The 144179-nt window shown below is 39.1% G+C and overlaps 2 protein-coding genes across 3 annotated transcripts; one reads left to right on the top strand and one right to left on the bottom strand.

Moving 5' to 3' along the window:
- The first annotated feature begins 29878 nt into the window (after window positions 1–29878).
- On the top strand, window positions 29879–103321 carry METAP1 (methionyl aminopeptidase 1). 2 transcript variants are annotated; one of them, XM_044224432.1, is made up of 11 exons: window positions 29879–30116; window positions 64158–64209; window positions 72004–72113; window positions 73238–73298; window positions 77826–77917; window positions 79111–79194; window positions 81774–81912; window positions 83385–83516; window positions 86818–86961; window positions 90823–90888; window positions 101632–103321. In XM_044224432.1, exons 1-11 carry the CDS (start codon window positions 30003–30005, stop codon window positions 101793–101795), a joined length of 1158 nt encoding a protein of 385 aa, XP_044080367.1. In that variant the 5' UTR covers window positions 29879–30002; the 3' UTR covers window positions 101796–103321. The 2 variants fall into 2 exon arrangements, with proteins under 2 accessions (XP_044080367.1, XP_044080366.1); XM_044224431.1 differs by having other exon boundaries at window positions 29880–30116; window positions 72001–72113.
- An 8509-nt stretch (window positions 103322–111830) lies between these two features.
- Window positions 111831–127175, bottom strand: LOC122889357 (alcohol dehydrogenase class-3). The gene is made up of 9 exons (XM_044224430.1): window positions 127099–127175; window positions 123580–123681; window positions 121629–121770; window positions 121016–121103; window positions 116813–117032; window positions 116401–116661; window positions 115369–115504; window positions 112305–112443; window positions 111831–112169 (listed from the first exon to the last, which is right to left on the bottom strand). The coding sequence occupies exons 1-9, from the start codon at window positions 127108–127110 to the stop codon at window positions 112145–112147; spliced, it is 1125 nt and encodes a 374-aa protein (XP_044080365.1). The 5' UTR covers window positions 127111–127175; the 3' UTR covers window positions 111831–112144.
- Window positions 127176–144179: the final 17004 nt, after the last annotated feature.

The raw sequence follows: 144179 nt of genomic DNA, 5'->3' as shown, positions 1-144179 counted from the left end.
CAGCAGAACTCAGCAGAAGTTGCCATGCACAGATCCTGCTAGGGAAACAATGCTGGGGGAAAAGTTCCAGGTTCCTGTGAGCAAATGTGGTACCTGGTGGGTGGTTGCTGAATCAGGGTGTGTTGGTGAGCATATGTGAGACACCCACTGAAGATGCCTAAAACACCTCAAGAAAGTGAGATTTCAAAAAAGGACTGAAATCCTGCATTATGCAGGTGATGACATAAGCCAGTGACTAGTGGGCTATTCCTCTTACCATGGCCTTATTTGCATCTACAAGCTGGTGGAAGCTGGACAAATTGAAATGTAAAATAATCTAGAGGTCAGACGTCATCATCAGAACTATTGAGGATTTTGAAGGGAACCTGTGTCATAAAAATTTAGAGACAAATAGAACGTATCTTCTGATTTTGTAGCCATAGGCTACCTTGTTGTATAAGGTCTTACTTAAGATCAAATAGCCCAGACTCTGGAGCATGTACCCATTTGGACTCCGGTCATTGCCTCACAGAGGTCATGAAACCAAACCATGTCTGCATGGGGCAGGAGAGGCTTTATCCCCAAAGGTAAACATATGTTTATATTCTGGAAGCAGTATTTCCATTCTTTATTCTACCTTTGATAGTAACACTGATAGTATCTAGTAAGCCTAGATATCTGTCTGCCCACAGCCCCTTGTAAGAGGTCTTTGCCTGTAATATTTTTCTAGAATTTTACTTCTATATAGAATTTTCTTCTTGTATAAAATCACCCTGTCATCTTAGCCGCAACTAGGGTGAACAAAGGCAGTTAGTTATCTGATCTGAGAAAAGCCAATAATCCATTTAGTCAATAACATACGAGTTGATCCTTCGTGGAAACTCAGTTGGAAATAATTGTAGTTAGTTAGGCTGATGAATATCATCTTTCCTTGAGAGGTGTTCAAACAGTAGCACGGGCAAAAACTGAAAGACAAAGATTGAAAAAAGCTAGTTAGTTGAAGCCTGTAAGAAGGAGAAGTCAAGAATGAGGAGATGCTGAAATTAGCTGATGCCATTATTTTGAGAGAAAGAAGTGGTCAGTTTTTTGGTGACTTCTGGAGCAGGACAATCAGACACAGATTAATTGATTCTTTGTTATGGTCCGGCATACAGTGAAAGTCACTGGAAGGTTACTGAGTCACAAGACCTGCTGAACATCATGACAGACCTTGCAGTTCCCAAGCCATATCCTGTCTCCTTGAGTCCTGGTAACTTGAGTATGTCTCTATTCCTGTAACCTTCTAGACCCTAACTACCTCCTACGCTACTGCAATGAATTCTGTCAGCTAAAAAAGAAAAATGACTTGAATAGTGTACTTGTTTACATGATATACCTCATAAAGTTAATAATATGAGAATGACAATCTGAAATCAGAATTTGAGACTAATAAATTAGTAAATATCCTATCTTCAAGGGTCTATAATTGTTATGTATTTTTTAAAAAGATTTTATTTATTTATTTGAGAGAGATAGAGATTACAAATAGGCAGAGCAGCAGGTAGAGGGAGAGGGAGAAGCAGGCTCTCCGCTGAGCAGGGAGCTGGATGTACGGCTTGATTCCAGGACTCTGGGACCATGACCTGAGCTGAAGGCGGACACTTAACGGACTGAGCCACCTCAGGCGCTCCTAATTGTTATGTATGTTGAGCATAAAATTCGAACCCAATCTTCCAGGTATCTAAGGCAAATATTTAAACAAAATAAAAACAAAAACATTTTGAAACATTTAATATTTAATTAAGGCCAGATCTGTGCTTTCTTCGCCAAGAAGAAATATGTACTAAGGATGAATATTGAAGTTGTCAGGAAAACTTTCTGACTTTTATTTCAAAAGGCTAAGCCTCATTAAAGGGTAGAAGTTGCAGGCAGAGACAAAATTGCTGGGAAAAAGCTGAAGTAAAAGAACTTCCCTCACTTTGGAACAGAAAGATTCTATATGTTCATTGGAGTCCAGAGGACTTGATTTTTAGATACAGGAAACTGGATCATGCTCTCAGGAAGTATTGTTAGGGAGGGAGCAAGATGGACCTCAGAAAGGGTTGGCTGGAGACCCCAAGCTTGGAATTCTTGAAGAAAATATACATGCTGCAAACTGGGTGCAGAAGCAGCCGAGAGCTGATGGACCTGGAGCAGGACCAGGCAGAGAGAGCATGGTCCAGGCCGTGAACAGATGACCAACAGCCATTAACCTTTCTTGCACCTGAGTGATACCTTGGCACCACAGAAGACTCCAGAACCATGAACAGCCCGGGGTAGGTTGGGGTCAGCCCCAAGAATGAACAAGGTTAAATTTCCACACACCTGGTGGAATGATGACGGTGGTAGGGCTCCGCATCAGGAGGCACCTTGATAGAAAACATTTTTTGCACCTCTGTCTCTGTGACCTGAGATTCACAAGGCACTATACTTGCATTATGGGAAAAAGAGAGAAATACCAAGATCACTTGTTAATTTCGAATGAATTGTAGTGACTGTGATGACAGGCTCTTTCAAATCATAAGCCGGAATGACATGCTAGGGAAGCTTAAGTGATAGGGCTTTAAAGTAAGGCAGACAAATGACTGTCCTGCAGTCAGGCCCCCTGCCCCCGACTAGAATGAATCTGAAAGGTCATTTGGGGTATTAGTAGTTCACACCATTGTGTTGTCGTGCCACCATGGATGGCCACTGCGGTCCTATACCATTCTGGTGACTCAGCGCCTCTTTGTAGCTGCTATTCCTGCTATTCCATTCTCTCCATTGTCTTTCTTAGCTTTTGCCATTCATGGTTTCTGACTACTGCTGGGTTTTATTGTCTCACAGCATCTGATTATTGCCTTTTCTCTGGGCATTTGCTTGGTTTTGTTCTTTTCATTTTCGGAATTCTACCCCATAATAAACTGCTGACCTACTCCGTGTGCTAGACACTCAGCCTTTGCAAAAGAGGATCCTGGGCCATCCATTCAGCCATACAGCTGCCTCCGTTCAGTGGAGCTCTCACACCTGGATCATTTCCGCTGCAGGCAGTGAGATGTATTCTTGGGCCTTTCTGAGCCTACCTCAACAAGGAGTGTTTTAGGGACAGACTCTTTGAAAATAATAATAGTAATATCTAACACTTAGGGAGTGCTAACTGCGGGCTGGACATTGTTCTAAGGGCTTTACAGTTAGTCTGTTCCAACCTTTGAATAAAATTCCCATTTGACAGATAAGGAAGCTAATACTGTTAGAGGTGAGCAATATTTCCAAGGTCACACGCTGGTAGGCAGTAGAGCCGGTATTCTAACCCGGCAATCTGGCTTTTACCCACTACATTTCCAGTTTGCCTGAATTTTTTTTTTTTTTAAGATTTTATTTATTTATTTGACAGATAGAGATCACCAGTAGATGGAGAGGCAGGCAGAGAGAGAGAGGAGGAAGGAGGCTCCCTGATGAGCATAAAGGCCGATGTGGGGCTCGATCCCAGGACGCTGGGAACATGACCTGAGCCGAAGGCAGAGGCTTTAACCCACTGAGCCACCCAGGCACCCCCAGTTTGCCTGAATTTAAAGAAACCTACAGGGAAGCTGCTGTGCACAGCAGAGGGGCTGGTTGATGACTAATGGCTCAGATTCTGTGTTCACAGTGGAGAGTTATTAGGAAGCAGCTGCCCAACCAAAGACTATGTTTTCTGGTCCCCCCCTTTTTTAAAAAATAAAATTAGTTTATTTGCTTTAAGTCGGTCCCACACCCACCTTGGGGCTTCAACTCATGACCCTGAGATGAAGAGCCACATGCTCCACTGACTGAACCAGCCAGGCGCTCCTGTTTTCTAGGACCTTTGAATCTAAGCAAGAACATCTGACTGGCTCTTGTCAATGTGAACACAGGTGATGTGTTTCACATTCAGGTCAGAGAAGCTAGTGTCTGGCGTGCTTTCTTCATGCCCTACTCTTCTTCCATGAGAACTTGGAATCCACCTGTTTAAGGTGGTAGTGCCTTAAGATGACAAGTGCCTGGTTCTCTGAGATGACCACTTGGAGAAGGGTACCTCAGAATGTGACTGTGTTTGGAGATAGGGTGTTTAAAGAGGTAATTTAGGTAAAATGAGATTGTGTGGATGGGTCCTAATGTAACAAGACTGGTGTCCTTATAAGAGGTTAGGACACAGACAGTACAGGCCAAGGGATGGCCAAGGGAGGGCACAACAGGAAGGTGGTCATCTGCAAGCCAAGGAGAGTGGTCTCAGAAGAAACCAAACATAACAACACCATAACCTTGGATTTCTAATCTCCAAAACTGTGAGAAAATAAACTCCGTGAGCAATATTTTGTTACGGAAGCCCTAGCAAACTAATAAATTCCAAAAGGCCCTTTGTCCCTCGGAATTAACATTCTGCTTCTTTAAATCTCCTAAATCCTCACAGGTATAATCTTGCATAGCGTGGGTAGAATTTCTATGTATGAGTCAATATCTAAATATTGTGAACACAGACCCTTTTTTTTTTTTAAATTTTACCAATTCCATGGCCAAGAGCAATTTTCAAAGTGCTCTTTGAATGAACACGACATTCCTGTGTGTTAGAAGTTGTGCCTTTATTTTCTGAATTGAGACAATTAATCCAACTCTTCAATTAAGTCAGGAATATTCACACCAAGCTGCCGATTGCAGTTCAATCTTTGAATATCACTAACAGAAAGATTCTTTTAATAATCTCACAAATTCAGTAAGCATTTTTTCCCAAATAAAAAAGAAGATAGAGATCTGATTATGGTAAATATTTTTCTTCAATATTCAAAACTATGAGGAGCATAACATGGTTTTGTTGGGACCTCTATTTTTGTTTATTTTAAGGAAGCTTTAGAAGAGCAGTTTCACTAATATCAGACTTCTTCAGAGAATCCTCTAAAAGCGTTTTATGGTTGGGACGCCTGGTTGGCTCAGTCAGTTAAGCATCCAGCTCTTGATTTTTGGCTCAAGTCATGGTCTCAGATGTGAGATGGAGCCTTGCATCTTGCTCTGCTCGTCGTGGGGAATCTGCTTCTTTCGTTCTCTCTCTCCCTCTGCCCTTTCCCCTGCTCATGCTCTCTCTCAAATAAATAAATAATTATTTTTTAAAAAAGCATTTTTTGGGGGCACCTGGGAGGCTCTGTGGGTTAAGCCTCTGCCTTTGGCTCAGGTCATGGTCTCAGGGTCCTGGGATCAAGCTCTGCATCGGGCTCTCTGCTCAGCAGGGAGCCTGCTTCCCCCTCTCTGTTTGCCTGCCTCTCTGCCTACTTGTGATCTCTCTCTCTCTGTAAAATAAATAAATAAAATATTTTTTTTTAGAGAGGCTTTACTTCAGTCTTAAAATTTAAAAAAACCACAACATTTTATGGTTATGTCCTATTCAGTTTTTATAAATTAAATATGATAAAACGATATAAAGATTTGGAATCCTATGCTGTTTATCATTGTAAAAAATACCAGAACACATGGAGAAAACAATGATAAAAATATAAAATTACTTAGGAATCTTAGAGATGCATTGCTAATATTCTCGTTGTAAAAACTATTTTTTAAGTTAATTTTTAAAGTAATCTCTACCCCCAATGTAGGGTTTGAACTCATGACCCCAAGATCAAGAGTTGCATGCTCTTCCATCTGAGACAGCCAGGCGCCCCTGTAAAAACTATTATTGAAAAAACCTTGCCTAAATGCACCAAGTATTTGGGAAGAAATATGATTTAACTGTAAGACAAGGAAAGAGAACTGAATTGCATTGTTCAGTTACATTATTCATTTTGATGCTGATGAGATTGGACTAAAGCAAAGTAAATTGCTTATGCAATCCCAGGTTTCACATTGACACTTGGAATTATCAGGAGACACTTGATTAAGCATCATCACACTGTCACACAGGCCATCCTCACACAGCTGCTGTACCCGCAGCTGGATGAAGTCGCATTTTCACAAAGGCATTCTGACCTCGGTAGCAGGTCTGACCTCTCCTTTGAGCCTTCTCCGCTAGCTTCTGCAGATCTCCCCTCTCACACGGCTCTCAGACATGCCCAGAATGGAGCTGAAATGGAGTCCTGCCATAAATCAAGGTCCGTGAATGGTTACTATACATTTCCTGATTTATATGCTACGTGCTGTGTGTTCCTTTGAGGGACATAAAGCTATGCAAATAGAGTAACTAGAAGGCATGATGGAGAAGGACCATTTCGCTTCCTAAGAAAGAAAGAAGAAATCAGTAAGCTTGTTTCTTGTGAGTGTACCACCCAGCAGTGCTGAAGGGCAGCCGTAGAGGGACTTAGAAGAAGCTTGACTCAGCTATTGGAGAAGAAGCAGAAGAATTTATCAAACAAACAGATGCTTCTTTCATTTCCAAACTGGTTTGGTGTAATGTAGTTGTCTTTCCTGCCATTTACTTGGAAGGTATGACAAACCATTCGGTGTAATTTGAACCCAGCATGAAAGATGTAAAAGAATTATACTTCCCCTTGTTTCTTTCCTGGGCCTCTGTCTTTACTAAAAGGGTTGCCATGAACATAAGTTATTTCCTTGTATATAAATTTTAGACAGGTAATCAAATCTCTATCTTTTCGATCCTGCTAGCCTATCGATGACAGGTTACTTCCACAGTTCAGATGATAAATAAAGTTTAGAATGACTCAAGTGACTTTGGTTTTAATACATATGTCACATATTCCACAATTTATGGATATTTGTCTGTCTCTAATCACTCAAAGATTTCACTTTTTAAAAATTTATCACAGACATTCAAGACAGAACACGAGAATGATACTGATAGTATACTACATTTCCAAATTCACTTCTTTAAAAAAAATCACTTTTAGTTCAACTTGTACGCATAATCAATCTTAGAACAGTCTTACAATACTTTGAAGAATATGTCAGCGGAAATAAATCCAAGTAACTCTTCAGTATCTCTTGCTGCCTCAAAGGGTTAGCAGATGATGCCTCTTGACATTTTAATTTGTTAAACAGTATTGAGGGAAACCAGACTGTAATGTGGAACACATATTTCAAATTAAACTTTGTAGTGCTTGGTTGATATTTATCTGAGGCATTGCATTTTCAAGTTGTATTAGCACAGAATTTGAGTCAATTAATTCTGAGGCTGACTTATACCTGAAACATGGGTTTTCCATGAAAAGTAGTAAAGATGATCCCAGAAGTCTGCTAGTCTTTTGAGTTTAGTACTCTTTCTTAGACACTATTTTTTAGAAATTCAGGTTAAAGAATCCCCATTTTTATTACTGGACTGAAATTCAAAACTTGTAATTAATGAAAAAGAAATAGAAAAGTTTGAACTAATAGTATGGCTATCATATTTATTATAAATAGCATATTGTGTTATTTAAAGAAATAATGTTTGGGGGCACCTTGGTGGCTTAGTGGGTTAAAGCTTCTGCCTTCGGCTTAGGTCATGATCCCAGGGTCCTGGGATCAAGCCCCACATTGGGCTTTCTGCTCAGCAGGGAGCCTGCTTCCTCCTCTTTCTCTCCTCTCTCTCTGCCTGCCTTTCTGCCTACTTGTGATCTCTGTCTGTCAAATAAATAAATAAAATCTTTTTTAAAAAAGAGAAATATTGAAGAGACTGTCTTTTTTCCACTGTATATTTTTTCCTGTTTTGTCGAAGATTATTTGACCATAGAGTTGAGGGTCCATATCTGGGCTCTCTACTCTGTTCCACTGGTCTATGTGTCTGTTTTTAATGCCAGTACCACACTGTCTTGGTGATCACAGCTTTGTAGTAAAGCTTGAAATCAGGTAACGTGATGCCTCCAGTTTTATTTTTGTTTTTCAGCATTTCCTTAGCAATTCGGGGTCTCTTCTGGTTCCATACAAATTTTTGGATTATTTGCTCCAGCTCTTTGAAAAACACCGGTGGAATTTTGATCGGAATGGCAATAAAAGTATAGATTGCTCTGGGCAGTATAGACATTTTAACAATGTTTATTCTTCCGATCCAAGAGCATGGAATGGTCTTCCATCTTTTTGTGTCTTCTTCAGTTTCTTTCATGAGTGTTCTATAGTTCCTCAAGTACAGATCCTTTACCTCTTTGGTTAGGTTTATTCCCAGGTATCTTACGGTACTTGGTGCTATAGTAAATGGAATCAATTCTCTAATTTCCCTTTCTGTATTTTCTTTGTTAGTGTATAAGAAAGCCACTGATTTCTGTACATTGACTTTGTATCCTGCCACATTACTGAATTGCTGTATGAGTTCTAGTAGTTTGGGGGTGGAGTCTTTTGGGTTTTCCATATCAAGTATCATGTCATCTGTGAAGAAAGAGAGTTTGACTTCTTCATTCCCAATTTGGATACATTTTATTTCTCTTTGTTGTCTGATTGCTGTTGCTAGGACTTCTAATACTATGTTGAACAAGAGTGGTGAGAGTGGGCATTTTTGTCGTGTTCCTGATCTCAATGGGAAGGCTGTGAGCCTTTTCCCATTGAGGATGATATTTGCTGTGGGTCTTTCATAGATAGATTTTATGAAGTTCAGGAATGTTCCCCCTATCCCTATACTTTGAAGTGTTTTAATCAGGAACGGATGCTGGATTTTGTCAAATGCTTTTTCTGCATCAATTGAGAAGACCATGTGGTTCTTCTCTCTTCTCATATTGATTTGTTCTATCACATTGATTGATTTGCGAATGTTGAACCATCCTTGTAGCCCAGGAATGAATCCCACCTGGTCATGGTGAATAATTTTTTTAATGTGCTGTTGGATCCTATTTGCTAGGATCTTGTTGAGAATCTTAGCATCCATATTCATCAGTGATATTGGTCTGAAATTCTTCTTTTTGGTAGGGTCTTTGCCTGGTTTGGGGATCAGGGTAATGCTGGCTTCATAGAAAGAGTCTTGAAGTTTTCCTTCTGCTTCAATTTTTTGAAACAGCTTCAGAAGAATTATTTCTTCTTTGAAAGTTTGGTAGAATTCCCGAGGGAATCCGTCAGGTTCTGGGCTCTTGTTTTTTGGGAGGTTTTTGATCACTGCTTCAATCTCGTTATTAGATATAGGTCTATTCAGGTTGTCAATTTCTTCCTGGTTCAATTTTGGGAGTTTATAGTTTTCCAGGAATGCATCTATTTCATCGAGGTTGCTTAGCTTATTGGCATATAACTATTGATAATAACTTAGTCTCTTCAATAAATGGTGCTCGGAAAACTGGACAGCTATATATAGAAGAATGAAACTCGACCATTCTCTTACACCATACAGAAAGATAAACTCAAAATGGATAAAAGACCTCAACATGAGACAGAAATCCATCAGAATCCTAGAGGAGAACATAGGCAGTAATCTCTTTGATATCAGCCACAGCAACTTCTTTCAAGATATGTCTCCAAAGGCAAAGGAAACAAAAGTGAAAATAAACTTTTGGGACTTCATCAAAATCAAAAGCTTCTGCACAGCAAAGGAAACGGTCAAGAAGACAAAGAGGCAACCCATGGAATGGGAGAAGATATTTGCAAATGACAGTACAGACAATAGGTTGATATCCAGGATCTATAAAGAACTCCTCTAACTCAACACACACAAAAGAGATAATCATATCAAAAAATGGGCAGAATATATGAACAGACACTTCTCCAATGAAGACATACAAATGGCTATCAGACACATGAAAAAACATTCATCATCACTAGCCATCAGGGAGATTCAAATTAAAACCACATTGAGATATCACATTACACCAGTTAGAATGGCCAAAATTAGCAAGACAGGAAACAACATGTTTTGGAGGGGATGTGGAGAAAGGGGAATGCTCTTATACTGTTGGTGGGAATGCAAGTTGGTACAGCCACTTTGGAGAACAGTGTGGAGATTCCTCTAGAAATTAAAAATAGATCTTCCCTATGACCCTGCATTGCACTTCTGGGTATTTACCCCAAAGATACAGATGTAGTGAAAAGAAGAGCCATCTGTACCCCAATGTTTATAGCAGCAATGGCCATAGTCGCCAAACTGTGGAAAGAACCAAGATGCCCTTCAACAGACGAATGGATAAGGAAGATATTGTCCATATACACAATGGAGTATTATGCCTCCATCAGAAAGGACGAATACTCAACTTTTGTAGCAACATGGACGGTACTGGAAGAGATTATGCTGAGTGAAATAAGTCAAACAGAGAGAGTCAATTGTCATATGGTTTCACTTATTTGTGGAACATAACAAATAGCATGGAGGACAAGGGGAGTTAGAGAGGAGAAGGGAGTTGGGGGAAATTGTAAGGGGTGGTGAACCATGAGAGACTATGGACTCTGAAAAACAATCTGAGGGGTTTGAAGCAGCGGGAGGTGGGAGGTTGGGGGAACCAGGTGCTGGGTACTAGAGAAGGCATGAATTGCATGGAGCACTGGGTGTGGTGCAAAAACAATGAATACTGTTATGCTGAAAATTAAAAAAAAAAGAGAAATAATGTTTCTTCTTTTTAGAATAGCTTTCCCCCTTTGTTTTAAGAACATATTCACTGACAAACCATGAGAGACTCCGGATTCTGGGAACCAGACTGAGGGTTACAGAGGGGAGGGATTGGGGGAGGAGTAATCGGGTGGTGGATATTAAGGAGGGAATGTGTAATGATGAGCACTGGGTGTTATATGCAAATGATGAATTGTTGAATACTACATCAAAACTAATGATTGAACATAACAACAACAAAAATAAATAAAAAGTAAAGTCAAATTTCAGAGACACTTAAAAAAAAAGAACATATTCATTAAGAATACTGGAAAATACGGAAATGCAAGGAAAAAAAACCCCTATTTATCATTGTTCCACCATGCAATGATAGGTATTATCCATATTTGAGTACGTTTCTTCTCTGCTTTTTTATGCTTTTGTTTTGAGCTTCTGTTTGTATACAATTATTTTTTTATTCTGCTCTTTTTAGTTAATAATAGTAATACCATTTATCAATGTTAACACATATCTTAACAAATAATTTTAAAGGATCATACAATTTTCCGTTAAATGTGGATCTTTAAATTATTTATCTAGTCCCAGGTCATTGGGTATTTAGGTTGATGTAAGTTTTAGATTTTGTAAAATATATTACTGTGAACATCTTTGTGCCTAGAACAAACTCTTAATTTTGAATTTTATTTATAAAGGCTTTCTTCTCAGAAGGGAAATCACATTTAAAGACCTTAAAAAGAAAAGGACACTGCAATCAGATACCTTCAGAAACTTATGAGAATGCTGTTCAATGGCATTATTTTGCCAGTTATCTTTCTTTTTTTAAAAATATTTTATTTATTTATTTGAGAGAGAGAGAGAGCATGAGTGGTGTGGGGAGGGACAGAGGAAGCAACAGTGACCAACATTATATATATGACTTCCTGTAAAACACAGAGCACCATGACCATATACATTTATTTTCTCTTTTCTTCTCTTCTACTCAAAGCTTCATTAAAGAAGCTCAGTCTCTTAAGCATCTTATTCTTTCAGCTCAGCTCATGATCTCAGGGTTGTGAGATTGAACTTCAAGTGGGGCTCTGCCCTCAGTGAGGAGTCTGCTTGGGATTCTCTCTCTTTTCCTCTTCCTCTGCCCCTCCCGCCTCTAAAGAAATATGAAATAAGGACCACAGGAAGCAGTGACTCCAGGAGCTGGCCAGAATAAAGGGAAAATATGCAGACTCTTTGCTGGGGGTTGAGGTTGTCAGATATATGCAACTTCTTGGCAGGAGATAAGAGAATTATTTTCTTGAATAACTTAAGAGGAGGAGAATAGACCACCAAATAATAACATTTTGGGCTCCTAACACCAGGGCTGACATGTTGTCTGAAAAATTCAGACAGAAACTTAGAGAAACGGTAGAAAATGTAAAAAGGAACTTAAGAGTCACATAAGACACAGAAAAGAAATTGAATATATGTGTAATTGGAATTTACTTTTAACATGTGTGTAATGAGAGATACTAGGAATTTTCAAAATCCAACAAGAGACATCAAGCCACAGAGCCAGGAAGCAATAGACCATAAGCAGGATAAATCCAAAGAAAATCATGTCTTGGCACATCATAGCAAAACTACTGAAAATCAAAGGCAAAGAGGGAAATCTTTAAAATATTCTGGGGATTGGGGGAATCACTGTCAAAGGAACAACAACAAGGCTAACAGCTGGCTTTTAAACAGAAGTCCTAAAGACCAATAGCTATTAGAATGATAACTTTAGGGGCATCTGGGTGACTCAGTCACTTAGGCTCTGCCTTCAGCTCAGGTCACAGTCCTGGGGTCCTGGGATTGATTCCCACATCGGGCTTCCTGCTCAGTGGGGAGTCTGCTTCTCTCTCTCCCTCTGCCTCCCCACCCCCCCACTCATGCTCGCTCTCCCTCTCAAATAAATAAATTAAAAAAAAAAAGAAGTATAACTTTAAAGTCCTTTTTAGGAGTACCTTCATGATCAGTCTTTACATCTTTTTCTTTTTTGTTTCAAAGTAACTTTTAAAAATTGAGATATAATTCTTATATCATAAAATTCACCTTTTCAAAGTATACAGTTGAGTGGTTTTTAGTGTATTTGCAAAGTTGAACAACCATCTCCAGTATCTGATTTTTGTCAGATAAAAGAAAAAGAAACCCTCAGTCACTCTGTATTCTCTTTTCACCCTCATCCCTGGAAACCATTAATTCAATTTCTGTTTCTATGGATTTGCCTATTTTGGACATTTCATATAAATGGAGTCATACAATATGTAGCCTCTTCTGTTTGGTTTCTTTCACTTAACATAATGTTTTTGAGATTTCCCCATGTTGTAGCATGTATTAGTCTGTCATTCCTTTTTATGACTGAATACTGTTGTTACATGGATATAACACATTTTAAAAAATCCATTCATCAGTTGATTGACATTTGTGTGCTTTCCATTTTTTGGAAAATAAATGTATGGATTTACTTCTGGACTCTCAATTCTATTCCATTGATTTATATGCCTGCCTATAAACCAGTACCACAGAGTTGTGTATTTTTTGTGAAAGCAGTTATTTATTTATTTGATTCTTGTCAGAACCTTCAAGAATACAAAGTTTATGTTTTCTGTTGTATCCTGAGAATCTAGAATAGTGTGTTGTGGGGTATGGTAGGTAGCAATAAAGCAGGCTAATTCTATCGCATTTCTGCAGTAAAAATTATTATTGGAGATACAATTTACCATATCCATTATCTAACAAATACCTGGATATTGTAGATAAGCCCAGGGATATGCTTTATATGGTTCATAGCTGAAATGTGCATTTGTGTAATCTTATTGTGCTTTGTTACTCTGTGCATATATACACATAAAAACATATGCACATATGTACATTGCTAATATTAATTGTTAAAAATTCTAGTAGAATTAAAATATGTGCCTGCAAAAATTAAAGCATTTGAATCAGGGTCAAAGTACCACCTCAAAGTAGTTCAGGCAATTTTCATAATACCTACAGCAAGGTAACTTATAAATTGTAGGCAGAGTTTATTATACAATGCATTAGAAAAAAATGACAAGCATACATAAAATATTATTTTTTAAAGATTTATTTATTTTACAGAGAGAGAGTGAGAGAGAGTGAGTGGGCAAGCAGCAGGAGGGAAAGGGGAAGAGGAAGAGAAGCAGATGCCTCTCTGAGCCCAGAGCCAGTCATGACTCTGAGATCACGACCCGATCTGAAACCAAGAGCAGAGGCTCAACGAACTGAGCCACCCAGGTGTCCCCATAAAATATTATTTAATAAATACTTTACATAGGATGAGGCTACTTTTCTTGAAACAATCTTTTTTTTTTAAGATTTTATTTATTTATTTGACAGAGAGATATCACAAGCAGACGGAGAGGCAGGCAGAGAGGGAGATAGAGGGTAGCAGGCTCCCTGCTGAGCAGAGCCTGATGTGGGACTCGATCCCAGGACCCTGAGATCATGACCTGAGCCGAAGGCAGCGGCTTAACCCACTGAGCCACACAGGCGCCCTCTTGAAACAATCTTAAACTTTGAGAAATTATAAGTACAGTACAAAAATTATTTTTTCTTCGACTGTTTGAGAGAAAATTGCCTATCTGATGTGCATCACCCCCTAATTCTTTAGAGTGTATTTCCTACAATGAAGACATTCTCCTCTGTAATTACACTACCATAAAAATCAGAAAATTAAAGAAAAAAGAAAATCACCCTTGACACATTATTACCATCTGATCAGCAGACCCCATTTAGGTTTTACCAGGTGTTCAAACAACGTCCTTTAGAGCAAACGAATCCATTTCAGAATCATGAGTTGCTGTTTTTTAAAAAATATTTTATTTATTTATTTGACAGAGAGAGATCACAAGTAGGCAGAGAAGCAGGCAGAGAGAGAGGGGGAAGTACGCTCCCTGCTGAACAGAGAGCCTGATGCGGGGCGCGATCCCAGGACACCGGGACCACGACCCGAGCTGAAGGCAGATGGTTAACCCACTGAGCCACTCAGGTGCCCCTCATGAGTTGTTTTTAATTGTCATGTCTCTTTAGTTTCCTTTGTCCAAAAGCAGTTTCTTAGTTCCTTTATTTTCCAGACTTTAACTTTTGATCATATTAAAGCATTTGTCTATATAATGTTCCTCAATTTTGGTTTGTCTGATGTCTCTTCACGATCAGATGCAAGTTATGCATCTTTAGAAGAGACATACATTGTCATTGAATCCTATCATGTGGAACACTATTTTGATTTGTTCCCTTGATGATAATGTTTGCTTTGATTACTTGATTAAGGAGGCAGCTGCTGGGCTTGTCAACTCTGAAGATACTTTTCCTCCTTTATAATTAACAAGAATTTGTGGGAAAATATTTAAAATTGTGTAAAGATTCTATTCCTCACCAAACTGACAATTTATTCATTTATCATTTTATAGCAATAAATGATTTATGAATCATTATCTCTTACTATATTTAATGGGCTATAATTTATTACTCTTATTATCATTATTTTGGCTCCTGTTAGTAGAGACTGATACTTAGAAGCCAGAATCTGGCACTAGGTATGGTATTTGCTTTTGGGATGATGGTCTCAACCTCATTCAGTGGATAGAGCTAGGGAATGGGATGTGTCTTTATTTATATACAAATATATACTTACAATTAAGTGTATATTTATATCTATATCCATATTTCTAAATGTTGAACATATCTCCATATGTTGAAAACCATAGCACACACCAATTCCTCCAATTTCATTCACTCCCACAGGGATTTTTTTTAGTGTTCCTCCTTTCCATGTGTGCAACTACCTTCTCTGACAGAGAGTGGACTAGCTTTGATTATTCTTTTTTTTTTTAAAGATTTTATTTATTTATTTGACAGACAGAGATCACAAGTAGGCAGAGAGGCAGGCAGAGAGGGAGAAGGAAGCAGGCTCCCTGCTGAGCAGAGAGCCCGATGCGGGACTCGATCCCAGGACCCTGAGATCATGACCTGAGCTGAAGGCAGCAGCTTAATCCACTGAGCCACCCAGGCGCCCCAGCTTTGATTATTCTTAACATATTTATTTGTTGGATCCGGTATACACAAGTAATCCTTATTGTTCTTCTTGACCTCCTGTGAATGCATTTTCTTTTTTTCATACTGAGTTCCAACACCCCACATCAGTCTTCTCCTTCACTGGTATGATTTCCTCACCCAACTTAGGCTGGGACACTCCACATCTGCCCCCTTTCCCTGTGGGCCTCCTCACAGCAGCTAAGCTTTGACTACCCATATTGGCCCACCCCTCTGGAGGGAAATCCACCTGATCTTCCATTAGGCTAAGGTGCCCTCCTGTGCAGTTACCCTCCCCAGTGTACTCAAGGGTTGACTTCCCTTGCCAGCCTATCCCTCTTCTGGGCATGTCCTTCTCACCTTGCTCTGGTCATGACACTCCAGGTGGGACCATCACAGAGAGGTCATTATCATCATGTGGGGCTCTGACACCCTATCCCTGGCCATCTTCCTTGGAGTGACAGCACTTGAGCAAGAAGAGAAGGGAGTCCCCAAAGAAAAGGTGCTTAGCCTGAGTGGGATGTATACAGTGTCAGACTCTGGTACTTGACATCAAGCTGTCCCTCACGTGGACTCCTTCCACATCCTGTTTAGGCTCAGACACTCTGTTCTGAGCTGCACTGGCCGCCACACCTGAAGAAGGAGAAGACTCCTTCTTCACCTCTTTAAACTCTGACACCCTGTGTCAATTGGTTCCTCTCACCTTCCCATGGAAACTTTTCTCATACCTCCTGGTACTAAATACTGAGAGTATCTTGAAAAAAGAACTAATTAGAAGGGCTTGCTCCTTCAGATATCAATACTTACTATAAAGTTATATTAATTAGGGCAGTACAATATAGAACCAAGGGATAGTCAAGAAGACCAATATCACTTAATAGCTTCAAGACACAAATACACTCACATATGGACCTTTGATTTAAAATGAAGATAGCAAACGGAGCAGAGGGAAAAGGGTGGACTTAAAAAAATGAAGCTTTTGGGGCGCCTGGGTGGCTCAGTGGGTTAAAGCCTCTGCCTTTGGCTTAGGTCATGATCCCAGGGTCCTGGGATTGAGTCCCGCATTGGGCTTTCTGCTCAGCGGGGAGCCTGCTTCCTCTTCTCTCTCTGCCTGCCTCTATGCCTACTTGTGATCTTTGTCTGTCAAATAAATAAATAATGAAGCTTTTGTGTCCTGTTTAAGAAATTGCTGCTTTCCACAGTGTCATGGAGATATATTCCAACGTTATCATCTAGAATCTGTATTATTTTTCCTTTCACATCTATATCTATAATCCCCAGAAACTGAATTTTTCTGGACTATCCGGGAAATAAATAAATAAATGAATGAATGAACGAACGAATGAATGAATGAATAAATAAATAAATAAATGTGGGCTCCACACAGAAGTCCCAAGGAAGTTAGACTTCTTGCATGGTGGTTTGGTACCAATGGAGAGTATTCCAAGAGGAATTAAAGTTGAAGCTGCAGTTCTTTTAAGGTCTGAACTCAGAAACTCTAGTATTCACTTGATCCAAGAGTGTTCATCTGTGAGGAAGAATGAGGTTGCAATGATGCAAATCTTGAAGTGGAACTCTTGTTGCTTCAGAATGGAATAGAAAGGATTAGTCTCTTGGCCAGCAGATTGAAATTATAAGCCATTCATGTGAGATTTTGGAAGTAAGATTTCAGGAAAAGGTGCTTCTGGCTCTGTTTCCTAAGGAAGGTAGACCCTGCCATGATGTTATTAGAAACAAGTCTAGTAATAGGGCAGGAGAGCATTTGCTAACCAATTTCCCCAGACCCATCTCTGGGAAATGAGACTCTTGAGAAACTACTAGATTCTCAGTGGACCTTAACAGCAGACAGTGATAAAGTTTTAGTCACTTTAGCTGACACAAATTAAAATTAAGGTATTTTGAAAAGCTAAAAGAAAAAAAAGATAAGTGGATGTATGTACGTTCATACGTGGATATTTCATTCATTTATTTATTCTACAGATATCTATTGAATGCCATAGCAAAGACTGGCTAGATGCTGATCAAACTCATTTTCTCCTATTTTAAGGCTACAATGACTACATTTTCTAGTATCACTTGGAATATGATGTGGCCAGAGACTGAATTCTGGCCTGTGGAAGGGCTGGAGTGAAGTATGCCACTTTCAGGGTTGGCCTGTTGAATCTCATGCACAGGAATGTTCGTGTGTCAGCCTATCCTCAAGAGATGATTCCAAGAATCTATGAGGTGGGTGGAGATAAAAGACGGGTCTGGAATATGTGATAACTAAGAGGGCAGGACTTCCCTTCTTCCCTAGATGATCTATAGCTGACTCTGACATAAAAGAGATACAAACTTTTTCCTTAAGCCTCTGAGTTTTGGGATTGTTATAACAGTTAACCTTCCTAATTAATAGTAATGCAATGCCTGTTCTGTACCAGCCCTCATTCTGGACACAGTAGCAAACGAGCAAAAGAGATAAGGTTTCTGCTTTTACAGGACACGTTATAGAAGAGAAGGCAGACAATAAATAATAATCCTTTACATTCATATGGTACAATTTACAAAGTATTTCATAGCACCAATTCATTTGATCTTCATAATATTTTACAGATGAAGAAACAAAGCTCAAAGATTTTCCATGCCTCACACAAGACAAAGTTAGCAACTAGATAGATGGAGTTCAGTTTTTTGACTCCAAGCCTATTGTTTATGCCATGTTTCTTCAATATAAGGGTACAACAGAACAAAGAAAAGAGCTTTTGTCAGAAAAATCCATTATTACATTTTATTTTAAAAATGACATATTTTGTGGAAGTGTGAGAATCTTTATGGCTGTACTGATTGTAAGAGCACAATGTGGAAAACAAAGAAAACAAAGTAAAACATTCTGTCAGCAGGAGAATGCATATATTGTGGTATATTCAGAGAATAGAATACTCTATCATAGGGAACATAAACAACTGGGAGCAGTAAATTGTCCACAAAGATGAATCTCACAATCATAATGGAGAATGAAGGTAAGATGAAGACTAAAAATGGTATAATGCCACTATAAAATTTGAAGATATTCATGGGAACAATAAATACCAACTTTAAGATAATGCCTCCCCTGCAGGAGAGAGGGAGGCCATAGGGGAGGGATACGCTGAACACTTGAACTGTATTGGCCGTTTCCATCTGAAGATGGGTGGTAGGTACAATGTTGTTCTGGATTATCTTCTATTTGCCCCTGTGTATCCATGTTCCACCCTTCCCAATCCAGCCCTGAAAGGCTGATTTACAGGGTCCACTGTAGATCAATGGGCTCTTTATCTTTTTTAGCCTTAAGGATTGGAAGGAGGGATGAGAATGAGGTCTAAGACTGACTTCAGTGTAGCTATGGGTTAGCTAGGTCTCTTAGGCAAACTCTCAGCTCCTGGTAGAGGCCCTCTCCTCCGAACTTACTCTATGTTTTGGTATTTTCCCAGTTCCCCCACTCCTTCAAGCCTATGAATAGAAATGTTGCCCCATCGTTCTCTCTGTTTATTGCACTATTTTTGTTGTTTTTCCAAGACACTAACTTGCCTTGGTACATAGTATTTTTAGGAAATCCTTCACTCTTCTCAAAATTATCCAGCTTGAGAGTATCATAGGCTTCTTGCTAGGTTCTAAATGATAACCTAGGTATTCTCTCTTTCTGTTTTTAAGCACACACACAGACACACACACACACACACAAAATCTTTTTTCTTTTTTGTATATATGAAATAGTTTGTGTTTACAAAAAACTTAAGGAAAAACATTTGTTGAGCACTTATATGATAAGCATTGTGATAGGGTTAAGGATTGGGAATAGAGAGAAAAACAAGATATAAACCTTCATATCACAAGAAAGTCGCAGTAGGAGAGACAGGTGAAAAATTATAGGCAATGAAGTATAATGGTTAAAAGCATGGGATTTATAGTCAGACTTTCAGACTTGAGCTCAAGTCCAGGCTAAGCCACCTACTGGCTATGTGATCTTGGGCTAGAACCTTCCTCACAGGGTCATTGTGAACATTAAAAGTGAACCCATTAGCATCTATACTTACTATATGCTAAGCATAGATACATGCTGTGATCTATTTGTGCTTAGCATAAACTAAGTCTCCAATAAATACTACTTAAAATTATTGTTAATTGGAACGATAGTACTTTGTGTCTGGTTTAGAGGTAACACAGAGAAGGTATTGATTACCTGGAGCTGAGGTCACTGAAGTTTAATGGGTGAAGTAATGTCTGAGCTGGATCTTGAAGAAATAGTAATTTTACCAAGAGATCAAGTAGGGAAAGGCAGTTGAGGCAGAGGAAACAGCATGTATATGAACATGGAAAAATGAAATAGCATTGTGTGTTTAGGGAAACATGAGTGGTTTGTTATTGCTGGAGGATTGAGGCCAAGGCATGAAGAACAATGAGAGATGAGGCCAATGAGTTAAGCAAGGGATTAATACACAGAAAGAACCTGGTTTGGGCTTGATCCTGCAGGTCATGTGCATCTAGAAAGAACTTTCAAAACTTTCTTTTATATTAAAATATTTTCAAACCTAGAGAAAAGTTACAAAAATTGTAAAAAGAACACTGGTATACCCAAGGCCCCTAATTGTTAACATTCTGCTACAAATGTCTTACCATTTGCTATTTCTCAGATATGAACATATAAATGTATGAATTATATATTCAATATATAATATATATGAATTACATATTTGTGTTATTCTGAAGCAATACTGTAACCATGATATAACTGTCAGAATCAGGGAATTCTTAAGGATACAATACCATCTTTATATTTTCTTTATGGCAGAAACTTTTTTTTTTTTTTCATCCAAAATACAACCCAGTTGTCATATCTCTTTAGTCTCTTTTGATATGGAAGAGTTCCTCAAATCTTTCTGTCTTTGGGATATTGACATTTTGAAGAGTACAGATCATTTATATTGTATATTGTTTCCCGTTTGGGTTTGAGTGATGTTTCCTCATGATTAGAATCAATTATGCATTACTGTCAAGCATACCACAGAAAATAGATTATGTTCTCAGTGTTTCATATCAGAAGGTGCACAATTTGTCTCATTACTGATGATTCTAACTTTGATAACACAGTTAAGAAAATATCTGCAAGGTTTCTCACTATGAAGTTATTATTTTGCCTTTTTATTATTTTAAAGATTTATTTATTTGAGAGAGAGAGAGAGAGAGAGAGAGCACATGCGTGCACACATGCATGAGTGGGAGGAGAGCCAAAGGGAGAGGAGAGGGAGAGAGAGAATGTCAAGCAGACTCCCCATTGCAGGGCTCCATCTCATGATCCTAAGATCATGACCGGAGCTGAAATCAAGAGTAAGGAACTCAACTGATTGAGCCACCCAGGTGCCCTTATTTTCCCCTGTTAAATGATAAATATTTTGTAGGGATTTACACTGAGACTATGAAAATATTCTGTTCCTTAAGAACATTTCACCCAGTGAAAGTGTCGTTGTTGTTTTTTTTTTTTTTTAGCGTCTGTTGATGATTCTGGCCTGAATAAATTACTGCTATAATGATTGCCAAATAATGATTTTCTAACTCTGTTATTCTTTCCATTATTTATTTTTTCTAGTTTTATTTTAGTTAATTTATTTCTTAAAAGATTTTATTTATTTATTGAGAAAGTGAGCAAGAGAGAGAGAGAGAACATGAGCAGCGTAACGGGCAGAGGAAAGGGGAGAAGCACTCTTCTGATGAGCAGAGAGCCTGATGCGGAACACAACCCAGTGTGGGACCATGACCCTAGCCAAAGGCAGATGCTTAACTGACTGAGCCACCTAGGTGCTCCTTTATTTTATTTATCTGAAGTGTAGTTGACACAAAATATTACATTAGTTTCAGGTGCAAAACATAGTGATTTGACAACCCTATACAGTATGTGATGCTTAGCACAAGTGTAGCTACCATCTGTCACCATACAGTGCTATTTCAAAACCTTTGAGTATATACACTATGCTGTACCTTTCATCGTTCTGACTTATTCATTCTATAACTGGAAGCCTGTACATCCCATTCCCATTTATCCATTTTGCCCACCCCCCTGCAAATCTCCCCTCTGGCAACTATCAGTTCGTTCTCTCTATTCTTGCTTTTTGTTTCTTCATTTGTTTTGTTTTGTTTTGTTTTTAGATTCCACATGTAAGTGATCATACAGTATTAGTCTTTCTCTTATTTAACTTACCATAATATTTCTAAGACCATTTATGTTGTTACAAATGGCACGATCTCATTCTTTTTCATGGCTGAGTAATATTCCTTTTTAGATACCTGTACCATCTCTTCTTTATCCATTCATCTACCAAAGGACACTTGGGTTGTTTCTGTATTTTGTCTATTGTTAAGTAATGCTGCAATAAATATAGGGGTGGATATATCTTTTCCAATTACTGTTTTTGTTTTCTTTGTGTAAATACCCAGTAGTGGAATTCCTGGTGTTTGTGGTATTTTTATTTTTAACTTTTGGAGGAAGCGCAACACAGTTTTCCACAGTGGCTGTGCCAATCTGCACTCCCATCACCAGTGTATGTGGGTTCTTCTTCTCCATATCTACGCCAAGACCTGTTATTTCTTGTCTTTTTTATTTCAGCCATTCTGACAGGTGTTAGGTGATATCTCATTGTGTGTGTATTTTTTTTTTTTTTTTTTAAGATTTGGAGTGAGAGCGAGCACAGGCAGACAGAGTGGCAGGCAGAGGCAGAGGGAGAAGCAGGATCCCTGCCAAGCAAGGAGCCCGATGTGGGACTCGGACCCAGGACAATTGGATCATGACCTGAGCTGAAGGCAGCTGCTTAACCAACTGGGCCACCCAGGTGTCCCTCATTGTGGTTTTGATTTGCATTCCCTTCATCAGTGATGTTGAGCTTCTTTTCATATGTCTGTTGGCCATCTGTTTGTCTTTTTGGAAAAATGTCTATTCAGATTCTCTGCCTATTTTTAAGTTTTTAAAGAAAATTTCATTTTATTTTATTTTTTAAAGATTTTATTTATTTATTTGATAGAGATCACAAGTAGGCAGAGAGAGGGGGGTGGGAAGTAGGCTCCCAGCTAAGCAGAGAGCCTGATGCAGGGCTCAATCCCAGGACCCTGGGTTCATGACCTGAGCCGAAGGCAGAGGCTTAACCTACTGAGCCACCCAGGCGCCCCTAAAGAAAAATTTAAAAAAGATTTTACTTATTTATTTGAGAGAGAACATGAGAGAGAGAAAGAGAGAGAGAGAGAAAGCGAGCACATGAGGATGAGCAGGCAGAGAGGGAGAAGCAGGCTTTTCGCTGAGCAGGGACCCCAATGCAGGGATTAATCTCAGGACCCTGACATCACGACCTGCGCCAAAGGCAGCCGCTCATCCAACTGAGCCATTCAGTGCCCCCTGCCCATTTTTTTAGTTGGATTTCTTTTTTTTGGTGTTGAGTTGTATAAGTTCTTTATATTTTAGATATTTACCCCTTATCAGGTGTATCGCTTACCAATATCTTCTCTCATTCAGTAAACTGCCTTTCTGTTTTGTTGATAATTCCTTTGGTGTGCAGAAGCTTTTTATATTGGCTTAGTCCTAATAGTTAATTTTTGCTTTTGTTTCCCTTGCCTGAGAGATATATCCATAAATATTTTGTAAAGGCTGATGTCCAAGAGATTGCTGCCTATGTTTTCTTTTATATTCAGGTCTCAGATTTTCATCTTCAGTCCATATTGTGTTTATTTTTGTGTATGGTGTCAGAAAGTGGTCCAGGTTCATTCTTTTCCATGTAACTCTCCAGTTTCTCCAACACCACTTGTTGAGGAGATTGTTTTATCCCCATTGTATATTCTTACCTATTTTGTCATAGATTAATTAGCCATAATGGTATGGATTTATTTCTGGACTTTCTATCCTGTTCCCAATGATCTATTTTTGTGCCAGTACCATATATCAGTTTGATTACTATAGCTTAGTAATGTACCTTGAAATCCTGGATTGTGATATCTCCGGTTCTTTCTCAAGATTGCATTGACTATTCAAGGTCTTTTGTGGTTCTATACAAATTTTAAGATTATTTTAGTTATGTGGAAAATGCTACTGGTATTTTGATAGGAATTGTCTTGAATCCATAGATTTCTTTGGGTAGTATGAACATTTCAATGATGTTAATTTTTCCAATTCATGAACACAGAATATCTTTCCATTTGTTTTGTGTTGGTCTTCAATTTCTTTCACCAATGTCTTACATTTTTCAGAGTATAGGTCTTTCACCTTCTTGGTTAAGTTTATTCCTAGGTATCTTTTTCTCTTTGGTGCAATTGTTAATGAGATTGTTTTCTTAATTTCTCTTTCTGCTGGTTTGTTATTAGTGTATAGAAATGCTGCAGATTTCTGTAATTAATTTTGTATCTTGCAATTTTGTTGAATTAATCAGTACTAATAGTTTTTTGGTGGTCTTTGGGGTCTCCTGTATACGTAACATGTCATCTGCAAATAGTGAAAGTTTTACTTCTTCCTTACCAATTTAGATGTCTTTTATGTCTTTTTCTTGTCTGGTTGCTACAGCTAGGACTTCTAGTACTATGTCAAATAAAAGTGGTAAGCATGGACATCCTTGCTTTGTTCCTGATCTTAGAATAAAGCTCTCAATTTTCTTCCAATTTCTTAATTGACAATCTATTGTAAAGAAGGGCTGGGCGCCTGGGTGGCTCAGTGGGTTAAGCCGCTGCCTTCAGCTCAGGTCATGATCTCAGGGTCCTGGGATCGTGTTCCATATCGGGCTCTCTGCTCAGCGGGGAGCCTGCTTCCCTCTCTCTCTCTGCCTGCCTCTCTACTTACTTGTGATCTCTCTCTCTCTCTCTGTGTCAAATAAATAAATAAATAAATAATCTTAAAAAAAAAAAAAAAGAAGGGCTTACTTTTGTCCCCCATTTGCTAGTTTATTTATGTATGTTTATCAGTATGGGCTCATGGAATACTATTTTTCTTCAGTGTGTTATCATCTGATACTATGATTATTTATTCTAGTGCTCAAATTGTATTCAGTTTGGCCAGTGGGAGATGCTTCAAACTGTCTACTGTGTCCTTTCTACAGTCTCCATAATTTCTGTGCTCTGTCTCATGTGGTGGTACAATGAGACTTTCCAGACTTGGACTTTCCATGCTCTGGTTCTGGAATGAGCTCTCCAAAGAGATCTGATTCCTTTTAGTGGAGATTAGTATTTAGAAACAAAGATCTGAAAATTAAGTGTGCTCATTGCCTATGGGTCCCCTTAGTGGTCAGAATCTCATATACTTAAATACACACACATCCATATTACCTATCCATTAATCAAAACCTTGAGTTCACATCAATATTTCTAATTCCAATACAACACCACATGATTCATCCTAGCCTTCACTGTTTTCCTATTTGTAACTCCCTCCTCAGACAGTGATAAACTTGGCTCTCATTATCCTTAATTTAGTTACTTATTTGCTATTTTCCCTTTTATGTTCCAAGCCTCTTATCTCCTTGACTGTGTCCTTACCTTTGGCCTTCATGGTCCATAGATCTCCTTAGTACTGTTTCCTTGCCACAAACTCTGCAGGTTCTGGCCACCTTTTGACCCTGGCTCCAACTCTCCAAGCCCCAGATTAGTGAAGGACTTTAAGCAGGGAAAGGCATGATCAGATTTACCTCTGAGAACAATCAGCCTGATGGCAGGGTAGATTCGATGCATTAAAGGCAGTTAAGAAGTCACTGTAATAGTCTGAGCAAAGGCTTAAAATGGCCTAAATTAAAGCTGCAGCCATAAGAATAGAGAGCACACATTAAAAAAAAAATTTAGAGGATAAAATCTACAGGACTGATCAATTCATTTAATGGGGGGATAAGCAAGAGCAGGGGCCCAATTTTTAACTTGTGAGGCAAGTGGGTAGAGGATGTCACTAAGCAAGACAGGGGAGTAAGGAGAAAAAGCGGATGTAAAGGGCAAAAGTGGGTAAATAGAAGATAATTGTTTCTTTTGGGCCATGCTGGATTTGAGATGTCTATGGACATTAGAAATATAGTAGCTAGTTAGACGGATGGCTTTGGGCATGTGCTTAGACACGATCTCAAAAAGTGCTCTCTGCCCGGAAGTCCCAGGAAACAAGTGCCTTCCAAGGCCAAAGGACTCTTTCTCATTTATCAGTGCCAAATTCTGAGATTCTTAAGTCCACTCTTTGTCCTCAAAGTGGGTTGGCTGAACTTTGCACACAGGAATTAAAACAAAAACAGGACGTCCAATGAGGACTTTGAGTTAAAATCTCAGAAGAAAGAGGAATAAAACTGGGACTCTGACATAATTTTGTAAAAATCTTCCATTTTGTCATTTTTTTATGCTTAAACAAGAGGGGTCTGCATGATTATCATAAGAATAGTCAGAAGGATGGTCTTAGGAAGTTTATCTCACTGAACAGCTGGTTTTATGGAAGGTGAGGAGGACCATGGAAGGAGAAGTTAATGGCAAGGCTAACTAATTATCACTTATGGGGTTCCTAAGCACTTCACAAAATCTATTCAATGCAATTATCATAAAACTCGATGGGTAGTTACACTGGCCGGTATTTTTCAGATATGGAAAATAGGGTTAAACAAGTTTCTCATGGAAACAGGACTAAGGAGGGAGAGTTGGAGGTAGAGGTTTCAACCCAGGTCTGCCTATCTTAATGCAACATTCTGTGTTCTTAATTGCCCCACAGCATCGCTTTCCTGAAGGTATGAGGATACAGCATCCTCCAGAACAGATAGCCGGCAAAAGCAGAGACTTTTCAGGCTCTTCCTGGTTGAGAAGAACCCTGAGGGCCTTTTGGACTAGAATGATCAATAATTCCTGTTCCTCTATTTGATTAGCTTAATCTGAACACAACCCATTAGGGGACAACAAACTGGTATTGCTCCAGATTTGATGGAGAAAGATTGCAAGAGATCTAAACATACTACAGGATAGAAGGGGATGCTGTAAGACTCACAACCCATAATACATGATGGTCTCAAACACAGAAAGAGCTCTCATGTAGAAAAGGAATAGAATTTAGTGTTTTTCCTAAATCTAAGATTAATCCATGGCATAATATTATGTGAAAATGTAGAATAAAAATTTTTATCAATAACAGCAAATATGTAATCACTGAATATGCATGTAGATAAGGACCGAAGGTGATGTAGGAAAGACGTGTCAGGGTTCAAAGCTGACGGCCAAGAAAGAATTCTCTTAGTGCAAAAAGGTAATTTTATTAAAATACGGGGACAGGACCAGTGGCCAGAAAGAGATACACAGCGGTCATGAGGAGTGGTGCATTATATACTTTCCAGTGGGGAATGGGTTAGAGATAGAAAAAGTCTCTAAGGAATTTTGGAAGCAAGGTTTCCAGGACCTTGAGAAGGCTAGTTATTTTTGGAACAAGGTCATTTATTACTATCTAATGAAACTTTAGTCATGAGAACTTTCAGATGTATATCAGTGGGCCATGGGCTTATGGATGATTGCCAACACATATCTTGGGGGGTTTAGAGATAAAGGAAGTTTCCAAAGGAATTTTTATATGTTAAAGTAGACTTACAAGATCCTGGTTGGGGGGATTGTTCAGGCTAGGATTGCCTTTTGCCCTTAGCAAAGTATTAACATTGAGGCAGTTGAGTCCCTAGAGGAATGTCACTGCCTGTTTCAGAGACTTGTCAGTGGGCTCTGGGTAGTAAGGAAATTAGTAATTTTTCTTCTGCCTTTGTTTCCCACATCAAAGGTAACAAGGACAAATGAAGCATTGATGTGTTAGGCAATGGCAGTGAGGCCAATTTGTCTTGGCTTTTTTTTTTTTTAAAGTATTGTTCTGTAAAAAAGAAAATTTGACAAAAGCAAACACATACAGGAAAACATACAGATGCTGATAATCAGAGAAAAATGTTCAGCCTCATTATAATATAAAATAAAAAAACACAATACAATTTCCCATTTATCAAAATGACAAACATTAAAATAAATAATAATCAGCATTAGTAAAATCTCAGGAAATAATATGTCAGAATAGTTATGACCAGATTATAAATTTATGTACTTTTTTTGAAAAAAGATTTTATCTACTTATTTGAGAGAGAGTGAGAGAAAGTGTGCACAAGCAGGGTGAGTGGCAGGCAGGGGGAGAGGGAGAAGCAGCCTCCCGCTGAGCAGTAAGCCATGTGCGGCTCATCCCAGGACCCTGGGATCATGACCTAAGCCAAAGGTAGACACTTAACCGACTGTGCCACACTGGTACCTCTTATATACACTTTTTAAAGGAAAACTTGACAAATCATATTATAAAAAATAAATAGTGACAACCCTTTGATGTAGTAGTTCCACTTTTAAGAATATATCTTTCAGGCACCTGGGTGGCTCACTCAGTTAAGCATTCCACTCTTGGTCTTAGCTTGGGCCATGGTCTGGGGTTGTGAGTTTGAGCCCCATGTTGGGCTCCATGCTAGGTGTAGAGCCTACTCAAAAAAAAAAAAAAAAATAAAAAAGACAAACAAACAAACAAACAAACAAAACATATATCCTAAGTAAATAAGGATGTACACAAAGTTCTAGCTAAAAGGGTATTCACTGAGGGGCGCGTGGGTGGTTCAGTGGGTTAAGGCCTCTGCCTTCAGCTCAGGTCATGATCCCAGGGTCCTGGGATCAAGCCCCGCGTCGGGCTCTCTGCTTGGCAGGGAGCCTGCTTCCTCCTCTCTCTGTGCCTGCCTCTCTGCCTACTTGTGATCTCTGCCAAATAAATAAATAAAATCTTAAACAAAAAAATAAGAGGGTATTTTACTGAAGCCTTGCTTATAATATGTAACAATTAAAAATAACGTACATGCTTATTACTAGTGAACGTGTTTCAGTAAACTATACATACAATAGAATATCATGCAGATGTTAAAATTATGTGGTAAATTTTATTTATTAAGTCAATATTTTAATGGTTTAATGATAATTAAATCAATAATAAAACATACTATATTTAATGACAATAAAGGAGTTCAAAATGTAATAACTGAAGAAAGCAATTAACTAAAGATTCTGCATGGTTTTAAATTTTAAATTTTTTAACAAAAAATATTTTTGTTAAAAAAGATCTTATATATACCTATACACATATGTAGCATATATAATATATATATATATATGCATCTATACATACACACATATATTTAATGGTTGATATCTTTTTGCTCAGGTCTTACTTTTTAAAGTGTATTTGGGGGCACCTGGGTGGCTCAGTCCATTAAGTGTCTGCCTTCCACTCAGGTCGTGATCCCAGGGTCCTGGGTTGAGTCCTGCATCCAGCTCCCTGCTCAGCAGAGATCCTGCTTCTCTCCCTCTCCCTCTGCATGCACCTCCTTACTCTCTCAAATAAATAAAATCTTTTTAAAAAGGTGTTTGATTTGATTATTATTTGTACTGCTTACACATCAAAACTTATTAAAAATAAAAGTAACATGAGTTTTTCTCCTCTATTAAATATGTTGAATTAAAAAATATAGATTAGATAACACGAAGTTCACAATACTTAGTTGATGATCAACAAGTATTAGTCCCTCTCCGTTCCCTAGTGACAGATACTCAAGCACAAGTTCGAAAATGGCAGATCTGGGATGTAGTTGAAGAGATCTGGGCAACAAGACCACTAAACCTCCTTTCAACCCCGATGATTCAAGATTAATACAATTCTTCCCTACTCACCTTTTAAATAACCGACTGGGATAACACCAAATTGTTTTATTGAATATCTAGTAGTTGCGGTGTTACTATTACTAGCATTGTACATTGTGAATGCGGGTATGTGTATGAAGAAAATCAGGCACGAGGGAGGGTTGATGCAAATCTCGGCCCATCTCCTCCTGACAGCTCTCTGGCTCCCCTTTTTGTGAATGACTGAATGGTGGTCTTTAGGCCTCAGAGCAGGCACTACCCGTGAGAAACAGAACTTTAAAAAATGAGTTACTTTCCTTTTCCAAGAAGCTGCCGGGTGACCAACGCAGAGGAGCGGGGCGCCCTTTCCAACCTCTTGCGAGTGTGGGGGACATTCAAGACCCCGCGATCCAGTAAGGCAGGACCAGAGCGCTGTCTCTCTAGATACACGCGGCGCAAGACATGAGGGCCCCTCCCCGCCGGCAGCACCTGGCCTTCCCTGACCAGGGCCAGGGGGTCGCTCTCGCCCGGGACAGGCGTGAGACCATGCGGAGCCGGCGGAGGTCTCCGCCACGATCCCTCGCAGCCCCCACGTGCGCGCCTGGGGCCGGGAGGCGGGGGCCGCTGGCAGGGGCGGGGCGAACGCCGCGGGGCGGGGCGCCAGTTGCGCGCGCGGGGCAGGGGCGGGGCGCGCAGCGTGGTCTGGGCCGGCCCGGCGCTCCTCCTGCTTCCGCGCCCAGGCCCCGCGGGCCGAGCTCCTCCCCTGGCTCGGCCTCTGTCCCCTCCTCTGCCCTCTCTCCTCCTCCTCCTCCTCTTCCTCGGTGAGGCGCTCCTCGAGCAGCCAGGCAGCATGGCGGCCGTGGAGACGCGCGTGTGCGAGACGGACGGCTGCAGCAGCGAGGCCAAGCTCCAGTGTCCCACCTGCATCAAGCTGGGCATCCAGGGCTCGTACTTCTGCTCCCAGGTAGACGCCTGCTCCCCCGCGACGCCGCTGCGGCCGGCGGACTTCCTCCGCTCTCCGTCTGCCCTCGCGGCCGGTTGGGACGCGCTCCTCCTCTTCCACCCCCCGGGCGCGCCGGCCGCGCTCCCTCCTCCCCCAGCCACTGTCGCCGCCGCCGCCCCCTCCCGTCTCGGGGGATCTTGGGCCCCTCGGACGCGGGCGCGGTCTGCCAGCGGCCATGTGGGCTGGGGGCGGAAGCGGACTTGTCCCGGGCAGCCCGGCGGTTCTAGGGCGCCGCGTTGAGGGGCGGCTTTCCGCAGCGCATCCTCTGCCCTTGCTGGGACTGTCAGGTGTGCGGGCTACCCGAGACAGGTGGGGACGCCCCGGGGAGGGGGCAGCCTCAGCCGTGCGTATCCCCACAGCCGCAGCTCCCGGCAGCACTCTGGTCGTGGTCGCGGGGCGTCGCGGGGCCGGGTAGTCAGTCACTCTGGTCCCGGCGGGATTGGGGGTCGGAAGAGACCCGTTGGGGTTTTGAGGAGTGGGTTGCCTGGGGTCGCAGAAGAGGAGGAACGCTAGCTCCAGCCCCACCTCTCTCCTTGTGTTTTACTACCGCGCTTTGACACTTCGGCAACTTTGAGCTTGGGGATAGATAGGGGTCTGTAATTCCTTCGTTTGTTTTGGCATCCAAAATTATTAATTTAGAAAACCGTAAGTTAGCGCTATGAGTGACGGTTCTCATTTACAGAATTTGCCACTGAGTGAAAAAGTCAGTTCCATTAAGGGTTATGCTTTAAGGCATGGTGTATTTTAATAAGTTTTGTGCAGTGGAGCAAACCCAGCACTGAATGGGGTCCTGACTGAAACGTGTGCTAGTGTTTATGTTTACTGAAAAGCACTCGTGTTCCGGTTGCATTTGGACACTCAGAGTATCGTCAGGGCCACAGTGGTATGGCTCTTAGTTCCAGTCCAGGTCTGTTGAAGAGGGAGACGCGTGAAAGTTCATTTATTAAATTAGCAGCGTTCTGTGGGGAGAAGAGCATGAACAAAGAGTCTGAAGGCCTGGTCAGGGCTCTGCCTTTGCCAAGTACTGTGCAATCTTGAACTAGCCAAGTTACCTAACCTTTCTGAGCTCCACTCCTACCACTGTGCAGAGGGGAAGATGATACTCTTACTTACATATTTCTCAAGGTTGTTCTGGAGCTCAAATTATCCAGTGAATGTGAAATGCTGGTAAGACGTGAAGCATTATTTTCTTCTTTTAACAGCTGTTTGAACACTGCCATATGAAAAATATCAATGATTGGAATGAAAACAAGTAAGAATAGTATATATACAAGTAATATGAATATTTTAAATATAAAGTATGTAAATATAAAGACATGTAAAATACAAGTAAATCCTTCAGGCCACACGACTTGTACATAAGCTATTCTAAGAGATCCTGGCTATGTTGTATAGGTCTTGTTTTTAGATAGGATATGATCCTTGACCTTGTTAGTATCATTTGGAAAAAGTTGCACATGAGAAGTGTTGCTCTTTCTAAAAATAGCATTGGACTACTCAGCATGCTAAACGTGGTATGAGTCTTTTTGTTTCTTTGAAATAATTTTCAAATTTTAATTTGTTGAAGGCTATGTGGGACCTGGATTTAAAATAAAAAACCCAATAATTTGCTTTTGGAAATTGTGTACCATGAGTGGAATAATGTGGTTTACCTTGAGTTTAAAGTTAGGTTGCATTTTGTAATGCTGAATGAGTTAATACGTACAGACACCTACGTGTTTAGATTTTGACTGTGAAACCATATTCATCAGACATAGGTGATACTCTCTTAGGCATGGTATTATTCAGTAGAAAGAACATTGTCTCCTTAGGATTTGTGGAAAAATGCCAACATATTCGTGAAAACATGACATAAGCCTTCTCCTGGCCACTTCTCTGATCATCTTCAGTAGTCTGTCTTCTGTCTGCCTGCTTCTCTGGTCCCCAGCCTGGCTGTCTGGCCAGCTTATGTGGGAACAATCTGAGAACAAAACTATAAGAGGCAATAACAGAGGTAAGCCTTTCCCAGTTACTTATTCACAACACCTTGATTTCCTATAGGTATTTTATACAATCAGTAGTTATCTCATTTATTTTCTTATTTATCTGTTTTTTAATTACAAGGTGAGGTTTGTGAACAAGCTATCTTGTTCACTGCCCTCTCATTTCTCAGTACAATGCTATGCATGCAGTAGGTGGGCATAGAATGTTTGCGTCAATGATAAATGCATCACAAGGCTGAATAAAGAGGTATATGCTACATTTGGATCATGACTCCATCATTTACTAGCTGCATGATTTTAGGCAAATAACTTGACTTTTCTGTTTGATGTTACCTCCAGTGGGCCCATGGATAGTACAGGATTTTGGTGTAAATTCTAAGTGTATGTAAAACACTTCACACATTAATAAATTTAATCAATGTTAGGTCTTCTTGTTTAAACATTTTTAAAAAACATTTATTTATTAGAGAGAGTACACACTTGCAGAGGGAGGGGTGTTGGGGGACAGGGAGAGAATCTCAAGCAGACTCCTCCCTCCTCAGCTGAGGGGGGAACCCATCACCCAGCCCAGTCTCAGAACCCTGAAATCATCACCAGAGCCAAAATCAAGAGTTGGATGCCCAAACGACTGAGCCACCCAGGCACCTGTCAATGTTAAGGTCTTTGTAGTATTATGCTGTGTTTTATGCTTAAGGTACAAAAATATTTTTATCTAAGATGCTTAGTTTATTTTTTGAGGTTTGGTTTTTTTTTTTTTGTAATCTTTGCATCTAATGTGGGGCTCGAACTCACAACCCTGAGATGAGGAGTCGCATGCTTTTCTGACTTAGCCTGCTAGGGGCCCCTAAGATGTTTAATTTTAAGAAAAGCTTTGGCTCTTTATATGAATAAAATCCCTTTTACTTGAAAATTGAGCTTTTCTGATGTTTGATGGCATTTCCTTATAGAAGTGTTCATTCTTATTTAATAGTAGTTTACTAATTTTAATAGTAGTGTAATCGTTTATGCCTAGTTCCTAGGAGTCTGTAAAAATATTTTGAGGGTGGAGGCTGTGCTTTACATATTTTCATTTTCTCTACCTTGTACACTGAAGGCATTCAGGTTTTTTTTTTTTTAGGCGTTCAGTTTCTTAACGAAAAGAGGTCATTGGGCCTGACAAGGAAAGCAAAGAGCATTCAAGCCCTTAGTAAATAGCTCAGGGCAGATGCTACCTTGTCTGTAGTTAAAGGATCAGCTGAGGACCTGAGTGATTTGTAACCATTTATAAGATGTAAGAACTTTAAAGAGTATAGTATGAGTGGAAGGAGACTGGGTTTATAGTCTGACCTGGAGTTAAATCTTTACTATCATGTCCTTGGCCAAGTTCTCTCTTAAATTTGTAGTAGAGGGCTAATGGTGTATCCTCTTCATGGAATTGATGGGAAGGTGAATAAGAGAGCATGCAAAATACTTAGCACAGTGTTCAGTGAGTGGTTTTATTATGCATGTAGTTTCATGTGTAATACTATTACAACTAGTTATAAGGAAGGTTTTTTTGTTTTGTTGTGTTTTTTAAGATTTTTAAAAATTTATTTGCCAGAGAGGGGGAGAGAGCATGCGTGGGAGCGCACAAGCAGGGGGAGCAGCAGGCAGAGTGAGAAGCAGCCTCCCCTCAGAGCAAGGAGCCAGATGTAAGACTCAATCTCAGGACCCTGGTATTGTGACCTTAGCTGAAGGCAGATGCTTAATCAACTGAGCCACCCAGGTGTCCCAATTATAAGGAAGGCTTAAAAATGTGTAAGGAGAAGTATCATTTGTTTATGAAAATTTTATTTTTGTTTTTTTAACTACAAAAACAATTTTTGTTTCTCCATAATAGCTTTTGAAAAATAAAATTATAAAAGATGTTATATTAGTAACACCCAAGGAAATCAAACAACTAGAAAAAATGTAATAAAAGCAATGAAATAAAATATAATGAAATGTAATAAAATGAAATGTAATAAATGAAATGTAATAAAAGCAATGAAAGATCTCTACACTAAAAACATACATATCATTGCTGAGAGAAATTAAAAGCTAGGAATGGAGGTACATATAGGTATACATATAGAGGTATATGCACACACACACACACATATGTACACCTATTTCATTTTTTTTAAAAGATTTTTTATTTATTCATTTGACAGAGATCACAAGTAGGCAGAGAGGCAGGCAGAGAGAGAGAGGAGGAAGCAGGCTCCCTCCCGAAGGCAGAGGCTTTAACCCACTGAGCCACCCAGGCGCCCTTATACACCTGTTTTGTGCTTGCTTTATTGGGCTTTACGCATACTGTGGTTTTTACAGATTGGAGGTTTGTGACAATCCTGTGTCAAGCAAGTCTCTTAGCCCCATTTTTCTTTCTTTCTTTTCCATTTTTCTAATTGTCTCTGTCACATTTTAGTAATTCTCCCAGTATTTAGAACTTTTTCTTTTTTTCTTTTTTTTAAAGTTTTTTAGTTTGAGAATAGTTGACACACAATGTTACATTAGTTTCAGGTGTACAACATAGTGATTCAATATGTTTCTACCTCAGGCTGTGCTCACCACAAGTGTACTACCATCTGTCACTATACAACACTATTATAATATCATTGACTATATGTCCTATGCTGTGCCTTCTATTCCTGTGACTTACTTGTTCTGAAACTGGAAGCCTCTGTCTCCCACTCCCCTTCACTCATTTTGCCTCTCCCCCCCGCCCCCTCCCGACTCCTGCTTTCATCTGTTTATGAACATTTTGAACACATTCTTGGAGTAGATTCTTTCAAACGAATAGTAGCAAGGTAAGGTGATTTGGGTCTCTAGGAGGAAAGTGCGTAGCTGGGCATCTTGGGAGTTGGATTTGGAAACTGAGGAAGGAATTGCCCTTCCAGCATGTAGCAACTTTGAAATGTCACTGTACCCTCTGAAACTCTTGTTTTTCCATAACAAAGTTCCTTCCTAATAATGCAGCATGTTTCTGGAACTCATCTTCACCACTGATGGAGATACTACCATATTATACTTTGTATTTATAAGGATTACCTTTAAATTCCTCACATTATCTCATACCATCCCTAGTACTGCTGTAAGTTAGGTGGTTGGGTACAACTGTCATAGCTTCTTATAAAGCTCATTGATTTTACAAAAGACCAATGTTGGTTTGAGGACATTGTGGTGGTCAGTGGAGATATCCTTTTATTGACATGCTTATATCATAAACAGTTATGCTGGGGTTTTGGCATGAGTTATGTTTATATTCCAGTAGAACTTTTAAAGAGCAAGCATCATTTGGTTGGTAGGTAATCAAAAGTTGAAGAACTCTTTATTTAACTCAGTGTTTTTTGTTTTTTGTTTTTTTTTTTTTTTAAAAGAGATTGAAGGGCTGGTAGAAGTAGGTGTGATCTTATATTGTTCATACAGTTTGTAGATGTTTTAGTCATTTTTTGGGGGGGTGAATCTTTTTCATACAAAATTTTTATTTTCTTATTTTTGTTTTTTTTTAAAGTTTTATTTATTTGTCAGAGAGGGGGAGAGAGAGAGAGAGAGAGCGAGCGCAAGCACAAGCAGGGGGAGTGGCAGGGAGAGGGAGAAGCAGGCTTCTCGCTTAGCAAGAAGGACTCTGGGATCATGACCTGAGCAGAAAGCAGATGCTTAACCGTGCCACCCTGGCATCCCAACATACAAAATTTTTAGTTATTAGTAAATTTGGTAGGGGTTGATGTAATAGACACATATGCACATAGCTAAGCACATATTTAGCTCTAGATGTTAGAAGAGAGAAGCAATAGCATGGTAACTCCTGTACTAATAAGGAATTGTCCCTGGTATTGATAGCAAACCCATTTAGTAAATGTACTGTAGTTAGGCATACTCCATAGAGCAACCATTATAAATCTCTGCATAGTAAAGTTTTAATGTAATGGAGTATAAATACAATTATTACCCTTCCTGGTTGATTGTGAACCTCTCCGGATCTCCTGCTTTAACATGAGGCATTTGCTTATTCATGCTTGGGCAGGTAGTACTCCTAGCTCAACAGTTATGTGCTTTTATTTCGATTTCTTTGATTGGTATCAGTCTTGTGTCTGACTTTGAATAAAGAGCAATTCAGCATACTCTGTAAGCTAGGTCTTTTTTGCTATGTGTTTGGCAGCTGTAGTTGAACCTGGTAGAAGGACCGTGTGATACTTCCCTTAAATTATACATTGCACACAAGTTCTCTTCTTGTAGCACTGTTCACAGTGGCTAAGTCGTGGAAACAACCAGAATGTCCATGGATGGGTGAATGGATAAATAATTTGTGGTATATACACACAGTAGAATACAACATAGCCTTAAAAAGAAGGAAATTCTGCAGTATGCCACATTGTGCTACCTAAAATAAGTCAGTTTCAGAAAGACACTGGATGATTGAACTTACATGAGGTATCTAAAACACTTGAGTTCATGGAATCGAAGAATGTAATGGTGGCTGCCAGGGACTGGGAGGAGGAAGAAATGGGGAGCGCTCATCAGTGGGCTCAGAGTTTGAGTCACACAAGATGAATAGGCTCTAGACATCTGCTATTCAGCATTGTACCTACAACAAGGAAAACTATATTGACACTTAAATTTGTTAAGAGGGTAGATTTCATGTTAAAGTGTTCTTACATTAAAAAAAGGTTCTGTTTTATTGCAAGGTTCCATAGGGACTTCTTCTGATGACACAACCGCTGTGCCATGTCTGGTGGAAAGCATTCCTAAAATCCTGTCAGCTGGGGTTTGCTTGTGTGGCATTATTTGGGTCATAGGCTCAGGCCTCTAGTGGTTAGGGTATAAAAGATAAATGAAATTGTGATGTTAGGACTTTCCTTATGGTCATAAAGTAAGAGGAAACAGACTTCTTCATATTATGAACCTGTATTTAATGATTCTACCTTGATAAAAGGTCAAAAGAGCAAACTTTGTGTCACATTCTGAAGGCTGCTTTATCTTTTTTGTCAAGCTGTGAGCTTAAATCATTGAGTAAAATAGGTAACTGTAGGTGCCATTAGATAGGGCATGGCTTTTGTTTTTTTCCTCAAATGGGGCATGGCTTCTTGGGTTGGGGATTTATTTTATTCCTTATTATTTTCCTAATTGGCACTACTGATAGGTTTGACTATTTGAATACTGATAGCTTTGCATTGTTCACTACTAAATAAATGCAGAGAAATTTTATTTATTTATTTATTTATTTATTTATTTATTTGTCAGAGAGAGAGAGGGAGAGGAACCGAGCACAGGCAGACAGAATAGCAGGCAGAGGCAGAGGGAGAAGCAGGCTCCCTGCCGAGCAAGGAGCCCGATGTGGGACTCGATCCCAGGATGCTGGGATCATGACCTGAGCCGAAGGCAGCCGCTTAACCAACTGAGCCACCCAGGCATCCCAATGCAGAGAAATTTAAGTGCTGTTATTATGTGAATAATTTAGTATTGTTTTTGAATTGAGGTTTTATGTACCTTAAAGTCAGTTATTAATTTTTTTTACTCAGTTATTATTAGATTTTGAGTAGAATAAAAAACTAATAGTGAATCATTAATAGAATCTAAAACAAAAATGATACAATAAATGCCTATATACTTAGCACCTAAATTCTTAAAAAGAACATTAGTAGTAAAACCAGAAGGCTTCACTGTGTTCCTCACACAAGAGGAACTACTTATCCCGAATTTTGTGTTTATCATTCATTTGCTTTTCCACGTTTGATTCCTTAGATAATGCATTGTTTACTTTCGATGTTTTTGAAACGTTTACAAATGAAATCTCTGCTGGTATTGTTATGCAACTTGTTATCTTTAACATGTTTTTGAGATTCATTCATGTGTGTAGCTCTAGTTCATTCATTTTTCATTGCTCTGTGGTATTCCAGTGAATCCATGTATCATAGTTCATTCATTTCTTTGTTAATGGAAATTTGGGTTGTTCCATGTTTTTGTTCTTGTATAGTGCTGCTTTAAATATTCTTTTTTATTTTTTTTTTTTAAAGATTTTACTTATTTATTTGAGAGAGAGACAGTGAGAGAGAGCATGAAAGGGGAGAAGGTCAGAGGGAGTTCCCCATGGAGCAGGGAGCCTGATGCGGGACTCCATCCCAGGACCCTGGGATCATGACCTGAGCTGAAGGCAGTCGCTTAACCAACTGAGCCACCCAGGTGCCCTGCTTTAAATATTCTTAAGCCTAACTCCTGGTGCCTATGTGCAAGAGTTTCTCCTGGGTATACACCCATCAGAAACATTCTTTAGTAATAGGATATATATGTGTTCAGCTTTGTTTTGCTGGTGCCAAATTGTTTTCCAACATGATTATACTTATACTTCTGTCATCAGAAGCTTTATATTGTTCCATTTCCTAGCTAAGACTTTAAATTAACAGACATTTTGATTTTTATCAAAGTGGTCTTTTATGTTATTTATGAATAACAACATCTGTTGGGCTATTTATATATTTGTAAACCTGTGAAAATCTAAGTGTCCTTGAGGGACTTAAGGTTATTTGTACAGACAGGAAGTACTTTAAAAAAAGATAAGTGATTGAATCAGGATGTTTTGCACCTGAAACTAATATTATATGTGAAGTTTGCTTTATTTAAGAAAAAAAAAATAAATCACGAGGTGGTGCTAAGTGAAAGAGACCAGGAGTTATTTTTCCCCTTACTTATTTTACAACTTTATTAAGTTTCCCTAGCTTTTTATTGTGAAGAATTTCAAACATATAGAAAAGTTTAAAGAAGAATATTAATAACTAATTGCAGTATATTCATCACCTAAATTAACATTTTGTCCTGTTTGCTTTATTTGTGTCTGCTTGTGTGTGTGTATTGCATTTGTGTATTTGTTGAAACGTTTGAAAGTCACAGACAACATGACACCACACCTGTTAATTATTCAGCATGCCTCTTTTAATGACAAGGACATTCTTCTTTCTTGTTTACAATGCCATGATTACATTTAAGAAAATGGACAGGAATTCCCTAACATCATCTAATAGTCAATCCTATTCAGATTTCCCAGTTATCCCGTAGGCATCTTTAATAGTTGTATTTTTTACTTTTTATTATTTTTTGAAATTAAGATCTTATCGGAGCTCACAAGTAGCATTTGCTTGTCATGTCTGTCAGCCTCTTTTGATTTAGAAGAGTCCTCTCATCTTTATTTCATGATGCTGACTTTTTAAAAGAGATTAGTCAGTTGTCTTGTAGCACGTCACATATTCTTGATTATCTCATTATTTCCTCAACATCACATATTCTTGATTAACTCCATATTTCTTCGTAGTGCCTTTAAGTTGTTCTTTTACCCACTGTATTTTCCTTCAGCCAAATATTAGGTCCAAAGGCCTAACTAGAATTTGTCGAGATTCCCTTGAGAAGACTCCTAGGTGATCCTGGATGCCTTGTATTTTATCACATTAGGAGACACAGAATGCCTGGTTGTTCCACTCCAAAATTTGACATTTGGTTAGAGAGGTTGCTGCCAGATTACCACTGTAAACATGTATTTTTCACTTTCAGTGACTGTGTAATCTGTAGGGTGATACTCTGGCATGATGAGAATATGCTTTTCTTCATGATCTTTTTCCAAGTGGTTTTAGTATCCATGGATCCAGTAACCATCATGGATACTGATAATTATTTCAGTAAGGGTTTGCACATAGTGAGTCCCCTTCCAACCCCATTCTGTCATTTACTGTCTGATTTTTTTTTTTTAAGATTTTTAATTTATTTATTTGACAGAGAGAGATCACAAGTAGGCAGAAAGGCAGGCAGAGAGAGAGAGAGGAGGAAGCAGGCTCCCTGCTGAGCAGAGAGCCCAATGCGAGTCCCGGACCCTGAGATCATGACCTGAGCCAAAGGCAGCGGCTTAACCCACTGAGCCACCCAGGCGCCCACTGTCTGATTTTTTTTCCCCCTCTAAGGAGGTTCTTCCTCATCAACTGGTTAATAAAAACTGTGTTCTCCCTAAAAATGGTAAGATTCCTACTTAGAAGACATGTAATGGTAATATATTGGTCACTTCCAGGGATCACAAATGTTTGTTGTAGTTTCCCCATTTTTCAGTATAGGGTCCTTTGGACCTCTCCCCGAGAGAGAGAGAGAAAGAGAGGCTTGCGAGTGCAGGGGATAGAGGCAGAGGGAGAGGGAGAGAGAATCCCAACCAGACTCCATGCTCAGCGGGAAGCTGGAAGTGGAGCTCAATCTCATGACCCTGAGATCACATCCCCAGGCAAAATCAAGAGTCAGGTACTTAACTGACTGAGCCACCCAGGTGCCCCTGCCTTCATTAAACATTAAAATAAGTTGCAATCCTTATTCTTTTGGATGTTCAAATTGTCTCATTTTGTCAGTGATAACCATTTTCAGAGTGGTTTCTATATCCTTTTGACCCTCCTGCATTAGTCTCTGATTGCTTCCTGGCCTTCTGGCGCAAGACAAATCAGATTTACCTTGTAATTTCCCTATCCCAGATCTGGAATCAGTTCTATCTCTAAGGAGCTGTTGTTTCTGATAGGAAAGTCTGTAGAACTCTAGATGTTGGTGCTAAGTATATTTTATGCCCCTGGAGTGCCCTTGCCTGTAGGAGAAGGAGTAGTAACATCTTCAAGGAACTTTGCTGATGGCTCTATAAGGGACTCAGATAAAACCTGTAGGGCAGTTTTTTCAAAGCAGCATACTAAACTGGTGAAAAATGGTATAGGTAAGGACAGGAAGGCCTCCTGAAGGAGGTGAGTTAAGAACTGGATTTTGATAAATTGCAAAAATAACTAAAAGTGGAAGGGTAAATCAGAAAGTGCTCATTAGAGCATAGGAGAGGATATTCCAGGGGAAGGATAGCTTACGGAAGTAGAGAAGCCAGCTGAAAAAGCGTGTTTTAGTAAATAGAGTAGCTCTACTGTAGTGGAGGGTCTGAGTCCAGAGATATATAAGTAATAAAGTCATTGATAGTAGGTATAGAGACCTTGCTGTTACATTAAGTATACTTTTTGAAATTGTCAGTATCTTCTTTTGCTTTTCATTATAAAAAGCAGTACATAATCTTTTCATAAATTTAATAGAAGTGTATGAAATGAAAGTCCATCATGATCAGAAAGAATCTAAGAGAATGTTAATAATTTGGTTCATTATCTTTCCAAACTTTTTTGTAGGTATTGCATAGAGGTTAAGAGCATGAATAGTGTCTCAAGAGGGTCTGTATTTAGAACTTGGCTTTGTGGGGTGCTTGGGTGGCCCACTTGGTTAAGCGGCCAACTCTGAATTTTGGCTCAGGTCGTGATCCTAGGATCCTGGGATGGAGTCCCACATTGGGCTTTGTGCTCAATGGGGTGTCTACTTGAGGATTCTCTTTCTCTCCCTTTTTTGCTGTCCACACCTCCCCCCTACCCCTGGCCCATGTGCTTGTGCAGGTGCACAAGCTCTCTCTCAAATAAATAAATCTTAAGGGGCACCTAGGGGGCTCAGACAGTTACGTGTTTGCCTTTTGTTCCGGTCGTGAGCTGGGAATCCTGGGATTGAGCCCCACATTGGGCTCCCTGGAGTCTGCTCACTTTCCCTCTGCTCTCCACCCCCTCTCCAATTTGTGCTCTCTCTCTCTCAAATAAATAAATAAAAAACTTAAAAAGAAAAAAAACCCCTGCAAACCAAAACAAAAAAACCCTGGCTTTGTGTTTTTTGGACGTGCTAAGTAACTTGACTGTGTCTCAGTTTTCTCATCTGTAAAATGGGATGGTAATAGCATTGACCTCTTATAGTTGTTGTAGGATTAACAGCATTAATACATAGTAACTGCCTAAGTCAGAGTTTGGCATATAGTATGCACTCAAATGTTAGCTGTTTTTATTTTTTCAAAACAAAAATTGGATCATTGCTCTTACATATATCTATACAGTTTTATAGCTTAACTTTTTAAAAAAAGTGTGTCTTTTTTATTGTAAAAAAAGACTTTAGGACCTTAACCGTTTTTAAGTGTACAGTTTCAGTATTAAGTATATTTACATTGTTGTGGAAGAGATCTCCTGAAATTTTTCATTTTGCACAATTGAAACCCATTAAACAAGAATTCTCTTTTGGTCCCTTCTCCCAGCCTGATAACCACCATTCTGCTTTCTTTATCTATGAATTTGACTACTTTAGATATCTTATACTAGTGGAATCATATAGTATTTGTCTTTTTGTGACTGGCTTCTTTCCTTTTCTTTCCTAAGGTTTTATTTATTTATTTGACAGAGAGAGAGAGTGAGAGAGCGCACACACTCACAAGCAGGGGTGGGGAGTGGAACAGGGAGCAGGCTCCCAGCTGAGCAGAGAGGCCCAACTCTGGCTTGATTCCAGGACCCAGGGATCATGACCGGAGCTGAAGACTCAACTGATTAACTGCAGGTACCCCTGCAACTGGTTTATTTCACTTACCATAATGTCCTCAAGGTTCATCCATGGTGTAGCACGTGACAGGATTTCCTTCCATTTTAAGGCTGCAGAGTATTCCATTGTATGTAGGTACCACATTTTGTTTATCTGTTCATCCTTTGATGGGCATTTGCATTGCTCTCACCTCTTGGCTTTTGTGAACAATGCTGCTTAGGAACATGGTGTAGTTGTCTCTTTGGCCCTGCTTTCTGTTCTTTTGGCTATATATCCTGAAGATGGATTACTGGATCATTAACTAGTTCTATTTTAATTTTTTGAGGAACCATCATACTGTTTTCCACAGTATCTGCGTTATTCCACTATGGTTTTACACAGTAGTTTATGGTCCCACCAACAGTGTGCAAGGATTCCAGCTTCTCTACATCCCTGCCAATGCTTGTTTTTTAATTTTTATAATTTTTATTTTTTTAAAAATAGCTATCCTTGTGGATATGAGGTGATCTCATATTGGGTTTTGATTTATATTTCTCTGATGACTATTGATATTTAGTATCTTTCAGATGCTTGTGGCCTTTTTTTTTAATCATTCTTGGTGAAATGTCTATTGACATTTCTTAATCCAGTTATTTGATTTTTTTCTAGTTGTATTGTAGGTTTCTTTATATATTCTGAATATTAACCGACTAATACATTCTGGATATTAACCATAATATTATCAGGTACATGACTTGTAGATCTCTTCTTCCATTCCATAGGTTACCTCTTCACTGTCAGTTGTGTCCTTTGATGAGCGAAAGTCTTAGTGTTTAGGGTGCCTGGGTGGTTAAGTGTCTGCCTTTAGCTTGCGTCATGATCCCAGGGTGTTGGGCTCCAGCCCCACGTTGGGCTCCCTGCTCAATGAGGAGGCTGCTTCTCCCTCTCCCTCTGCCCCTCCTCCTGCTCATGCTCTCTCTCTCTCTTATATAAATAAAAATCTTAAAAGTCTTTTTTTTTTTTAAAGATTTTATTTATTTATTTGACAGACAGAGATCACCAGCAGGCAGAGAAGCAGGCAGAGAGAGAGGAGGAAGTAGGCTCCCTGCTGAGCAGAGAGCCCGATGTGGGGCTCCATCCCAGGACCCTGGGATCACGACCTGAGCTGAGGCAGAGGCTTAACCCACTGAGCCACCCAGGCGTCCCAAAAATCTTAAAAGTCTTAATGGTTTGATGTAGTCCCACTTTATTTTTGCTTTTGTTACCTGTTCTTTTTAGTGTCACACCCAAGAAATCATTGTATCTAATGTCATGAAATTTTCCCCCTGTGTCTTACGGTTTTGGCCTTACATGTAGGTCTTTTAACTCATTTTGAATTTATTTTTGTATATAGTCTAAGATAAATGTCTAACTTCAGTCTTTTGCTTGTGGATATCTAGTTTTCCTAACACCATTTATTGAAGGCACTGTCCTTATTGAGTGGTCTTGGCACTCTACTAAGGTCGTTTGTCTATGTATATAAATAAGGGTTTATTTCTGGACTTACCTCTATTCCAGTAGTATGTGTATTTATCTTTATGGCAGTACCATACTGTTTTGTTTAGTGTGGCTTTGTAGTATGAGATCATGTAGTTTGAGATCAGGAAGTCTCAGTCTTCTGAGTTTGTTCATTTTAAAAGTAATTGTTTTGGCTATTTGGGGGCCTGTTAGATTATATGTGGATTTTAGGATGATTTGTTGAATTTCTGCAAAATAAGTCTTTGGGATTTTGAGAGAAATTGTGTTGAATCTGTATGTTGCTTTGGGTAGTACTAACATTTTAACATTATTAAGTCTTTCAGTCCATACACATGGCACTGCTTTCCACTTGGAGGTGATTTTATTTTCCTTTGGCAGTGTTTTGTAGTTTTGGGGGAATAAGTTTCTCACCTTCCTCACTTAGAAACATTGGTTTCTAAATGTTCTTATTGATGCTATTATAAATGAAATTGTTTTCTTAATTTCCTTTTCAGATTGCTCATTTTTAGTGTTTAGAAACACAGTTGTTGCATGTTGATTTTTGTATCCTTCAGCTTTACTGCTTTTGTTTATTCTAACGGTTTTTCACTTTAGAATCTTTAAGACATTTTCTACATATAAGATCATGGCATTTGTGAACTAAGATAATTTTGCTTTTCCTTCCTAGTTGGATGCCTTTTATTATTCTTGCTTAATTGCTCTGGCTAAGAATTCCAATACTATGTTGAATAGAAATTGTCAGAGTGGGCATCCTTGTATTGTTCCTGGTCTTAGAGGAAAAGTTTTCACTCTTTCACCATTGAGTGATGTTCGCTTTTCAGCTTTTATTATGTTGAGATAGTTTCTTCTGTTCCTAACAAGTGTTTTAATCTTGAAAGAGTGTAGAGTCTTGTCAGATGTTTCTCCTGCATCAATTGAGATGACCGTGATTTTTATCCTTCATTCTGTTCACGTAGTGGTGATTTTTAAATGCTGTTTAAATTTTTTTTGTATGTTGAACTATCCTTGACTTCCAGGAACCCATGTCATCATGGTGTATAATTTTTTAAATGTGTTGTTGAATGTGGTTTGCTGCTATTTTGTTGAGGATTTTGCATTAGCATTTATCAGGGATGTTGGTCTGTAGTTTTGTTGTGGTGTCTTTTATCTGGCTTTGGTATCAGGGTAGCACTGGCTTCATAGAATGAATGCAGTGGGAATTTTTTTTTTTTTTTTTTTTTTGGTTAATTGAGTCCTCTCTTTTTTTCTTAGTTAATTTAGCTAAGGGTTCATCAATTTTGTTGATGTTTAAAAAAAATTAAACTCTTAGTTGGGTTGATTTCCCCTCACTGCTCGCCATTGGCCCCTCCACTGTCATTGTTTTTCTGTATTATTAATTTCTTGTACTCTTTATCATTTCCTTTCCTTCTGCTAGCTTTAGATTTAGTTTATTCTTTTAGTTCCCTGAGGTGTAAAGTTAATGTTATTAATTTGAGATTTTTCTTCCTTTTTAATTTTTTATTATTTTTTAATTTATTTAATGTTCTTTAAATATTTTATCATTTTTGAAGGGGGGGCAGAGGGAGAGCGAGAATCTCAAGCAGACTCTGCACCGAGCACAGAGTGCAATGCAGGGCTCCATCTCCTGACCTGAGATCATGACCGTAGCTGAAACTAAAAGTCTATAGCTTTAATGACTGAGCCACCCAGATGCCTCCTTTCTTCCTTTTTAATACATGAATTTATAGCTATAAACTTCCCTTTAACTGCATCCCATAAGCTTTTTTTAAAAAAGAGTTACCTCTTTCTTTCTTCCTTTCTTTCTTAACGTCTTATTTATTTACTTTACTTGACAGAGAGCACAAGCAGGGGGAGCAGCAGGAAGAGGGAGAGGGAGAAGCAGGCTCCCTGTGGAGCAAGGGGCCTAATGTGGGACTTGATCCCAGGACCCTGGGATCATGACCTGAGCTGAAGGCAGATGCTCAATTGACTGAGCCACACAAGCACCCTACTTCTTTATTTTAAAGAGAGAGCACAGGGGCCCTGGGTGGCTCAGTGGGTTAAGCCGCTGACTTTGGCTCAGGTCATGATCTCAGGGTCCTGGGATCGAGTCCCGCATCGGGCTCTCTGCTCAGCAGGGAGCCTGCTTCCCTCTCTCTCTCTGCTGCCTCTCCATCTACTTGTGATTTCTCTCTGTCAAAAAAATACATAAAATCTTAAAAAATAAAGAGAGAGCACAAGTGGGAAGGGCAGGGGGCGAGAGGAGAGAATCTGAAGTAGACTCTGAGCTGACCATGGAGCCCAACATGAGGCTGGATCTCACTATCCTAAGATCATGATCTGAGCTGAATCCAAGAGGTGGTCCAGGTAGGGAAGCCAGTAGGAAGCTGTTTTGATAGTTTGTCAAATTAGTAGAGCCTAAAATAGGATGGGAGATATTGGAATTAACTAGATAAGAAGAATAAAGTAGGAAATGACTTGTTCTAGCAGTGAAATGAAAACACAAATATCTTACCCCTATTGATACTTTTTTGCTGTCCAGTGATTCACAATCCTGGAAATAAGTAAGAATCACCAACATAGGGGCATCTGGGTGGCTCAGTCATTAGGTGTCTGCCTTCTCCTCGGGTCATGGTCCCGGGGTCCTTGGTTTGAGCCCCGCATCGGGCTCCCTGCTCGGCGGGGAGCCTGCTTCTTCCTCTCCCCCTCCCACTGTGACCCTCTCTGTCAAATAAATAAAATCTTAAAAAAAAATCACCAACATAACCTGTCCTCAGAGATTCTGATTAAATTTGAGGTAGGAAACAGCATGAATATTTGTAAAGAAAATCTTTACAGATGATTCTAATATATAGCTAGGATGAGAACCACACTATCTCCTATCAGCTCCTAAACCTGGTAGACCTTTTCCTTGTGGCTAAAGAAAAATACCTTCTCTTGGGGTGAAAACTCAAGGTTTACAACTAGTTATAATAGGTAATCTATAGTCAGTGCTTTGGTGCTGTTCAGCAGGTAGAGAGTAAAGCAGTGGGACAAAGTGCTCTCACGTAAGGACCAAATAAGCACATCTGACCTCTTAGGTTTGGGGGTGGGTTGGGGTGTGGTGTGGGCACTATATGGAGAGGGTAGCATTTGAAATAGACCTGAAGGGGTAGATAAAGCTTCTGAGAACAGAGATGTAAAGGGGAGTATCAGCAGCAGATAGACCAGGTTGTGGCAAGGAAAAGAAAGTGTGTTTGGGGAACTCTAAGTCTAATTTAGTTGGGTCATTGGTACATTTTGCAGAGAAGAGGAGAGAAAGATTGCCCAGTTAAGCATTCACAAGTCTGAATGGGTAGTTAGTCACTTGTGGTTTCGGGCGGTCCTAGTCTGGTAATGAAAGGGAGAAGAAAATTAGTGGGATTGTGGGTTAGGGAAAGAATGCTGTTCAGCCATCAAAAGTCGTTAGGAGATGTAGGGATATTCTTGATACCCTCTGTGATTTTGAAGGCTATGACCAGGTTGTTTCATGGCCTCAGCAAGTAAGAGGAAGGTAGGTGTCCTTATACAGGTGAGAGGTGTTTTTTACGGATACTTTAGTTCCTTCATTTACTTGAACCCTTGTATATGTTGAAATAGGAGTCTTTAGCTACTTAAGCAGTTCTGTGAGATAGCTCCCCCGTTTATTTAATGAGAATAATCCTATTAGTCCTCTCACTAAAAAGTTGGAATTTGATGTAAATTTCATGAACCAAATGTAAAGCACTCTGAGGAATGTAGAAACCTAGTTGGATAGCTACTTTTCAAGAAATGTGTGAAATTTCAAAATGTTAGTCAATGATGGCTATATTGAAAATACAGTTGGGAGAAAAATTAAGTGGGGGTAGAGTTGATCCCCAGTGCGTTGTAAGCTTCTTTTTAATACCAAGTAGTCTGGGGCACCTGGGTGTCTTAGTCGGTTAAGCATCTGCCTTTGGCTCGGGTCAGGATCTCAGGGTCCTGGGATTGAGCTCAGCATTGGGCTCTCTGCTTAGCGGTGAGTCTGCTTCTCCCTCTCCCTCTGTGATTTCTCTCACTCTTGTTCCCTCTCAAATGAATAAATAAAATTGTAAAAAAAAAAAAAAAAAAGAATAGCAAGTTGTCTGAAATATGTAAAGTGCATTGTGTTTTTCCAGGGGTATGTTCATAATCTTGTTGAAAGTGTTCTTTGCTAAAGTAGAATCAAGCATGATTATTTTTAAATCTTGGTAATTATGACATAGCTTATTACTTCTCAGAATAGATATGAAAAAATAATTTTCTATGAAAACTTAAGAGGTATTTAAATGCTGGTCTTTATATATTATCTTGGGTTTATTCTGCCCGTCACGAAGTGAGGATGAATTAGAAGGGTTTTGAAATGTGGTTCCTTTAAAAATTTTTTACTGCTTTTAGTTTGTCCAAAGTTGACCTGAGAAGTGAAACAACAGTAGCTATCACAATGTAATAAATTAAGTGAATTGTAGAGGTAGTTATTGCTAAAGGGTTTGGAAGTGTCAGTTTCCACTGAGGGACAGATGGTATTTAAAATCAGTTATTATTATATTCTGTACTCTTGAAGAAAGGTGAGGTTTGAATGGAGGATAGGAGGGCATCTGATTATTTAAGCTTAATTGCTTTGAAAGCTACCTATAGAGTTGGGCACAAGTGGGAATGGCACCAGCTCCCTGCTCCTTAGTCAGAGCCACTCTTTTTTCTGTTTTAAATACTGAAGACTGCTCTAGATTTCTTTCTAACAAGAGTTCCTTGATCAAGAGGGATAAAAAGAAAAACCTTTGGAACTTAACTCTGAACACTCCAGATGGCAAGTATTTGCAATTGGAAGCAAGAAGTCTTTGTGTATTTAAAATTCAGGAAGATTTGATGATTGGGTTCTGGATGTGGTCCTGTTGTAAATAACATGGCCTTCTGAGTATAATCTTGGAACAATCAAATAATGATAAGTGTGTAGACATACCCCTGTAAGGGGGTAAGTCACTAAATACCACAGGTGTTAGGATGGAAGTAAGATCAATGTGAAAGAAAGGGGCAGTCAGTCTAATTGTTTTAATTCTTTTTTTTTTTTTTTTTAAAGATTTTATTTATTTATTTGACAGAGAGAGATCACAAGTAGGCAGAGAGGCAGGCAGAGAGAGAGGAGGAAGCAGGCTTCCCGCTGAGCGGAGAGCCCGATGCGGGACTTGATCCCAGGACCCTGAGATCATGACCTGAGCCGAAGGCAGCGGCTTAATCCACTGAGCCACCCAGGCGCCCCAATTGTTTTAGTTCTTGATGCCAGTCTGTCAGGCCTACTTCATCAGAGGAGTGATGTCCCCCAGGGAAGAGACTAAACAAGGTGGGCTGTGTGTTTTGCCCCATGGGATATTCACTCGTGGGGTGGAGAGTAACTTGTTCAGTCACACTATTAGCAGAAAGTATAAATACATTGTCCTAATTGTGTATTAATTGGTATAATGTTTTAATTCAGGAAAAGAAAGCAACTAGTCTTTTAGGTGGATTCTTCATGGAGCTAGAAAATGGCATTCAATTTAAAATACTGACTGTAGGAGATGAGCCTTAGTATATATGCACTTTGCATTATAGGGAATATGATTTTGATTCTTGGAAAGACGTGCTTTGAGTCAAATATTCTGTAATCCTTATACCATGTAATTTCTTTCAAAATTTTTTTCCAGTTTTACTGAGAAGTAATTGACTTAACTTTGTATAAGTTTAAGGCATATCAAGTTAAATGATTTGATATATGTAGATATTGCAACATGATTACCACAGTAAATCTAGTTAATATCTTTTACCTCACTAGTTACAAATATTTATATCCTTGTGATGAGAACTTTTGAATTTATGCTCCTAGCAACATTCAGATACACAATACAGTATCATCATGTTGTACATTACATCCTCAGAACTTACTTATCTTTATTTCAACGTTTTAAACAGATTATTTTTGTCATTTAATTCCATATCTCTAAGTAACATGATTATATTGCTATGTCCTGATGATTTGGCTTAGGCTTTCTCTCTAGGTTTCCTGGAGATGCAAGAAGAGTATTTAGTTGTTTTACCCCTTGCTTGCCATATGCTTCTCTTCTGATTTATAAGTGATTTTGACAACAGTCATGTAGCCTGTTTGCCCTGTAAGTAGACGGGTAATCTTGGGCAAGTCCTTTATCATCTGTATGTTTCAGTTTTCTCACCTGTAAAATGAGTATATAAATAGTACCTACCTCATAGGGTTGTTAAGAGTTAGCATGTGTAAAGTAATTAGAATAGTGACACATAGTAGGCATTACATGTGTTACCCATTATTACTATATTGTGATTACTTTTTCTTTCCTATGCAGATCCTTTACTTAGCTCTTTGTGTACTTATTTTTAATTTACCCCAACCCTTTCTTTGGGTTTGTAAATCTCTTTGTAGTATATTTAAACATATTTGGTATTCTGTCAGTTTTCATGTTTCTGTAAGAAGTCTCTTGTGTCTTCTGATCTTTTCAACTTGGATTAGTAGATCTCTATCTCTGTTGTATAGTTTTTTGCGGGGGAGGGGGTTGGTGGGTATTTATTTCATTTCATTCTGGGATTTGCTTTTACTTTCTCTTATGTAGTATTCCCTGTTTCCTGCATTTTGTTAAAATATTTGCAGGAGAAAAAAAAATTTGCAGGAGATTTCTTGAAAAACAGTATTTTGAGAAAATAGTTTCTTTTCTAAGGTTATAAAACATTTGTTTCTAATTTAAAATCACATCTGGGTGACAACTTTTTAATGCTCCCTTTAGTTAGAAGTAATTTTGATATTACTTTATAGTTACAGAAATCAGTAATGGTGAAAGCTGTTGAATAGCAATTTTACATGGAATACCATAGTTTGGACCCCAAATAGTTATTTTCAAATGCAGTAAACTGTCACTCAGGAATGCTTTTTATATGTTGAACACTCACTTAATAGTAATTGATTGATTTTTGACAACTCTTAATCCTTCCATTTGACCAAAGTTTTATAGTAGAAACAGCCAGGTCTTACAGCTACAAAACCACAATATGACAATATAGTTGCTAGTTATAGTATTTCTGGAACTTAACAGAACAGGTCTGTATCTTCTTGAAAGGACATTTTCCTGAACTTTCTAATGTTACTATGTTACAAAACAGGTCTGTATCTTCTTGAAAGGACATTTTCCTGAACTTTCTAATGTTACTGTGTTCCTTTGTTTTCCTTGAGTCTAGTAGGTCTTCTAGAATAAGCCGACAGTTTTTTCGTTTTTTGTCGTCTTCATTTGAAAATGAAGAAAAAAGCACTTATAGCCTAACAGGAGGGTTTAAGAAACCATATTGTATAACATGCTGGCTGTGTTTGCTCATTTTTATTATTTAGAAGTAGCGTTTTACCAACATGAAGGATTAATAATCTAGTGGAGTGACTTACTGGAATTTAGTAACTTTTCACTGGTACAACTTAGAAGTTCTTGAGTTCATTCTGTTCATGTGAAGTTCTTTCTGGGAGCTTCTGGTCCATCAGGATGATTAACTTCTATTCAGTGTTGTTTGAATGCTGAGTATTTTTCTGTGTGTATGTTTTAATTCCATGAAAATCTCTGAGATATTTTATTACCATATCCTTTGTTGTTGTTATTGTTAAAATAAAGGTAATACATGTAGAGAATTTGAAGTGAGGTCTGCCTTCCCCCAAGTTTGTCTCTTAATCCTTTGGAGTAATCACTGTTAACAACAGGTTGCTCTGTATTCCAAGAAGTTCTCAAGGTACGTAATCCATTTCTTAATGAACGTCTTTTCAACAGAATTCAATAAGAAACACTGTTTTCCTGTCTGTACTTGATAACATGATAACTTGATAACATTAGAAACTATAGTTAAACTAAAATTAAGAAATAATTTTGCTAAGAGAATTAGCATACTTATAATAATATAAGCTCTGTGGATAAAAACATTTAACATTGTAAAATGTTTGTAAAATAGTAATGTGATTCTGCTTGGGACCAGTCTCATATTTTTTCCTTTGATTTTGCCCTTTTGCCAATTCTTAGTATATACTGAGAAATACTTCATATTCATATTTATATTTTTAAAAAATCTTAAGCTAAAATATTTTATTTAGCCTTTTCTCTGAAATCTGTCCCCTTTACCTTGATCTCATCTGCTTCTTCCTCTTTCTCTTCTATGCTGCTAGATTGTCTTTGTTTCTCTTCACATTTACTGATTTACTATACAGAATACAACTCAGGGACAGCCAAATGGAAAATATGCACGGGGCACGGTGTTGCAGTGGGGGCAGTGGTGCAGACCGATATCTTACCCCTTTTATCTCTTTTACCAATCTGTTGCTTCCTCCTTGACCTGCCCTGTGAGCCCTATAGCTATGCAGAGAGTGGACTTTGGAACCAGAAAACCCTATATTTATAGTCCAGCTTTACCACTCAATAGCTGTTTGAACTGGCTCAAATTATTTTGACTTTAGTTTGTAGGAAAGGTTTAAACAACTTCCCCATCTGTAAAATGGGAGTATTAATATCCAGTTCCTAGGATTCATGTGACCTGTGAATGAGATGATGAGATGATGCATCCAAGATGCCGGACACAAGAAAGGCTGTCAACACATGGTGGTTTCCATTAATCAATGTCGGACGGAGGCTCCACAGGCTTTTATTCTTAATGGAAGGTGATGTTCTGCTAACCCACCTTGATGGGAGCCTTCCTCTAAGATATTTGCCACCTGGTCCTTTTTATTCATTAAGAAGATGACAGGAGTATTTACATTTTTGAGACAATATCTGTAGGCCAGTGCTGATAAGGGTTGGCAGTAATAGTGAAGTGGCAGGTAGACAGGAACAGGAAGAAAGGGCAGTAAGGAAAACCTGAATTAAAATACCCAGCAATACACAGTGAGAGATATAAAATGCCTACAACTTTGCAAAACAAATATTACCAAGTTGTATTGCACAGTATAAGAAAGAATAACCCACCATAGTCAACTAGTTTGTTTCAGGGAGGTAGAAATCATGAAATAATAGGAAAAGCTATTAATATAATAATACATTAAGCCATTATATCAGATACAAAAAAAATTTCCTTTTGTAGATGCTAAAGATGCATTTGGTGATATTCACCATCAGTCCCTAATTAATTTTAGAGTAGAAATAGGAAAAATTATTTCCTTAACATAAGAAAAAGTGTAAGATACCTCCAATTCTACTCTTCTTTTTCAAAATTGAGCAGTTCTAGTTTGTTTGCCTTTTTATATAAATTTATTTAAAATTTATATAAAATTTATATAAATCATACTTTCTTATATCTAAGAAAAAAAAATCCCAGTTGAGATTGCTTAAATCTTACAAATGAATTTGGGGAGAATTGACATCTTTCTGACGTTTAGTTTTCCACTCCAGGCACACAAGATGTCTCTGTATTTATTTAGATCTTCTTTGATTTATCATTGTTTCTTAGTTTTCAGCATATAGTTGCTACACATGTTTTGTTACCTTTATGCTCTTTATTTAGTTTGGGGAGGAGTAATTGTAAATGGTATTGCTTTTGTGTCATGTTCCAATTATATATTGCCAGTATATAGAAAAACAGTTGACTTTTGTGTGTTGACCTTGTATTTGTGACTCTGCTAACCTGATATTTTAGTTCTGGGAGTTTTTTCCTTTGTATTTTTATATAGATATTTATGTCATCTTTGAATGGGGACAGTTTTCTTTCTTTTCTTTTTCTGTCTCTATGGCTTTTTTTTTTTTTTCTTGCCTTTTTGAATTGCAAGACTTCCAGTGTAATGTTGAATTAGAAATGTTGAGAGTGGACATCCTTGTCTGGTTCCTGATCTTAGGGAGAAAGCGTTTTGTCTTTCACAATTAAATATGGCATCTGTAGACTTCTGGTAGATGATTTTTTTTTTTTTTAAAGATTTTTCATTTATTTGGAAGAGAGAGCAGAAAGAGTGAGAACATGAGTGGGAGGGGTGGAGAGGCAGAGGGAGAGGGAGAAGCAGGCTCCCCGCAGGGAGCCTGATGTGGGGCTGGATCTCAAGCCCCTGGGATCATGACCTGAGCCCAAGGCAGACGCTTTACTGGCTGAGCCACCCAGTGCTCCTGATAGATGATCTTTATCAAGTTGAAATGCTCTCCTAATTTACTGGGAGTTTTATTATGAATGGATGTTAATTTTTCTTCCAACTGTATTGTGGATTTTTCTCTTTCACTTTCATCACTTTTGCTTCATGTACTTTAAAGCTGTTGTTAGACATGTACGATTTAGACTGTGGTATATCATCTTAGTTGACCTGTTTTTTTTTTTTTAATCATTATGTAATTTCCCTCTTTGCTGTCAGTAATTCGTTATGATCACATTTGTCCCTGAGGCTCTGTTCGTTAAAAATAAATCTTTTCCATGTCCAAATGGGATAATTTCTTTTGATCCTTTAGTTCACTGACTCTTTCCTCTGTTATCTCCATCATGCTCTTGGATCCACCCAGTTAGTTTTTTATTTTGGCTGCTGTATTTTTCTACTTCTGAAATTTCTGTGTGGTTTTTCTTTATGTCTATTTTTCATTGCAAAGATTTTCTCTTTTTCCACTGGTATTAAGAATCCCTCATTGGGGGGCTCCTGGGTGGCTCAGGTCATGATCTCAGGGTCCTGGGACCGAGTCCCGCATCGGGCTCTCTGCTCAGCAGGAAGCCTGCTTCCTCCTCTCTCTCTCTCTGCCTGCCTCTCTGCCTACTTGTGATCTCTCTCTGTCAAATAAATATACTTAAAAAAAAAAAAAAAGAATCCCTCATTGGTTTTTGGAGCATTTTAATTTAATAATACCTGCTTCTAGGTCTTTGTCAGTTAATGGCAATGTTCATGTCATTTTGGTATTGGTGTCTGTTGACTCACTTCCCTTGTGAGTTGAAATTTTTATGGTTCTTTATATGTCAAATAATTTTAGATCGTATCCTGGAGATTTTGAATATTACGAGATCTTGAGACTTGTTTAAATCCTGTGGAGAATGTTGATATTTTTGTTTTAGCAGGCTCCTGATCTGGGTTACATTCTGGCTGCGAGTTCTAACCTTTCTGACCCAGTGCTTGGTGTGAGACTTGGATGATCGACTTGTGATTAGTTCTGTTCTCACAAGCATCAGTGTATTGTATTATGAACAACTCTATGGGGTCCCTTTCTGGAACTTCTGCACAGTATTTTCTGGTTTCTTGGGAATTCTCTTTGCTTGTTCTCTGGCCAGAAATCTTTGGTTTAGTTACCTGCTCTGCTGCACAGTTTATGACCGTGTTTGTGTCTCGGGCCAAATGGCAGGAAGGCAGAGAGCAGAAAGTGGGGTTTGGTCCACCCTCTGTGGACTACAGCTTCACTGATTAGAGAAGGAAAATGCCTCTTCCTCAGAATTTTGGCTCCTACAGGCTCATGGGTGGCTACCTCGGGATCACTTGGGGACTGGGGTGTGAGAGGATAAAGAGAGAGAAGAAGGTGGTATCTGTGCTCTTTGAGCACTGTTAATTCCCTGTTGAGCCAGAATTAGAGCATTTTCTCTGGGAGCACTGTGTGTTTGTGCCAGGTGGTCACTTATCTGGTGCTGCTGAAGATACGCAGGGTCAGCTGGGATGCTGAACTCATCACCAGCTCAGTGGACCTTCAGATTTTGGTCTTCCCTAATTTGCCTGCTACTGTTTGCTTTTCAGAGTTCTTAAATAACTGTCCCATGCATTCTGTTCAGGTTTTATGGTTGGACTAAATCTTCTGACTTTTGCCTTCTTTGCACTGTGGCTACTGGTGTCACTGATGAATGTTTTATTTTTTATATGTATTTTTAAAAAAGACTTGACTTGGGACGCCTGGGTGGCGCAGTTGGTTGGACGACTGCCTTCGGCTCAGGGCGTGATCCTGGAGTCCCGGGATCGAGTCCCACATCAGGCTCCCAGCTCCATGGGGAGTCTGCTTCGCTCTCTGACCTTCTCCTCGCTCATGCTCTCTCTCACTGTCTCTCTCAAATAAATAAATAAAATCTTAAAAAAAAAAAAAAAAAGACTTGACTTTTTAAGGGTTGCCATTATGTCTGGGTAGCTTAGAATTCTGCCAGAGATTGGTCCCTGGTTGTACTCAGATGCCATGAGCCAGGAGGCTTGGTTCTCTCTGATGGTATGTGTGGTGGGAGCAGGTTCGAACTTCGGGTTACATGTCCTCCTTAACAGTGCAGCTTCTGTGGGCAGTCATGATGCTAGAAAGATACAGAGCTTACAGTAATGACTAGTTGCTTCATTGGCCATCGGTTTTCATAAGCCGAGACTTTGGGCCAGTATTGACACACGTTAAAGATAGATATTTAGGTGCTTCATTTTTCAAGTTTAAAATTTAAATTGCTTCAAAAATTAACAAAATTGATGATAATTAGAATTGAGTACTGCACAGTTGTTTTCCCTACATAATAGTTGAGGAAACCAGAACTTGAGAGATACTAAGTGTTGTACAGCTAATAAGTGACCAAGCTAGGATACAAGTCTGTTTTGACTTCAGAGTCCATGATTTTTAGCCACTAGCCACTTTTGAAAAGGAGTGTTTTAGGAAATCTTGTGGGTTTTGAGTTGTCCCTACTTATAAACCCTTTAGGAATTAATGAAGTATCCTTAGTACTAAGAAGTTAATGTTAAAGTATTTTTTTGTTTTGTTTTTTAGTATTCAAAAATTAGGTGAATATGCTAAATTTTTGGTAACATTTTTAAATGCTTCTTTAAAGAAATGATGTCTTTCCCCTCCCTTTCTTGTTTAAATTAGTATGTATCCCCTGCCCCCCATTTAAATTGGTATGTAAACTTCTGTGTTCTCTAAATGAATCAGTTGGGATAGAAATTTTTTTTTTTAACTTAAGGAAATGTGTGTCAGCTTCTGTGAGCGTAAAAAAAGATCCTGAGTGATACAGAAGTGTTTTGTTCACATAACCTATTTAGAAAAGTTTTATAAATAGGTTATATCAGAGTGCCAACTATGTAAAGGCAGATTTTTTTTTTTTTTTAACGTAAGCTCTACACCCACCTTGGGGCTTGAACTCATGACCCGAGATCAAGAGTTGCATGCTCTGCTGACTGAGCTAGATAGGTACCCACTAAAGGCAGATCTCATTTTGCAGTTTTGATACGCATGAATTTAGTTAGCATAGTTTAGTTAAGTGAAACCAGTCTCCCAGCAACATGAAGTAATTAAATGAAGTACATACTTTACAGAGAACTCTTTAGTCCCAGGATCATTGTGTAAGTCACAGGTGGGCACCTTGATCAGTGACCAATCCCTCCTTTCTTTTAGAACCTATCGGTGACTGGCCATTGTGCAACTCTCACTTGTTTCTCTTCCAGACAGCCAAGTCCGTGGTTGTGTTGCTTTGTTTGCCAGTGATGACTTCTGTGATATTTTACAAAAATGGATAATTGAAAGAGGGAATTTGCCAACAAAGATAGAAAGTACAGCAAAGAAATGGTAAATGATCACGCCGGAAGTGAAATCTAAATCCAGAAAGGGGTTTGTAGAAGAAATAGCTGACCACGGGAATGTTGGCATTGCTCACTGTTTTAGAAACTCTAGACGTGCAGCCAGAGCAACGCTGTGGGGCTAACTTGTTGGAATAAATGAGGAAAATGGTTGTGATGAAAAGAATAGCTGTGTTGCAGGGGAAATAATACCAACAAAAACTTCAGTGGAACTCTCAGAGCTACTGACAATACAAATGATAAAATTTGGAAGCTGTTCCATACCTAGAAAGGAGTAGGACAGTTTGCCAATCATAAAAAAGATGTTCACTCCGTTTCATGAGTTATACAAGGGGAAGGAAGCAAACATTCAAACTGGTCTTGGTAAGTTTTTAAATAAAGAAAGAAAATGCTCTAATTCTCAGTGGTACGGGTACTAATAAACAAACATGAGTTTTATTTTCTCCCCCAATACTCTGTGTATTTATAACTGACAGAGTTTTGGATGTCGTAACAAAAAATTTTAGGGGCGCCTGAGTGGCTCGTGGGTTAGGGCCTCTGCCTTCGGCTCAGGTCATGATCCCAGGTCCTGGGATCGAGCCCCACATTGGGCTCTCTGCTCAGCCGGATGCCTGCTTCCTCCTCTCTCTCTGCCTGCCTCTCTGCCTATTTGTGATCTTTGTCTGTCAAATAAACAAATAGAATCTTTAAAAAAAATTTTTTTTAAAGGTCCTGGAACAATTATAATTTACCATTGATTATTAAGATTACTTTGTACAGTTATGGCTTGCATGGTCATTTTTATGGTTCTGCACTATTGTGCAAAGTAAGGACTGACTGCCTGTGTTAAAAATTGGTTGTTGGGGCACCTGGGTGGCTTGGTCGGTTAAGTGTCCAGCTCTTGGTTTCGGTTCAGGTCATGATCTTGGGGACCTGGGATTGAGCCCTCCCCCCTTTCTCTGGAAGCCTGTTGGATTTTCTCTTATCACACTATTACAAAATTTCATATTGCATTCCTTGGGCAAATTGAGTTTTATCTTTTGGGGGTCTTTTCAGTCTGGAAACTCCTTTCTTTCAGTTATGGGAAACTTTGAATTTATTTCTTTGATCTCCCCTCTCCCTTTTTTTTCTGAAACTTTTGTTATTCAGGTATTAAACTTGTTGGTTTAAAAAAATATATATATATATAATATATACATAATATATATATAAATAAATATATATAAATAAAAATATATTTTATATATATATATTATATATATTTTAAAGATTTATTTATTTATTTGACAGAGAAAGCAAGAGAGCACAAGCAGGCAGAGCAGCAGAGGGACAGGGAGCCCGAAGCGGGGCTCGATCCCAGGATCCTGGGATCATGACTGGCATCTGAAGGCAGATGCCTAATGACTAAGCCACCCAGGAGCCCCCCCCTTTTTAATAAGTAATCTTTTCACCCATTGTGGGGCTCGAACTTAAAACCCTGAGATCAAGATTCCTATGCTCCACTGACTGAGCCAGCCAGGTGCCCCAGACTTCATTGGTTTCAAATCCTTTTTTCAAAAACACCATCTGTTTTCAACTTCTTGTTGTTTTGCTTTACTTTGGGGGGAGATTAACTTTGAGATAATCATTTCTACTGTCACAAGTTTTTAAGAACTTGTGGTCTCTTCCATAATTACTGAAAAGATGGAATCCTAGGCTAATGGAGCTGAAGAGTATCTGAAAGTCATCTTTTGATAACCCTGCTCCGTTCAGAAGTCTCTTCTCTATTCTTGACATATTTTCTTTTCATGTTTTGATGGTCTCCTGCCTTTTTTATATCCTGATTTTAATGATAGCAGGAAAAGGGTTAGCCAGGTTGAGGATGCAAACTGTATTGGTGCTTACCTAACAAGTGAAGTACCTTCGAATTTTGGAAAGGAGAGTGTATGTGGCAGAGCAAAAAATCTGACCTTGATTTTTCTCAGGGAAGACTGTTTTTGCAGTGCTGCAGTCTTGGCTGTATCAGTACCTAGGAGATGTGTAAGCCACTTCAGCCGTACATCGTTCTCATTGACAGACATTCAGTTGATTTATTCTAAGCTGTTCTACTGAAAATGAATTCAGAATTGTACCCGGCGCACTTAGTATGCAGATGGTTTGCCTGGTATTAAGGGGACACTGGAGTCAAGGCCTGGAACTGAACAGCACTGGTACACTAGGCATGCAGCCTTGGTGGCATTTTGCCTCTGGACCTGGCTGACTCTTAGACTGGAGTTCCAGGACGCACCCTGAATGCCTCTCTCCACTCCTTTCTTCCCCATCCCTGAACTTTTCCTTGTTGACAACCTTACTGCCATGAATATCTCTGCTATCAGGTAGTCTGGACGAAGGAAAAACAAGTGAAACTCCAATCTGTCTCATCACCTTTGCCAATCTTACCCATGATGATGAGTAGTTTGGAAAGGGGAGGAAGAGTAGGGTTCGAAATGGCTGACTGAAGTTTCTTAAAATAAGTCATGTGCCTTTGTTGATCCCATTTAAAAATCACTGTGCGTAATTGGGAGTTGACCTTATGAATAAGTACATGTAAGCAGAAAAAGCTTCAAGAAAACTGTAATTAGTCCCTCATCCCCAGTGCCCTAATTGGAGTCATTCTTTAGGTGTATGCCCTGGTGTCTTATTATTTACTGCCTTAGTTTCCTGTGGCTGCTGTAACAAACTGCCACTGGTAAGAGTGCCTGAAACAACAGCAATGTATTCTTTCACAGTTGGAGAGGTAGGAAGTCCAAAGTCAGTTTCACTGAACCAAAATCAAGGCGATGGCAGGGCGGTGCTCCCTCCAGAGGCTCTACCACATGACTCCAATCTCTACCCTTCTGGCCATATTACTTCCTTTTCTGTGTGTGGGAGCCTCTCGCTGCCTCCCTGTTCTAAGGACACTCATGATGATGGCATTTAGGGCCTACAGGATAATCTCCCTATCACAAGACCCTTAATTGAATCACATATGCAAAAATACCCTTTTTCAAAATAAGGTGACACTTAACAGTTTCCAGGAATTACAACCTGGTGTCTTTGGGTGGCCATTATTCAACCTGCTGTAGTTGTTACAGCCACCTTCATCCAGGGCCCCTTTCTCCCACCCCCACCCCATCCCCTGCCTTTTAGTCTTATGAAATAAGTGAGTGATTGATTTGTTTATGTCACTGTTCTTCAAGCTTTTGTTTCTCATAATCTAATGCAATATCTAACCAATACATCTTCCAAAACTAAAGGTGTGGAGTTTTTTTTTAATGATGAGGAGTCTGGAGGTGTAGATATTTTGAGACTGGAACAGCAATTCCACAAAACCATCAGGGACCCTGGCTTCTTGGGGTACACTCATTACTTTGTGGATAGAAGACTGCTGCTTTACCTCAGCCAGTGTCTCTAGGTTTGAAGCAGGGAATGGGCAAAGAGAAAATAGGTGCCTGTTTTCTAAAAAGCTTTCCAGAGGCCTCACCTGACAACTGGGCTCACATGTTGGCCAGACTAGGTCACGAGGCCACTTGTATCATCCAGGAGGCTGGGAACGTTTTTCCCAGGGTCCATTACAATTCTGCTGTTGCAGCGTTCTTTGGTGTCCAGCAGAGGGGAGAAAGGCTGTGGAGTAGGCAGCTTGCGGTCAGTTCTGGAAGGTGATGGAAGGTTTATATTTCCATCTACAACCAGAAGAAGGCTTTGTGTATATGATCACATTAATTTTTGTTCATTCTTTAACAAAAACCAAGAAAACCTGTTCAATGCCAGGCATAGTGATAAGCACTGGGATGTCAGGGGCTCCCATATTTTGATACTTGCTATGTGCTAGAAACTTTGTTAACTACTTTCCCATGAGTTATTTACAGGATCTCTTTTAATCTGCTATATTATCTTCCCTAGACGTATCAGCCCCACTTTATAGGTGGGCAGTTGAGGATCCATGAAAATGGTTAGTAGTTATCATTTCCTAGATTTAAAGATAAAAACTTACTTATTTTTTCAGACTTACTTATTTATTTTGAGAGGGAGCAAGAGAGTGAGCACAAGTCGGGGGAGAGGCAGAGAGAGAGGGAGAGAGAGAATCTTAAGCAGACTCCAGTGTGGAGTCTCTGACGCAGGGCTCAAAATCCCATGACCCTGAGATCATGACCAGAGCTGAAATGGGGAGTTAGAGGCTCAACTGACTGAGCCACCCAGGTGCTCCCTTAAAGATAAAATTCTAGAGCTTATAATGGTAGAGCTTAATTGCATCCATGTTTTCTAGTTCTGAGTTTGGTACTAAATAGATGCTTTGAATTGAATATAAACTCTCCCCACGCACCCACACCTACTCATCCATACACAGAAGCAGTGAGAAAGCATGATCTTAGGTAATCCTGGGTTTGTGTTCTTATTCTGCCTGGTGTGATTCTGTTATGTGACAGACAAGTTATTTAGCTGTTTGTGCTTCAGTTTTGTGTAAAATGGGGATAATGCTTTCTGCCTTGCAGGATTTTTCTGAGGATGAAATGAGATACAGGTTTATAGTGCACATAGTAAATGGTAACTTATTTATTATGGCTGTCTTCATATTACAGTTTAATACTGACTTTACCTTTCTTTTCTTAGGCTGAATAGATGTAGTACTGAAGAAGTCACTTAATCCTGTTTCAGTTCTTGGGACTTTTCAGTTAATTACAGTACCTCTTATGGCAGAATCATAGATGTGTGTGTGTGTGTGTTTCAGCCAGTTTCCTGTAACTCCAGGGTGGAGAAAAACTGACCTTTTTGCCGATTGTGAGGGTTTTTGCAGTTTTGCCGGTTGTAAGGGTTTTTGCGGTTTTGTAGTTTGCAGTTTGATAGGGATAACTATTTTCCCTCCTGTATTAGTTTCCTATAGCTGCCATCCCAAATTACCACAAACTTGGTAGCTTAAGACAACACAAACTTATTTTCTCACAGTTCAGTAGGTCAGAAGTCTCTGCATAGATCTCAGGGCTAAAGTCAGGTGTTGGCAGGTTGGCAGCCTTTCTGGAGGCTTTCGGAACTGTTACTTACGCATTGTAGTTTCTAGAGGCTAGTGTCTTGGCTCATGGCCCTTTCCTCCATCTTCAATCCCAGCAGTAACTTCTCTCCAACCTTGCCTCCATCATTCCTTCTTTGATGACTCATGCCTCCCTCTTCCTTAAGGTCAGTTTATTAGCAACTTTAATTCTCCTTTACCTTAGTTGTAACCCAACACATTCACAGGTTCTGTGAATTAGGACATGGCCATTCCTGGCAGTGCCGTTATTCTGCCAACCACATCCCCCATCCTTCCCAAAAGACTGAGCTTAGTTTTAGCTTCAAAATTGAAAAAAAAATCCTTGAATGTTGTGGATACCTTTTTATACATCTGAAGTCTTGGGGTTTAATGTTGCAATAGGAGGTAATAGGTATGACCTGGATTTTCTTAACCTAACAGCTGGCCTGCTGTGGAGGATACAGGGAGAGAAAAGGGGAAGTCGTGAAGATTCTGACACTGGAGGAGCAAACTAACCCCTCAGCCTTTGGATGAACCTTGGGGGAGAGTACCTTTAGCATCACTGGTGTAATGCTAAAGGGGTGCTATCTGTTTTTTCTTAGCTTTTTTTAAAATCCATTACTTACTCTTTTATATTGCAAAGTCAAAACACTTGTAGGATTTTGTGAATTTTCTTTGTATTGATAAGTATTTGTTTGAATAATTTTAAGTCCTTTGAAGGAAATACCATAAAAATGAAAGCATGCTTAAGATCTGTGTCTGGTTCAATTCATTTTTTTTCTAATTTATTAGTTGAGTTGATTATTTGAATTCAATTTATTACTTGAGTTCATTTTCCCAAGACAGTACTTCCTACTGGCATCTGAAATATGTCACAAGAACTTTTTTTCTTAAGTGAAAAGTTGAGTCTTCCTGGTCATTGATCCATTCTGCTCAAAGGTACTCACTGAAACTCCACTGTGTGCTAGCTACTGTGATTGGCTCTCGGGATGTGGGAGTAATCTTGACATAGTCCCTTCCCTTCCTTAGCTTACAGCGTAGGGTTGTCAGCATGGAGAAAACAAAGAGGAGGGTATAGCTAGCCAGGAATCAAACTACTATAAATAATGGAAAAATCTGCAAAATTTTCCTTTTCCCCCCTCTAGTATAGAGTTGATTAATTGGGTTATGGTTCTTTTCAAATACTTCAAAATAATTTGATGACATAAAATTGAAATATAACTGTGACTGCTTTTTTTTTTTTTAAAGCTTTTTTATTTATTTGATAGAGAGAGATCACAGTAGGCAGAGAGGCAGGCAGAGAGAGAGAGTGGAGGAAGCAGGCTCCCTGCTGAACAGAGAGCCCGATGTGGGACTCGATCCCACGATCCTGAGATCATGACCTGAGCCGAAGGCAGCGGCTTAACCCACTGAGCCACCCAGGCGCCCTGTGACTGCTATTTATAATATAGGCTAATGTTTCTACTTATTTCAAGTACTGTAAGTTTAGGCTCCTTTTTGAAGTGAATTTTTAAATAGGTATCATCATTTCTTAAGCCTTCCCAAATACTGGATGTAGTAAAGTCACAGATTTTGACTTGTGCAAAGTGTCCAGTGTCTATTTTTTACATACAGTATTCCTTAAAATGTCTCTGAAGGCCTGACACTAATTTTCATGTTTGCTCTTTCAGGAATGTTTTAAAGGAAGTTGGGCAACTCACAAATTACTGCATAAGAAAGCAAGTAAGTAAAATCTTATATCTCTGTACTATTTGTCTTAGAAATGACTTTTATGCAGAAGACTAGAAATATTCCAGTTCTGAAAGTGTATATTTGTATTTTTAAAATTTTTAAAATTTTTTTAAATTTAATTTTATTTTTTCAGTGTTCCAAGATTCATTGTTTATGCACCACACCCAGTGCTCCATGCAATTCGTGCTCTCCTTAATACCCACCACCAGGTTCAACCATCCCCTCACGCACCTCTCCTTCAAAGCCCTCAGTTTGTTTGTAAGAGTCCACAGTCTCTCTTGGTTTGTCTCCCCCTGATTTCCCCCAACTCACTTCTCCTCTCCATCTCCAGTGTCTTCCGTATTATTCCTTATGCTCCACAAATAAGGAAAACCATATAATAATTGACTTTCTCTTCTTGACTTATTCACTCACCATAATCTCTTCCGGTTCTATCCATGTTGATAAAAAAGTTGGGTATTCATCCTTTCTGATGGAGGCGTAATATTCCATTGTATATGTGGACCATATCTTCTTTATTTATTTGTCTGTTGAAGAACGTCTTGGCTCTTCCCACAGTTAGGCGATTGTGGCCATTGCTGCTATGAACGTTGGGGTACATTTGGTCCTTCTTTCTACTACATCTGTATCTTTGGGGTAAATACCCAGTAGTGCAATTGCAGGGTTATAGGGTAACTCCTTTTTAATTTTTTGAGGCATCTCCACACTGTTTTCCAAAGTGGTTACACCAACTTGCATTCCCAACAGTAGTGTAAAAGAGTTCCCCTTTTTCCACATCTTCAACATTTGTTGTTTCCCGTCCTGTTAATCTTTGCCATGTCATTCTGTTTTGATTTGCATCTCCCTGATGACTAATGATGATGAACATTTTTTCATGTGTCTGTTAGCCATTTGTATGTCTTCTTTTTTTTTTTTTTTTTAAGATTTTATTTACTTATTAGGCAGAGAGGCAGGCAGAGAGAGAGGGGGAAGCAGGCTCCCTGCTGAGCAGAGAGCCCGATGTGGGGCTCGATCCCAGGACCCTGGGATCATGACCTGAGCTGAAAGCAGAGGCCTCATTTGTATGTCTTCTTTGGAGAAGTGTCTGTTCATGTCTTCTGCCCATTTTTATATCAGTTTTTTGAGTGTTGAGTTTGAGTAATTCTTTATATATCTTGGATATCAGCCCGTTATAGTGTCATTTGCAAATAACTTCTCCCATTATGTGGGTTGCCTCCTTGTTTTCTTGACTATTTCCTTTGCTGTGCAAAGCTTTTTTTCTTGAGGAAGTCCCAAAAGTTCATTTTTGCTTTTGTTTCCTTTGTCTCCACGTGTCTTGAAAAAAAATCTTCCAGTTCTGAAAATGTATATTTGAATTTCTGAAAGTGTAATCCCAAGAGCGAGAATTAGGACAAGTTTTAAAATTTTTTATTCTTTGTGGTTTGTAATCATGGAAATAAAATGTGGCTGAGCAGTCTTTTTGTTAATCTTGTATGTAACACAAACACATGAGATGTTTGTTAGGATAGATGGATCTTTCTTGAGCAGTACTTGAGAATGTCCCAATTTTCTGGCACCTGCTTTCCTTTGCTAGAAGTGTTTGAGTGTTGTAGGCAGTGGTACTTGAGCTGTCTGGCTTTTAAATTTAGCCAGATCTCTTGTTTTTGTTTCATTTTCAAAATTTATTACTTTTTTTTTTGGTGTATTAATACTCTTATTTGCAGCTGAATATTTGCAGCTGAATATTCGATTTTTCTTTTTTAAAGTTACTTTCTGAGACACCACAAAGTGAAACTCTTAGCTGTTGCTGTCAGCCACATGGATCTATTACCAATTCACATGACTTTTCCTGCTTTGGCTACTCACTCATCCTGTAAATTCATTTCGTCAGTGGACTGCCTTAAGGGCTTAAGACAATTCGTTGCAGTTACCTGAAAATTGACCAGGGCTTTCTGGTCTTAAAACATTGCCATCTTGATGGATGAAGATTTGGCAGACAACTCATGGTTCTTGGTATAAAGTTTCTGTTTCTCAACCTATTGATCTTGTTCTTTTTAATTCATCAAATTATGTATTTTTTTAAGGAATTTTTGCTGGTTTAATAAACATAGAGAGATTATTTTATATGTATCTATCTTAAAATCTCATTGAGGTCAGTTTAACCACCACTTGAAGGAAAGGGAAATAAAAATGTAAAGACAATCTGTGGTTCCGTAAAGTGAAGTCTACATTGAATGGAAATGCTAGGTTATTGTGGGAGGAAATGTGGTTAGAGATGAGAAAGAAGGATTGTGAATAAATGAGAGTTTAACAAAGCATAAATAACAGGATTCGTTACTTCAGATCAAAGTATAGAGCTTGGTTTAAATGCCATCTAACTTTATTCAGTAATACACTAAGTACTGTATTTCTAATGTGTTAGATATTTTTAGAGCTCTTTGACCAGTTATTAATATTTTATATCCAGGAAGTTAAAAAGTTTAGGGAAGTGAAGGGTTGAGGTGAAATAGTATGGTAGCAAAACAGCTTAGAATGGGTCTCGGCCTGGGTGGCTCAGTGGGTTAAAGCCTCTGCCTTCAGCTCAGGTCATGATCTCAGGGTCTTGGGATTGAGCCCCACATTGGGCTCTCTGCTCAGCAGGGAACCTGCTTCCTCCTCTCTCTCTGCCTGCCTCTCTGCCTACTTGTCATCTCTGTCTGTCAAATAAATAAATAAAATCTTAAAAAAAAAAAAAGAAAATAAAGAATGGGTCTCTTCCCCAGGCGTTTCCTAACATATTGAAGTGTGCGTTTTTCTGTCTTTCTTTCTTTTTAAGATTTTATTTATTTGAGAGAGAGAGAGAGAGAGAGAGAACGAGAATGAGTGGGGGAAGGGGCAGAGGGTGAGGGAGAAGCAGGCTCCTTGCTGGCAGGGAATCCTACATGGGGCAGGATCCCAGGATGCTGGGATCATGACCTGAACCGAAGACGGACGCTTAACTGACTGAGCCACCCAGGTGCCCCACGTGTGTGTGTTTCTTTAATACTGGAGTCCTACAGGAAATGAAGCGCCATTACAACCTATACTCCAAGAGAATTCAACAGCTAAGGTACCCTAAGTAAAAAGATCGTAATTATTATGCTTCAGACTGAAACTTTTTGCATTTTACTCATTGCTCTAGTGTTTACTATGGTGCCATCTTTTAAATGGTGCCCTCTTGGATCTTTGGGGATGGTTTTCTTAGTGGGTGAGCACTGTCTTGATCCCTTTGGGCTGTGCTGGATAGAGACAGCCCTCAGCTGGCCAGCCCTGTATCTTTCATATCCTATTAAATTGAACCCGACTACACCCACTGGGGAGGACAGTCCTAGAGGAGGAAATGGTGTGGGGAGGGTTGGTATCTAGGGCTAAGAGGAGTATCTGGAAAGGGATCAGTAGAAAAGAATATTGGGCTGGCAAGGAACCAGGCATATTAGAACTAGGCATATCTTATTCCAAGAAACAATAGTGAGAGAATATATAGCATGCAGTTCATTTTGTGAAGATGTTATACTCAGCCTTTTTCTTTTTAAGATTTTCTTTCTTTATTTGAGAGAGACAGATGTAGCGAGAGAGAGCAGGAGCAGGGGAGAGAAGGAGAAGCAGGCCTCTCGCCTAGCAGGGAGCCCGATGTGGTACTAGATCCTAGACCCTGGGAGCATGACTTGAGCTGAAGGCAGATGCTTAACTGACTGAGCCACCCAGGCATCCCTCTTTTTCTTAAAACTATAATGTGTACTGATCTGTAATTAAATTCCTGATTTATATTTATATTGGTGCAGGATATTAGTCTGTCATTTGCTTTTAATATTTTTGCCTAGTTTTGGCATGAGAGTAATCCTGGACTCATGAAATGGAAGATGTTCCCTCCTCTTTTTTCTTTTCTAGAAGAGATTGTGTAGAATTGGTATTACTTCTTCTGTAAATATTTGGTAGAATTTACCAGTGAAGCCATCTGGACCTGGAGTTGTTTTGATTGCAGAAGCTAATCAGGCCTTAGGAAAATTTCAAGTGTGAGTTAAAGAAATGACTCAAGGGCAGAATTTACTTTTCATGTGTCCTAGTGAAGAAGACCGGTTAGATTGCAGAGCCCTTAAAGGCACACAGTGTTGACTGTTGCTGGGCACATACTGCCAACATGTATCTCCTGTCAGAATGCACACAGTAGCATTGGCTTTCAGTCTTACCTGTAAAAGTTGTAAATGATAATACAGTAGGTTTTAGTTATTACTGTTTTTAGTTTATCACTGATAAAATCAGTATGTTTCTTTGTCACCTTTGCCTCCAATAAAAGGTAGGAGGAGCACTTTAGAAGTACCTTTTGAATTGCCAAAAGTATGATATGAAAACTCTATTTTTAAAAAAAAACCCAGGGGCACCCGGATGGCTTAGTAGGTTAAGCCTCTCTGTCTTCGGCTCAGGTCATGATCCCAGAGTCCTAAGATTGAGCCCCACATGAGGCTGTCTGCTCAGCAGGGAGCCCGTTTCCCCCTCTCTCTCTGCCTGCCTCTCTGCCTAGTTGTGATGTTGTGATCTCTGTCAAATAAATAAATAAAATCTTAAAAACAAAAACAAACCCGAAACTTTTTTTTTTTTTTTAAAGATTTTATTTATTTATTTGTCAGAGAGAGAGGAGCGAGAGTGAGCACAGGTAGACAGAGTGGCAGGCAGAGGCAGAGGGAGAAGCAGGCTCCCTGCCAGCAAGGAGCCTGATGTGAGACTCGATCCCAGGACTCTGGGATCATGACCTGAGCTGAAGGCAGCTGTTTAACCAACTGAGCCACCCAGGCGTCCCCAAACCCCAAACCTTTAAGTAATTCTTTTTATTCTACTTCTCTATTGCTCCGAACCTAGTATGCTTGATTTTTGGATTGCAGACAGAAGGTGTTACGTAATCATTCAGAACTGGTTCCACCAAGCTTTGTGAGCATGGATTACGTTAAGCCTTACCTCCAAAGTGCTAAAATTATAGGTTTGTTACAAGGATTAAATAAATCCACATCAAGTGCTTAGCATGTGTACAATGCCTAGTAAGTGCTCAACAATTGTTTAATAATTGTCTCTGCAAGAACTGATTCAGGATTGTGAGCAGAAGATCCTGTCCCAGGCAAAGCTGAGATGGGTGCAGTTCTGTATCCGCTGACTAGGAGGGGGCCGCCTGTGCAGGACCTTTTCAAGAGTGAGGCCTGCATGTGCAGTGCTTTGGGTCACACCTTGTGCATACCGGTTACTCTTTGCCGCTACCTGTGCTGTACCTGGCTGGTCTTTTTGCATTGAAATGTTTGAAAGACAGCTACAGAGGTTTATTTACACTGTCCTGTGTTTTCAGTCTTTTGACAAAGACCAATTAGTAAATAGTTTTGTTCCTAACCCCCCAGTACAATTCATGCTTACTAGGTAGACACTGTTAATGTGTCTAGCATTGAGGGTTAGAGCAAACTGATCCTAAAATGTAAACTAACTTACTTTTGAAGTGTCAATTTCCCTAAGTAAATTATACCTGGAGATTAGAAAAGAAATAGCCATCATTCAGTCTTAATTTATTTGGGTAGCTTTGAGTTATGTTATCTGTTGGAGGTCTGCTTTTTTTTTTTTTTAAAGATTTTATTTATTTATTTGAGAGAGACAGAGAGAGAGAGAATGCCTACAAGTAGAGGGGAGGGCAGAGGGAGAGGCAGGCTCCCTACTGAGCAGGGAGCCCTATGTGGGACTGGATCCCAGGACGCTGAGATCATGACCTGAGCTGAAGGCAGATGCTTAATGACTGAGCCACCCAGGCGTCCCTTGGAGGTCTGCTTTTAATTCTCTTTTGAAATTAGACTTTGGAAAGGCCTGAACACAGATCATCAGGAAGCTTTGAAAGATTGCACATCTCTTCTGCTCCTTCCACACTCCCTACAGTATGTCAGACCAAAAAGCCTATATCTTGTTTGCTGTTCTGTCCTAGGTTTCAGGTGAAAATTAATCTTGAAGTTTGTATTTCAGACAAAGCACTTGATGTAACTGATAGCTGAAGCAGGCATCCATTTGCCTGCATTTTGAACTGTTTTCTGAAATGTTTGACTCTGGGGGTAATGAATGGAGTCTGTTTTTGTCCTGGGATGTGTAACAGTTTTCCTATTGACATTCATGTCCTCCGTGGCTTTCTTGAACTCCAGAGGGGAGAAAGATCTCAAAATCAGGAGCATGACAGAGCTTTTCTTTTCCTTTGCTCTTCTTATTCTTATTTTCTAGTCTTACTCTTTTCCATTCCTTTCCTTTATATATAATATTATAATTGCATTCCAAAGTAATGTAACTACTTCGCATTTCTGACCTGTAAAAGTTGTAAATCATACAGTAGATTTTAGGTTGTCACGATTTTTAGTGACAATTACAAATACTTTGCATTTCCAAAGTAATGTGACTGGACTGGCTGTATTTTTGCAGTCTTGTCCATTGTGCTTCAACCACCTTTCAATTCCAGGTTGACCATGGGCTCCGTGGAGAGGGCATTGCCCTGGGAGCCAGCATTGCTACATGTCTCTGCTCTTGTGGGCCATACTGCCTCAGTTTCTTCCTCTATAAAATGAGGAGTCAGTTAGTGTCGATGGTCTTTTTGTTGTTGTTAACTTTAGTCATCATGCTGTATTTGTCATGCCTAGAACTTACTTATCTTATAACTGGAAGTTTATACTTTTGGACCCCCTTCACTCATTTCACCATTCTTCTTTAGCCCAACAAACACTGTGTGAGTCTTTCTGTTCTCCCCAATTTTGGATATTTAGATTGTTTAAAGGGGGGAGTTCTATTTTCCTTGCAGACCTCAGAAATTTTTGTTTGAAATCTGACTTTGATTTGTTTTTTAAATTTTTTAAAAATCTGACTTTCAAAAGCTATGATAGCTTAACGGTAAACAGGAGAAGACCGATGTGCATTGGGAGGTGTTCAGGTTGATTTGGTATAGGATGGATTTGAATTGCTGCTATGTTAAAGTCTTAGGTTACTTTTATTTTACTTGGTGGAGGAGAGGTGCAGTCAAGGTGCTGGCATCAAACAACATTGAGGGTCTCTTCATATGCAAAGAAGTCAGGTGCATTAACATTATGTATTAATAGCTAACCTGGCAAGAGTGAGTGTGTGTGATTCTTAATTTTTCTATCGAGTTTTCAGTAGTTTTCTATTGATTGGTCTCTCCTCTTATCTTTGACTTCCCTACTTTCTTCTATTTCTCCTTTTCTGAAAAAAGGCATATGATGACTATAAAATTTTCAAAACATTCTGAAGTACTAGTCTGAAAGCTACTTGTCAAATAAGTGGGAAATTCTTATTTTTTACTTTAAATTTGGTGTGGAACTATTTAGAGTCTGTTCTTTCAGTAGGAGCACAGAATCCATTTGTAACATCTGCTCTCAGTTGGGAAGTTTTGCCTAGGCTTAAGATTTTATATTTTAAAAAAAATGGGCTTCCTATAAATTGACACTGTGGAGAGAATACATTTAGCATTTTCTTGGAAAAGGAGTTCTCTGAGCTATTCCAGTTTGAAATTGTGTAAAATCTTGGAATATGTTTAGCTTGGGTCTTTTCTCCCAAGACAGTGAGATCTTTGAGCAGTCATAGGGTTGTGAACATAGCAAGAAAGCAGAAGCTTTGATGATTTAGGTTAGGGTGGAAGTTTGTTAGATTTTTATGCCTGGGCTCTGTGGCTTGGTTTCCAAACAAGTGATAGTTCAAGTATTCTTGTCCTCAATAGCTTGACAGCTGAAGTATTTCTTTCTCTTTTTTTCTTGTCTGCCTACCTCCTAGAAGATGAAAAGGCCAAGCGAGAAGTGTCTTCCTGGACTGTAGAAGGTGATATTAACACTGATCCATGGGCAGGCTATCGATATACTGGGAAACTCAGACCACATTACCCACTGGTGAGTAAATAAGGTAATAAAAATTTTACATTCTTTTTTTTTTTTTTAAGGTTTAATTTATTTATTTGAGAGAGAGAGAGAGGGGGAGGATAAGCAGGAGGAGAGGGAGAAGCATACTTCCCACTGAGCAGGGAGCCTGCTGTTGCTAACAGTCTCGATCCCAAGATCCTGAGATCATGAGCTGAGCCAAAGTCAGACACTCAACTGACTGAGGTGCCCAAAATTTTACTTTCCTTTAAAACAATTTTCAGTTTTCTAAAAATGACACATGTGTTTTGTATTAAAGTTATTAATCACACAATCAGGATCAAATTTGCATTCTAGCTCTTTAGCTTTTATGATATCGTACTTGGAATTTAGGATAATAGACAGTCATGGACAAAGCAGAAACAATTCTAAGTGAAAGGCTTAAAAACGTTTTAATCTTTAAAAAATGAGGTAGAATAGATATTTTTTGCCCCGCACAGTAATAGTGTATATTACTATTTTCTTAGTTTTTTTAAAGCAGGATATATATCCACCTTAATTTAGATACAGCTTTTCTGCCACTCCCACCCCTTCCTATGGTTCTTGGCAGGTGGACCTCAAGAATCTTAACCTAGGAATTGACTTACATTGACATCTGTTTGCCATCCTTAAGTATTTAAAAACTCTTTACTGATGGTTTTCTTTTTATCAAAGGAGTGTATCTTTTATTTTTAAATTTGGAAAAATACAAAAAATATGAGAAAATATTTTTAATTCTACCTGCAGAGGTAATGGGAGCGTATTGATGTAGATATACTTTGAGATATTATTTTATTACTGTTTTTGGTTTGCTAGTTTGTTTGGAGCAACATGGGCATGTTGCTGTCCATGTCATCTTAACTTGTCTGTTCTCCTCCTTTTTAAAATATCCTCAGAAAGGGAGTGGCGTTAGCCACTAGGAAAGGAAGGCTTAGTCTTCATGAAATAGATAACGATATTTAAGATGTCATTTAAAACTTGTTTTCCATTTATATTTATGAATGAACTTTTATCTTTAGTGTCTTTTCCCCTACTTTTTATCTTTGTTAGTAAATTTTAATAATGAAAGTTACTTCCAGATTTGAATTGGTTTTAACTAACCTCTTTGATGTTTTTAGATGCCAACAAGGCCGGTGCCAAGCTATATTCAAAGACCAGATTATGCTGATCACCCTTTAGGTAAATTCTGTGCTGATTCTTCATTTTTTAATTTGTGGGCTTGGTGACTACTGCAAAGGAAAGCAGGTGTTTGTTTTGTTTTGTTTTGGGTTTTTTTGGATAGAAATTTTTCAGTGCTGGATTTCCAGTAAATGTAAACATGTTTTTCTGAGACACACTAGAACATTTGCAACAATTAAAGTTTCTTTCCTTCCTTTAGAAATCTACCCAATTCTGAAAACATTGTTTATGTAGCTGCTAGTGGGTACATTTAACATAATGTATTTTGTGTTGTTCTGTCAACTTCTAAATTAAAAAATTGTTTTGATTTTAACATGTCCTCCTACCTTAATTATGTACTATCTATTGAGATAAAAAACAGCTTGTGGAGTCCTTGATTGAATGTCTAACTAAAGACTCTGGGCTGTAGCAGTAATAGAAATAGTAGTCAGGATGATTGATTCTATAACTAGTACTTACTCTTTCATGACTATGTGTCAGGCACCATGCTAAGTTCTTTATGTGTATTCCTTTCTCCATTTAATACTTTGACCACCCCTGAGTTGGGTTTCGTGATCTTCTCCGTTTTATAGACATTGATAGTGAGGCACCCAGAGAAGATAATGTAATTTGTAATGTAATGTAATAATGTAATTTGCAACACAGGTTAGTGAAGCGGTCTGATTGTAGGGCCTACACACATAGCTTCAGCTGGACTGTGTGACATTACTGATTTTTCATGTCTAAAATGTTGAGTATCATCCTTTTTCTGTGGTTTAATCTACTAAGCTAGCTACCTTTGCTTTGGTTTGTTCTCTAAGAAGTGGGAGGTGTATTAACTTCTTATGAATATAATTTTATTTTTTTTTAAAGATTTATTTATTGATTTATCTTAGAGATAGAAAGAGAGAGAGTGCATACAGGCAGTGGGAGGGGTAGAGGGAGAGGGAGAAGAGAATCCACAAGCAGATTCCCTGGCTGAGCACGGAGCCCATTGTAGTGCTCAGGGTCAATGTCCTGAGATCTTGACCTGAGCCAAAAGCTATAGTTGGCTGTTTAATAGACTGAGCCATCCAGGCCAGGCGTCCCATGAATATAATTTTAAAATTTCGTTAAATTCCACAATTTCAGATGAATTGAAGGACAGGACAGTCTGAATGAAAGAACATTGTTAAGGATGTATAATTTCATTACTCTGTACTTAATATACTTGAGTATAGTTTTAATTTGTGTTTTTTAAAAAAAAGACGAGGTAAATTCTAATAGGATAAAATGTTATACAGTGAAAAGTAAGTCCTATTCCTCATAGGTAACCAGTGTTAACAGTTTCTTGGGACACTTTCTAGGGATATTTTATGTGTATACGCATATAAATACCCACCCCCACTTACACACAAAAGGGACAAACCATATACACCTTTTCACTTTTTGTGATATTCCCAATACTTCTTGGAAACATTCTGTATAAACCCATATAAACCCACCTCTTTCTTTTTAATGACTGAGGTATATTCCATTATGTGGATGCGTCACAGTTGGGTAAGCCAGGCCTCTTCTAATACATGGCTAGTTTATTTTCAGGTTTTTACTTCTTAAAATTTGATTGCAGTAACTGTTCTTATAATTGCATCTTTGTGAACATGTGAGAGTATTTCTGTAGGTTAATTGGCTAAAGTGAGTGAGTAGAGCAAAGAATGCATGCATTTTTTAATTTTGAGAGTTATTACAAATTTCAGAGCTTTTTGCCATTTGTTACTCTCATTAAAAACATATGGGGGTTTCTTTTCCTATATTCTCCCTTATATTGACTCTTGCCAAGTTTTATGATTTGTGCTAATTGATACTGTAATTTATATTCTTAAATTGTAAGGTTGAGCATCTTTTTATATGTTAAAGGTCATTTTTATTTTTTTTCCTCTTGATCTGTCTGTTCATATTTCTAGGCTTCCCCACCTTAGATTTGTAGTTTTTTCTATTCTGAGTTGTAAGTACTCTTTGTATATTAAGAAAAATAATCCCTTGATGTATGTGCTATAAATGTTTTTTCCCAACTGAATATTTACTTTTTTGTCTTTGTAACATTACATTTATGACAGACTTGAAACATTTTTCCATAATAAAATTTATCAGTGTTTTCTTTCAAGGTGTCTATGGCTTGATGAACCAGAAAGACCTTTCTGGTTCAGATATTATAAAAAATATTTTTCTTGTCTTTTTTTCCACTCTTTCGTGGTTTCACTCTTTTTGTGTATGATAAGATTTTTGATGCTTTTATCATTTATTATTAGGCGTTAAACAGGGATACAACTTAATTTTTCTGTCAGAGTATCTGGTTGTCATATCACTAGTGTTTAAGCAAATCCGTTGTCTTTTAATTGATTGTAAAATGCAATCTATATCTTTATAGTTAATTCTTACATGTTTGGGTTTGTTTTTGGTTTCTGATCTGTTTCATTGACTGTCTAACCTAATCATTGTGCCATTGCCAAACTCTTTTTTTTTTTTTAAAAGATTTTATTTATTTATTAGAGAGAGGGAGAGCAGAGGGAGCATTAGAGGGAGAAGCAGGCTCCTGCTGAACAGAGAGCCTGATGTGGGGCTTGATCCTAGGACCCTGAGATCATGACCTGAGCCGAAGGCATTAACTCAACCCACAGGCCACCCAGGCGCCCCACCAAACTCTTTTAATTATTATTGCTATATAATGTTTTAATACTTGGTAAGCCTTGTTATGCCACCTTTCCTCTTTTTTCAGAATTTTCCCGAGATTCTTGCATGTTTGCTTTTCCATGTGAAATTTAGAATCTGTTTGTCTGGTTCCCAAAAATATCCTGTTGCCATTTTTCTTGGGATAGCATTAAATTTATAGATTAATATTGGAAGAATTCACACCTTTACAATATTGAGTATTCCTACCCAAGAGTAGGGTGTTTTTCTCCTTTGTCTCCTTCTATGTCTTTTAGTGGTGTTTTCAATAGTTTTGTTTTTTTTTTTTTTTGGTTGTTGTTATTATTTATTCCTAGATACTTTATCTTGTTTAGTTATTCTTATGAAGAGTATCTTCTGTATTTTGTAGCAATGGTTTGTATGTGGGAAAGTTAATTGACTTTGATACATTTATCTGATATTCTGCCAACTGCTGCATTCTTATTTGTAGTCATCAGATATTCCCTCGTTCTAGGGTCTCATAATCATATCTAAAAGTGGTGAGGATTTTGTTCTTTTCTTTCTAGTTTTATACTTCTTATTCTTTCTTCTGTTTAATTACATTTGTTAGTGCCGTCAGAACGTTAAATAATATTCCTGATAAGTGGGCATTCCATGACGATGGTTCTTAGCTTGAGATTTGTATTTGTCATGTTAAGGTGTTAGTTGGTCATGTTATCAGAATTATCTTTGAAGATGATCATTTATCCTTCCTCTCTTAATCTGTGGCCCTGATGAATTTTATTAATAGATTTGTTACTATTGAACTATTCTTGCCTTTCCACTGTGAATCTCATTTAAATCATGCTTTATTTTATGTTTTTTGGATTCTGTTTGATAAGACTTTATTTGGGATTTTTAAAAATCATTTATAAAAAAGCTTAGTTTATGGTTTATTATATTCCCTTTTGTCAAGTTTTGAAATAACCATTATATTGACTGTGACACTTTTCAAATGTATGAATAATTTGAACTAAGCTAGTTTTATTAGTTAAGATTCTTTTTTTTTTTTTTTAAGGATTTTATTTATTTACTTGAGAGAGAGAGAGTGAGAGAGAGCATGAGCAAGGAGAAGGTCAGAGGGAGAAGCAGACTCCCCATGGAGCTGGGAGCCCGATGCGGGACTCGATCCCGGGACTCCAGGATCATGACCTGAGCTGAAAGCAGTCGTCCAACCAACTGAGCCACCCAGGCGCCCTTAGTTAAGATTCTTAGGGCAAAATTTTTCAAACTTTTTTGACTGTGACCTAGGATGAGAAATGGATTTTATAACATGATTGTGTGTGTGTGTGTGTGTGTGTGTAAATTAACAAACATTCCACAACAGCTCTTACTCCTATTCTATTTGATTTAGTCTAATATTTTCTGTTCCATGTATTTACTTTAAAAAAATGTTAGTTGCTACAGTTTGAAAAACACCAACTTAGGTTCTTGTTTAAAAAAAATCAATGGGTATAATAATTCATCAGTTGTTGGTGTATAATTGCTTCATAAGTTGATGATCATGATAGCAATTTGTAAATTGTATAGTACTGTTTAGTGTGAATCATTTACTGACCTTACCAGCATATTGCCTGTCACGTGATAAGTATCCCACATTGACTGATTTCTGATCTGGGAGTTTATTCTTTAGAATTCTTTCTTCTGTTTGTTTAGCAAATTTTCTTTTCACGTTGGAAATATTTTTAAAAAATACCTGACCTGGACCCTCTAAAATGGTGAGATACCATTGTGCGAAGTAGTGAGACTTGACGATTATTGTTTTGTCAGGAAGACAACTCTGCTAATAAATACTACATCTGTCCATTCGTTTTGTTTTTTCTTACTGATTCTCTTTTTCAGGAATGTCTGAATCTGAACAGGCTCTTAAAGGTACTTCTCAAATTAAATTACTCTCGTCTGAAGATATAGAAGGGATGCGACTTGTATGTAGGGTAAGAGTTACTTTTTTCTCCATGTGGTAAACTATGTTTAAGTGGACATGGAGTAATTAGACATGAAGTCAATGATTTGTTGATGTATAAAGGTAGCAGTTGTTATATTGTTAGACTTTGGCTAGCCATACTTACTTTTCCTTAAACTAGTGTTAGCCTATAATTTTATGCAACTATTGTTTTCTACATCGATAGCTTGGATAGCCTATTTGAAAAATAATATGGCAGGTAATCTAGCTTAGTTGGCAGTCAGTTTTTTGACACTTTTTTTTTTTAAAGAACCAGGTATTCATGGTATTTTGGCAGTCAATTTTTTGAAAAATTTTTTTTTTAAAAGAACCAGGTATTCGTGGTATTTTGTCATTTTATTTTCGTGAGTCATCATAACAATAAGGTAAAGTTTAAGCCTTTATATAACTTTAAGTTAAAGCCTCCGTTAAAGCCATGAAATACAGTAGCCCACCCTTATCTGTGGTTTCGCTTTCCATGGTTTAAGTTATCCGTGGTCAACCACGGTCTGGAGGCAGTTGATCTTTTTTCTGATGTATTGTCAGAATACATCAGTACCCTAGTGCTACATCACAGTGCCTGTGTCATTCACTTCATCTCATCGTGACAGCATTTTATCATCTCACATCATCCCCAGAGGGGTGAGTACAGTATAGCAAGCTATTTTGAGAGAGGGAAATCACATTCATGTAACTTTTATTAGAGTATATTGTTATAATTATTCTATTATTGTTATTAATCTCTCACTGTCATTTATAAATTAAATTTTATCATAGGTTTATATGTGTAGGAAGACATAGCATATGTTGGTTTTGGTACAGTCTGGTACTGGTTTCAGGTGTCACTAGAGATAATGGGAAGCTGCTGTAACTATGAAGTATAAAAATGTGAGAAGACTTAACTTCCACTAGTTGATTATTGTTTAGATTCCTAGGATGTGCATTTTCACATAGAAATCAGGCATGCTTACTTATTAAGCTAGTTAGCCCAATTTTATCTATATATTATACACACACATCTGTTGATTGATGGCCATTAGAAATGGAAATGGTTTTAAAAAATGAAAATTCAAGATTATAATATTTAGGGTACGATTCTCTCACAAAACCCAAGATAGTACAACATACAGATTCCTCTTTCTGTTTCATTTCTTCTTGAATGTATTAAATATTTCTTTTTTACAGCTTGCTAGAGAAGTGTTGGACATTGCTGCTGGCATGATTAAACCCGGTGTGACTACTGAAGAAATAGATCATGCTGTACACTTAGTAAGAACTCTACTTTTGAAAATGTTTTTCACATTATTAGATGTTTTAGGCTTCTAAAAATTAAGGAAACTTAAGTTCTAAATGTCAAAAGTAATGTCTAAATTAACATAGCTAATTTGAAAGCAGATTCTTGCTTTATTTCAATATAGAAAATATTTAAGTCTTTATTCCCATTTTTAAGTATCTATGATATTGATGTCTGAGGTGAGCTTGAAATACCTTGTTTCTGAAATCTCACATTTTATGTTTAGTTTAGTTTTTATAAAATGGTAATTTTACAAATTTATAGTGCTTTATTTTTTTAACGCTAGTGCTTTAAATAAACCATGCCACTACATACATTATGTATTCTGAAATAAAGAAGAATACAACTTCTGAAACTAGATTAGTAGAAAAATGTTCCCTTTCATATCTATAATAACAAAGTAGTAAATAGATCAGTGTTTGTAGTAAATACAATACAGGGTATCTTTTTTATAAAGATTGCCTATCCATCATGGAGAGACCTTAGTACATGAGTAGTAATGAATGCACACATTATATGAGTAGATTGTTCACAAGAGAAGAACAATAATTAGTTAATAAATCACAGGGAAAACTAATTAAACCTCCTTTGGTAATCAAACAAAAGCAAATCATGAAGACCTACTGAATTAGTTCAGTATTTTAAAGATGTTTATTTCCACTGCCTTTATGGAGATGAAGCTGGTACTTCTTTACATGGTGGTGCTACTGTAAATTGGGACAACCTTCTTGAAAGGAAATTTGACAGTGTGTCTTGAGCCATAAAAATGTTCATAAAATTATTTATTAATTAAGAGAGAGAAAGTGCATGCCCATGTGTGCAAATGAGGGAGGGACAGAGGGAAAGAGAATTCCAAGCAGCCTCCTTGCCCAGCACGGAGCCCAGCAGCGAGGCTCCATCTCGCTCAGATGGTGAGATCAGTACATGAGTCGAAATCAAGAGTCAGATGTTTACCGTCTGAGCCACCAGACACCCCAGCTGGTAAAATTTTTTATTAAAAAAAAAAACTACAAATTCCGATTTGGGGAAATTGTTCCATATATTATAAAATATGTAATATGCAGTAATAGCATTTTGTGCACTTGTGATCGCTCAGGTGCTCTTTATAAATGTGTGTGTGTGTGTGTGTGTGTGTGTGTGTGTATTTATTAGAGATTGAGCGTGTGTACAGGCTGGGGCGAGGGGCAGAGGAAGAGGGAGAAAGAGGCTCCCTGCTGAGCAAGGAGCCCGATTTGGGGCTTGATCCCAGGGCCCTGGGATCATGACCTGAGCAGAATGCAGGTGCCCAGCTGACTGAGCCACCCAGGTGCTCCCAGGTGCTCTTTTACATGCTGCTTTTACTAACTTATTTAATCTCTGCAACAGCTCCATGAAGTAGATATCACTGTTGTCTCCCTTGTATAGGAAAAGAAACTGAGGAAGGGGTTAATTAACTTGTCCAATGTTAGACACAACTCGTAAGTGATGGAGTTGGCATTTTTCGTCAAGACAGTTTGCTGTGTAAACTATTATTTATACTGGCTGTGAGAAGTATAAGAGTATATCATTAAGTAAGGGAAAAGTGACAGGAATGTAGTTATTGGTTGTAACATTTTATGTAATTGAGGAAACTTAATTTAAATTTTCCAATAATAATGGAATTGGCAGTAAAATTTTGGTGTATTTCACAAATCATATTATATGCAATTACTTAAAAATTACATCTGAAGACTGTGTGGCAGTATGGAAAGAGAAAGCATGTATGCTATAACTCCCACTGTGGAAAAATATCCAAGTAACATAAGATTCATTAAGAAAAACCTAACCGTTTTCTTAGACATTCCTTTGTTGTTCCATATGAATGTAGTGATTAAAAATGTATCTGAAAGTACTTTATCATCTCTTAATTATGTTGGTATTCCTTTTTTGGTCACAGGGATATAGGGTTGTTGTATAAGATATTATAATTACATTAAAAGTCCATGTTAATATTTTCTTTAGGAATTACCTTTTCATTTTAAATAATATATTTTTAATAAAAAGTAGTTAATTCTAAACTAGAATCTTCAGATACATAACATTTGTATTTGTAAGTTTTCCACATTAATATGTGAATTTGCTTTTCTTTTGTAATTATTAGTAAACTGGATTGCATAAAGCCTGGTATATATTGTTTAAGATGACATTTACTACTATTTCTAAAATAAAATACTAAGTTCATTAGCAAAATTAGCATTAGCATCTGTGCAACATATTTTTTCACATTTTTCAAATTTTAAAACCTGGCTAATTGCAGTGCCTGGATGGCTCAGTCTGTTGAACATCTGACTCTTGATTTTGGCTCAGGTCCTGATTTCAGGGTCATGAACTTGAGCCCTACATTGGGCTCTGTGCCTGTGGAGTCTGCTTGAGATTCTCTTCTTCTCCCTCTACCTCTTCCCCCACTTGGCACACTCTTACTCTCTCTCTCAATAAATAAACACAATCTTTAAAAAAATCTGGTTAATTGCATACTGATTAATTTTTTTCTTTTGCTCATTCCAAATTATTTTCTCTGTATTTTACTTTATTGTAGGCATGTATTGCAAGAAACTGTTATCCTTCTCCCCTGAATTATTATAATTTCCCAAAGTCTTGTTGTACTTCAGTGAATGAAGTGATCTGCCATGGGATTCCAGACAGACGGCCCTTGCAAGAAGGTGATATTGTTAATGGTAAGAAATATGTAAGTGTGACTTTTATCCCCATCAGTGAAACAACAGCAAGGTTTTGGACATCTGATAGTGACTTCATTTTGTTCACTTTGTTCCTGTCTTGACTTACCCTTTTTTTGTATTTAAATGTAAAAGAAATCTTAAATATATGGAAACTTTTTTATGATTTAAGATACTGCTTTTAAGATACTTCTAGTATATGTTTGGTACAGCATGAATTTCTTTAATGCCAGTTATCGTATGTGAATGATAAATAGGTGAAAGATGAGTGAAATGTGGAAGTAATGTTCATTCAACTGGGATATTTTCCCCCTTTTCCTTTTAGTCCACTGATGATTTTGAAGAGATCAGGGCAGGTTTTCTTACAGATAAGAAGTTTTTAGTAACATCTGAAAACCCTAAGAAAATAGCTAAAATCCTACAGAAGTACAGAAGCCTTCCTTGATGTAAAAAGTTCAGAATGTGGCTCTGAGGACCACTGTGTTAAGCTATCTTGCAAGTGCAGAGGAAGGAGCTGCCAAGACATTTCCCTCTGGGGTTAAAAGACATAGCGACAAAGAAGGCATCCCTAGATGGTGTTTTTAATATTGATGAACTTGGCTTCTTTAGTAATCAGATATCTTCAAAGTTTTGTGTATCAGATCGGGAAGCATGAGCCCAAGTGGTGAAGGCTGCCGGGGATGCAGTGCTAGGGAAAACGGACACCTCTTATTCTGGTTATAACAGTCAGGGGTCTGTTTATGAAATGTTATAGGTGTTGAGGGGTCTGCTTGAACTCTTTTTTTTGTACAAACCCTGTTACTTTTATTACATGCATAATGTGTGTGGTTTTTCAGGAATATATGTGTCATGTTAGCCAACACACTATATTGTGATCTTGTAGGTTGGTTGAAAATTCATGGTTTAAAAATACCAATTTAATGTATACATTTAGTGTTTTATATACTAGTAGTCTGTCCTCTTAAATATGGGGACAATGGGAGGGATGAATATTCACAAATAAGGAGAAGGCAGATGAGTTTTTGAAAAAATAAATACAGAATAGCGTAAGCTTTTCTATTTATGGATGTGCTTGGAGGAGGAAAAACTCGTTGAAGATGGTAATTGAAAGTATTTTGTTTAATGTCAAAATGTAGCATAACTCTCCATTTAATGCTATTAATGTGGCTTATTAATCTTGCACGAACGTGTTCTCAGTAGGTTTCTTCTGCCCCCCATGATCTGATTACTGTTGTATGTATAGAAGCCCACCATCTGGCTTGTGCTGCATGACCACTCCGTTTTCTCCACAGTGAGTTTAGTTACAGGCAAGGGGTGTCTTTCAGGAAGTCACTGTATATATCCCTTAGTGTCTGCTTGGAGAATGCAGTAATTGTCTTGCTCCTGAAAATGCTTGATGCTGCCATGTTGGAGAAGTGACTTCTATTTTGAAATAACAAATGTGGCCCTTTTATTTGTCCGTTGTTTTGCAGTGGACATCACTCTTTATCGCAATGGTTATCATGGGGACTTGAATGAGACGTTTTTTGTTGGAGATGTGGATGAGGGAGCGCGGAAGCTGGTGCAGACCACGTATGAGTGCCTGATGCAAGCCATCGATGCAGGTCAGTGTCTGTGCTGGGCACCCGCAGAAGCTGCTCTGTGTTGATGGGCCTCCCCTGGCTCTTTATTGCATTCCGTGTCCCTACCAGTTCTGCCTCTACCCTAACTTGAGTTTCTTAGGATTTTAGCAGTGATGGATTTATAGGTGATTTGGGAATCCTTGATGAGGTGGACCAGGACCAGATGATTGCTTGTCATCCTTTATCTCTTCTGTGATTTATTAGCCTTTTCTTTGGCTGATAAATGCAGAGGAATGTATAGTTCTTGAGTGCAGTTTTTTTTCCTTGTTAATTCTTTTACAAGTATTATGTTCTCATAAAAAACAAGATGCTAGGTTATGAGAGAAAAATGAATGATCTTCCTTTATACTTACCTTTTTCCTTTTTATGTCTTTTTAAATCTACTTTTAACATTTAGGTTTTTTCCTACTTCTAACGTTTAATCTTTTTCTTCCCTGTGTATTAACAGACAGACCACATATACCTGTATGTATGTTTTGTTAGGTTAAATGGAGTTATAGTATTGGTAGTAGTATGTAATTTAATATTTTCTCAATAGGATCTTTATGAATTTTCCAAATTAGCGTATGTATCTGCATGCATAAATCTAATCCCTTCTTTTAATGGCTATATATTATATTCCATAGTATAAACATTTCTACAGCTATTCCCCTACTAATTTGGTTTTTCCCAGGTATCTTGCTACTATAGTGAATGATAACTTTTTTTTTTTAATGAATATATTTCTCTAGGCTTTTGCTCAGGCTTTTTCCATGCAAACAGCTCATACAGATATTTTTGTTGTTGTTTATACTTTCTTGGGAGGAGAGAGAAGGAATGACTTTTTCGGAATACTAGCAGACTGTTACTAAAAGGACAGTTTGCATGCAAACAACATTTTCAGTTGAAACCCACAACATTTTAGCTGTATTGTTTAGTATATTATCTGTACCACCCCTCACCCCCCTCCACCCCCTGCACACTAAACCTGATACATCATCAACAAAGTATTGGACATGACCAGGTTTTTTGACAAACACATAGTTATCTCTAATGACATAGATTTGTTATTGTTTTGAGTCTATTTTAACATACATGGGAGATGATGAGATTTTTACAAATAAATTTGGAGGAATGAGAAATGAAAACGTGATATTCTCAGGTGTCTGTGTATGAGAGGGTATGAGATTTCTTTTTACTTATTATTCATTGTGGATTATTTAAAATCCACGATGTTTAGTTTCTCATTTGTGGAAGTTGGAGTTTAAAATAACTTTTAAGGTTTCTGCCAGATTATGTGTTCAGTGTTTATGTCCTTTTTGCTTTTCTGTGAGTTGATTTAAGTAACCAGACAGTAAAAATGTTGTTTTATGAAGACTCGGGAATGAAACTTGCCAAGAAACTATCAGAAACCAAGGTCTTCGTAACAGTAGCCAGGAAGGAACAAAAGTTGCCTGATCTCTGGAAAGTGCTATTAATAATACCATGTGTATCATTCTTGCCCCCTATTTTCTGTTAACTTGGCAGCTGAGTGTGTTGCAGAACAGTAGAGAGCTTCACTCCTGTTGACCTTCTCCTTCTAGGATAGGGCTTCTCAGCCTCTCCGTTACTGGTATTTGGGGTCTGAGAGTTCTTTGTTGTGGGGCCTGTCCTGTGCATCATAGGATGTTTAGCCACGTTTCTGGTCTTTACCCGACGGACGCCAGTTGCACGGCCGCTCCTACTTGTGACAGCCAGAAACGTCTCCGGATTTTAATGAGGTGCATCCTTGGTGTGAGAACTGCCTCGGGTTTGAGAACTGGGGAGGAATCTCTTCTCTTCTACTTGCTCATTATTTTTGAACAGGGATTTTCTTTGTTGTATATTGTGCAAAATGAGTTAAAATTTTGCTTTCCCTCCCCCACGACTGGGACTGATAGGAAGTCTCAGATGGGAATGCAAGCAAATCATTATGAAAGTCAGCAGGGTTCGTCAAAATTATTAACATATCACCCTCCCCACCCCCCAAAAAAGTCCAGCTGGAACATAGAGTTAAAAGCAAGTGTATATTAACTGAAATGATTACTAGAGCTATTTTCCCAGAGATTTGCTTGGCTGGAGGAGATACATTGTATCTGAATCTCAGCTTGCAAATCAGGTAGGCAGAGTAGGAGACTGTATGGAGTCTGAGGACCCCCAGAACCATGGTTAGGTTCCCCAGGAGTCTTGACAGGGCCCAGCTCCTGGGGGTCTCAGTGCTAGGGGAGCCAGAACAGCAATGAGAACCACTTCATTTGTTTTAATTTTGATTGAAACAGTGGTAAAAGTCATAAAAATTAAGCAGAGCAGGAAAATATAATAGGAAGTATCTTTTTTCTTATAATAGGAAGTATCTTTTTTCTTATATTTGAGAGTGGGGAGGGGCAAAGCAGAGGGAGAAGCAGTCTCCCTGCTGAGCAAGGAGCCTGATATGGGGCTCTATTCCAGCACCCTGGGGTCATTGCCTGAACCAGAGGCAAGGCTTCACTTATTGAGCCACACAGGCGCCCAAGAAGTATCTTTCTATACTATACCTGTGTTCAGAGTTCAGAGGCAGCTCTGAATAATTTTAGGGTCACTTTTATGGGGATAAAGAAGCCCAGGGGAAGTAATTCTTTGAGAAATTGATCAGACTGAAACTGAGGACAAGTCAGGTTACTTTCTGGACATTCCTTTTTCTCCCAGTGTTCTCTCCTTTCTTACCTCTTCTGTTTACTTTAAAAGACTAGCACACTTGGGGCACCTGGGTGGCTCAGTCAGTTAAACATCCAACTCTCGAATTCATCCTGGGTCATGATCTCAGGGTCATGGGATTAAGCCCTGTGTTGGGCTCTCTGCACTGGGTGTGGAGCTTGCTTTAAGATTCTCTCTCTCCTGTGCCACCTCCTCTGCTGCACCCCCATCTCTCTCTCTCAAAAGAGTAGCACACTTGACCTTCGAGAAGGAGAGGAAGACATGCATGTTTTCCCTTCTTTTGTTTATTAAGAAAACAAAAGGTACGTCTCCCCAAGCCCTTCGTACTGCACCCATATCCTTTTCTACACCAAAGGATGGAGTACAGACAGGTGCTACTGGTTTGAATCTCAACTTCACCATTTACTGGTGGTACAGAGTCTCTGTCCCTTGGTTTCCTCATCTGAAAGTTTTGTACATAATTTGTTTACATGGAGGCATATAAAGGAGGCATGTAAAGCATTTAGAAAGGTTGCTGGCACATAGATAGTAGTTGCTCAGTAAATATTAGTTATTATTACTCTTCGTCATGACTCTTCTTTTTTACTTTCAGTGAAACCTGGTGTTCGATACAGAGAATTGGGAAACATTATTCAGAAGCATGCCCAAGCAAATGGGTTTTCAGTTGTTCGAAGCTATTGTGGGCATGGAATCCACAAGCTTTTTCATACAGCCCCCAATGTACCCCATTATGCCAGTAAGTACTCTCTAAACACTTGGTCTTTGCTAGCCATTTATTCAACTCATATTTATTTAGACATTCAACAGGACCTACTATTTTGTACTGACTTACCTATAAGCTGTTAGACATGGACCACCAAAATGTATACTTGCTCATACCTAGCATATGTCTGTATCTTGCTCAAGTAACAGTCCAGTGTGTGTTCGCTGACTGTTGAGGGTGGTGGCAGGGCAGTTACTCTGTGATCCAGGTCCTGTTATCTTCTGTCACTTCAAGATACTCTTCTAATCTGTAGATACTGGGGAGGACGCGGAGTATGTTTTGAAGAAGGGGTATGTTTGGAAGGTTTTGATGAACCAGCCTGGAATTGGCATAAATCTCTTACATTGACTTCTCGTTGGCAGGAATGTAGTCACAAGGCTGCGCTAACTGCAGAGGAGGCTGGGAAATGGAATCTAGCTGAGTACTCAGAAGAAACGTAAACTAGTTTTGGTGAACAGCTAATAGCCTCTGCCATGGGTCAAGCTATCATTATTCTGATTCCTTAAATGAAACTGGTTTGATTTGGTTTGATTTCGTACTGTACGTCAGATACTACTATTTGTTGATATAAATACAGGGGAATAAACAGAGTACTTTTCCTCAAGTTGAGTGGTGTTGGATAGACAAACAAAGGAAGTGTGGGACAATTGATGTCTTCCAGAAACCTTTTCTCTTGGAGAGCCAGGGTAAGCAGGAATAAGTCTGCTATTTAGTGCTAAAAAGGAAAACTGTCCACACTATGTGACCTGAGAAGGAATTTTATTTTTTATGTATTTTTTTTGAGAAGGAATTTTAATATGTATGTATGAGTCATTGCTATGTAGACACTTGCACACAGCTTCTTGTGCTTCAGTTTTCTTGTCTTGAACAATAGGGAATGGTACCTCCCCGAGAAGGGTTCCTAGGAGTGAGACAGAGAGTATGTGGGGAGCACTTAATGTTAACTTTTAGAATGATCATGATGAGGATGATGATATACATTATTTCATTTGATCTAACCACTCTGAATAATTTCTTAGCCTTATTTATTTATTTATAAAGTTCCACTGCGTGTGGAGCCTACCATGGGCTTAAACTCATGACCATGAAATCAAGACCTGAGCTGAGATCAAGAGTCAGATGCTTAACTGACTGAGCCACCCAGGCGCACCATTAACCCTATTTTAAAGAGCAGACAGAAGGAAGAAAGAAAGAAAGATTGATTATTTGCTTAGGGAAGTAACTTTATTTATTCAGGTTCAGAGACTGGTAAATAAATTATAGGGCTAGGATTGGTACCTGGGTTCTTTCTAGAGACAGTCTTTATTTCTGTACTTTGTGCTGCCTGGTGAGGACTGGAGTAGTTGGAGGCAGGTCCTGTGAGAGAAATATGGAACCATTGAAATTTGGTTCAGTGGAGAAGATGAGGAAGAACATTCCAGGTATAGGGTATCATGAGCGGATGCTTGAGGTTGAGACTGAATAGAGACAAGATAAGCTGGGGCTGAGTATTTTGTGTTAAAAGCTAGCAGTAGGAAGTTCCAGACCGAGGATATTTAACTTCATTTGCAGGGATTTGCAGAAACATTTTTGAGCAGAATGACAAGGTGAAGTGCTATTTTAGGAGGACAGGTTTGACAGTGGTATCTAGAACATATTGCAGGGGTGAGCGACTCAGCCTAGCCAGCCTGATGCACAGTTGCTGCAGTTGAGATGTGAAGCTGGAAAATCCTAGGTGTCAGTAGTTGTGAAGAAAAGGGAAATGAGTGAGAAGCCTCTCAGCGGGAGAAGCTGGGGAAGTAGTTTAGAGCACAGCATTTGATATATATCAACAAACATTTACTAGCAGACCACAGAGTTCTTATTTAAGCTGTGAATTGTGCTTGAAATAAAAATTAGCGACAGAAAATAAGTTACTAACTTAATTCCTTCCTGGGAGGCCCTGTAGTGGTCCAATGTGCATTCCACTAACAGAATGGAAGTAACTGGTGCGATTACAGTGATACAGGCATATGTTTGTGTATGTGTGTGTAAAAAGAGCATGTGCAGGGGAGGGGATGGAAAAAGTCCCTTTATTTACTGAATTGACAAACTCAGGTTTAGATATGGATTATATAAAGAGAGACTGAAGAAGATAGAATTTATGGGAGAAGGGGATATGGGTCAGTGATGATTGTGCCCGTAAAGCACATAAAACCATTTAATTAGTAAAAAAAATGATTCTGGAAAAAGAAGCAAGGACCAGGCATGTACTTGTTTCATACATTTGAGACATTTATGAAAAGTCCAGTGTAAATTGGGTTTATGTAAATTAGAATAGGTTGTGATCACTTTAGCGAAGTGTAAAAGAAAACTGTCTTTGTAAAGAGGAGACCTTTTGAAATGTAAATGATCCCTGCTTTGGCTTGTCGTTCCATATTCCTAATTGACTGAAGGTGAAACTAGGAAATTTTGTGTAACTTCCTTCCACCTTCTTTATGTAAGAGAAATCCTTGTTAGAGTGATGTCCTTTAAGTCATCATGGTTGGGAAGTGATGATGATAATACCCTACATTTAGAATGTATTTTAAAGTAATTCTTTGAGGTAGATTGTAGAGCAGGTACAGATTTTTTAAAAAGTACTTAGTATACTATCTGCAGTACTATAGTCAATCAGATAAGGTACATTTGCTGAATGAGGTATGTTGAGAAACTGAAACCATGAGTCAAGTTGAGTGGGAGTTGTAACTTTTCTAGAATAATGAGTCAGTGGCAGAAACAGGAGTGGAACTAGATTTCTCTGTATCAGCACTGTCTGCTCATAATGTATTATGAGGCACATACGTAATTTAAAACTTTCTTGCGGTCATATTAAAAAAGTAAAAAGAAACAGGTGAAACTAATTTAATGGTCTATTTTATTTAATACATTGCATTGGCAGTATTTCAACATTGGGTCAATGTAAAAATGATTGAGATTTGTTACATACTTTGTCTTTGAGATTGACTCGTTTTTTATACTCTGAGCCGATACCATTCTGCTGGCCTCTTTGCAAACACTCCTTGGCTTGGTGCACTGACCGCAGTGGGACAGCTCGGCTCCAGAGGCCTTTATCCTTTTCCTTTCTGTGACACCACACTGACACTCTTGACATTAAAAAAAAAAAAAAAAAAAAAAAAATCTATCTATCTATCTATCTATCTCCAGGGATTATGACCAGTTCTTTATATGTAGTAAGTTGCAGTCACTGGGAAAGAAGGTTCATGGGATTAGAAATAGAAAGTCAAAATTATGTTTTGCCTCTCAGATTTTATGACCATTTACAAACTCCTGATTTTAAAATCTGCAGGAAGTGTATTTTGGCAATACCTAAGATAGTGGGGAGCAGCATGGTAGCTGTTCACAAGGAAGATGTGCAGGTAAAAATGTGTGGGTGAGATGAGACCATACCCAGGAAGAATGGTGTTTAGTAAATGCAATCTCCAGAGTGCATCTCCAGAAGCGTCCCTTCCTGAAGTCCCCGTGGTGAGGGCAGCCTGAAAGCCAGTGCCTTTGCCATCTGGTGGTCAGGCAGAGCAAGTGCAGTCTCTCGTTTGCGGATGTTCACATTCGTTCTTGTTTTTGAATTTGAACTTTAACCTGGTTCTCCATTTTCGTCTGACATTGTCTCCAAAGGTCTGTCCCTATTATTACCTTTTAGCCTTTTTTGGAGGATGGCAGGTCTGGATACTGGAATTCATAGTTGTGTTTCTCACGATGGTCCTGAAAAATACTCTTCTTATTCACGCACAATGTGTACTCTTACCAATGAGCTGTTCAGGAGCACACTGTTGAGTTTCTGCTATGTTTTGACAATTTTATTTTCTTTAATTTCAGAAAATAAAGCAGTTGGAGTGATGAAAGCGGGCCACGTATTTACAATTGAACCAATGATTTGTGAAGGTGAGAAAAAGGGTTGCTGTAATGTCTTTTAATTGTGTATAACCAATTGTATTGGTTATTCATGATCAGATTAGTAGTCTGCTCTGTTTATTTTCTTTTTGGTTTATTTCCGCTTCTGTCCCATCTCAAGTTCAATTCAATATCATGTAGAGAACTGAGACTGGTAAGGGTTGTCAATAAAGCAATCCTTTCTGCCTGCTAATTCTGCTCTCAGTAGATGCTCAAGTACTTGAATCCCAGTCCCTGTCAATGAAAGACTCTATCAAGGGGGGTGTTGTTGACAGTCCCGAGTTTCCACTGTGCGGAGCTTGCATGGTGAGCGTCCAGGTGGAGGAAAGAAGTAGTAGAGCCATTCACTTTGAGACAGACACAGGTATATGTTTAATTCTCCACGTGGGACGTAGGTGCTGTCCCCATTATGTAGAAGAACAGACTGATCCTTGTCTAAAGTCACGAGCTAGTTATGTGACAGAGTTTGTCTGACACTAACCTCAGGAGCTGTTCTGCCCCTTCAGGTTCTGTGCTTAGGCTGTCTGAGGAAAGCACAGCCCAGACAAGCTTAGTGGTGACAGATCGGTGCCCTCGCTGTCACTGGTCCCCATGGCAGGCTTGTGGTCATGATGAAGACCCAGTGGCTTGATTAGGATTTCTCACCCAGAGGCTCATGTGTTCCCTTCATCTTTCTTCTCAGCCAGTTCTCTGCTGGGATTAGGGGTTGCAGTGAGGCAGTGGTAGTGGGGCCCGTGTGTCGTGGGGCCCGTGTGTCCTGGGGCCTCACTGAAGGATACCTCCTTTCTGGATCCTTCCAGTCTTTTTTGTAACCTGATCTTGGGAGTGACATCCCATTATTTCTGTCAGATTGCAGTCACTTAGGAGTGAGTCACTGAATCCAGCTCACAGGCTGCTTTATAACATGGTACTTTGCTGCCTTTTCTGTAAAGTGGAAATGACATTCTTGAACCTGCCAACTCCTCAGGGCTGCTCTAAGAATTGAGACGATTTATGGTAGCACAAAATACCTTGTGTATCTTAGAGAGCTATACAGATGTAAGGTATTGTTTTTGTCATCCTCATGGAATAACAATGAAGTTCTGATCACATGGAACCAGTTGCAAGGGCAGTAAGTATGTTAGGCAAAGGCAAGGAGCTCAGAGGAAAGTGTTTTGGTCATGCCCCTGTTTTCGTTAACTGGCATGTAGTTGGTGAGACACAATGTGATATTTCCAGGTATAAGCAAATAACTTTCCAAGGACTCTGGTCAGATAGTCATCAAATTATAATGCATATACTTCAGTGTAGTTCAGTGAGGTTAAATCCTACCTCTGGAGTGGAAAGTTTCAAATCCAAAGAGGAATTTGTATTTTCTCAGGATAATATCCAGGGATGTTTTACTAGACATTAGTGTAAAGAACCTGATTTAAGCAAATCACAGTAAAGTCAGAGGAGTATTGTATCTTAAATCAGAAGGTGAAAACGTTACTCATTACATCAGAAAATACCCAGTCACTTGTCTTTATATGTTTGACAAAGCCTGAGTTACCTTTCTTCAAGCTGCCTCATATTTTTTCTTTTTAGGCTGGGATTTAATATTGCAAAAGTAGGTTACTTCACTGCAGATTTTATGTTCTGGGATTTTACTGAGTCACTGAGACCTAATCTTTGATAAAGATTACTCAGAATGAGGGATGTATTGATTTTTTGACCTCTAATTTGGAGACAAGAAAGTAAATCTCTATAAACATAGTTTCATAGCAATATCCAGAATTGTAGAACTTTCTCATTTTACTTCTGCCTCTTCTCACCCCTACTCTCCTTTTCTCCCCGCCCCCGCCATTCTTTCATTGTCTTGGGGCTGTTTTCACTGTCCCTTAGTTTCCTTTCTCTAGTTTTAGCCCCTCCCTAACCTCTTTTGCCTCACTGTAATTTCTTAACTTCCCTCACCAATCTCTTAGCCCTGTCTTCTGGTTAACAGGGGTGTATGGTCCACAGAAATTGCACAGTATAATCTGTTCTCACCATCTGTGTGCCTGCCATTTAAAAATAATATCAGGGGGCGCCTGGGTGGCTCAGTGGGTTAAGCCGCTGCCTTCCGCTCAGGTCATGATCTCAGAGTCCTGGGATCGAGCCCAGCATCGGGCTCTCTGCTCAGCGGGGAGCCTGCTTCCTCCCCTCTCTCTGCCTACTTGTAATCTCTGTCTGTCACATAAATAAATAAAATCTTTAAAAATAATATCAGGAATTAAGTGGTATAATAGAAGTATAAAAAGATTATATTCTTCACAATGTGCATTGGCTGTAGTTCAGTCAGATGCCAAAGTTAAACCAGGAAAGAGCTAAGTTCATTAATTCAATTTTTAACTCCTAGTTCTATAATGAGTGGTATCAGTATGTTTTCTAAAATGAAACCCAGTGCCTTTATTTTGGAAATACCATCTTGATTTGATATTTGGGAGGTATAAAAAACCTGAGATTATAACATATCCAAGGAAATTTAAAATATCATCATTACTTCATTGGACTAAGGACCAAAATCAAGTTGGAAGGACTAAAACAGTTGAAGTATAAATAGGAATCTTCATTATTATTACTGAAGTGTAGTTGATGTACAATGTTACGGTAGTCTCAGGCATCTGGTAAACATACTGATTGGACAGTACTGTATCAGTGCCCATCATGGTAAGAAAGTATAGTCACCATCTGTCACCATATAGCATTACAATATTACTGACTGTATTTCTCATGCGGTACTTTTCATCTCTGTGATTTGCTTATTTTATTTTTTTATTTTTTATTTTTTTTTCCCAATTTATTTATTTTCAAAAAAAACAGTATTCATTATTTTTACACCACACCCAGTGCTCCATGCAAGCCGTGCCCTCTATAATACCCACCACCTGGTACCCCAACCTCCCCCCCCCTGCCACTTCAAACCCCTCAGACTGTTTTTCAGAGTCCATAGTCTCTCATGGTTCACCTCCCCTTCCAATTTACCCAAATTCCCTACTCCTCTCTAACGCCCCTTGTCCTCCATGCTATTTGTTATGCTGCACAAATAAGTGAAACCATATGATAATTGACTCTCTCTGCTTGACTTATTTCACTCAGCATAATCTCTTCCAGTCCCGTCCATGTTGCTACAAAAGTTGGGTACTCATCCTTTCTGATGGAGGCATAATACTCCCTAGTGTATATGGACCACATCTTCCTTATCCATTCATCCGTTGAAGGGCATCTTGGTTCTTTCCATAGTTTGGCGACTGTGGCCATTGCTGCTATAAACATTGGGGTACAGATGGCCCTTCTTTTCACGACATCTGTGTCTTTGGGGTAAATACCCAGGAGTGCAATTGCAGGGTCGTAAGGAAGCTCTATTTTTAATTTCTTGAGGAATCTCCACACTGTTCTCCAAAGAGGCTGCACCAACTTGCATTCCCACCAACAGTGTAAGAGGGTTCCCCTTTCTCCACATCCTCTCCAACACATGTTGTTTCCTGTTTTGTTCATTTTGGCCATTCTAATTGGTGTAAGGTGATATCTCAATGTGGTTTTAATTTGAATCTCCCTGAGGGCTAATGATGATGAGCATTTTTTCATGTGTCTGATAGCCATTTGTATGTCTTGATTGGAGAAGTGTCTGTTCATATCTTCTGCCCAATTTTTGATGTGTTTGTCTGTTTCGTGTGGGTTGAGTTTGAGGAGTTCATTATAGATCCTGGATATCAACCTTTTGTCTGTACTGTCATTTGCAAATATCTTCTCCCATTCCGTGGGTTGCCTCTTTGTTTTTTTGACTGTTTCCTTTGCTGTGCAGAAGCTTTTGATTTTGATGAAGTCCCAGAAGTTTATTTTCGCTTTTGTTTCCTTTGCCTTTGGAGACGTATCTTGAAAGAAGTTGCTGTGGCTGATATCAAAGAGATTACTGCCTATGTTCTCCTCTAAGATTCTGATAGATTCCTGTCTCACGTTGAGGTCTTTTATCCATTTTGAGTTGATCTTTGTGTACGGTGTAAGAGAATGGTCGAGTTTCATTCTTCTACATATAGCTGTCCAGTTTTCCCAGCACTATTTATTGAAGAGACTGTCTTTTTTCCACTGTATATTTTTTCCTGTTTTGTCAAAGATTAATTGACCATAGAGTTGAGGGTCCATATCAGGGCTCTCTACTCTGTTCCACTGGTCTATGTGTCTGTTTTTATGCCAGTACCATGCTGTCTTGGTGATCACAGCTTTGTAATAAAGCTTGAAATCAGGTAAGGTGATGCCGCCAGCTTTATTTTTGTTTTTCAACATTTCCTTAGCGATTCGGGGTCTCTTCTGATTCCATACAAATTTTAGGATTATTTGCTCCAGCTCTTTGAAGAATGCCGGTGGAATTTTGATCGGAATGGCATTAAAAGTATAGATTGCTCTAGGCAGTATAGACATTTTAACAATGTTTATTCTTCCGATCCAAGAGCATGGAATGGTCTTCCATCTTTTTGTGTCTTCTTCAATTTCTTTCATGAGTGTTCTATAGTTCCTCAAGTACAGATCCTTTACCTCTTTAGTTAGGTTTATTCCAAGGTATCTTATGGTTCTTGGTGCTATAGTAAATGGAATCGATTCTCTAATTTCCCTTTCTGTATTTTCATTGTTAGTGTATAAGAAAGCCACTGATTTCTGCACATTGACTTTGTATCCTGCCACGTTGCTGAATTGCTGTATGAGTTCTAGTAGTTTGGGGGTGGAGTCTTTTGGGTTTTCCATATAAAGAATCATGTCATCTGCGAAGAGAGAGAGTTTGACTTCTTCATTACCAATTTGGATACCTTTTATTTCTCTCTGTTGTCTGATTGCTGTTGCTAGGACTTCTAATACTATGTTGAACAAGAGTGGTGAAAGTGGGCATCCTTGTCTTGTTCCTGATCTCAATGGGAAGGCTGTGAGCTTTTTCCCATTGAGGATGATATTTGCTGTGGGTCTTTCATAGATGGATTTGATGAGGTTCAGGAATGTTCCCTCTATCCCTATACTTTGAAGCGTTTTAATCAGGAACGGATGTTGGATTTTGTCAAATGCTTTTTCTGCATCAATTGAGAGGACCATGTGGTTCTTCTCTCTTCTCATATTAATTTGTTGTATCACATTGATTGATTTGCGAATGTTGAACCATCCTTGTAGCCCAGGGATGAATCCCACCTGATCATGGTGGATAATCTTTTTAATGTGCTGTTGGATCCTGTTGGCTAGGATCTTGTTGAGAATCTTAGCATCCATATTCATCAGTGATATTGGTCTGAAATTCTCCTTTTTGGTAGGGTCCTTGCCTGGTTTGGGGATCAGGGTAATGCTGGCTTCATAGAAAGAGTCTGGAAGTTTTCCTTCTGCTTCAATTTTTTGAAACAGCTTCAGGAGAATAGGTGTTATTTCTTCTTTGAAGGTTTGGTAGAATTCCCCAGGGAATCCGTCAGGTCCTGGGCTCTTGTTTTTTGGGAGGTTTTTGATCACTGATTCAATCTCGTTATTAGATATCGGTCTATTCAGGTTGTCGATTTCTTCCTGGTTCAATTTTGGTAGTTTATATTTTTCCAGGAATGCATCCATTTCATCTAGGTTGCTAAGCTTATTGGCATATAACTGTTCGTAATAACTTCTGATGATTGTTTCTACTTCCTTGGCGTTAGTTGTGATCTCTCCCTTTTCATTCATAATTTTATGAATTTGGGATTTCTCTCTTTTCTTTCGGATTAGTGTAGCCAGTGGCTTATCGATCTTATTGATTCTTTCAAAAAACCAGCTTCTAGTTTCATTGATACGTTCTACTGTATCTCTGGTTTCTCCCTCATTGATCTCAGCTCTAATCTTGATGATTTCCCTTCTTATGTGTGGAGTTGGTTTGATTTGTTGTTGATCCTCCAGTTCTTTAAGGTGTAGAGACAGCTGGTGTGTTCTGGATTTTTCAATTTTTTTGAGCAAGGCTTGGATGGCTATATATTTTCCCCTTAGGACCGCCTTTGCTGTATCCCATAGGATTTGGACCGAAGTGTCTTCATTCTCATTGGTTTCCATGAATTGTTTCAGTTCTTCTTTGATCTCCTGGTTGATCCAAGCATTCTTAAGCAAGGTGGTCTTTAGCTTCCAGGTGTTTGAGTTCCTTCGGAACTTTTCCTTGTGATTGAGCTCCAGTTTCAAAGCATTGTGATCTGAGAATATGCAGGGAATAATCTCAGTCTTTTGGTATCGGTTGAGTCCTGATTTGTGACCCAGTATGTGGTCTATTCTGGAGAAGGTTCTGTGTGCACTTGAGAAGAATGAGTATTCTGCTGTTTTAGGGTGGAATGTTCTGTATATATCTATGAGGTCCATCTGGTCCAATGTGTCATTCAATGCTCTTGTTTCTTTATTGATTTTCTGCTTCGATGATCTGTCTAATTCTGAAAGAGGCGTGTTAAGATCTCCTACGATTAGTGTATTCATATCAATATGACTCTTTATCTTGATTAACAGTTTTCTTAAGTAATTGGCTGCTCCCATATTGGGAGCATAGATATTTACAATTGTTAGATCATCTTGGTGGATAGTCCCTTTAAGGATTATGTAGTGTCCTTCTGTATCTCTGACTACAGTCTTTAGTTTGAAGTCTAATTTATCTGATATGAGAATCGCTACCCCAGCCTTCTTTTGAGTCCCATTGGCATGAAAGATGCTTCTCCACCCCTTCACTTTCAGTCTGCGTGTATCTTTAGGTTCAAAATGGGTCTCTTGTAGACAGCATATGGATGGGTCCTGTCGTTTTATCCAATCTGCAACCCTGTGCCATTTTATGGGTGCATTTAGGCCATTCACATTGAGAGTGATTATTGATAGATACGTTTTTATTGACATCGAGTTACCTTTGAAGTCTTTCTTTCTGTAGACTGTCTCTATATTTCTGTTCAATGCTATTCTTGGGATTTTTCCTCTTTTATAGAACCCCCCTTAATATTTCCTGCAGTATCGGCTTGGTGGTTGCATAGTCTTTTAAGCCTTGCCGGTCTTGGAAACTCTTTATCTCTCCATCCATTTTGAATGTCAGTCTTGCTGGATAAAGTATTCTTGGCTGCATGTTCTTCTCATTTAGTGCCCTGAGTATATCTTGCCAGCCTCTTCTGGCTTGCCAGGTCTCTGTGGACAGGTCTGACGTTATTCTGATGGGCTTCCCTCTGTAAGTAAGGAGCCTCTTTGCCCTGGCGGCTTTCAAGAGATTATACCTACAATTATAATTCCTCAATTTGACTATCAGGTGTCGTGATGTTTTTTTGGAGTGTATAATCTTGGGTGGAGACCGTTCAGCCTCTAGTACATGAACGTTGGTTTCATTCGCGAGATTCGGAAAATTTTCATGAAGGACTTGTTCCACGATATCTTCTAGATTTCTTTCTTTCTCCTCCCCTTCAGGAATTCCAATAATTCTGACGTTGGAACGCTTCATGGCATCATTTATTTCCCTGATTCTGCTTTCGTGGGATCTAAGCTGTTTGTTCCAGGCTTCCTCCTGATCCTTTCTCTCTATCTGTTTGTCTTCCAGATCACTAATTCTATCTTCTGTCTCAGTTACCCTAGCTTTGAGAGAGTTTAGATTAGATTGGAACTCATTAAGAGCATTGTGGACCTCCTCCCTGGTAGCTTTAAGCTCCGCCCTAACATTGTGAACATCCTGTCTGGTTGCTTTCAGTTCGGCCCTAATCAATTCTGTTTGGTCATCCATGGCTTTCTCCAACCTAGCTATTGCCTGGATAATTGTTAGCCTGAATTCTCTTTCCGACATATTGTCTATATTGATAGCCGTTAGCTCTGTTGCAGAAGGTCCATCCTCTGTATTTTTCTTCTGTTGGGCATTCCTCCTCCTAGTCATTTTGGTGGGAGAAGACTGAACAGATGTAGTTGGATGTATCAACTCTGGTGCAGTCAAGGTGCACCCTGGAACACTTCCTGATCTCCGTCTCAGAAGCCTCAGTCTGGGTGCAAAAGCTGAATAAATTCCCCCTTGGACGCTGGCAGTGCAGGTTCCAAGTTGTAGACCCTGGGGGCGCAGGATCTTTTGCTCGTCCCCAAAGCCAAGGCAGTGGCGGCTGTCTGGGAGCTCCTGATCGCCAGAGAGGTTCCAAGCAGCGATCGCACACTGAGATTTTGCCACCGGCCCGGGCTGGGAGTGCCCAGCTTGCGCGCACCTCTTTTCAGAGGCGGCTGTGGGTCAGGCGCGCGTCTGGGGCACTGAGAACGGGGCGCTGGTCCGTAAGCTGCGGGCTGGGCTTTTGCGAGCCTCTGTCCTGGGAAGAGTTTCGCGCGCGCGCAGCTTAGACTTTGAAACAATGGCGCAGGTCAAGAAGCGCCCCGGGGCCCTAGTAACCCAGGAGAGCTGGAGCGACGTGCGCGCGCATCTCAAGCATTGTGGTAGGGCTAGCGTGCGTTCTGCAGACCGGCGCAGCTCCCATCCCCTCACAGGAGCCGGAACCCACGCGCTCTGGGGCGCGCTGGCGGCTTAGGGACCAGGAGCTGGTTTCTCCGCCGCACTCTGGGACCGGGGACTTAAGCCTCTGTCCCTAGCCGCCCCGGTTCCCACAGTTTCCCCCCGCAATCCTTTGCTCTTTTGGAGTGCTTTCAACCAGTCTCCAAGCTTATGCTGGTCCCCAGATGCAGGGTACTCTCGCTCGTATTGGGGTATTACTTTCCCACCGGTCGCCTCTGGTGTCTCCCTCCCCCTTTTGTTTATCTTCTGATATCAGTCCGCCGTTCCCATTCCGCTTTACCTGCTCACTGGCGTCTTCTGCCCCTGTAGAGATCCAGACGTGTATAATTCTGATCTCAGGCTGATTTCATGGGTGATCGGAGTTCTTTGGTAGGTAATCAGCTCACTTTGGGGTACCAGCTGAAAAGACGCCTCTTCCTAGTACCCCGCCATCTTGTCCCCCCAAACTGATTTGCTTATTTTATAACTGGAAGCTTGTACCCCTTAATCCTCATTATCTATTTCCTGCCCCCCCCCCACCACATACCGACCCTCTGGCAACACCAATTTGTTCTTTGTATTTAAGAATCTGTTTGATTGAAAGTTCATTTGTTTTGTTTTCTAGGTTCCACATATAAGTGAAATCATAGGTTTTTTTCCCTTTGTCTGACTTATTTCATGTAGCATAATACCCTCTAGGTCTACACATGTTGCAGCAAATGGCGCAATCTCATCCTTTTTTATGGCTTTTGGTATTCAATCATGTATGGATACCATATCTTCTCCATCATCTATCAGCAGACGCTTGAGTTGCTTCCATGTCTTGGGTATTGTAAATAATGCTACAATAAATGTAAGGGTGTATGTATCTTTTTGAATTACTGTTTTTATTTCTTTGGGTAAATACCTAGTAGTAAAATTACTGGATCGTATGTCATTCTAAATTTTTGAGGAAACTCTACACAAGTTTTCACAGAGGCTGCACCAGTTTGCATTCCTACCAACAGTCCATAAGATTCCCTTTTCTCTGTTTCCTTACCAGCACATGTTTTTACCTTTTTGATTTTAGCCATTCTGACATGTGTGAGGTGTTATCTCATTGTGGTTTTGATTTACATTTCCCTGATGGCAAGTGATGAGAGGGAGGGAGAGCGCGAGAGGGAGGGAGCTTCAGAGGGAGAAACAGATTCTCCACTGAGCAGGGAGCCTGATGCGGGGCTTGATCTGGGGACTCCAGAATCATGACCTGAGCCGAAGGCAGATGTTCAACTGACTGAGTCACCCAGGCGCCCTTCTTCTACCCATTTTTAATTGGATTATTTGTGTGGGGTTTTTGTTGTTTTAGTGTATAAATTCTTTTCTTCTTTTCTTCTTTTTTAAAGATTTTATTTATTTATTCGACACAGAGAGAAAGAGAGGGAACACAAGCAGGGGGAGTGGAAGAGGGAGAAGTGGGCTTCCTGCCAAGCAGGGAGCCCAGTGTGGGGCTTGATCCCAGGACCCGAGGATCATGACTTGAGGCAAAAGGCGCTGAACGACTGATCCACCCAGGCAACCCTGGTGTATAAAATCTTTATGTATTTTGGATATTAACCCCTTATTGGATGTATCATTTGTGGATACCTTGTCCCATTAAGTAGGTTGCTTTTCTGTTTTGTGGATGTTGTTGTTCGCTGTGCAAAAGCTTTTTATTTTGGTGTAGCCCCAATAGGGTGTTTTTTTTTTTTTTAAGATTTATCTGTTTATTTGAGGGGGATGCAAGGAGAGGAGCAGAGGGAGAAGGAATCTCAAGCAGACTCTGTGCTGAGTGCAGAGCCCAAGCCAGGACCCAGTCTCATGACCCTGAGATCATGACCTGAGCCAAAACCCCAGAGTTGACACTTATCCCACTGAGCCACCTGGGGACCCCCCCATAGTTTATTTTTGCTTTTGTTTCCCTCGTCTGGGGATACAATTCATAAATATGTTGATGAGGCTGATGGCTAAGAGATTACTGTGTATGTTTTCTTGAAGAAGTTCCATGGTTTCAGGTCTCACATTCAAGTCTTTTATTCATTGTGAGTTTATTTTTGTGTGTGGTGTTAAGAACACGATCCAGTTTCATTCTTTTGCATGTAGCTGTCCACCTTTTGTAAGTAGGTGTCCTATCGTGAATTTTCTAATTGTTTCTGTGATATCTCAGCATATGGGAGTACATGCAAATACACTTACCTCAAGAGTTTGTTGAGAAAACTGAGTGATAGAATTAAGAAACTGTTCTTGTTTGTATGTTTAAGGTGGATGGCAGGATGAAACCTGGCCAGATGGCTGGACCGCTGTGACAAGAGACGGGAAGCGGTCTGCTCAGTTCGAGCACACCCTGCTGGTCACAGACACGGGCTGTGAAATCCTGACGCGGCGACTCGACAGCACGCGGCCTCACTTCATGTCCCAGTTTTAATTCCTCCTGAGATGGCGCATCTCGATAATACCTTCTGGCTGTACTATGCATTTTATAGAGAGTACAGAAAGGAAGAGGAAAATTTTTATTACTTGTTTTGTTTTGACTATAGATAAGGAAGGACTCCACCTTTGGATGAGTGTCCTCCAGAACTTGTCTCGGGTCTGGAAAAGCTGAGAAGAATAAAGGAGACATTCTCAACTCTTTTCAGTGCTCCCCTGTCCCTCCAGAAGTCTCTGCACCCCCGTTTTCTCACTTGGCCTTTGAGCACTTTTTACTTAAACCTGCTTCTAGTTGCTTTTATCACTGCCACAACTGGGCCAGCAAGAGCCAGCTGTTCTCCAGGTGAATGTGGAAGATGAGAATCCTTGAAACTTTAGCAACATATGTTGTTCCAGATTTTTTTTTATTATATATGTATGGAAATATATATGTATACGTTTTAAATTCCATGTATGTAATTACCGAACACTATATGACCTGGGTTTGTGTTGATTCTGCTCTGACAGGGTGATATGCTGTCATAAGTGGACCCATAGTTTGCAGTGATTTATTTCCCAGTTGGGAATTGGCCTCCCTCTTCCCCATGCTGATTATTTACCCTTGTAATTGTGTGTAAGGAAGCACTCAGTCAGTGAGACTCTCTCTCCAATGTGGACTCTGTCAGTGAGCGGATGTGGCAAAATTCACTTTGGAAAAGGGTTGTCAGCTTTTTAAAAATCTAGTTTATGGCAAAAATAGCCATGCTTCAGATGGTAACCGACTGTTGCAGAGCATGAGAATTTTGTAAATGTTGCTATTTCAGACCTCTGTTTGGTTGAAATGGGAGGGAAAAAGCTCCCTTTCTTCCCCTCTGTTTTATTTCAAGGGCACACCTTAGAGATATTCAGAGAAGGGCGAAGGTTGCACTGTGGAGGTTGATGGGAAGAGACAGTTCTGAAATCTCTTTAGCAGAGTTAAGTCTGGTGGACTTTTAGCTTCTGACATTTAGTAAACCTGGTACTGATGAAAAAAGGAACTTCTTTTGAGACTGTACTGTTGTTCCCTTGCGGTAGAGGTGCAGCTGTCCTTGGTGTTTTGAAAACACACTTTACCTTTACGTAGTTGGGAACCTCCTTAGAAATGACCTCAGCTGCCCAATATCTGTGTTCCTTTCAGTAGTTCAGTCCAAATGGGAGTGTATCCAGTGAACACATATCAGGTCAAAGTTACTGTCATTGGAGCGTACTTGATTACTGGGTATCTGGTAATTTTCTTTAAGATAATTTGATACCACTGACATGTTAATACAAGAACATCTTTCCCAGAGTGCCTCAGACCTTTATTGCTTTAAAAGAATTATGATAATGTTTTCATTACATTTATTATTTTAATGATTTAGTGAAGTGACTGAATCTGGTATAGACTTTTGGGGGTATGTGTGTGAAGTTTTTTATCAAACTGTAATATTTGTGAATGGAATGCCTTGCAATATGAATGTTAATATAATGTGTAAAGGGAGATTAAAAGTTTGAGTGATTATCTCACTGTGTAGTCATTAACTTTGCTGCATTTGTTGGGGATTTCAGAGAGCAGTGGTGGGAATAGGGTGGGTGATTTCATAATCTCAAATAAACTCCAAGACCATTTGAGTAAAAAAGATTCCATTACTGTGTTTGTTTCAGCAGAGTCTATCAGCAGCATTTGAGATGCAACCATATTTTTGAGAGCTAATTTTAAGATCGAGTGCTGAATATTTAGGGGAGCATCTTAGGTACTGATTGTGAAATTAACAGTGAGGGCTTCTTTAATGTCTATCCTTAGAAAATAAGCTCAAGGGGAAAAGGTCTTGTTGGGATAGTTTTGGAAAAGATAAACCAACACATTGGTGATGATGATTTTTTTGGTTTGGGAGATTTCAAAACAATATGGACTCTAGCCTAAATGTAAATATCTAATATCAGATATTTCTTAGATTTAGATGAAAACATCAAGTTATATCATTCTGCCAACTTTTCACCAAAATAAGTCAGTAAATTTGATTCCATTTTTTGGTGTTAACTTTTTTTTTTTTTTAAAGATTTTATTTATTTATTTGACAGAGAGAGATCACAAGCAGGCAGAGAGGCAGGCAGAGAGAGAGAGGAGGAAGCAGGCTCCCCGCTGAGCAGAGAGCCCGATGTGGGACTCGATCCCAGGACCCTGAGATCATGACCTGAGCCGAAGGCAGCGGCTTAACCCACTGAGCCACCCAGGCGCCCGTGGTGTTAACTTTTAAAATAATATATTTTTTTCCCTGCTATTCCTCCATCTTCCTTGGGATTATAATTTAGAAGCAGGAAAACATGTTTGCCTTTTATCTTCATTTTATGTTTTTGCTGATAGAATGGATTAAGGTACATTAGAACCCACACTGACACTTCTATACCATTTGCCACAGGTCAAAATTAATAGGAAGAGGGTTAGGAATTGTTTGCTGTCTTAGCTTGATTCCTTTGTCCTGTAACCACGTTTGGCTTTTCTTTCTGTTAGGTGAAAATAGAAAGGCTGGTGCTTCACTTGGCTAAGGCCCCCCAAATCACCCTCCTGGTATCTGCTGTTACTTCTTAAAAAAAATTTTTTTTTTTTACTTCCAGCCTTTTTTGAAAATTTTCAGATTTACCTAAAAGTTAAAAGTATAGTACAACGAAATAATCCTAAATCCTTCCCCTGTGTTCAGTGCCCGTTACTTGGCTGCATCTCTCTCTTGAGGCACTTCTTTTGAAAGAAGTTGCTCTGTACTTCTCTCAGTACTACTGCAGCCTGTCTGTTACAAGGTAAGCACATTTCCTGTCTGATCATAATACAATTACGGCACCCAAGGAATTTAACATTGATACAGAATTCTCTTAGAGTACACATTCAAACACGAGTCTCAATTTTTTGCTAGTGTTCTTTAAAGCTTTTCTTCTTCTGTGAAAATCCAGGATCCAAACCCATGGCATTTGGTTGTCCCATATCTGTAGTCTTCTTTATTCTAGAACAAGCCTAACTTTTTGGTGTTTTATGAAATTGACACTTAAGCCAGTTAGCTTGTAGAATTATGTATTTCTCTGTTTCTCATGAGTAGGTTCAGGATCAATATTTTGGCAGAAGAGTCAGCTGATGATATGCAGCCTGTCTTTTTCATGCTCGCATCAGGAGACAATGTTATTGTCACATTGCCAATATAAGTTCGGTCATTTGCCTTGTCAGATCTTTCCATTTTAATGATATCTTTTCTTAAGCAAATAATCTGGGAGGAGATATTTGGAGATCATTTTGGTATCCTGTTCACTCCATGGTTTTAACATTCATTGATAATCCTTGCTGGGGTACATTATTTTATTACACTGGGGACTGCAAGTTGAGATTTTCTAAGTCTAGCATTCCATCTACATTATTAGCTGTCACTCTTTTACAAGGAAGCATTTTTTTTTACCCTCCTACGCACTGTTTTTGAGTATTCATATGAGCTCATCAATTCATAAAAATTCTGTAAACATCAATTCTTATAAATCAGTTACTGTAATTGGTCCAAATTTGGCCAGCAGAAGCAACTTTCAGCTTATTCATGTGTCATTTTGACCTGTGCCTACTGGTCGTTGCATACTTTCTTGCTTTTTTTCCATAGCAAGGTGTATGTTTATCATACAGTTTTCCTTTCCCTCAGTGGGAGAGGCTGTTTCTCCAAGGAACCCTACTTCCTTTTCATTGGAACTGCTATTTGGAAATCGAGCTCTGGGTACTACTGGTTGTCACTGTTTCCAGTCACTTTCAGGGAACTGAACAAGGAAATGCATTTTAAAAAAATAAATAAATAATGAGTTCATTCTGATACTTTTAAATCTACCACTAATCTTCCTCACCTTTCCCTGTTTCATATTTGTATCTGCTTTATCCCATGGTGGGAACTTTGGTTCTCAATAACATTAATATTTACTTATTTGCTTGAGTCTATAAGACATGTAAAATTTAGAATTACTCTATCAAAACCAACAATGAACCTAAGTACAAAATTTGTGATTTTTACTAACTTGGAACATGACTCACTGTGAGAGTACAGAGTATTGGTTTAAAAATTAATGAAGTAATTTTGTTCCTACTATATTCAAAATTTCCTAAACTGAGCTACTTTTAAAAAAAAAATGTTTTTAATTAACATATAATGTATTATTTGTTTCAGGGGTAGAGGTATGTGAATCATCAGTCTTACACAATTCATAGCACTCACTCCAGCACATATTCTCCCCAATGTCCATGACCCAGCCACCCCATCCCTTCCATGCCCCTCCCCTGCAGCAACCCTGTTTGTTTTCTGAGATTAAGAGTCTCTTACAGTTTTCCTCCCTTGGTGAGCTACTTTTAAACAATAAATTCAGTTAATGTTGGAGGGAAAACATATAGTAGGAGGAGTTGGGGGGGGAATATTTTAGTGGTCTGGGAGTTAAAAATACTGGAACTGTTTGAGGTAGTGTGATACAATTCTGTCTACATTTGGTGTTTGACTTCTACCAAACTCTAGCTGTAAGAGGAGCAAATTATACCACTTTGTAATGTGGATATATGGCCCATTTTGCAGCAGAGAAGAAAATCTGGACATTGATGCCTTAGGAACAAATTGTTTCACAATGTAGGCTACATTATGCTAATATCCTAAAGGTTTTTAATGTGTTGTTTCATTTTAAAAATGAACGTGCAAGGAAAGGTTAGCTTAGCACAGGCTCTGGGGAGAAATTAGCTGGCTCTCCCATGTTTGAATTGAGCAGCAAGCAGCCTTTGGTGGCATCCTTACCCCCTTCCTCTTCTTCCTTTTGGTGTTAAGTATGACAAAGAAGAATGGTGGTGTGTATTTGGTTATTTTGAGAAAAAGGAAGCAGGAATAAGGTGGCCTTGGCTCCCTGTTACCATTTGCTTTTGGGGAACCGTGGATGAGCAAAAATAGAACTGTCAGTCTATGGCGATTCTGTGGTTATATTAAAAAATGTATCAACACTGGTATATCTTATTCAGATGTGCCAAAAAGTCAAGTCAGTAGAACACTTGAGGGAGGGTTTCCTGGAAAATTACCAGTAATATGTTTGTTAAAGCTTGAAGTATTTCATTAACTTTTTAAAAAATGGACGTTTAATCTTTTTACCATTGTAAAGTTTTCCGGAGAGTAATGGCTTACATCTCCTGAGTGCTTAGCCCTTTTACTGTTACCCTAAGAACAAACAGGCTAACACTTTCCAAAACCTGTAGATACACCTGTACTTTGGTGTCACGAGAAGAGCACAAGACCAACAGTCAGGACCCCAGGGGTCTGATTTCTCTAATTTTTTTACTTGGTTGCCTGACTAGGACAAATCATCGTGCTTCTCTGTGGAGACCTCCAATTTGTGGAATGGTAATCATAACTTAGGAACTGTTTTATTCTATGGCTAATGTGACTGTAAAATTCACATTATTTCAATACCTGGGTCAGAGGTCAACAGAAAACAGGATAGTTTTTTGTTTTTTTTTTAATCAAGATTCTATTTATTTTTGAGAGAGAGAGAGGGGGGCTAGTGGGGGGAAAGACAGAGGGAGCCTTTACCCCAGCCACCAAGACCTGAGTTGAAGGCAGATGCTTAACTGACTGAGTCATCCAGGTGTCCCTCAGGGTAGAAAAAAACTTGATTAGTAAATCTGAGCCTGAGTGACTCAGAGCAAACAAAATAGCTGAGGATAAGAACATTTAGTATGAAGATGTATAATTTAGAGAAAGAGCAGTAGATATTTTAGAGCCCATTTTCACTGTTTATGTTGCTTCATATAGCCTGGTTTTGGTAGTCAAGGACATTTGAGTCCATTCTGAACTGGCGGTGGTTCTTTGGTACATTAGCACTCCTTTCTTGAAAAGAACATGTGCAAAATTTATCTCCTAAGGAATTCTGGTATGATGTCCACCTTGATAAAAACCAGTCTGCTTAAAAGTCATCCCACCTGCTTTGTCTCAGAAAGAAAAGTTCTACCAAAGCAGTTTGTATAATGGAGGACTTTGTCCCTGTTCGCTTCGTAATTACTTCTTTAAAGACACAATTCCCTTAGTTCCATGCATTTATTATCGAAATATCTCTTTAAATATAATTTATAAATGTTTTCCAAATGTGTTTGTAGTATACTTTTTCTAAATCTGATCTTGTGTATTAACTGAAATAAATTTGGCTGAATCCGGAGTTGGTCTTTTTCCCGGGTCACAAAGTGACTCTAGGCCCAAAGGGACTGTCAGTTACTTTAGGACTTTGATCATCAGCGTAACTGGCAGATTGGTAGCCAAGCAGAAAATGTTCTGAAGAATTCTGTGCATGGAAAATATATTCCCTCTATTTCCAAATCAACAAACGTTTTAACAATTACCAGCTATGTATATTTTTGCATTCAAATGGGATAAATGGAAATAGCATTATGTTTATTTTTTGGAATGGAAATAGCATTATGTTTATTTTTTGAAGCATTGTTTGTTTGGTTTAATTTGTACACACATTAACTGGTTCCCTGTGACTTGTTCTGGATATAATGCAGTTTTTTCCTGCCTCCATCCCCTAAAACCTCATCATTCTATATGTTCCTACTTTATAGGTTAGTTTTCTGCATGTAATAAAGAACTTATTCTAAGTCAGACATGTCTGTCTTTAGACATCTTACTCTAGTGAACATTAGTAGGGTTAAATAAAAAGAATAGCACAGCATGCTGAAAATGGATATGCAAATAAGATTTGAAAAATATTAGCTAGGTATGGTAAAAATTTTCAGTGAAAAAGATGCTTAGTTATTTTTATTTTTATTTTATTTTTTTGAGAGAAAGAGTGAGTGTGAGTGGGGGCGGGAGGGGCAGAGGAAGGGAATCTCAGGCAGACTCCCTGCTGAATGTGGAGCCTGATGCGGGGGCCAATCCCAGGAGCCACGAGATCAAAACCGAAACCAAGAGTTGGATGTTTAATTGACTGAGCGACCCAGGAACCCGTAAAATTAGTTAATACTGTAAAATTTTAGGTACTTAAATTAAAAATACATTTCACTAACTTTCATGAAATATATAATGGGTTAGCCATTTGTGTTAAAATTATATATCTGTCCAAGAAAGCAGTTTAAGATACTTATAAAAAAAATTCTCAACAATACTTCTAAAGTGGTAGACTCCTAATTTTGGGCAACCAGGGTAGATTTGCTGACATGCACACAGTGAATGGATTTTAGCCATTCTTCTAAAGCCAATAACTTCCTAGATGCCACCCAAAAGGATATATTAAAAGGATCTTGAAAAAGCTTTATAGTCCCATGATCCAAGAATCTTTATAATAAGGATCTTATAAACTTGATTGTTTCTACTAGTTCCTTGAGTAGACAATTGTGCTCTCAGCCAGGAAATGCTCCTACTTCTTAAACTGAATTAGCTGGCTCGGGAGTATGTACTTAACTGTGACAGAAATAAAAAGTAAACTCTCTAATTGGCCAGCTACAAGAATTGGAGTTAATTATTTTATATTTAAAAATGGCTTTACTTTCTCACACTGGTGAACATAAAAATACCATCTCATTTGTGTATACCTCATGTATTAGAAAAGCAATGGGGAAAAAAACTTTTTAAAGAATTATTAGCTCTCCATTATTACCCTACATGTCCATTTTCTTAGTGTAATTGCTCAAGGTAATAATATACTTGGTTCCTGGAAGTCTAGGCGATATCAAACCTGATTAAAAGCCTATTTCTGAAGTTGTGGTAGAAGCTAGTTTTAATTTCTTCTTTTGGTTTTCTCAGGGCAATAGTTTGGGACTATTGGGCCCCTAGTGTACTCTAGCCCTCTAGCTAAACTGAAAAGCTAGGTTGCACTGCCTACAAATGCACCAAAGATCCACAAAGGAGAGGACCTGACCATAATTGCCACTTTTCTACTTTTCAGTCAACTAGATGGTGCTCAGAAACACAACCTTTTTATAGGAGCAATTAAGCCACATTGATCGAAAGTATTAAAACAATAAAAAAAGCACATGGGTTCAATCCAACCAGAAGAGATTAATGTGCATGGCATATCCAATGTGTTGATACAAAGACAGTCTGCAATATGCTTTGTGTAGTCTGAAAGGATATGTATCAATGCTCTTATATGTACTGAAACTTCTGGGAAGATAATATAAACTTAACAGCAGTCAACTACGTGTATTGTGGGAGGGGAGTGTTGCTCTTCTTATATAGTTTTCTCTGTTTGAATTTTCTAACTCTTGGATATGTTGCTTTTATGTTTTATTTTTTTCTATGTCAATGGATTACCTGGATGGGAAGATTATGAATCATTTTTGCTTCTTTATATTGCTTAGGATAAAAAAACATAAATGTTACTTAAGAGCACCAAAAAAAGACTGATACATTTGACTCTATTAAAAATAAATATAAGATATATTAAAGTAAGATATAAGATGGATGAAGGGTTGACATCTATAGTAACTTCTAAAAATTACTCGGAAAAAGATAACTAACTCAACAGAAAAATGAGCAAAGTATGTGAATGAATACTTCACAAAAAAGAAAATACAAATATGTAATAGTACTTTAGTAACTGAGGGGAAAGCCAGCTAAAGCAACAAAATACCATGTCATGTCCATCTCACTTGCTAAAGTTTTCAGCCATTTTGAGGAACAATCTGGCAATTTCTAGTCAAGATGCGCTAATCCAAGGATATATAGCTGACTCTTGAACAACACAGGGGTTAGGGCTGCTGACCCTCCACGCATTTGAAAATCCACATATTACTTCTTACTCCCCCAAAACTCAACTGACAGCTTACCTTCAACTGGAAGCCTTAAGAAACAGCTGATTAACATATTTCTTATATAAGTCTTATAAGTGGTATTCTTACAACAAAATAAACTAGAGAAAAATATTAAAGAGAAAATACATTAACAGTACCATAATGTAAAAAATCCATGTGTAAGTGATCTGTGCAGTTCAAACCCATGTTGTTCAAGGGTCAGCTATATGGCCTAAGTAACTAACATAATCAGCAAGATGTACAGTGGTTGTCACCAGTGTTAGCAAAACAGAAACAGCTCTGGAAGTTGCTTTATGCCATCATTTAGACAGCAAGTAGATTATTTCATATAACTGAATACTGTAACACAGTATTAAAAAGAGCATGACATGCATGATTCATCACACAATAATGAGTAAAAAATGAAAGCAGCAGAATGAGACAGTATCAGGTTTTCCATACCAAAGACTAGAAGGTTAATGGATATGTATAAAGTATAACAACATGCATGAAGAGTGAAAAACACCAAATTCTGGGTGGTGAGGAAAGGATGTGGGCAGGTATTTCACAAGAAACCTCTGGAGAGGAAAGGCAATATGATCTAGAATTGGAAAAATGTGAAATTCAGTATATATTTTTAATATGCTTGAAAGTTCATAGAGCTACCACCAACACACACATACCTTCTGTCCAGAAGGTAGTTTAATGAAGTTTAGTGCCCACTGTGGGCCAGATGCCATACTAGGAATTGGGAGAGTAAGTCTGAACAAGGCACGGTATCTGTTCTCAAGAATGTACTCTCACAGAGGCTGACCTGGGTTCTGATTAACTTTGCCCCTGATGGTGAGGGAAATCTGTTCTTTAGTAAATGGGCCAGAGACTTAAAAGTTAAGCAAAAATAACTGAGGACAGAAGAAGGCAAGGTGCAGATACTCACCACTGCCCTGTTTCCTCTAGCTTTTCTTTTTTTTTTTTTTATTTTATTTATTTATTTTTCCCAATTTATTTATTTTCAGAAAAACAGTATTCATTATTTTTTCACCACACCCAGTGCTCCATGCAAGCTGTGCCCTCTATAATACCCACCACCTGGTACCCCAACCTCCCACCCCCCCGCCACTTCAAACCCCTCAGATTGTTTTTCAGAGTCCATAGTCTCTCATGGTTCATCTCCCTCCTCTAGCTTTTCTTTAAAGAATGAAGATAATGGGGACAGGAACCATGAGAATGAATTCAGCATAAAAGAGAGATGAAAACATCTACACATATGCAGAACTTATTTTTATTATGTTGGGATATTCCTTAATGAGCTGGCAATTATTCATGTGAAGGAGAGTTAAGAAATCAGATTTATGACTCTATTAGTCTTGTCCTTGATTAGAGGTTTGTGAATTATACAAAAAATATTGCCTAAAGTAGGTTGCTCTAGAATTAACAGTAGAGAAGGCCTAGAAGGTCTAGAATGTCTAAGAGGCTGTGAACTTGGAAGATCTTTTCCCTGTTTGTCAGGCTGTTCCAGCTGGACCGCAAGACTTAGGTACAAGGATGCACTGCTGAATTTAAAGCTTTCTCTGTTGAATTTAAAGCTTTACAACAGTTCGAATGCTGTAAGAGAAGGAAACAATAAATAGGTTTTAAATGCTATCTTTGAAGACCACCAAAACTATTTTTTTAACCCCCCCTCCATAAACCCTAAATCATTACTACATTTTATAATATATACCCAAAAAGGAAGCTTACCTCTTTCCTGCATGCATTAGTTCAAAGGCTTCATTAATTTGGTCAAAAGACAGATTATGAGTCACAAATTCATCAACTTTTATCTTTTTGGACATATATTCAGACACCAACTTTGGGACACTTTCCACACTCTTCCATCCTAAAAGAAATCATACATCTATTAATTCTCCCAACAAATCTTTAGAGTATGCTTATTACTTAGTGGGTGACAGACATTTAAGAGAATAAATTTTATCATGAATTAAAAGGGAATGGAGACCTTCAAAATCAGCAGAGAGGAGGAAGAATTTAATGATTGTCTTTAGTTAAGAAAATAGTAAATGCCTTCTGAGTATTTTCCTTTTTCTGTATTAAGATTTACTAAAATCTCATTAAGTTTTTAGCAAATTGAGACAAAATTTTAAACTGCCTGGGACAGAACTCTGGATATTTCACAACAAATTTACTTAGGTCCACAAAACAAAGAGTTCTATAATCATGAAATTCAAGGAAGAATAAAACTGATGTGATACAGGACTTTATTCCTTTGGTTTTAAATTTAGCAATGAAATTAGGGATAGCATCTCACCCTAGAAAACTGTGAAACTGAAAACAAAAGTGGGAAATTTTTAGCTATTTAAGATTTTAAACAAAATCAGGGACTTCAGTCTTTCACTTTTACTGAAAGATGCAATAAAACGACAAAGAAGCCTCTTCACCCTTTAAACTAGGGACACTTTGTAGCTTGTTTCAAACCACTTTTGAGCCTTTTCTCAATCTCCCTCTTTATATCTTCTACCAATTACTCTTCTCCTAAGAATTATGGGGCTTTTTCTTTGTCCTTTAAGAACAAAAAAGTGTGTGTGTGTGTGTGTGTGTGTATAATATTGACTGATTGTAGGCTCCATGCCCAACATGGGGCTTGAACTCCTGACCCCAAGATCAAGAGTTACATGTTCTTCCCACTGAGCCAGCCAGGCACCCCCTTCTTTCACCTTTAAAATCTCCTGGTAACGGAGACACCGTTACAGCCACCACTCTTCTCTAGACCAAAACTTCTATTTTCATCTGTTTTTCATCTATTTTAACAACACCACTGGGCCCCAGTGCTCCAGTTTACTTCCCAATCAGCATGTGCCGGGAGGAAGAGGCTTCAGTGAGGGTTAGATCAAACCCCAGGCTCCAGTCTCCCAGGCTCAGACTGTCCTTTCAAATGCAGATAAGACCCTGGGAGGATGTGTGACCTTAAAAGTCTATTCTAAGATACTCAAGTGAGGCATATATCTAGTTGGAAAGGCAAGTTTAGTCAGTTTTATATATTTTTCTTAATAGAAATCCCTTATTTATTTTAAGACTTTATTTATTTATTTATTAAAAGGTTTTATTTATTTATTTGACAGAGATTACAAGTAGGCAGAGAGGCAGTCAGAGAGAGGAGGAAGCAGGCTCCCCGCTGAGCAGAGAGCCCGATGTGGGGCTCGATCCCAGGACCCTGGGATCATGACCTGAGCAGAAGGCAGAGGCTTTAATCCACTGAGCCACCCAGGTGCCCCTATTTTAAGACTTTATTATTTTTTTGAGAGAGAGCAAGACAGAGAAAGAGAGGGAGCTCACCTAAGTCAGGAGAAGGGCAGAGGGAGAAAGATAATCTGCAAGCAGAACTGAGCTAAACCCAATGTGGGGCTTGATCTCACAACCCTGAGATCATGACCTGAGCTGAAACCAAGAGTCAGACGCTTAGCCGACTGCACCACCCAGGCGCCCCTTGACATCTTTTTTTTTTTTTTTTAAAGATTTTATTTATTTATTTGACAGAGAGAGATCACAGTAGACAGAGAGGCAGGCAGAGAGAGAGAGGAGGAAGCAGGCTCCCCGCTGAGCAGAGATCCCGATGCGGGACTCGATCCCAGGACCCTGAGATCATGACCTGAGCCGAAGGCAGCGGCTCAACCCACTGAGCCACCCAGGCGCCCCCACAGTTTCCTTTGTGATGGCAGGGACAGTCCTATGGTGTGGATCCAGAGACTTCATCCTGGAGGGCATGTGTGCCATGGTTTTGGTAGAGTAGTCTGCAAACACAACTTCGGATTAGGGTGAGTGGCGAGGTGATCGCAGGCCCAATGCATAGACATCGAGGGCAGCTCATCTGTAACTGTAATTAGAGTGACTGGAAGGCGGTAGCACAGGCTTTTCTCTCTGGATTGTGTGTCTAGGATTAAGATTTCATTCATTCATAATTGTTGGGATATAAAAGCACGATTTGTGCTTCTTAGCTGAGCAACCACGAAAAAGATGGAAATGATTTTTCAGCATTCTACCAGTAGTTAGGCAACTGCAACCAACCATGTACTTTTTAGGATCACAAAAGGGAAAAATGATCAGTCTGGCAACTTTTCAATTCTATTATAAAGTTTGTTCTTAAATAGTGTTTTCGGGGGCACCTGGGTGGCTTAGTTGTTGAGCGTCTGCCCTCATCTCAGGTCAAGATCCCAGGGTCCTGGGACCGAGCCCTGCATTGGGCTCCCTGCTCGGCAGGAAGCCTGCTTCTCCCTCTCCCACTCCCCCTGCTTGTGTTCCCGCTCTCACTGTCTCTCTCTGTCAAATAAATAAATTAAAAAAAAAAACCCAGTATTTTATTGCAGTATTGTACTGGTTACTGTTGAAGTCAGTACTAAGTAGACAGAGGTATGATCACATCCAGTAACAGCTGCGCTCGGGAAAGAGGAGTAGAAATGCCAACAATTAAGTCCAGAGCGTAACAGTGTGGCTGACACTGTTGTTTGTGTATCCTGGAACCAACTCCTCACTCCTGCCTGACCCCCAACTATTTCCTCATCAATAGGATACTGACTGTGTGTGCGGAATGTGATCTTGTGCTTCACAGGAAGGTGAGCATCTCCCCAGCCCTGGGGTGAGTACTGAATGAACGTGAAACCCTCCCATTACAGCAACTATGCAACAACTTGTGATGAGAAGGTAGTCTATGAAAATCCTTGTTAAAACAAGACAAATAAAAATCAGCTTGGGATTAAAATTATGCCAATGGAGATAACAACAGAGAAAACGTGCTCATCCACTGAATTACCTCCAAAAGCAGTGCCTTTCCACGTGCGGCCTGTTACCAGCTGAAATGGGCGAGTGGAGATTTCTTCACCAGATGCAGCTACTCCAACTACGACGCTGACACCCCAGCCTTTGTGGCAGGCCTCCAGTGCTGCTCTCTGCAGGCAGAGATAGGACCAAATCACAGAGGTCAGTGCATCTGGCTGAGAAGATCAGCAAAATAGCTTTGGTGGGAGAGAGTGGTAGCTCAGAGCTTCTTAAGAAAATCAGAACAAGATGATCATACTGAATATTTAGTAAATGTAATTTCATTCAACAGTATTTTTTAAAAAATTATTAACCTGGCTAAATATTAACACAAAATGAAAGAATTTAAAGCTTTTATTTGCTGTCTAGTTTTTTTTTTTTTTTAAAGATTTGATTTATTTGGCAGAGAGTGAGCAAGCAAGCACACATAAACAGGGGGAGCGGCAGGCAGAGGGAGGAGCAGGCTTTCCGCTGAGCAGGGAGCCTGACATGGGGCTCGTTCCCAGGACTGTGGGATCACAACCTGAGCCAAAGGCAGATGCTCAACAGACTGAGCCATCCAGACGCCCCCTGCTGTCTAGTTTTAAAAATAAATCCTAGTTCAAAATTCTAAAGACTTTAATAAAGGAAGCTGGTGGAGAATCGTGATACTCCTGCTGAGTATCAACTCTGTGTGAAGGAGGTGTCATTACTGTCTGCATTTTACACAAGAGGAAACTGAGCTTTAGAGAAGCTGTTGCTTGAGGTTAGTGAAGTGGATGTACAGCTAACCCCTGAACAACACACAGGGATTGGGGCACCCCCGCCTTGTGCAGTCAAAAATGCACACATAACTCCCCCAAAATTTAACTAATAGCCTACTGTTGACTGGAAGCCTTACTTATAATAATAATTCATAATATTCATAAAATATAAAATAATAATTTATAATAGTATAAACAGTCAATCAGCCAATATTTTGGGTATTTTATGCTCTATTCTTATAATAAAGCTAGAGAAAAAAAGGAATAAAGTGAAACATACCTACCATGACTTTTACATTACCAATGCACTCGAAGGAATAGTCCACACCCCCGTCAGTCATTTCAATGAGCACTTCCTGGATGGGTTTACTGAAGTCCTGAGGGTTAATGCATTCAGAAGCTCCAAATTCCTTGGCCCTTGCAAATTTATCTTTATTGATATCCACACCAATGATCCGGGATGCACCAGCCACCTTACAGCCCATGATGGCCGCCAATCCAACTCCTCCTAGGCCAAAGACGGCACAAGTAGAGCCAGGCTCCACCTAATAGTAAAGACAGTCTATTAGGTACTCATTGCGCAAGTATCAAGGAAATCACTAGGTTTCTTACATACCAGGCCAAGTTCGCTATTTTAGCAAAGCTCTGTCTTATCAAATTAGAAGGCAGAAGCTAAAATCCAGGTCAATGTCTTACCTTGGCAGTGTTCACAGCAGCACCATAACCAGTTGAAATGCCACAACCCAGAAGGCAGACTTTATCCAAAGGTGCTAAAGGATCAATTTTAGCAACAGAGATATCAGCCACAACTGTATATTCAGAAAACGTGCTGGTTCCCATGTAATGTAAAATTGTCTTTCCTTTGCAAGTAAATCTGCTAGTACCATCTGGCATTAATCCTTTCCCCTGAGTAACTCTAAAGAAAATAAAAAAGGAAAAAAGCAGGGTAAATTCAGGTTTCCCAAAATGCACAGGAAAATCGATTTTTTAAAAAAAATTTATTAATTTGACAGAGATCACAAGTAGGCAGAGAGAGAGAGGAGGAAGCAGGCTCACTGCTGAGCAGAGAGCCCGATGTGGGGCTCGAGCCCAGGACTCTGGGATCATGATCTGAGCCGAAGGCAGAGGCTTTAACCCACTGAGCCACCCAGGCGCCCCAGGAAAATCGATTTTAAATATGACAGAAATGTGTGCTATGACCCAAAGTCTAATTTAAAAAAAATTTTTTTCAGAGAGAAAGAGAAGACAGCACAAACATGCCAGAGAAAGCACGTGCACACGTAAGCAGAAGGGGTAGAGAGAAAGGGAGAACTCAAGCAGACTCTGTGCTTAGCACAGGAGCATGATGTGGGGCTCACTGAACGACCCTGAAATCATTACCTGAGCTGAAAACAAAAATCAGACACTTAACCAACTGTGTCACCCAGGTGATCCCTAAAGTCTAATTTCTATTGTATTTGTTAATAATTTAGCACCTTTCAGCAATGCCTTATTAAGGAAACTTAAGAAAGACATTTGCCAACATTCAATATCCTTCTGGATCTTACTGTTGGTATTGAAATAAATTTAACAGATACAACTTACGACAGATGAAATAATTTTAAAATTCTGTCATAAAACTGTGAGCAAATATAACTTCTGAAAGCACAGAGCCAAAGCCAGAATCTATACAAGGAGAGATTATGAGCAATTATGCAGATCAGGTGATGAAAATAGATAGCCACACTGGCTAATTTAGATCTTTCAGGAGGCTTGTTTTTTCAAAACGGTCCTCAAGGATTCAAGTTATCTTTTCTTTTTTTTCGCCGTTGTAGTTGGTAACACTAATGAAGGATTAAAAAAAAAAGAAACCCTCACAAAGGCCACCAGTATGATAAATGGTATCAAAAGTTATTTTTGACATTCTAAATAGATAGGTAATGTAATGTCCTGCTTAGGAGTGCAGGCCCTAAAGTCAAACACAGTTGGGTTCAAATTCTGTGTGATCATGGGCCAGTTAATTAACCTTTGTGCCTTAGTTTCCTCATTAGAAAATGGAGAGAAACAATTGTATTTTCCTTACAGATTGTTATAAAAATCAAATGAGCATTCATAAAGCATTATTATTGTGCTTGGCACAGGGACAATACTAATAAATATTTAATAAATTAATTTAATAAATTATTTAATAAATATTTGTTTTTAGTAAAAACAGTGTACTATAATTTGATGTACATTCTTAAGCTAATCTTTTGGAATACACAGAATAAACAAATACACAGATGAAGAGAAAATGGATTGCCTCTAGACGTAAGAGCAAATATATTCCCTTGGAGAGAAAACTAAGACCAGAAACAAAAAACTATGTGACAAAGCTCCACCACAAATAACTTCTATCTTTAAGAGAACAACTTAAGTTTGTTTAGCCTTCCTTAATGTAAGAAATCACTTCTGTTCCAGAGGAGTTTCTTTAACAAAAGGGGACATGGGATACATTTTATGTTTGAAAGGACTTGTCCCTCTAAAAGGTTACAGACAGCCACAAAAAGTCAATTATCATTATTATACTTGATAGGTCCCAAGCTTTTAGACAGTGTTTGAAATTATCTTTCCAAACAAGATTTGTTTTGGTTCTAGCTTTGCCAAAACTAACTGGACTTATGTTATAAAGTAAATGGAATCTCGTTTCCCAAACATATAAGCTAATTTTAACAATGGCACTAGAAAACAAATATGAGAACACATGGATTTTCCATATATGACTCAATCTTCTAGGTCATGGACACAATTCCAATGTGTGTGGGGGGGTGTGTTCCCTCACACACAACACTGAACAATTTTTGGACACAGCAGGGTCCAAGAATTCAACTCAATTCTGACGCCAGCTACCTGGAGAACCATCAGGTTCCATAGATTTTTTTTTTTAAAGATTTTATTTATTTATTTGACAGACAGAGATCATAAGCAGGCAGACAGGCAGGCAGAGAGAGGGAGAGGAGAAAGCAGGCTCCCTGCAGAGCAGAGAGCCCGATGTGGGACTCGATCCCAGGACCCTGAGATCATGACCTGAGCCGAAGGCAGCAGCTTAACCCACTGAGCCACCCAGGCGCCCAGGTTCCATAGATTAAGGGCTCAGTCCTGTAAGACTGTCCCTACCCTCTGCTTCAAAAGCCAGTTGCAAGCTCCAGGCTGTTACAAGGGCCTTTTTTTTTTTTTTTTAAAGACTTTATTTGAGAGAGAAGAGAGTATGTGCAGGTCCATGCGTGCACATGACTTGGGGGAGGGGCAGAGGGAGAGGCCGAGAATCTCAGATTTGGTGCCAAGTGCAGATCCTGACACGGGACTCGACCCCACAACCCTGAGATCACGACCTGAGCCAAAAACCAAGTGTAGGAGGCTCAACTGACTGAGCCACCCAGGTGCCCCATGGAACCTATGCTTCTGACCCATAGGCTACAGATTGGAGGTTCCAAAGACTTCCTCCTTAAGTTCTTTTAATTCTCCAGAGCAGCTCACAGAACTCATGGAAACACTTCTGTTATTAAAGGATATGATAAAGAATACGAATCAACAGCCAGATGAAGAGATGCATAAGAGGTATGGGAAAAAACTGAGGAGCTCCCACATGCTTTCCAGGTATGTCACTCTCCCCAGTCTCCATGTGTTCACTAGCTCCAAAGCTCTCTGAACCATCCTTTTGGGGCTTAAGGAAGCTTAATTATAGTTATGGTTGACACTGGCCATTGGCTGATTCAACTCAGTAGCCCCTTTTCCTCTACCAAAGGCCAGGCCGTTCGTAGGTTTCCTAACGGTTTTCCAAAGGTCACTTTTAATAATACGATAAAGACACCTTCATAGCCCACATCATAGGAAATTCCAAGGGTTTAGTAGCTATGAGCCAGAAACCATGGCAGAATACCAAATACGTATAAGAAATATAAATTTGGTCATCTAAATGAAATCATGGTATTATACTCAGCAATTCCAATCTTAGGAAAATACCCAAGAGAAAGTAGTGCATACATTCACTAAAAGATATGCACAAGAATGTTTACAGCGGCAAGAGCCACAATAGCCCCAAACATTGAAGGAGCAACTTAAATGTCCATCAATAGGGGAATGGCTAGAGATAAATGAATGAAATATGGCAGCACAACCTGGATACATCTCACTGACATTCTGAATGAAAGAAACCAGAAAAAGAGCACACAGTATGAGATTCTATTTATATGAAGTCCTGTAGCAAACGAAATGAGAATAGTGGTTCCCCTTGAGGGAGGCAGGTACTGACGTGGAAGGGATACGAATGACTCCATAGGGTGCTGGAAGGGTTCTCGATCTTGATCTAGGTGGATATAGGTGTGTATATACATAACAACTCATGGAGCTGTACACTTAAGATTTATAGACTAAGTATTGTATTATATATGTTCTACCTCAAGAAGAAGAAAAAAAAAGGTGAATACACGGAGATCTTAAATTGCCTCAAAATGGAGTTAAGTGCTGCTACCTTACTACAATAAAATAACCACCTTTTTCTGTGTAGTAAGGGGTTAGGTTATCTCCCGTAGTCTTCCTAGTAACCTATGAGGTTTATACTTGGATCTCATGGACAATAAAATGGCTCTTTAAATGGTTTCATTTAATTTCATAAGCATGTCCCTCCTTAATGTATATTTTGGCAAATTTAGCCTAGTGTTATGGAAGGAGAATGGGTTCAGAAAATTCTGTTTTATCTAACAGTTATGATATTGGGTAAACCACTTAATTTCTGAGTCTTAATTTTCTCATCCATGAAAATGGGGATATGAGCGATAAGGTTGCCATAAGGCTGAAATGAAATAATGCAGATAGAATATTCTGTATACACTGCCACACAACTACTTATTATTTTAAGAAAAACATCACAAAGATACTAACCTTATCTTCTGGCAAAGGTTTGTTTTAGGGTTTAGACAAAATTTGCATTCTCCACACTGTGGGATGTAAAGTGGGATGACAGTATCACCTGGGAAACAAATGCAAAGATACTCTCCTGAATAGGGAACCTCTGTTTCTAAATGGATGCATCAGCCCCTGTAAATTCCCACTCCTGTCAACTCGCATGGCTTTCCAAATTAACAACTTTCACTTAGAACATAACCTAGGTAACATCATTCAGACACCACTGACTATACAAGAAGTACAAGTTTTCAAAATTTTGATTGAAATGGAGCTCTTAAAATTTTAACTGGAAAACAAGGTCATGGGATTTGAAATACCGATTCACTGCTGAACCTTCAAAAATTCTTGCGTAATTGGTCAAAACTGGCTTTGGGGAAAAATAGTTTCAGAAGAACAGTAGTCTGCAAAATCCAAAAGTAAAAACACTCCAGTATTTGTACTTCCCAGATAAGGAATAAAATCGTTCTTGACAAATGACTCAGGTGATAATCTGTTCATGAAGAAACAATGCATAGCTTATTGGAAATATAATTTCCTTGCAGAAATTAGTTGAATTTATGAAATCAAGTGGTTCAAATATCCTCCTTACCTGCCTTCAGCTTAGTAACTCCTTCACCAACACTTTCCACAATTCCAGCACCTTCATGTCCCAGGATCACTGGAAAACTCCCTTCAGGGTCAGCCCCACTCAGGGTATAGGCATCGGTGTGGCAAACTGCAGTGGCAATAATCTAACAGGATATTAAAGAGCACTTATGTGTGTTTGCATGCAATTCAGAGTGAGATACAGGTCAAAGGCAAGCATTTTTAATACCGTATTTCACTGATTCTAAGACACATTTCTTTGATATTTTAACCTCTTTAAAAATCAGCATGTGCTTATAATCTATGGCCTCTTAACAATTAGAACTGACAGCATTTTTTAGTGATCCATAAAAGTAATGGTGTGTTTATATGCAAAGGAAACAGTTTTTCTGACCCCTTTCCAGCGCAGGCTAGCAAGAGCAGGTAAACATGGTGACTTTATGGGCCCTGTGCCTCCAGATATGGAGAGGAACATGACCTGTGTACAAAGCAGGTGGAGCCCACTTCACTGCTGGGATCCTCCTGACTGCTGACAATTGTGATTTCTAAGGAGATATGTCCTACTTCTGAAATATGACAGGCTACTTATTCTGAGCCCAAATTCAGAGCTTTTAGTGAAACTGACTCCCTTCTTAGCAACCACACAGAATTTCTACTTAAATAATCCTTCATTCCTATCTCTCTGGTTTTTAAAAAGTAGCTTATTGTTCTAAGCACTAAAAGCACAAGAAAGAAATCTGGGAGGAGTGCCTAGGTGCTTTAGCTGGTAGAGCGTTTGCCTTTGGCTCAGGTCATGATCCCAGGGTCTTGGGATCGAATCCTGAGCCACACTCCATCCAGCCCCATATTGGGCTCCCTGCTCAGTGGGGAGTCTGCTTCTTTCTCTCCCTCTGCCACTCCTTCTGCTTGTGCACACACACACTCTCTCTCAAATAAATAAAATCTTAAAAAAAAAAAAAGTGTGAAATGTTTGTGTTTATGCTTCTCTGTTTCTCACCTATATACCTGCTATTTGTTAGTAGCTTCCTATTGCTCTACAGCTCATCTTAATACATCCCAGGACACATTTTCTTTTTCAGTAGCAAAATCACAATCAGGTTAGCTTCTGAACTTAAGGGAAAACGTCTAAGCCCTGTAAGATTTCAGATTCCTGGGTCCGAGTTGAATAGGATCTTGAAAAGTTACTTGGCCCTAGGCTCCTCCACTTGGTATTTGATCCCTGGGAGCATGAGCGTTTGGAGGTGAGATGGGGAAGGTATACTCTAATTCAGAGCAAAAAAAAAAGCTTACTTTTCTAGAATGTTAGTTTTACTCAGTGGTCACTACTTTAAAGTATTAATTTTGCATCAAAACAACACAGTAGAATGCTAAAAATATCCAGGTGACTGCCTTGTGCAACAGCCTTTTCTCCACGGGGATCTTCCTTTCTCTGCCACAGTAGAGGCTGAATAGGACTAGACTGATCCCCTGAACCCCGGCCTTGTCTGCAAGGGTCACTACATTTTAAAGCTCTCTAAGCAAGCGGATTTCACTTGGCTGTTACTCCAGTTAAATCAGAAGCCTCTTTCCAAATCTTATTTAAAACCTTGTCTAACAACTGAAGACCATTTCTACTTCTGTTTCCAAAGGTCTTCATACATTTTAAGTCATGGGATCAGGAGAAAAGGGAGCATCTTACAAATTCATCTTAAACACAGGCTACAGAAGGTAAGTTGCAATAATCCATTGATCTGTGGGGAAGGTTGCTGAGTTCAGCTCAACATCAAAGCAAAAAAGACAGGAGTGTTGCAAAAGCGAACTGGGTAAAATAAGAGGAAGATGTTGTGATTCTAAGGTTGGATGACTTTCGATACCTTCTCCTTGACACTGGCCTTTGGGATTTATCCTCAGAGGAATCACCTACCCAGAGACCTAATTTTAAGTCTTCTCTTCCAGGGCCTTAGATGTATCATTACCTTAATTCGAACTTCATGAGCCTTTGGGGGTGCCACCTCTACCTCCTCTATGGAGAGAGGCTTTCCTGCCTCCCAGGCAACTGCAGCCTTGCACTTGATAACCTGAAATGGGGAAAAAAAGAGAGTACACTGTTTATCCTCCTGCACTAATAATGAACTACTTATTAGTTAATTTAGGTCCTGAGGAATGCTAATCTTAGAAAGTATATCACACACAAAAACTCTACACCCTGAAGTGATAGGGAGAACTATTTTGCACGTTTTTAGATTTCATATAAATAATGTTCATGGAAAAAATTTAATTGAGATGACCACATGGTCAGATATAAAAGTGTCTTTTGGTAAAGAAGTTTTGTTAACCAAATACTTAATGGCCTTCTACCATGCATAAGCAGGAGCACATCAAGAATACAGATTCCAGGGGCGCCTGGGTGGCTCAGTGGGTTAAGTGTTTGCCTTCGGCACAGGTCAAGATCTCAGGGTCCTGGGACTGAGGTCCAAGTCCAGCTCCTGGTTCAGCAGGGAATCTGCTTGCCCTTTTCCTTTTGCCCCTCACCCCTCCTTGTGCTCTCTCCCTCACTCTGCTCTCTAATAAATAAATAAAATCTTTAAAAAAAAAAAAAAAAAGAATACACATTCCAAGACCATCTGATTTAGTAGGTCTGGCATAGGATCCAAGGAATCTGAATGCTTAACATATACCCTAGAGGATTCCTCTACGGCTGGTTTAAGCTGACACTGGTTTAGTGCAAAACTGTAAAGTGGGAAGGAGCACAAGGAGTAACAGAAGGCAGAAACTTGAAAATACTACATCTACTCCTTTTAGCTGTTCTATACAAATACAGTAGCCACTTGCCATGTGTTTAACGGAGGAGCTGGAAAATGGCCAGTCTGAACTGATACAAACTGTAAGTGTAAAAGTTACCCAGATTATGAAGACTTAGTACAAATAAAGTAGAAGTATTTTAATATTAAAAAATATTAATTATATATCATGATAGTAACTTGAATACAGTAGTTCTTCCTTATCTGTGGAATATACATTCTCAGACTCTCAGTGGATATCTGAAATTATTATGTTTTTCCTATACAAATATACCTGTGATAAAGTTTCCTTTATTAATTAGGCACAGGAAGGGATTAACAATGATAATAAAGTAGAACAATTATAGTAAGTTATGTGAATATGGTCTCTCAAAATATCTTATTGTACTGTTATGTAGTCACCCTTCTTGTGATGATATGAGACAATAAAATGCCTACATGAGGTGACACGGAGTGATGTAGGCACTGTGATGCAGTGTTAGGCTACTAGTGACCTTCTGACAATAGGTCAGAAAGATCACCTGCTTCTGGACTGTAGGTGACTTTGGGTAACTGAAACAGTGGATAAGGCAGGGCAGGGGGTGGTGTGGATTACTGTATAATGGATTAAATTTTTATCCAATTTTAATGTGGCAACTAGAAAAATAAAAATTACATATGGGACTTGTATTATATTTCTATAGCACAGCATTGCCTTAGAAATTCTAATCAGTACACTCCTCCTTTACCAGAGAATCAGGTGTAATGAGGAGAGTTTAAACATTTTTTTTTAATTGAAGTATGGTTAACATTGAATATTATATTAGTTTCAGGTGTACAACATAGTGATTTGATGTTTATATACATCAAAGGAAATGATCACCACAGTAGGTCTAGTTATCATCTGTCACCATACAAAGTTATTGCAATATTTTCTTGACTTTATTCTTAACCTTGTACTTCACATTTCCATGACTTCTTTATTTTATAAGTGGAAGTTTGAACTTCTTAATCTTCCTCACCTATTTTGCCACCTCTCCAACCCCGCAGGAAAGTTTGGATTAGTTCACACAATGCTTATGAAATCTGTTGACAGAATAAAGGTTGCAAACTGCTAGGTTTATAGGAGACAGACTGGAAAGTCAACAAATCCAACAAGTGTAAGTTAAAGGGAGAGGCATAAAGTGCTATAGAATGCACAAAGCGGAGAAAGAGTTAACTTTGGTTGATGGGTTTGAAAAATCTTCACTTTTAACTAGGATATCAAAGGATGAGAAAGAGTTACAAGTAGTGATAAAACACCTACAATTACAAAAAGCTGTTGTGAGAAGTAACTGAAAATGAAGTCCCTAAAACAGTCCTTGGCATTGTGTAGCTTTGTCATAATAAATCAATACTTATTAGTAGCAGTAGAACAAAGACTGGAGGAAAAGGAGAGTTGAACTATATGGAGAGATGAATGGCTTGTGTAAACTGGTGAGGCTGGAAATTACTGCTTTTCAAATTAAAGTGTAGGTATTAAATCTGATGGTCAAAAAATTCAGACATTGTTTTAGAATCTGTTTCCAACTGAATGGATCATTAAAGCTCAAAACAAAGTCCTAAAGGTCAAATCTGGAATAGTCATGGATCCTAGAGAACTTCCAGCAACATGATAATCTATACCTATAATCTAACACCTATAATCTAAGTTTTTATGCCCCTTCCCCTCTCAGGAATGTTTGAAAGATTAACCTTTTCCTTTCAATGACGATTCTAAGCAGAAAAGGCTCCACCCCAAATCCACAGACAATTGCCTTACTTCAACAACTGAACTATCACAGGATTATAATTTCTCACCTTCTTCGAATAAAGGCACTTGATAATAAGGATAAACAATTTGCCAACTTGTTAAGTCTAAAAGATTGTCTACAGTTTACCGTTTCTTCTCAACTTCAACATTTAAGGTCCTAAATCTTTCTAGAAAATTTCTAAAGTTTGCAAAACATTTCAACACCAAATCACTTTTAATTATTCATGGTATTCGTATATTTCTGCCTTTCTTTATTGTCTAATGCCTATTTCAGGAACCTAGAATAGTGCTTGCAGAGGAACAGACCTGGACCGGAATCTTGGCTACCTTAAAGTGACCATTAAGCACGCCAAACCTCTAAACCTCAATTTGTGGTCTGCAAAATGGAGACAACACCCCGCAGAAGTGTCACGGGAGGATTAAAAGGATATAAACTTCTGGTGCCTTAAATGCTCAAAAATGTTACTACTGAAAGGGCTCTGGCAGTCTTCCCCAAATACAGTCTTTGGTGTCACCATCACTGTTCAATTATGAATTACGATCATGAAACACAACTATTGTAAGGGTTAGACGCACGGGTTCTGCTACCAGCTAACTATGACCCCAGGCAAGTTAGTTATTTTAGCATTTGCAAAGCACAAGTGCTCCTAAACCACTTCTAGCAGGAAACCGACCACCCCCGCCCCCGCTTTCCGCTGCCCTAGAAGCGGCAAAATCTTTTCAAGTAAGGAATCAAACAAAGATTCTTTCCCTTCCTTCCCGCAGAACAGCTCGCCCCAGGCTCCGTTTCCGATCCGGCAACTCGTGCCTGTCTACGGACCGAGACCCGCGCTCCCCTCACAGTCAGCGGCCGGGTTCCATCTTACGCTTTCCCTCTATCCCTTCCTTCTTTGGAGTCGGTCGCGCGACACGGGACGGCCTACCTGGCTCGCCATGGCCTCGGGCTCAGTCAGCTAGGGGCGGACATCCGGGGTGGGACCCACGGTACTGGGCACGTGGTGGGGGGGCGTGCGCCTGGCGCTGTGGGCGCGGTGTGGGCGGGCCGTGCTCCTCCGCTTGCACCGGGGGCGGAGCGTGAATGCGGGACTTGCTAGGCCCTCTTTGGTCGCGAGGGGCGGGCCCTGAGCTGGGCGGGGCCTGCGCTGGGCGGGGCCTGCGCTGGACGCGGCAGACGGTCTAGGTCGCGCCCACGTGGTTTCAGCTCTGAAGTTGGAGGGGTTTCGCGAGGCAGTTAGGCTGCATGTGGAATTATCTGTGTGTGAAGGAGTTTTCCCCCTGTAACTTTTAGCCCAGGCAGCGAGATAAGGCTTATGAAGGAGAGAGATGGAATGTGAGGAACCAGGAATTTAACTGGAAGCACGTGAGAAACAGGACTGCACCATTTTGTGCTCCTTCTACACAGTGTCTTGAGATGACAACATGAGTAAGATCCAGCCCTTCAAAGGACTCTTCAGTGGAGCGGGGAAACTGAGCTGTGCGGACAATGATAAAGGGGATGCAAAGGACGTACCCATTCGGGAAACTTCCCAGGCCCTATTCCAGCTGTTCTTGAAGGGCGAATAGAAGTTTTGGCGGTTAGTAGGATGCGGGGAGAGAACTTTGTGAGGAGGGCACGAGTGAGTGTAAAGCCTGCGGAGCGTGGATGTATTTGATGTGGTGTGGTTTAGGAGTGGCCAGAGTGGAGAAAGAAGGTGGAGGATTTGCCAGTTTCTCTTAAACTCTGTTGTGAATGCTGAATTTAAAAAAAAAAAAAAAAAATGGCTCTACCAGACCACTCTCTTCCTCTGCTTCATGGTTTTTTTCGTGGCTCGTTTTGCTCAGTATGCATCTTCAGTGCTGGCCATCTAAAAAAAATTTCTGTCAAACGACTTTCCTTTCACTCCACTCTCATTTACATGGCTTTTAACTTATTTTTATGTAAGGACAGCTTCTAGGTTATGAATAAGGATGGCTGTGGTGAACTCCAGACTAGGGCATACAACTGACTACTAGACATCTGTCTGTCTCCATTAGGGTGTCTCCTAGTTATCTCAAAGTTGGCTTCTTCAGAAGTCATTTTGTCATCTTTTCTTCTTAATCTTCCTTCTGTCTGTATATGGCACCACCATCCTCCCCTCCCCTCCCCTTCCCCTCCCCCCTTCCCCACTCCTCTCCTCTTTTAAAGATTTCATTATTTTTGGGAGAGAGAAGGAGAGAGAAAGAGAGAGCACCAGTGGGGGGGAGGGGCAAAGGGAGCCCACTGAGCAGAGAGCCTGATGCAGACTCAATCCCAGGACCCTGGGATCATGACCTGAGCCACAGGTAGATGCTTGACCTACTGAGCCACCCGGGCACCCCCACCTTCTTGCACCAAGCCAGAAACCTGGAAACTGCAACTTCTCCCAGACACTCAGTGCCTCCATTCAAAATGTCACCAAGCCCTAAATACCTCTTATATCTTGTGCCTCCTCCCCCCCCTCCCCGCCCCAAATTGGTCTCTTTCCATCCCCAACCCCCCACTGCTGCTGCCTTACTTTGTGCTGTCATCACCTCTTAGAGGGTTTCTGAAAAAGCCTCCCATCTGTTGTCTTTGTTGTCAGGCCCCTGAGACTAAGGCATTTCTGAATAATGACCCCTTAGTGATCTTTCTGAAACACACACCAATTCGTGCCATTTTCTTTCACCTTTAATACCCTTTGAATCCTAGTCATCTCTATATGCTTATCCTAGTTATCTCTATATGCTTATTTTCTGCTCTTCTACCACACAAGTCTCATTCCAATCTTATGGAACATTTGCATATTCTTAAAAGGACTGTTCTCTTTCTTGATTCCAAGCCTTTGTATATAATAGAACTTTTGCCTGGAATGCAGTGAAAGAACGCTTTTAGCGAAGAGTTAATGTTCTTTTTCCTATATCCCAATATATCCCAACTATATCCCAACTATATCCCGATATAGTTATATTGTCTATTTTCTGGGAAGAGGCATTTGCATTTTTGTGATACCTTCCTAGTTTGCTAGTTTCTGGTCTGACATATAAGGGGATTGAAAGTTGTCCATCCATCCTAACGAGTAAAAAGCTGAAACAAACTGAGAAATCAAAAACTCTTCTTAGATCTGTCAGAGAATTGAGAACTCAGGGTAAACCAATGGCCCCAGAATTGGAGTTAGACAAATACAGAAAATCACAACTTATTGAGCAAAAACCCACCTCTGGGGGAACCAGTACTGGTATTGGAAAAGATGAATTGCTGGAAGCTTAGTGTGGATAAGTCTGAGAATTAACTCCAGAGAGATGTAGTCATTTGTGGGGGTGGGGGTGTTCCCTCACAGTTTTGTGACTTCAGGGAGTGTGTGGTGCTTGGCCTATAAGTGGGCTATCAGAATTGAAATAGGGTCTTGGACAAAGTGCTCAGTGGGAAGGAAGGGAAGAAAGTTTTGTTTTTGCTTCTTACTTGAACCTTATGGAAATGAAAGCACAATAAATTTGTGGCAGGTAGTAAAAGCAGTGCTTATAGGAAAATTTATAGCTTTGAATGTATATGCTGGAAAAGAAGAAAGATAAAAATCAATTTGCTAACATTTTGCATTAGGAAAGTAGAAAAGGAAGAACATATTAAGTCCAAAGTAAGCGGAAGAAAAGAAGTAATAAAATTTAGAGTAGAAATCAAAGAAATTAGAAACTGGAATCAGTTGAGAAACGCAACAAAAGCAAAAGCTGGTTCTTTAAATAGACTAATGAAATTGATAAGCCTTTAGCCAGACTAATTAAGAACAAAGAGAGAAACACAAATTACTAATATCAGAGATGAAAAAGGGACATTGCTACAGCTATCATGGACACCCAGAGGATAATAAAGTAATACTGTGAACAACTGTATAATTACAAAATTGTTAACCTAGATCAAATGGACAATTCCTTGAAAGACACAATCTGTTTAAAGCTCACATAAGAAAAGATTTTCTATTAGAAAAGACATATCTATTAAAGAAATTGAATCAGTAATTAATAACCTTTCAAAACAGAAAACACCAGGTTCAGATGGGTTCACTAGTGAATTCTACCAACTGTTCAAGGGAAAGATTATGCCAATTATTTATAATCTTTTTCAGAAGACAGAAGCAGAGGAATATAAATATTTGCTAATTAATTCTATGAGGCCAGCATTACCCTAATACCAAATTTAGACAAAATCATTACAAGAAAAGAAAACTACAGACCAATATCTCATAAACAGAAGTGCAAAAATTCTCAACAAAATATTATTAGATTGGTTACTACAATTTATAAAAAAAGTATATGGCATGACCAAGTGGGATTTATTTGAGGTATGCAAGGCTCATTCAACATTTTAAAATCAATTAACATAATCTGTCATATCAACAGGCTAAAGGAAGAAAAATCATGATCATATCAATAGATGCAGAAAAAGCATCTGATAAAATCTAACATCCACTTATGATAAAAACTCTCAGGAAACTAGGCATAGAAGAGAACTTCCTCACTTGATAAAGAACATCTACAACAAAACTACAAGTAAAAATATAATTAATGAAGAGAAACTAAAGACTGTTTTTGCTAAGATCAGGCACAAGGCAAGGATGTCTTCTCTCACCACTCCTTTTCAATATCATGCTGAAAGTCCTAGCTAATGCAATAGGACAAAATAAAATACAAGGTATAGTGATTGACAAGGAAGAGATAAAACTATTCACAATTGATATAATTGCCTATGTAGAAAATTTGAAAGAATCCACATAAGTCTCCTAGAACTGGTGATTATAACAAGTTTGTAGGGTACAAGGTAATAACCCAAAGTTAATTACTTTCCTATATACCAGCAATGAACAAATGGAATTTGAAAATAACAGAATACCATTTATGTTTGCTTATGAAAAAATGAAATACTTAGGTATAAACCTAACAAAATATGTTCAATATCAATATGGGGAGAATTTGCAAAACTCTGTTGAAAGACATCAAATAAGAACTAAATTAATGAAGACATACTCTGTGTTCATGGAAAGACTCGATATTGTCAATATGTCAGTTCTTTCCTACTTGGTCTATAGATTCAACACAATCCCAGTCAAAATCCCAGCAAATTATTTTGTAGATATCAGCAAACTTACTTTAAAGTTTATATGGAGAGGCAAAGGAGCCAGAATAAGTCAACATAGTGTTGAAGGAGAAGAGCAAAGTTGGAGGACTGACACTATCCAACTTCAACGCTTTCTATAAAGCTATAATAATTGGGACATAGGTTTTAAAATAGACAAATGGATTAATAAAACAGAATATAGAGTCTACAAATAGACCTGTGTGAATATAATGAATGATCTTTGACAATAGCAAAGAAAATATACAATATACAATATAGGAAATACAATATTTTATTTTTTTAAAGATTTTATTTATTTGTCAGATAGAGAGGGAGAGTTCACACAAGCAGGGGGAGTGGCAGGCAGAGAGAGAGGCAGGCTCCCCGCTGAGCAGGGAGCCTGATGTGGGACTCCATCCCAGGACCCTGGGATCATACCTGAGCCAAAGGCAGGTGCCTAACCCGCTGAACCATTCAGGTGTCCTTAATACAGTCTTTCAAAAAATGGTGCAGAACAACTAGATATACACTGCAAAAAAAAAAAAAAAAGAATTTAGACACAGACCTTCATCCCTCATAGAAATTAGCCCAAAATAGATCATAGATCTGAAAGTAAATGTAAAACTGTAAAACTTCTAGAAGATAACATAGGAGAAAATCTAGATCACCTTAGGTATAGCAATGGTTTTTAAATATAATACCAAAGGTATGATCTATGAAAGGAATAATTGATAAGTTGGACTTCACTGAAATAAACCTATGCTCTGAAAAACAGTGTCAAGGGAATGGGACAAGCCGCAGACTGGGAGAAAACATTTACAAGGCTGTTTGATAAAGGATGGTCTTCCAAAATATACAAAGAACTCTTAAAACTCAACAATAAGAAAACTAATAATCCAACTTGAAAATGGGCAAAAGATTTGAACAAATTCCTCATCAAAGAAGCCGTATGTATGGCAGGCAAATATGAAAAGGTATTTGACATTACATGTCATTAGGGAATTGCAAATTAAGAAAATAATGTGCACTACTACACAACTGTTTGGCCAAAATCCAAAACAGAACACCAAATGTGATAGGAACTCTCATTCGTTATTGGTGGGGATGGAAAATGGTATGGCCACTTTGGAAGACATTTTGACAGTTTCTTATAAAACCGAACATATTCTTACCATACTATCCAACAGTCATATTCTTTGTTCATAATTTCTAAAACTGGTATATGAATATTTACAGCAGCTTTACTCATAATTGCCAAAACCTAGAAGCAACTGAATATCCTTTAGTAGGTGAATGGATAAATAAACTGTGGTTCATCTAGATAGTGTAATATTGTCAAATGCTGAAAAAGAATGAGCTATGAAGCTCTGAAAAGACTTGGAGGAATCTTTAGTGCATATTCCTGAAAGAAAGAAGCCAATCTGAAAAGTCTACATACTATATAATTCCAGCAATACAACTTTCTGAAACAGACAAAGCTATGGAGACAGTATGGGGTTGGGGGAGGGAGGGATGAATAGGTGGAATAGAGAAGATTTTTAAGGCATTGAAATTATTCTGTATGATGATACTGTAATGGTGGATACATCATTACACATTTGTCAAAACCCATGGAATGTACAACACCAAAAGTGAACTGTAACCTAGAGTCTGGACTTCGGGTGATAATGATGTGTCAGTGTTCATCAGTTGTAGCAAATGCACTAGTATTGTGGGACATGCCGATAGAGGGGCAGGTTGTGTCTGTGTGTGGAGGCGGCAGGTACATGGGAACTCTTCAGTTTTGCTATGAATCCTAAAATTTCTAGAAATAAAGTATATTAAAAAATAGACAGGATTTACAAGTAGATGTGGAAGTCACATCTAGTTTCTATGAGAAGGAAAAATTGATTCAAAGTGAAATCAGAGGCCCTCAGTTTCATTAAGGAATTTGCTAATTTGCTAGTGCGGACTAGATGAGAAATAACCTGACCAGGTAGGAGATACAGGTGATATTTTCCAAATACATATCACAAAACAGGCATAGCAGCAAAAGATAGAAGTAATGGGTAACATCAACCTCCAGGCATCATTTAGTTAAATTCTTGATCTATGTATCTTGCCTTCTGTTTCATCTAGTAGAAGAGAGTAAACAATGATTTACACTGCTAACTTGTACTTAATTCTGACTCTCAATAAAAAAGTTCAGTTTATGGGCATCTGGGTGGCTCAGTGGGTTAAGCCTCTGCCTTCGGCTCAGGTCATGGTCTCAGGGTCCTGGGATTGAGTCTTGCATCGGGCTCTCTACTTGGCAGGGAGCCTGCTTCCTCCTCTCTCTCTCTCTGCCTGCCTCTCTGCCTACTTGTTATCTCTCTCTGTCAAATAAATAAATAAATTCTTAAAAAAAAAGTTCAGTTTATTTTGAACTGAAGGACTCTTTAGGTGACGATGATCCATCATTTTTGACTTTATACTAGCAAATAAGTGTACATAATCAAACATTTCAAAAAGTGGAAGTATATTTCATAGAGCTTGCAAGAAAGATAAGTACTGAACAAACTGAAAGAAGAGTTCACGAAGCCATAACTATCTTCTTCATTTTCAGGGGAACTATTACCCCCTTTTGCCCCTCCGCTTCCCATTCTAGTTGACATTGCTTGTGTACGTGCTCCATCTGAGAGGCAGAGATAGCCAGTGCTATAGACCCCATGAATCGGAACAGAAAACTGAGTTGAAGGAAGCCTCAGATGGGTTTACATGAGAGAACCAGAAGTGGCTGGTACTGATTCTGATAAATTGAAGGTTCCAGAGTTACCTAACAAACCCTTTCTCTTGGGAAACACATAGACACGTAGCATACAGGGAAGATGGATATTTAGTTTGCAGCTACAGATCTAAATTATGTTGTGCAATTTTTCCTGTTACTTTTCAAGACCAACATATATCATAGAATCAGGAGGCCAGAGAGTTCTCAGGAAGCTCTGTGATCCGACATAAGTAAACTTTCTTTGTATTTTTTTTTAGGTAATCATATATTAGAAGTTATTCTTTATGATAAACAACCTGAGCTTATCTTTTCTGGACAGGAACTTTGGAGACTCTGGAAAACCTGACAGGCTAGAGAAGTATAAGATATAATTTCATATTGTCTCAGTTTTGACTAAGAACTTGAAGGCTGAATATAGGAGACAAAATTACTCTCACATTCTAAGGCAAGGTACTAACCTACCTTATGTAGGACATACTAAGACACAGGCAATTTCTTCTGCCAGCCTTAGCTCATCTCTTGTTTCTGAGCTCTGTAAGGGATGGCAAAGACTTCCTGAAGAAGGGCAGAAATAATTAGGAGGAAGGATTTCTTTGGAGAGAGTTGTCAGTGTGCTGTATATGTCCTTCCCACCTTCTGGTGAGGGTGATGGAAGCCCTTCTCATCTGAAGCCAAGAGAAGAAAGCCACTCAAGAAGCTTGAAATATATTCTCTGGAACTTGAATAACTAAAGGTCAGGTATCTGAAATAATAATAATAAAAAAAAAAGTCAGGCTAGAGGCTGGCTAGAGCAGTCTGTTTGGTGGCAGAATGAAGTAGAGGAGAATTTAGTGGAGTCAGACACACAGGTGTGTTTTCCCATGGACCAAATGTGGAGCCTGCAAAGGGATACACTTGTAGATAATCTTAAAAGAAACTTCACCAAAGAAATCCACCTGGAGAGGGTAAGTGACCCTGGTGGAAGTCAGGGGCTGAAGGCAAAGTCTTAGTTGGCTGGTTGTGTGACAAATCCAACCTGTAAAGTAATTGTAGGTAGGAGGTCCCTAGTGGGGTAAAGGGTTCTTTGTGAAACCCACAGAAATTCCTTACTCAAGAAGAAATCCAGTATCTCTCTGAAAGGTGCCACACCCAGAAAGTACCAATAACAGATTGCAACAGTAGTTACTGGTCGTGAAGAATACAGTCTTTTCCTCCAAATTTCCCCTCCCTTGGAATCTGAACAATGGAGGAGTTTGAGCAGTAGCTAGCAAGTGGTGGGAGCGATGGAGCTTGAACAGGAGAAGAAGAAAACCCCTTGTTCCTTCCCTACTGCAGATTTCATTTCCTGGGGTAGTTATGGCAGCCAAGCCCATGGTGGTGGTCCTGTGCCCAGGGATGGTATTGTGGTTCAGTGTGTAGCATCTGGAGCCTGCTCAGATCAGTTCTGCATAGGGTTGGACATAAATTTCAAGCTGTATGTCTCTGAAAGTGTTTTCTAGTCTTCTTAATAATACTGTGGCTTATCCAATATCTTTTTTTTTTAAAAGATTTTTATTTATTTGACAGAGAGAGGGAGACAGCAAGAGAGGGAATGGGGGAGTGGGCGAGGGAGAAGCAGGCTTTCTGCTGAGCAGGGAGCCTGATGCAGGGCTTGATTCCAGGACCCTGGGATCATGACCTGAGCTGAAGGCAGATGCTTAATGACTGAGCCACCCAGGCACACCACTACCCAATATCTTTAAAACAAGTTCCTTATCATTTTAAATTAGCCAGAATTGATTTCTGTGATTTGCAAGGAAATCAGTCAAAAACAGTGCTAGGAATTTTGCAAGATAACACACCATCAGTGGGTTAATCTGGGATTAATTTATCTGACCTGGTCGAGGCTGAAAGCAGTGAAAATTCAGTTGATTCTAAAGGAGTAGAGCGTCTCTAGGTATGCAGGGATGGATGAAACAGTTAATTAAAAAATCAACTCTGATTTTCTGGAATGAAGTGAGTAAGTATTGGAGACAATGCCTTGGGGACTACTCAGTTTTTGCTGTAGAAGAAAGAGTATTAAAGAGTGTGAGTCATTCGGAGCTAGAGCTGGTAGATGGTTGCTTCTGAAAGTGCTGGACAGTTTTTAGAATAAAATCCCTTACTTCTTTGGTTAGGTTTATTCCTAGGTATTTTGGTGCAATTGTAAATGGGATCAATTCTTTAATTTCTCTTTCTTCTTTCTCATCATTAGTGTATAGAAATGCACCTGATTTCTGTGCATTGATTTTATATCCTGCCACTTGGCTGAATTCCTGAATGAGTTCTAGCAATTTTGGGGTGGAGTCTTCTGGGTTTTCCGCAGAAAATATGTCATCTGCAAAGAGAGAGAGTTTGACTTCTTTGTCCATTTGAATGTCTTTTGTTTCTATTTGTTGTCTGATTGCTGAAGCTAGACTTCTAGTACTATCATATGGTTTCATTCATATTTGGAATATAAGAAACAGCACAGAGAATCAATCGTGGGGGCAGGGAGGGGAAACTGAATGGGAAGAAATCAGAGAGGGAGAAAGACCACGAGAGACTCTTAACTATAGGAACCAAACTGAAGGTTACTGGGTGGAAGGAAGTGAGGGGATGGGGTAATTGGGTGATGGGCATTAAGAAGGGCGTGTGCTGGGTGTTATATGCAACTGATGAATTACTCAACTCTACATCTGAAACTAATGATGTATTATATGTCGGCTAATTGCATTTAAATAAAAAAAAAAAGAAAAAAGTGCTGGACAGTTAATGAAAGAGAATGGTAAATTCTGGTTGCTCTGTGATGTCAGGGCTTTTGTTTAGCTGCTCTGCTCTTCTCTTGTTTTTTCTACCATGATTGTAAGATGGCTGCTACAGTTCCAGCCTCTCATGTCCTTACATGGCAGCATCCAAGGGTAGGAAGGATTTCTCCTTCCTTTTTCTAAAATCAGGGGAGAGGGGCACCTGGGTGGCTCAGTGGGTTAAGCCGCTGCCTTCAGCTCAAGTCATGCTCTCAGAGTCCTGGGATCTAGCCCCGTATCAGGCTCTCTGCTCAGCAGGGAACCTGCTTCCCCTCTCTCTCCCTGCCTCTCTGCCTACTTGTGGTCTCTGTCTGTCAAATAAATAAATAAAATCTTTTAATAAAAAATTAAAAAAAAAATCCGGGGAGAAATCACTCCCGAAAGCCCTCTAACAGACTTTCCCTTGTGTCTTAACAGAATAGAGTCATGTGTCTATCCCACATCAGTCACTAGCAAAGGAGAATGGGATTAGACCATTCATAGGTACTCTTGGGGCTGAGGGAGACTCCTACTTTCCCTGAGTTCATTATTGCCTGTTTCCGGAATGAAATTGGGGTTCTTTTCGTGGGGGAGAAGTGAGGAATGGCTAATGAGCCGGCAACCAATATGGGCAACACCATCTTTAGGCAGCTCTCACCTATTTATAGTGTGACCTAAAATCTGCCAGCTTTGGTGGAACGTAGAGCGAGAGAAGTCCAGCTGGTCTAGGCTGCTGGAAGAACAACCTTGATGCTTTCCTTTTATAGACTTAAAGTTTTCTTAGTGTCTGTGTTCTTGTATGGAGCCTATACAAGCTCCAGTAGTAGATCTATGGTGGAAAACCTCGAGTTTTAGAGCAAAATCATGCTCTCTTCAGTCCTGCTTACGATTGAAAATGTCTGACTACGACATACTAGGTAATCATGCTTTCTGAATTTCTTACCATGAGCTGGGTATTATTGAATTAACAGAATTATAAGCCTGGACCTGCCCCAGGAGGATAGCATTATCAAGTGGAATTGTGTGTACAGGGCTGAATCCAAGCAGATCCCGAAGGCCCAGTAAATTGCTGAGCAATTGATTCACACACCTCCTGCACTTCTACTTCCATAAGATCAGTTGTAGAGGAGGAAGAGAATTTCAGCTTTGCTTACAGTGCTCTGCACAATATTCTGGCAGTTGGTAGAGGTAGATTTGGAAAATCTTACAGGAATACAGAACTTCAAGAATTACGTATATCTCTTTGTTTTAAAAAATTTTTTTAAAAAAGGATTTTATTTATTTGAGAGAGAGAAAACACAAGAGAGCATGAGCAGAGGGAAGGGCAAAGGGGGATGGAGAGCAGCCACCCCACTGAGCAGGGAACCCATGTCAGGGACTCTATCCCAGGACCCTGGGATCATGACCTGAGCCAAAGGCAGATGCTTAACTGACTGAGCCCACCGGTACCCTGTGTATATCTCTTTGAGTCTTCTTTGACAGGAGTGAAATGGCCTGAGGTATGGATCTACATTGATTAATAGGCAGTAATTAGTGATTTGGTCAGATGGTCAGGGACTTTGAAGGAATGAGGTTATAAGATTGGTAATAAGGAAATCTGGAGAAGAGATATGTGGTTGGAACTTTTGTACTGAGCATGTATGTGAGAAAATTTATGTTCCATGTGAATCTCACCTAAAGTTCTGGTTTTGAAAGAGATTGTCAGGTGAACTAGGTGAGCCAGCCTGGGGATATTGTTCAGGTCCCCCAAGTGCTTGCTTAGTGGGCTGATACATGTGGTGCCCATAGTCGTGAGCGTGGGCTCAACAGCAGAAATATTCCTTTCCAAGCATGTTCTGGCTCTGCCACTGCTGAGTTTTCAGACTGATAGTGGTGTCTAACAATGCTGGATACCTGATATGGTCCAAAACCTAAGGAGGACTAGGCAGCCATTCTGTGACAGATTGGTTACATTGGATTCCTTTCACCGTGCAGGGGGCAGGCATTTGTTCTCACTGGGATCAACCCTTATTCCAAATCTAGAATTTTCCCCCATCTATTATTTTTCTATTGTATCATCATCCATGGATTTATTAATATAAATGAAACATAGATTCAGACTCCCAGATTAAAAAAAAGTAAATATAGCAAAGGCATATGCTTTTAGTTACTCCCATCATTTTGGAATAATTAATAATTCCACATTGTGCATGCAGAAGAAAAAGAAAGTGCTAAGGATTCTCTTTTAATTTGGCAGAAAAATTGGAAGACTGCTTAGAAATATAGAGATATTAATTACATTATTATTACCAGGTTAAAATCTTGGCTATAAGATGAGCAGAATTGCAGATTCCTCTAGGAGGTTATTTTTACAGGACAAGGCAACACTTTCTAAAGTCTTTGTAGTCACATGAGACATTTTGGTTCAAATAACATTAAATTAACTGAGAATCTATTTCTTTTCAACAAAGAGCAGGAGACATTCTAGTAACAGTTGTGGATAGTCACACATCTCCATATTGATGAGGACAACCAGTGGATATATTTGGAAACCTTTTAATTTTTTTTTTTTTTTTTTTAGAGAAAATAGAGCTTAAGAAAGTTTTATTTTCAGTATAGTTAACATAGAGGGTTATATTCATTTCAAGTGTACAACATAGTGATTCAGCAACTGCATTTATTACTCATTTCTCATCAAGGTAAGTGTACTCTTAATTCCCTTCACTTATTTCACCATCCCCCTCCCCCCACCAACCTTCCCTCTGGTTGGTTTCCTATCTGTTTGTTCTCTATAGTTAAGAGTTGGTTTTTTGGTTTGTCTCTTTTGGAAACTTTTTTTTTTTTTTAAAGATTTTTATTTATTTATTTGACAGAGAGAGAGAGAGATCACATGTAGGCAGAGAGTCAGGCAGAGAGAAAAGAGGAAGTAGGCTTCCTGCTGAGCAGAGAGCCCAATGTAGGGCTCAATCCCAGGACCCTGAGATCAGGACCTGAGCCGAAGGCAGAGGCTTAGCCCACTGAGCCACCCAGGTGCCCCTGGAAAACTTTTTAGTTTAATACTTTATCAAACCAGGTTTTTAGAAGTAGTTTATGATGTAGAATTTTGTTTTATTTTTTACATAATCTGCAAGAAGGGAAAACTCTCAAACTCCTTTGATTAATTATAAACATTTTTATTTTTTAGGTCAGGTTCTGAAATTTTATTAGTTACATTGTAAGTAGGCCTACAAAACAAATTTATTGGCAGAAAGGATAAATAATTTTTTTTAACATACAATGTATATATTAGCCCCAGGGGTACAGGTCTGTGAATCGCCAGGTTTACACTTCACAGCACTCACCATAGCACATACCCTCCCCAATGTCCATAACCCAACCACTCTCTCCCTATCTCCCTTCCCCCGGCAACCCTCAGTTTGTTTTATGAGATTAAGAGTCTCTTATGGTTTGTCTCCCTCCCGATCCCATCTTGTTTCATTTAAAGAATGTTATTTGATAGTAATAAAATAAAGAGAATATAATTTTTCTATATTATTAAATGTCTAATTACTCATAATTTTCTTCTAAAAGGATCTTTAAACTTTGGAGAAGACAAATGGTCTATCTTTGGGTTAAAGTGATAGAATAAGAACATTCTGGTTAGTAGCATTCCAGAGAGGAGATACTTAGGAATTTTATGCACCTCAATATTTGTCAGTGATGGAGCTGGCAGACTAAAGAATATATAAACACAGCTCGCATTTGCTGGTCTGTTATTCACACTGCATGTGGAATGTTGACTCTAAGTATACTTAGAGATATTTAATTAGGAATAGAGAGGACATGGTGTTATGGGAGACGGGATTATTCCAGCTGTCTCCAACTACCAGAGGGACTAAACTTTCTAATGCTCCAGAGAGCAGAACTAGGGAGGCAGACCTTAGTTTTAACTATAAGGAAAAAATTGCCCTGGAAGGATGCTTCATCTAGGGCTGACTGACCGCCTGTCAGGCATATTTTAAAATGTGACTTATTTATTTAATGTGGAATTGGGAAATATCCGTCTTTCTTGACCCAACTTTTTATTTTGAAAAGTTTTACAATTTCAGAATTTGAAAAACAGGACAATGGATACCTCTATGCTTTTCACCTAGATGTACCAATTAATATTTTTTGGTCACATTTACTTTCTCTCTCTCTCTCTCTCTCTCTCTCTCTCTCTCACACACACACACACACACACACACACACACACACACTTTTGATGAGCAATTTGAAAGGAAGTTGCAAATCTCATGAAATTTACCCCTAAATTCTTTAGCAGTTATCTCCTAATAGGGACATTCTCCTACATGTTACCATCCATTCTTGATCATGTTGAGCTTGAAGTTTCTGTGACCCTTCAAGATTTTTCCCACTTGCTTATGAGAGTCTTCATAAGCAAGTGAGAAAAATAGTGTCTCTTTTCCCTGTAAGGGAAAGGGCTTTATTTGATGAGGTCAATAAGTTAATAAATACCTCATAGAGCACATTGCTGGAGGGCCTGCTATTGGCAAGGCACTCAAAGAATATAAAAAATGGCCTTACCCTCAAGAATTTATGGTCTAGGGGGTGCCTGGGTGGCTCAGTCAGTTGAGCGTCTGCGTTCAACTCCAGTCATAGTTCCAGAAGCCTGCTTCTCCCTTTCCTCCCCACTATGTTCTCTCTCTCACTATCTCTGTCTCTCTCTTTCAAATAAATCAATAAATAAAATCTTAAAAAAAAGAATTTATTGTTCAGTCCGAATTCTGGAGAATCATATGGAATAATGCACATGAAAGTACTTTTTAAAATGTTAACTGTGATATAAATGAAACTTGTTATTCTCTCCCTGAATCCTTTTTCTTCAAGAAAATAGAATCTGGTAGATGGGAAAAAGTGGTTTTTTTTTTTTTTAAATTTATTTTCGGCATAACAGTATTCATTATTTTTTCACCACACCCAGTGCTCCATGCAATCCGTGCCCTCTAAAATACCCACCACCTGGTACCCCAACCTCCCACCCACCCGTCAATTCAGACCCCTCAGATTGTTTTTCAGAGTCCATAATCTCTCATGGTTCACCTCCTCCTCCAACTTCCCCCAACTCCCTTCTCCTCTCTAACTCCCCATGTCCTCCATGCTATTTGTTATACTCCACAAATAAGTGAAACCATATAATAATTGACTCTCTCTGCTTGACTTATTTCACTCAGCATAATCTCTTCCAGTCCCGTCCATGTTGCTACAAAAGTTGGGTATTCATCCTTTCTGATGGAGGTATAATACTCCATAGTGTATATGGACCACATCTTCCTTATCCATTCGTCCATTGAAGGGCATCTTGGTTCTTTTTATAGTTTGGTGACCGTGGCCATTGCTGCTATAAACATTGGGGTGCAGATGGCCCTTCTTTTCACTACATCTGTATCTTTGGGGTAAATACCCAGGAGTGCAATTGCAGGGTCATAGGGAAGTTCTATTTTTAATTTCTAGAGGAATCTCCACACTGTTCTCCAAAGAGGCTGCACCAACCTGCATTCCCACCAACAGTGGAAGAGGGTTCCTTTTTCTCCACATCCCCTCCAACACATGTTGTTTCCTGTCTTGTTAATTTTGGCCATTCTAACTGGTGTAATGTGATATCTCAATGTGGTTTTAATTTGAATCTCCCTGAGGACTAGTGATGATGAACATTTTTTCATGTGTCTGATAGCCATTTGTATGTCTTGATTGGAGAAGTCTCTGTTCACATCTTCTGCCCATTTTTTGATATGCTTGTCTGTTTTGTGTGTGTTGAGTTTGAGGAGTTCATTATAGATCCTGGATATCAACCTTTTGTCTGTACTGTCATTTGCAAGTATCTTCTCCCATTCCGTGGGTTGCCTCTTTGTTTTCTTGACTGTTTCCTTTGCTGTGCAGAAGCTTTTGATTTTGATGAAGTCCCAAAAGTTTATTTTTGCTTTTGTTTCATTTGCCTTTGGAGACATATCTTGAAAGAAGTTGCTGTAGCTGATATTGAAGCCCAGATATAGACCCTCAACTCTATGGGAAAATAATCTTCGACAAAGCAGGAAAAAATATACAGTCGAAAAAGGACAGTCTCTTCAATAAATTGTGCTGGGAAAACTGGGCAGCTATATGTAGAAGAATGAAACTCGACCATTCTCTTACACCGTACAAAAAGATAAACTCAAAATGGATAAAAGACCTCAACGTGAGACAGGAATCCATCAGAATCCTAGAGGAGAACATAGGCAGTAATCTCTTCGGGAAAAAGTGTTTTAATGAACACCAGAGGGTGCTGTAGTAGCATTTAGAAAAACAGTTATTGGCTAAGATGTTTGAAGAGACTGGGACTGTATCTTAAAACCGCATTTTTTTTCCTATCGGAAAAGTATTCCATGATTGTATTGCCTTTTATTTTTTTATTTTTTTAAAGATTATTTATTTATTTATTTGACAGATCAGAAGTAGGCAGAGAGGCAGGCAGAGAGAGAGAGTGGGGGAAGCAAGCTCCCTTCTGAGCAGAGAGCCCAATGTGGGGCTTGATCCCAAGACCCTGGGATCATGACCTGAGCTGAAGGCAGAGGCTTTAACCCACTGAGCCACCCAGGTGCCCCTTGTGTTGCCTTTTAAATTCAAGTATTGCTCACCCTGTTAACTGACATTCTTAAAGTTTTGTAATAATTTCAGGCCAAAAAAACACACACACACACACAAAAATAGGCTTGAATATCTATGTTAGAGAATCAAAAACTTTAAAATAATTTTCTTTTTCCCTTTGGAGGGATCAAGTCCCATTCCAGTTTTGTTTGTAACTTGATACCCTAGAAATACTGTGATTTGTGTTTGCCCTTAGTATTTTAAAAAGTGACATTTAAAATTGAAGAGAGAATGAGAGAGCCCTTAGGAGAAACGGATAATTGTCAGTAGCTTGCAATTTATTTTTATGTCTTTAAAGTGCAGTTTTTAGGGGTTCAGTTAAGCGTCTTGATTTAGGGGCTCTTGATTTCAGCTCAGGGCATGATCCTGAGAGCCCACATCAGTCTCCCCCCTCAGTGAGGCATCTGCTTGTCTTCCTCTCCCTCTGCCTCCTTCCTGCCCTCAGTCTCTCTTTGTCTCTGTCTGTCAAACAAATAAAAAAGTCTTTTGAAAAAATGAAGTGCAATTTTTAAATGGAACTTTTCTGCACATTGCCAAATGTGTTACTGGTGTGTGATTTTGGTTTCTGGAGTATCATACAGATTTGGCATTTGTTTCTCATTTAAGAAAGAGATGTTTGGGTGACTTAGGCATTAGGTCCCCCAATTATATTGTCGATTTCTTATCTACAGGAAACTATATTGTGGAATTATATTGTACTGTAGAATTATATTGTAATTTCATACACTAGGAGTTTCAGCTGGGTGCATGGATGAGAAAAAAGGCCTCTGC

This window comes from Neovison vison, chromosome 11 (genome assembly GCF_020171115.1).
Source record: "Neovison vison isolate M4711 chromosome 11, ASM_NN_V1, whole genome shotgun sequence".
NCBI classification, from domain to species: Eukaryota; Metazoa; Chordata; class Mammalia; order Carnivora; family Mustelidae; genus Neogale; species Neogale vison.
Note: the sequence above shows the minus strand (reverse complement) of the source record. Positions and strands in the feature narration are given on the sequence as shown.

What these genes read in the sequence shown, in the direction of transcription:
- METAP1 (XM_044224431.1), top strand. Translation starts at nt 30,003, where the DNA reads ATGGCGGCCGTGGAGACGCGCGTGTGCGAGACGGACGGCTGCAGCAGC. An exon ending in TTATGCTGATCACCCTTTAG is followed by an intron (nt 73,299 to 77,825) that starts GTAAATTCTGTG and finishes TCTCTTTTTCAG; the next exon opens with GAATGTCTGAATCTGAACAG. An exon ending in CAATGTACCCCATTATGCCA is followed by an intron (nt 86,962 to 90,822) that starts GTAAGTACTCTC and finishes CTTTAATTTCAG; the next exon opens with AAAATAAAGCAGTTGGAGTG.
- LOC122889357 (XM_044224430.1), bottom strand. An exon ending in AACCTTTGCCAGAAGATAAG is followed by an intron (nt 117,033 to 121,015) that starts GTTAGTATCTTT and finishes TATTTTCTTTAG; the next exon opens with AGTTACTCAGGGGAAAGGAT. An exon ending in CTAATGCATGCAGGAAAGAG is followed by an intron (nt 112,170 to 112,304) that starts GTAAGCTTCCTT and finishes CTTCTCTTACAG; the next exon opens with CATTCGAACTGTTGTAAAGC.